At 40.5% G+C, this 102,501-nt stretch overlaps 2 protein-coding genes and 1 long non-coding RNA gene across 3 annotated transcripts; 2 read left to right on the top strand and 1 right to left on the bottom strand.

Annotated features, from left to right (window-relative positions):
* Positions 1-11,629: 11,629 nt before the first annotated feature.
* LOC102777559 (collagen alpha-1(XII) chain-like) lies at positions 11,630-26,435 on the top strand. The gene is made up of 13 exons (XM_006793481.2): positions 11,630-11,728; positions 12,341-12,456; positions 13,436-13,585; positions 14,197-14,316; positions 18,421-18,585; positions 21,111-21,257; positions 22,632-22,799; positions 23,251-23,370; positions 23,459-23,623; positions 24,066-24,212; positions 25,145-25,290; positions 25,734-25,863; positions 26,040-26,435. Exons 2-13 carry the CDS (start codon positions 12,378-12,380, stop codon positions 26,048-26,050), a joined length of 1,548 nt encoding a protein of 515 aa, XP_006793544.2. The 5' UTR covers positions 11,630-11,728; positions 12,341-12,377; the 3' UTR covers positions 26,051-26,435.
* Positions 26,436-30,751: 4,316 nt separating this feature from the next.
* Positions 30,752-72,335, top strand: cd109 (CD109 molecule). The gene is made up of 33 exons (XM_035908951.2): positions 30,752-30,822; positions 31,270-31,436; positions 31,520-31,548; positions 32,184-32,420; positions 32,777-32,902; positions 34,855-34,894; positions 35,254-35,335; positions 35,413-35,506; positions 35,929-36,043; positions 37,510-37,619; positions 37,727-37,969; positions 39,063-39,164; positions 39,651-39,713; positions 39,932-40,105; positions 41,846-41,998; positions 44,204-44,293; positions 44,751-44,814; positions 44,896-44,998; positions 50,296-50,413; positions 50,499-50,612; positions 51,724-51,942; positions 52,485-52,626; positions 54,953-55,129; positions 63,495-63,576; positions 63,680-63,908; positions 64,798-64,969; positions 65,588-65,778; positions 67,204-67,359; positions 67,775-67,840; positions 68,172-68,308; positions 68,895-69,051; positions 69,122-69,224; positions 72,035-72,335. The coding sequence occupies exons 1-33, from the start codon at positions 30,752-30,754 to the stop codon at positions 72,244-72,246; spliced, it is 4,338 nt and encodes a 1,445-aa protein (XP_035764844.2). The 3' UTR covers positions 72,247-72,335.
* A 27,959-nt stretch (positions 72,336-100,294) lies between these two features.
* On the bottom strand, positions 100,295-101,330 carry LOC148098502 (uncharacterized). Its single transcript, XR_015720742.1, has 3 exons — positions 101,317-101,330; positions 101,088-101,151; positions 100,295-100,425 (listed from the first exon to the last, which is right to left on the bottom strand). It is a non-coding gene; the product is annotated as an uncharacterized LOC148098502 (long non-coding RNA).
* Positions 101,331-102,501: the final 1,171 nt, after the last annotated feature.

Raw genomic sequence — 102,501 nt, 5'->3', positions numbered from 1 at the left:
TAATAATCCATGCTTGACACATTGTCTTAACATGTCTCACTTTTATTAAATAGAGTTTTTTGTGTTTTTCATATAAAGGAAAAAAAATCCTAAATATTCTAAAACTATTCTTGGTCACCGCTACCACTTCTCCATAAATCCTGCCAATGAACAAGCATGTTGGCAGAGGTAATGAATGTGTATTCCTGTACTATATTTATGAGGGCCACATTTTAGTGTTAGGTTTTTCCGGCTCTGTTAAAAAACAACATTTAAAAACATTTAAATTTCACAGAGAGTGAAAATAATGTTTCTGCAGTGTGTTAAAGATGCCTTAAAGTAGCTCTGGACCTGTCAAAAAAACTGAATCAAAGCCTGCTGTGTGAGAGCTGCAGGTTAGTTAGCAAGGAAGTCTGTCCCTGTGTGTGATTCCTGCAAGTACAGGAACTTCTGCCAGGTTCAGCGTGTCATCTGAGTCTGATGAGAATCACAACACGAATCTTTTTCATAGGAAAAAAGTCTAAGTGTAAACAGTTCTTTGACACACCATAAAAATGGGAAATGAGTACTTTTTCATTACTAAATACATGTTTGGCCAACATACTCACAAATGACTCATATACAGCCTGTTCTCCAAGAGCCTTTGCAAGACTAACCTCACCTGTTGACTGATTCCCTCCAACTTATAGGAAATATTAAGAATGTAATTGGTGAAAAAGATGAAATTGTTAAGAAAATCATCCACTTAACTTATGTGGAGTGGGTGATAGACCTTATGGAGATCCAGTTTGGAAAAATGTTGTAGTTTCAAAATTTGGAACTGACTAGTTGTGTTAGGTATATTTCCACAGTAATCTATAAAATGCCGTAGTGTATTATTCATTTTTGCCACAAGGAAAAAAGTAGCACCAAGAGGAAAGGAAGATGGATGTATAACACCATTATACCATAAAAATTGTTGAAAATCAGTCCAGGTCTCTATTATGTAAATTACACATTCTTGACCCTTTTCAGTCTGGGTTTCAGAAGCAGCACTCTACAGAGACCGCTCTCTTAAAAGTCTATAATGATCTGTTAATGGCATCTGATGCAGGGAACTGTTCTGTGATCATTTTGCTTGATCTTAGCGCTGCCTTTGACACCATCGACCACAAAATCCTACTTAACAGGCTCAAGGTTTTGGCTGGTATATCTGACTCTGCCCTAGACTGGTTTTCTTCCTAATTATCAGACAGGACCTTTTCTGTTAGGACTGACAGGTTCACCTCTGTCAATGCTGCCCTGACCTGAGGGGTCCCACAGGATTCAGTTTTAGTTCCATTATTATTTTCTTTTTATATGCTTCCTTTAGCTGGTATCATTCAGTCTTTTAGCGACCTGTCTTATCATTTTTATGCTGATGACATTTAGCTCCATATGTCCTTTAAGCCTCATCAGCTGGATAGGCTGTCCACCCTAGTCCAGTGCTTAACCGAGGTTTCTGATTGGCTTTCAAGCAACTACTTCGTTCTAAATACTAACAAGACCGAGACCATGATCATAGCTCCTCCTGAGGTACATTAATCAGGTTCTTGCCTCTTTCTGTCCATCTGTCAAGTCAAATATTCGAAATCTTGGAGTAATATTTGACTCTTCTCTGGGCCTTGACTGTCATGTAAAATCTTTTTCTCGTTCCTGTTTCTATCATTTAAGAAAAATCTCCAAACTGTGACATATGGTCTCTTCAGCTGAACTGGAAAAACTGATTCGTGCATTTGTGTCATCACGCTTAGATTACTGTAATTCCCTGTTTACTAGCTTGGATAAATCATCTCTCTCTCGCCTCCAGGCGATACAAAATGCAGCAGCCAGACTACTAACTCGCTCTACCAAGCGTGTTCACATTACTTCCATCTTATATTCTTCACATTGGCTCCCAATAGAGTTTAGAATTTGCTTCAAAATTCTTGTTTTAACATACAGAGCACTAAATGGCCAGGCCCCAGATTATTTATCCATACAGTCAGTGAGGTGAAAGACTTTATTCTTTTCTAAACACCTCTGTCAGACCTTGATGTAAACCTACTCAATGTTATGGCTTTCAGCCATGAATGTCCAAGAGTCAGAGCAGCACAAGGATATTCAAACCCAAAGAATTCATGATTACCAGACAGGGACAAGTGAATGGGAATAGTTTGGTGGGTAACCAGGGCTGAAGCTTTCCCATAAACCACAGTTACTTGTAGAAGTTCAACGAGTAACATGGTGGAAATACTAATGTATGTCTCATTTGAAGAGTTTCAGTCAGGAGCCCATCAAAGCACAGAAACAGCTTTAGTGAAGGTTACAAATGATCTAATGGCCTCTGACAGTGGACTCATCTCTGTGCTTGTCCTGCTAGACTTCAGTGCAGCGTTCGATGCTGTCAACTATTATATCCTGAGCAATTAGAGCATGCTGTAGGTATTACAGGTACTGCGCTGCAGTGGTTTAAATTATATATGTAATAGACTCCAATTTGTTCATGTCAATGGAGAGTCCTCTTCACACACTGAGGTTAATTAACTGAAGGTTAATGATGGAGTTCCACAGGGTTCAGTGCTAGGACCTTAGTATCATCAGAAGGCATAGCAAACATTTTCACTGCTATGCAGATGAGACCCAACTCTATCTATCCATGAAGCCAGATAACACACACCAGTTAGTTAAATTGGTTAAATTACATGAATGTCTTAAAGACATAAAGACCTGAATGACCTCTACTTTTCTGCTTCTAAGTTCAGATAAAACTGAGGTTATTGTACTCGGCCCTGAAAATCTTAGAAATATGGTATCTAACCAGATACTTACAATGGATAGCATTACCTTGGCCTCCAGTAACACTGTGAGGAACCTTGGAGTCATTTTTGACCAGGACATGTCCTCCAATTAAGATATTAAACAAATATGTAAGACTGCTTTCTTCCATTTGTATAATATCTCTAAAATGAGAAATATCCTGTCTCGGAGTGGTGCTGAAAAACTAGTTCATTCATTTATTACTTCCAGGCTGGACTACTGTAATTCATTATTATCAGGATGTCCAAAAAACTCCCTGAAAAGTCTTCAGTTGATCTAAAATGCTGCAGCAAGAGTCCTGACAGGGACTAGAAAGAGAGAGCAGATTTCTCCTTTATTGGCTTCCTGTTAAATCCAGAATTGAATTCAAAATCCTGCTCCTCACATACAAGGTCTTAAATAATCAGGCCCCATCTTATCTTAATGACCTTGTAGTACCATATCACCCTATTAGAGCACTTCGCTCCCACACTGTAGGCTCACTTGTGTTTCCTAAGACACACAAGAGCCTTGGATCATATAGTTAGGGTTTTAAAGTTTTAGTCTTTATCAATCTTTGGCTCTCTTCCACAGCATGAGTTTTCCTGTTTTCCTCCCCTCATTATGACAGAGATTTCTTCCTGTTAAAAAGGAGCTTTTCCTTTCCACTGTTGCCAAAGCACTTTTTCATAACGGTTAATTGATTGTTCGTGTTTTTTCTGTTGCTTTTGTATTACTGTATTATTGTATTATTGAGTCTTGACCTTACAATATAAAGTGCCTTGAGGCAACTGTTGTGATTTGCCCTGTATAAGTAAAATCGAATTGAATTAAACTGAAAATTAATTCTTTGATCTTAATGTGATCAATCTATCTCCGTTAACGAGCCTTGTCCACAGGCTTTTAAGGTGGCAGGAATTAAGCCACTGTTTAAAAAGCATTGTTTATTGACCCAGCCGTCTAACTATAGGCCAGTGTCCAGCCTTCATTAGATCACTTTTCACTCATCCAGATATTAAAATGAAAAGTAGCTGCACAACAGTTTAAACCCAACCTTTTTAATAAGTGGTGAAACTCGTATTTATTCTGCCCTGAAGGGAAACTGACATTAAAAATTATCCTCTGCGTTTTTGATATTTTTAAATAATTTTTTCACCAGTCCTGAACTCCACCATCACTTTGTTCCTGCCCACTTCTCAACCACTCGTCATTGCCCAGTAAGGCGCGGTTAGAACTTTGGAGACTGCACGGAAACACGTTAACGTTGGCTGAAAGCTCATCTCTGTAGACAAACATCAACAAAAACGGACAATGTCGTAAGAGCTCGCGGTGGGGCAGGCAGAACTGGGAGCAGCCGCCCCTCCAACCTCCTCGTTAAGTAACAGATTGTTTGAAGACTCTTCACACTTGGAAGAAGGCTGCAGTCTGGGACCGACCACCTCACTCCCACTTTTCTCTGGCCGGAATCTACAGCGAAGACTGTTAAAATTTTTGTCAAGAAAAAGACATTTGTGTCCATCTCATCAGAAGATTGTATAACGGCTGGGAGTATAGAGCATATTTCTCATCATGCAGAAATATTAAATGCATGACTTTACTCTGAGAGGAAATAATATGAGCCACAGAAAGGAGAGAAAAAGAATATAATGTAGAGACAGAAGAAAGATTATTTTCTTAAATATTTTGTAGATTTTGGTGAATTTTAGTCTTTTATATACAATAAAGCTTATCATGTGATCTTATTGCTGCTCGTGGAATAATCATGTGACATATTTCTCTATTCAAAGCTGCGTTTTCTGGTTGTTTTAAGCATCATGTAGATTTAAATGAAGATGAAGGTGCATTAATGAGCTCTGAGGGTTCATGTTCAGGGAGTAATAATAGTCTCATGAAGTCCCGAGGACGCCTAACTGCCTCCTTGGTTTCTCTCGCAGCTTTCTTCATACTGCTGAGACCAGCAGAGCTGAAGATGAAGAGCAGGCTCTCTCTGGCAGTGGTTGCTGCCCTCATGGCACTGCTGCTGTCCTCCTCTCAGGCCCAGGAGATAGGTAAGACCGCTCTTCCACCTCCCCTCTTCCTTCTCCTCTTCCTCCTCTTTGATTCAACACATCTGACTTCTTCCACCTCCCCTCTCCTCTTTCTGTCCTCTGCCTGCTGTGTGTAGCTGCACGTTTAGTCTAAATTAAAATAATGACTGAAGCAAACGTGTGCCTGTGAAGTGTTTTGCTTAAACTTCAGGTTTTATCTCACGCGTATGATGATCCAATAATACCATCAAAACTTAAACCTAGTTTAATTTTCTTGATAGGAGCTTTTTATTTTGTATTTTTAAAATACAATTAAACCATTAAATATAGCCTACTGAGAGCAGCAATGCAGCTTAAACTTGAATGTATAGTTAAATGTGGCTTTGTGCTTGTGATTAAGATTTACAATCAGAATTTTTCCTATGAAAAGTTCTCATGTAATGCTTCCCATCATGTGATAATCCTTGACAGAAGTTCCTGTTGTAACTGGAAAAAGACAAAAAGTAACTGCTTTCCATCAGACTCAAAGGACATGCTGATCCTTAGCAGAAGTTCCTGTTGTAATTGGAAGCAGATACAGTGACTGATTTCCCAATTCCAAGATCTTGGATCCACAGCAGGATTTAATTCAGTGTTTTCGACAGGTCCATGTGGTCAGGCAGAGCTGCTGTAAGGCATTTTTAACACGCTGCAGAAACATAATGCTAAAATGCTGCTCTTTAAAAACAGCTGAGGGGGTTTAGGACTGATCAACAGTCATTCAGTGTGGTTTTGGAATATTTGTGAGGATTTTTGTTTTTACCACTGTGAGACATCTGGTTTGTCATTATGCATTACAACCTACACTGAGACATGTGAAATTTAAATTTTAAACAGGGACATAGGTCACACAGTGTGTCAGGTGTGTGGATTATTTATGTTATGTTATGTAAATCTGCTTTCTGAGTTTTTGTGATGTACTCCTCTCTCCTCTTGATGTATTTCCTCTGACTCTTTCTCACTTTTCCCTCACACAATAAGACTTTAAAGACATTGTGTCTGTTGTGTACCAGATGTCTGTCATCCCTGCTGCGTGCTGTTGCCACCCTGCCATACAGAGGAGGAAACACGCTGACAGTTGATTTTTAATTAAAAATTATTATTATTATTATTATTATTATTATTATTATTATTATTATTATTATTGGGAGCCAACTTTGATTCATTGTTATATCACAATTTATACAAGTATAGTTTCAAGGCACTTTATACAGTGAGGTCGAAGTATGTTACAGAGAGTCGGACGCTGTGGGAAAGAAAAATTCCCTTTAACAAGAAGAACTGGGAGCAGAAACTGAGCTTAAAATTTGGCAGGAGGGCTGGAGTTGATATACTGAAGATGATGCGCTTCCACAGGAATCGATAGCTTCCATTCAAACACAAATTAGTATCACCTGATCTAGCAGTAAGGTTTCTGAAAAAGAAATGTTTGAAGCCTAATCCTAAAGTAGACAGTGTCCATCTCCTAAACCCAAATGAGCAGCTGGTTCCATAGGAGAGGGGTCTGATAGCTGAAGGATCTCCTTTTAGAAACTCCAGGAACCACAAGCCTGCAGCCTAAGGGTAAAGTGCTTGGCTGGGATAACAGGAGGCCTCTAAAAATGATGGATATGATAAATCCCTGAAGGCTGAAGATTTAGTCTCCTTTAAAGCTTTCCATCAGTAATGGGGGGCATCTAAAAGCTGATGTGTACCGTAAACCTACACATACGGATCAGTATCTAAGGTTTGACTTTCATCATCCTCTGGAGCACAAACTGGGTGTCATCAGGATGCTACAACACAGAGCGAACACCATCCCCACAGACACAGCGGCCAGGGAGGCAGAAGAACAGCACATCAAGAAGGCCCTGAGTAAATGTGGTTATCCCAGCTGGACTTTTGTCAAAGCGGGAAAGGCACCTAAAGAAAGCTCCAGCCGATCCAGGAAGGACAACCGCTGCCCAAGCGAAAACCTGTGGTGATCCCATATGTGTCAGGAGTATTGGAACAGTTGAGATGCATTTTTTCTAAACACTGGGTTTCTGTGGCTTTTAAACCCCAAAACACGCTGCACCAAAAACTGGTCCACCCCAAGGATCGGGCCCCGACACAAACAGAGTAACATAGTGTACGCTGTTAAGTGCCAGGAGGATTGCCAGGATTTATACATCGGGGAAACCAAACAACCTCTGGCGAAGTGGATGGCACAACACAGAAGAGCTACCTCATCAGGCCAGGACTCTGCAGTCTATTTACACCTACCGGCTAGTGGACACTCTTTCAAGGATGAGGATGCACACATCCTGGACAGGGAAGAACGCTGGTTTGAGCGCGGAGTCAAGGAGGCCATTTACGTGAAAAGGGAAAGACCATCTCTGCATCGAGGAGGGGGCCTAAGGGTACATCTTTCACCATCATACAATGCTGTGATTGCAGCCATTCCCCAACTCTCTGTGAATGGTACTCATGGCCATTGATCAGTGGTCTTTGATCAGTGGGTTTTGGTCAGTGGTTGTTGATCAATGGTCATGAGAATTTGCATAATTACAATTAAGGAACTGACCTCCCAGCCCATTGTTCCTTCAGTGGGCTGGTTTCAGTCATTATGCAAATGTACTGTTTATAAGATTGTGGAAACCTGCAGTCAGCTGAGACTGAAGAAGTCACTTGGATGAGTGACGAAACGTTTCTCCCACAAAACGCTACGTCCAGATGAACAGATTCAACTTTTGGAGATTTAAAGCTTTCAGTTTAGGTAAAAATACATTGACGAGGGCCATATTTATTCCTCTCATTTGTGGAGCAAAGTGTCAGAGAAGCATTCCTTGTTGTTTCCCTCAGATGGGGCAGGCTTGTTTCAGAAGGGCTAAACAACAGAAAAGCAGCATGCAGTGCTTTGGGATCTGCACACATAACTGAAACTTCTTCCTCACTGTGGTACAGGAATGGCTCTAAACTATATCCTCAAGAACAGCTTCAAACCCAACGTGGGGTTGCGTCCAGACTCCCACAAAATCGGCATCCTAATCACTGATGGAAAGTCTCATGATGAAGTCATCTTAGCTTCACAGAACTTGAGAGACGGCGACATCGAGCTCTACGCTATCAGTGAGTGAGCTTCACTGGTTTCAAGAAAAGTAAGTGAAAACACATTTGAACTTTTCGATGATTGCTACCTGCATGCAGCAATCAGGAAAAGTACCTGACTTTACTAGAATGGGCTGAAAATGATCAACCAGCAGCCACTTTAGTCATCTTCCTTCATCAAACTCATGGTTTATTTTTCTCACAGGTGTAAAAAACGCTGATGAGAATGAGCTGAGGTCCATCGCCTCTGACCCAGATGACATTCACATGTACAACGTCAACGACTTCCAGTTCCTGGTGGACATCATTGACGAACTCTGTCAACCTAGCATACATAGCATACATTTTCACTGCTATGCAGATGACACCCAGCTCTATCTGTCCATGAAGCCAGATAACACACACCAATTAGTTAAACTGCAGGAATGTCTTAAAGACATAAAGACTTGGATGGCCACTAACTTTCTGCTTCTTAACTCAGATAAAACTGAGGTCATTGTACTCGGCGCTGAAAAGCTTAGAAATATGGTATCTAACCAGATTCTTACTCTGGATGGCATTACCTTGGCCTCCAGTAACACTGTGAGGAACCTTGGAGTCATTTTTGACCAGGATATGTCCTTCAACGCACATATTAAACAAATATGTAAGACTGCGTTCTTCCATCTGCGCAACATCTCTAAAATTAGAAATATCCTGTCTCAGAGTGACGCTGAAAAACTAGTTCATGCATTTATTACTTCCAGGCTGGACGCCTGCAATTCATTATTATCAGGATGTCCAAAAAACTCACTGAAAAGCCTTCAGTTAATCCAAAATGCTGCAGCTAGAGTACTGACAGGGACTAGAAAGAGAGAGCATATTTCTCCTGTTTTGGCTTCCCTTCATTGGCTTCCTGTTAAATCCAGAATTTAATTCAAAATCCTGCTCCTCACATACAAGGTCTTAAATAATCAGGCCCCATCTTATCTTAATGACCTTGTAGTACCATATTACCCTATTAGAGCACTTCGCTCCCGCTCTGCAGGCCTGCTTGTTGTTCCTAGAGTATTTAAAAGTAGAATGGGAGGGAGAGCCTTCAGTTTTCAGGCCCCTCTTCTGTGGAACCAGCTTCCAGTTTGGATTCGGGAGACAGACCCTGAATCCTCCCTTAGTTATGCTGCAATAGATGTAGGCTGCCGGGGGATTCCCATGATGCATTGAGTTTTTCCTTTCCAGTCACCTTTCTCACTCACTATGTGTTAATAGACCTCTCTGTATTGAATCATATCTGTTATTAACCTCTGTCTCTCTTCCACAGCATGTCTTTTATCCTGTCTTCCTTCTCTCACCCCAACCGGTCGCAGCAGATGGCCGCCCCTCCCTGAGCCTGGTTCTGCCGGAGGTTTCTTCCTGTTAAAAGGGAGTTTTTCCTTCCCACTGTCGCCAAAGTGCTTGCTCATAGGGGGTCATATGATTGTTGGGTTTTTCTCTGTATCTATGAAGCGCCTTGAGGCGACTTTTGTTGTGATTTGGCGCTATATAAATAAAATTGAATTGAATTGAATTGAACTGTTTGTTGGCCTAATGATGTCATCAAATCAATATTAATGAATAAAGAACAATAAAAGAGGCTGGGATGGACTTAGCAGTAACTGTTGACCTTACACGGTAGAGGGAGGATGAAAACAAATAGTGTGCCAGCTTCACACCTTTAAGTGCTGTACAGAAAGTGGGAGTGTGGAAGAGACTCACACTGCTACTGGCTCATCCTTCTGTAGCCAAGTCCAGTAGCTAGAAAGGATCAATCAGCCTAAGACAATGTTTAACAGTGACATAATCCATTAACCAAATGACGCAAATTTCATCATCAGCGCATTAACATGTTGCAAGACTCCAACCAAACATGTGTAAAATAACCTGAATGTTTAAGAGGGCAGACTGCTCGTCCATAGCACGTGCACTTCTCTGTCCACAAATAAGCACACTGTCACCAGCTCATGAATGCAGGACAATAGATTTAGGCTCAGCTAACTATAATCATCTAATGATTAAAAGGTGAGAGCTGTAGTCCTCTCGACATCCCAAAGGTGAGTCCAGCTGTTGGTTTGAAGTATTCTTTGGTTTTGGTCATTAACTCGTTCACTGGTCACAGAATAAGAACCAATCCTTTATTGTTTCAGCTGCAAGTCAATGGATCGGTGAGCACTGTATTGCTAGAAAATCGAAACCCTCTGACTGAGTACGTCATCAGTGTTTATGCTGTGTTTGGCAAGCAGAGCAGCGAGCCTCTCAGGGGCACCGAGACCACCCGTGAGTGTTTCCTCTTCTGCTTCTCTGCTGCTGGGTGTATGGACATGTTACAGTCTGTAATGTTGGTTATACAGAAAACTTAATACAAAATTAAAGAACAAAATGCATCATTTTATTTAGTGCATGGACAATATGTTTGGTGTTCAGATTAGCGCGCACAAAAAAGTACATTTTAATCTTCATCTTTGAACTCTTACTTTCAGGAGATGGATAGGTGCCATTTGAGCTGGTCGAGGCGTCATTCAGAAGGAAGTTTAACTCCTCTGCTTCAGCCGTATGGTCCCAGTTCCCCCAAACCAGTCAGCCACTTAAAAATACTCCATCTGTGTTGGACTACGTGTTTCATGTTGTGGCATTTCAAAACACATTTATAAATGTGACCACATTACAATTCTTGTACTCTCTCTCTGTTGACCTGAGGATCAATAAATACAACATGGCTCTCATGATCAACAAAACAGTTTGTGGCTCTTTGTGTGTAGAATGGCTGACTGTTGGTGTATAAAGGTAAATAAATGGTAAATGGACATAGCGCTGTGCTACTCTCCCGGGGCACTCAGAGCCTCATTCGCCCATTCATACAAACACCTTCTTCTGTGCTTTCAAGTGCTTTCTATCTAACATTCACACACAGTCATACTCCAATGGATGCATCAGAGAGCAACTTGGGGTTAGTATGTCGTCCAGGTATATTTGGCATGCAGACTGGAGCAGCCAGGGATCAAACTGCCAACCTCCAATCCCACTCTACGTCCTGAGCTACAGCCACCACATGAGTGAAATGTAGGAGGCCAACAAAAATGTTTCACATTTTCCCACTCAAGGCCAGATTTACTAGATGGGGTAAAACCGTTTGTGAGGACAATCCCTATTGCTATTCTTTAAGCAGAAACCCAGTCAGTTCATTTCAATATGACGGAAATAATCTAACAAGAGCAGTGAAATTTAGCGCCTAATCACAAACTAAGACATGAGTTTTGGGTAATTTACTAACAGGACAGGTGCAGCTTGCTAAATGCAGGTGGAAAAATATATAAATATAGGTCAAGCGTGTGTACATTAAATATGATATCTGGGATATCTCATTGTATTGTTTTGTTTTTTTTGACAAATTTTCCTCCACCATCAGTCCTTTCTCTGTTCCTGCCCACTTGTGAACCAATCAGCATTCGGCCGCGCTATCCATGTCCAATAAACTGCGGTTAGAACTTTGGAGACTGCACGGAAACAGGTTGGCACTGGGTTAAAGCTCATTTCTGTAGACAAACAGCTACACAAATGGACACAATAGCGGTGCCATAAATGAAGCATCATGGCTGGATGTCGTAAGAGCTCACTGTGGCGGGGCCGGCAGAGCTGGGAGCAGCCCACCCCCTGTTAAGTAGCAGATTGTGTGAAGACTCTTCACACTTGGAAGAAGACTGCAGTCTGCGACATACCACCTCACTCCCACTTTTCTCTGGCCGGAGTCTACAGCGAAGACTTTTTGTTTAAGAAAACGACATTTGTGTCCGTCTCCTCTGAAGGTCAGCGCCTAAAGGTTTCTGTTTGGGTGCAATTTAAGGGGGATTGATTCACACGCTTTCATTTATCACCTGTTTAAAATCTGCGTGCTTTTTAAATTCTGCAATATTACTTTTTGTTGTTGTTGTCGTTTTTTATATGGATTATATCTCAGCATTGCTGTGCGTAATTGCGTACAGTGCCACGGCTTGATCCTCCATTACGCAAGACAGTGGGATGACTTTGCCCTCATGAGTGAATATTTCTCATCATGCAGAAATATTAAATGCATGTCTCTACTCTGAGAGGAAATAATCTGAGCCACAGAAATGAGAGAAAAAGAATATATTGTAGAGACAGAAGAAAGATTATTTTCTTAAATATTTTGTAGATTTTGGTGAATTTTAGTCTTTTATATACAATAAAGCTTATCATGTGATCTTATTGCTGCTCGTGTAATATTCATGTGACATATTTTTCTCTTCAAAGCTGCGTTTTCTGGTTGTTTTAAGCATAATGTAGATTTAAATGAAAATAAAGGTGCATTAATGAGCTCTGAGGTTCACGTTCTGGGAGGATTAACAGTTTTGTGAAGCCCCGAGGAAGCCTTACCGCCTCCTTGGTTCCTCTTGCAGCTTCCTTCATGCGCTGCTGAGACCAGTAGAGCTGAAGATGAAGAGCAGACTCTCTCTGGCAACAGTTGTGGCCCTCCTGGCACTGCTGCTGTCCTCCTCTCAGGCCCAGGAGCAAGGTAAAGTGGCTCCTCCTCCCCGTCCTCTTCCTCTTTGATTCAACACATCTGACTTCCTCCACCTCCTCTCACCTCTGTCTGTCCTCTGCCTGCTGTGTGTAACTGCACTTTTAGTCTACATTAAAATAATAACTGAAGCAAACGTGTGCCTGTGAAGTGTTTTGCTTTAACTTCAAGTTTTATCTCTCACCTATGATGATCAGATAATCCATCAGAACTTAAATCTAGTTTGAATTTCCTGGGAGGAGCTTTTTATTTTTTTTAAAGACTTTAAACCAATAAATATAGCCTACCGAGAGCAGTAATGCAGCTTAAATGTGTAGTTAAATGTGGCTTCATGTTTATTAAGATTTACAATGTGAATCTTTCCTATGAAAAAGTCTCATGCAATGCTTTCCATCAGACTCAAAGGACATGCTGATCCTTAGCAGAAGTTCCTGTTGTAATTGGAAGCAGATACAGTGACTGATTTCCCAACTCCAAGATCTTGGATCCACAGCAGGATTTAATTCAGTGTTTTCGACAGGTCCATGTGGTCAGGCAGAGCTGCTGTAAGGCATATTTAACATGCTGCAGAAAAATTACTCTGAAATGCTGCTCTATAAACAAAACTGAGGGGGTTTAGGACTGATCAACAGTCATTCAGAATGGATTTGGAATAATTGTGAGGATTTTTGTTTTTAACCACTGTGAGACATCAGGTTCGTTATTATGCATCACATCCTACTCTGAGACAAATGAAATTAAAATTTTAAAAAAGTGACGCCAGTTACACAGTGGGTTAGGAGTGTGGATCATTTGTGTTATGTAATGTAAATCTGGTTTCTGATAGTGAGTTTTTGTGATGTACTCCTCTCTCCTCCTGATGTATTTCCTGTCTGTCTTTCTCAATTTTCCCTCACACAATAAGACTTAACAGACATTTGTCGTGAGTATCTGTTGTGTACCAGATGTCACACACACCACTGTGCCTGTGCAGACACTCAGTGTAAGACCACAGCGAAGGCCGACATCGTGCTGCTGCTTGACGGCTCCTGGAGCATTGGGCGTATGAACTTCAAAACCATCCGCAGCTTCATCGCTCGCCTGGTCAGCGTGTTTGACATTGGCCCTGACAGAGTCCAGATCGGTAAAGCTTTCACTGCTGCTACTATTGTATACTGCATCATGTTATCATATACAGAGCCTTTGTTCTGCCCCCTCTGAAAAAAAAAGCTGTTGTAGCTCCTCCTCCCTTTAAACTTCTTCTGATCATTTATTAAAGAATAAGCCATGTCAGTTTATTTATATGACTCGTTTAAAAACAGAAGATCAAAGTGCACTGATGCAACTTTTCCAGTTCCAATTGATACAGATGTGGTACTTTGGGTACTTTGCTGATACTGAGTACCAATCTGATATCAGGACTTTTGAGACTTCCACATCAACACTTGGGCTTAAAAGGTTGATTTTTAGGATATTATCCAGCAAATACATCCATCCAAGTATTTAAAATTACTGAGTTGGTTTTTATTAGTAAGATAATAAATGACAGCACAGCAATACAAAATTAAAAACAAATATTCATTATATCCAACTAATTTATTAGCACTAATCTAATTTCAGCTCCAATATTTCCTTTACTTATCACATTTTTGATTATTTTAATTCTCATCACTTTGTATATTTTGTGAAGAAGCTGAGAGTGAGGGATGGGGTATCCTTGGTGTTTAGCTACATTGTTGGATGTATTTTCTGTAGGTCTGGTTCAGTACAGCGATGACCCAAGGACCGAATGGCACCTGAATGCCCACCCCTCCAAAGCATCCCTACTGGAGGCCATCGCCAACCTGCCTTATAAAGGAGGAAGCACCATGACAGGTATTTTTTTAAATAGCACAACTGACCTGTCCTTCCTGTGTTTAAACTGACTGAATGCCAATGCCAGACCGTCCTGAGTGTTCCCTGGGGCCTCGTCCTAGTTAGACGTGTCCAGCTAGTCAATGTCCAACTAGGACACTTACCACAATAGTGTATAGCAATAGTAATACAATTACCGATATAGGATATGCATGACAGATGCTAGACCAACCATCCTTCACTGACTTACAAACAATACCCCCAAGATACTTGAACATCTACATGTGGGACAGGTACTCAGTTACAGCCTGATTGGGCAGTCCAACTTTTTATGACTGAGAACCTGAGTCTAAGACTTTGACTGGCCAATTCTCGTCCAGCTGATTCAAACTTGGCTGCAAGACATCTTGGTGACAACTGGATGTCATTGTTTGATGAAGTCAATAGAACCACAACGTCTGCAAAAGGAGAGACCACCAAACCCAACACCCTTGTCTCCTTGGCTGTGCCTAGAAATTCTTTCCATAAAAAATGTGAACAGAATTGTGACAAATGTAATCCTGATGGAGTCCAGCCCGCAGGTGTATGACTTATTATTGGCAATACAAAAGAAGCTCTCACTATAGTCTCCAAAAGGCCTATAACAATGGGCTATACTTGGCAGCTGTCTGTGGATTCATGGAGTGATCTCTGGCTCAGTGTATCCAGCCTCCTTGGGATAGGTGGAAGTTGAAGATCTCCAGTACAGGGGCTTCTGCTAGACACTTGCAGTGCACCCACACTATATGTCTGGGCATGATGATTTTTATAACTCACCATCAAAAGTGATCAGTTCACAGCTCTGCTCCTGTCTTTACCTGAGTGTACAAGACATGCAGCTGCAGAGTTGAATCTCTTTTTCCCTAAGAAAAAAAAAGTGTAGTGACACCAAATGGCAAGGGATACAACTCCTTTCCACCACCTCTACAAGGAAGCTGGTTCCAGAAGTGGAGTGTTGAGGTGAGTCTGACTATATCTAGACAGGATCTTTCATCCTCATGCACAAGCTTAGGCTCTATCACCACTAGAGTGGTGATGTTCCATGTCCTTGTAGCCACTGGCAATTGGGGATTAGACTGCTAGAGCTTCTGCCGCTGGCTGCCAATCAATCCACAGTATTGCCTCCAAGTAGGGCCATGGAACCCTGTCCCAATTAGTGTAATGTGGTCTCTGGAGTTCCTGTTTATAGAGGCTTTCTAAATCCCCTCAATTTGATCCCTTACTTGGGATCTGTTTGTAGGGAGATCCTACCAGGAGTAAATTGCATGCCAAAAACAAAACAGCTCTTGGGACTATAAACCCCCATCACAGTAAGCTGACACCAAGAGAGAAACAAACAAACAAAAAACAAGTCTTTGTAATCTGCTCATATGACTGTACTGACGTGGACCCCGTGCCTTCTCGGCGTCACTCAAGGATCAAACACTCCATTGTTTGTTTTTGTTTTCCTCTGCTTTATCTCTCATCTGCCAAAGCAGAACTCATCAGGGGTTCTGGCCTTTGGCCAACGCACCTGCAATCAACTCACCACATAACTCTAGCTGAACAGCACCGGCGCCTTACGTCTGGTGAGTGCTTGTATTGCGGCTGTAAGGGCCACATTATCGCTGTTTGCCCCGCTAAGCCAAAAGATCGCTCCCGCCAGTAAAGGAGGCTTAAGAAGCTTCTTTGTTAAGAAGCTGCTCCACAAGGTTGGCGGTAGGCTGAGGGCTGCCGTTTGAGCCTCCCCCTACAGTAGTGGAATCGGCTGCTGGGCCCACTCTGCTGTGACCACTGGCACACCTCTGCTATTGCACGGAATGCCTCCAAAAAGACCTGGGCATCGTCACCGTCCCCCATCCAGTGCATCGTTACTGACAGAGGAGATAGTTTCGGTGGCGCCAGCGACTCCAGGACCTGGTCTGCCAGTCTGAGTGTTCCTGCAGCTTAATCAGGTGTTCCCGCTGGGCCACCGCCCGGTCTCGGCACATCATTGCCATCTCCGCCAGCATCGGTGCCAACAACTGTGTCAACAACTGCACAGGCTGGGCGGGTGGTTCATTGTGTGGGTCAGACACCCCACTCCTGGGTTTTGGCATCACTTGTAGATGTACATGACCCACACGGTGATTGTGCTCACTATTATTGCTTTTTATTGACAGTTGGGCACTCAAGGAAAACAGTCTGTTCCAGTCCAGCTCTCTCCTCTCTCCACTCGACTCTGCCTTCACTATACAGAGAAATGGAAAGAAATACCATCATCAGTCAATCGCCACCACCTGTGGCTCACCTGCCTCCCGGTACCGCCCCTTTGAGCTCACTGCACCACTCCTTCCCTGCAGCTGAGCCAGGGACCACACCTCCACCACAAGATGATATCCTCATCTTTTCCAGATCGCTTGAAGAACACAAGAATCATGTAAGGCAGGTGCTCCAGTGTCTCCTGGAGAACCGACTTTTTGTCAGAGGTGAAGAATGGGAATTCCACATTGACGCGGTCAGTTTCTTGGCCTACATCATCCAGCAGGGGAACCTGAAACCAGACCCTGTTAAGGTACAGGATGTGTTGGATTGGCCAGAACACGAAATCGAAAGCAATTACAATGGTTCCTTGTTTTTTCTTTCACTTTCTACCATAGATTTATCTGTGATTTCAGCAAAAAAGCCATATCTTTAACCTGTCCAACGTCTCCCAAGTGCTTCTTTCAGTGGGACCAGTTGGCTCAGACAGCTTTCAACCAGCTCAAGCAGTGGTTTGCTTGGGCTTCAAACAGACCTGCGCCTCTGACACTGGAATTGGGGCTGTCCTCCCCCAGTAAGCTCCGTCCATGTGCTTTTCTTTCTCGTCAGTTATCACCTGCAGAGCGAAACTATGATGTGGGAGACCATGAGCTACTGGCGATCAAGCTCGCCCTGGAGGAGTGGGGGCACCATTCATTGTTTGGATAGATCTCAAGAACCTGGCCTATCTACAAACTACAAAACATCTCAGTCATCTCATCTTTCCTGGCAGTTTGCTTCATCTGAAGAGTCCTGTGAAGCTTCACCCATCCTACCTCCATCCTGTACAGTGGGAGCCATCACCTGGGAGATTGGGTCTGCCTCTTTGTCATCGGCCTTCCACTCTTGGCAGGTAATATAGTCATCCTCACCATTGTTGATCATTTTTCTAAAGCTGCCCATTTTCTCACGCTACCCAAGCTTCCTACGGTCCTGGAAACAGCCCTACTCCTGACTACCCATGTTTTCCACCTCCATGGGATACCAGAGGATATCGTCTCCGACCAAGGGCCGTAGTTCACTTCAAGAGTCTGGAAGGTGTTCTGTTCTGCTAAGACCTCTAGGGTTAGTTGATCCTCTGGTTTCCACCTGCAGAGCAATGGGCAAACCGAACGCATGAACCAGGAACAGGAATCAGCCCTCCGTTGTGTGGCATCAACCAACCAGTCCGTATGGAGTGACTGTCTTCCCTGGATTGAGTACGCTTAATCTACTTAGCCACCGGATTGTCTCCCTTCGAGGTACCCTTGGACCACCACCATCTTCCCAGGTGCCGTCATGCCTGGAGAGCTACGTAGTCTGTGCTGCTGCGCACCAAGGTATGTAGCAAGGACCTGCTGCTCACTACCTTGGCTCTCTGGCGACTATTTAAGATGGCAGGTTGGTGTTTCTCATCGCTGGACCGTTGCATGATTCATGTCAGTGTTGCCTGGCTCTCTCATACTAATCTCGTTCCTCATATATTTTCCTGGTTTGTGACTTCATTCTCTTTTTGTGCATAGATTTCCCTGGATGTGTCCCTGCCTGTTTTCCATTGGAGTTCTGACGTATGTATGTTGGAGTTATGACGAGTGTATCAAGTGGCGTGTGTGACTGAAGAGAACGTTCTCGTGTGTGTGACTAAAGAGGATTGTTGTTGCCCTTCCCGGCCCTAGGATGTCTGGACCTCTTTTCCCCTGCACATTTTGTATATATCACTTGGTGTGACTTTTGTAAATAAACTGTTCAACTTTTTTCTTGGTCCAACGCTTGAGTCTGTTCCTGCATTGTGACATGTACTTGTTCTGGCTGAATTCTTTGTAAAACTTCTTTGTTGCTATTTTGTAGGCTGGGCTCTAAGATACATCTGTAACAACAACTTCAATCCCAGTGTGGGCATGCGAGAAGAGTCCCGCAAAATTGGTGTCCTGATCACTGACGGAAAGTCCCAAGATGAAGTTTACTTTAAGTCAAAGAACCTGAGAGACAGAGGCATCAAGCTCTATGCTATTGGTGAGTGATCTTGATTGTTTAAATGGGAAAACAAAAGTAACACTAGCTAAGCAGTGATGAGCTGCAACTTGTACCACTTGAAACAAAATGCACTTACTCTTAGGTTTGTGGTAGCTAGCTCAGTCACCATACAAGGCAACGCCTCCACCACCTGCACAGATTGTGGGCCTGGCATAATGTGCTGGGTAGTTGGGTGCCACTCTAACATGATTGTATAATGTTTCTTGCCCAGCAAACATGCACGCACGCATGATGCACACACGCATGATGCACGCACGCACGCACGCATGATGCACGCATGATGCACGCATACACACCTACACACACACCTACACACACCTACACATAAAAACACACACACACGCACACACACACACACACGCATGCACACTTGTTTTCATATCCTAATGAGGACATCTAATTGACATAATGCTTTCCCTTGCCACTTACCCTAAACTTAACTATCAAAAATGAATGTTTGTGCCTAACCCTTAGCCCAAACCTAACCATAACCTAATTCTAACCCTGACAATAAAACAACTTTGGATGATGTGAGAGGGCATGTGTGTGTGTGTGTGTGTGGTGGTGGTGGTGGTTTGGGGGGGGGGGGGGGGGGGGGGGGGGGGTGTTAGGGCCCGGATGGCTTGGGGATAGAAGCTCCTCTTGAGTCTCTCTGTCCTTGCCCGGATGATGTGGAACCTTCTACCGGATTGCAGAAGTTGGAACAGTTTGTTGCCAGGATGGGACAGGTCCTTCAGTATATGCGCTCCTCTAGTCCTGGTGTAGATGTCCTGAAGTGGGGGAGAGCAATCCTGCAGCAGTGTTCTCTGAGGAGCTTTTTGGTCCTTAACACAGCTGTTCCCAAACCAGGATGTGGTGTTCTGTGTGAGGATGCTCTCCACAGCGCCTGTATAGAAAATCCTGAGGATCTCTGGAGAGACCCTGAACTTCCTCAGTTGTCATAGGTGGCACAGGCGCTGACTAGCCTTTTTAGTCTGGACATGAATGTGGGCAGACCATGTCAGGTCTGAGGAGATGTGGACACCGAGATACTTGAAGGACTGCACCCTCTCCACTGGAGCTCCATTGATGATAATGGGCTTGTAGTCTCTGTGCTGACTCCTGATATAAATAAAGTTTACTTTGACTTCAGCACAGCAGCAAGCAGGTGCATCGAGGGATCTCGTGCTCACTTTTCACGTATAGAATTTTGAAAAAACATCAGTGCAAATTATAAGTCTTTATCATTATATCTGGGGTTTTCGTGTTTGTTGGTTTGTTTTTATTTTGTTTTATTTTGCGAGTTGGTTATTAGATACCGCTCCAGCCAGCCAGAGAATCCCCTGCCGCACCGACCTCTCCTCCAACAAGCAGCAGGCGCACCTCGCAAACGGATGGCGCCCTTACGCCCAGCAAATGGGCGATAGAAAACCGATCGGTGCCTATGCCATTCCCAAAATGCGGTGACTTGATGTTGGGGCAGCATGAGCAGGAGTAATTTTTTTTTCCGATGCCCATAATGCCACCCCCACCACGATGCCGCCCCTGGGCAACCGCCCATGTTGCCCATATCAAAAACCTGTCAACATGTCAGATGTCATCTGAGAAGATGTGACGTCAAGTAAGAGAATGGGGGAAAAGGGTAAACAGGTATAAATGTTAAGTGAAGAAGAGATACCGTGTTCTTCCCTTTGTCTTCTGTGAGATGAACAGTTCATAAGATGGTACCTAAGATGTTCACCGTTGAAAATTCCAGCAGAAGACCTTCCTCGCATTCCTGCAGCCACATGCAGACACTGATTCTCCAAGGTGAAAACTGGATCATGTCTATGCACACAAAATCCAGACATTAATGTAATTTTCACTACTGAAACTACATTTCCCGTTCAACATGTTAATCAAACGTATGTTTTGATCATATCTTTGATCAAGAATAAAGATAGTTTACTGTTAGAAAATATGGAAAAGCTCTGTTATATCGTGCATCATTTTAAACATAAAAGGCTGGATGATAAGACTTTTTACCCTCTCAGATGTGATAGGAAAGCCGGGGCAACTTCAATCTCTCCCTCAATCTTAGATTTCTCAGCACCCAGCTGTCTAAGCTAAGGGTAGTTTTAAAACAGCTAAATTACCACCTGCAGAGGAATGGTTTATTCCAGAGTTTCAGTCAGGTTTCAGAGCTCATCACAGATGTCTGTGCTTGTCCTGCTAGACCTCAGTGCAGTGTTTGATACTGTTGACCATAATAATGTATTATAGTGATTAGAGGATGCTGTAAGTATTACAAGTACTGTGCTGCAGTAGTTTGAATTATATATATATCTAATGGGCTAGAAAGAGAGAGCATCTTTCTCCTATATTGGCTTCTCTTTACTGGCTCCCTGTTAAATTCAGATTTCTATTTTTATTAAGCGTACCTATTTAATGATTTATTGATTCGTTTAGCAGACACTGATATGCTATTTTTGTTTTGAAATCTCTATTTTGAAGTGAAATTCTCAACCTGATCATTTGTCCCTCAGGTATAGGAAATTATGATGAGTACGAGCTGAAGTCCATTGCCTCTGATCCGGACGAGAGTCACACGTACCTAGTTAGCAACTTCCAGTTCCTACTGGACATCGTTGACAACGTCACAATCAACTTGTGCAACAGCATAAAGGCCTCAGGTTGGTAATGAGTAACTGGAGCATTAGACCAGCATCACAGTTAGCTTTAGATACATTGTTCAACATTTTACAAAGCTGAAAAGACTTCCCAATTTTAGTTTTTCTGACAAGAGGCTATAGCTAGTTATTTGAATCTGTTGTATAACTCTTTTAGGAAGTGTAGAGTGGCACATTTTTTAGTGATTTAATAAAGGCTATTGCCCTTTAATTGTTCAACATTGCAATCATGACTTTACTTTCATGGCTCGTACTATTATTTAGAGTTAGAAATAGCCATATAGGGTACACCTTTCACCATCTTACAATGCTGTGATCACAGCTATTCCCCAACTCTCTGTAAATGGTACTCATGGCCACTGATCATTGGTTATTGATCAATGGTCTTTGATCAGTGGCTGTTTATCAATGGTCATGACAATTTGAATATTAATGATCAAAAAACTGGCCTCACAACCCATTGTTCTTTAGTTGTGCTATTTTCAGTCATTGTGCATTGGAATGAGAAATAGCACCCCAAATCTGGGGCCATGTTCTAAGCTGGAGAAGGGTGGAGTGGAAGACTTCAAGTATCTCTATCTTGCTCACAAGGGAGGACAAAGTGGAGTGAAAGATTTACACGTGGGTTGGTGTGGTGTGGACACTGTTCTGATCTTTTGTGGTGAAGTGATAAGTGAAGAAAAGTGAAGTTTTTGATTTACCAGCTGATTTACATTCTTATCCTAACCTATGGTCATGATGTTTGGGTAGTGACCAAAAGAATGAAAATGGCCGGGAATGAGAATTCCCAAACGCTATTGTAGAGAGAGAAAATAAGAGCGGATAGAATGACCAACTCACCTCAATGTTACTTCACTTTATTATTATCTATTTAAAAATTCAAATATTGTACTAAACTTGTATTTTTCAACAGTGGTTCTTTTTTATATGATCTGCTTTGCACCTTTTCTTGATCTCATTTGGATTTTAATTGACGTCGAGGAAAACAGATTAGGAAAACCAGATTGGAGGCTGCTCTTTAGACTACTATGTTTAGTACTGCAGTCCCTTAAAAGAGCTAAAACGTCTCCTAACTTGTTTTGAACAGCTGAGCAGCCTTTTCCTGGAGCAGGAACATGTAAATAATTGTGGGAGCAGGTGGCGCCATAGATCACAGTGTGGGAGAGGCTACTTACTACTGAGACCACAGGGCCGGTTATCTGACGAGAAAAGAATCGACAGTCTTTTCTGTGCCTTTGTCTTCTTTCCTCCTTATGTATTTCATCTCACTCTTTCTCACTTTTCTCTCACATACAAACAGTTAAAATAGGACTCAATAGCTGAGGTGGGTATTTGTTGTGTACCAGGTGTCTCACTAACTTCCCCTCCTCCCAACAGCACCGCCTCTCTCTGGAGATGCTCAGTGTAACACCACAGCGAAAGCTGATATCGTACTGCTGGTTGATGGATCCTGGAGTGTTGGACACGTAAACTTCAAAACCATCCGCAACTTCATTGCTCGTGTGGTCAGTGTGTTTGACATTGGCCCAGAAAGTGTCCAGATCGGTAAAGGTTGATTTGATTCATTTAAAAAGTGGGGCAAACGAGAAGAAGTTTCAGAATCACTACTTTAAGTCAGCTTTGCTCTGATTGGCTGTTCATTACAGGCAGATGATTTAAACAGCAGGTGGGTGGGGCTTCTAGGCTGAGATGACTGGATATCTGGTTTCTTTTACGTTATGCTGAACATGTACCAAACATTTCGAGTAGTCTGAAGCCTGGCTTTACAAGGATTACTTGTATGTACACTAATCTCATTATTCAAATCTTTGTTTACATTGAACATCCACCGTTGAAACAGTGTATAGATGGCAGAAAATAAGGAAAAGCAGAATGGGTTGCTTCGTTTGTCCCACTTTATTTGTAGTTGTTATCATTTTGTCTATTTTGTGAAAAAGCTGAGGATCAGAGTTTGTTTATCTTTGGTGCTCTACATTAATGAATGTGTTTTCTGCAGGTCTGACTCATTACAGTGGTGATCCAAGGACTGAATGGCACCTCAACGCCCACCCCACCAAAGCATCCCTGTTACATGCCATTGCCAACCTGCCATATAAAGGAGGAAACACCATGACAGGTGACTTTGTAACAGCATTGCTAGGCTCCCCCCATCGCAATGTTTCCAGCTGAAGTCTTAGTAAAACATCTTTGCTGCTGTGTTGTAGGCTTGGCTCTAAACTACATGCTTGAAAACAACTTCAAACCTAATGTGGGGATGCGTGGAGACTCCCGCAAAATTGGCATCCTGATCACTGATGGAAGGTCCCAGGATGAAGTCATCCGAGTCTCACAGAAACTCAGAGACAGTGGCATTGAGCTTTATGCTGTTGGTTAGTGAGCTTGGTTGTTTACATAGGGAAAAAATGCAAGGAAAGCAGCAATGAGCTACAGACTGTGACTTTTTTTTAAAAAAAGAAAAAGACCAGCAACAATACTCATGCTTTGATATTTAAATGATGGTTCAGGTGGTACTAAGGGCCCCACTACCATTTCCACCACCACCATTAGCCTGAAGTGTTCTTACAAGGCAAAATGGGTCCACACTTTTATGTTGTTTATGCAAATTCTGATCTCAGCATTTAAATGTTGCAGTAGAAAGAGAGATCTCAGGAGTTTCCAGTCTTGCACTGACCAATTTTAGCGTCAGTTTCCTGTTCTTCACTAACAGGAGTGAAGCTTGACTGATTCATATGGAAGTCACTGATATTATTTTTGTTCTTAGTCTCGGTTTAAATGTGTAATTCTCAATCTGATCGTGCATTTTTCTGGTAGGTATAGCTCATATTGATGAGAATGAGCTGAAGTCCATCGCCTCTGATCCAGATGAGAGTCACGTATACTCCGTCACTGACTTCAAGTTCCTGCCGGACATCGTTAATGACCTCACAATCAACTTGTACAACAGCTTAAAGGGCTCAGGTTGGAGACACTGGATAATTATAAGACCAGCATCTCAATAACTTTTATGAAATCTTGCACTGGTCAAGATTTCAAAAGGTCGGAAATTAGTTGGAGCCCAATTCCTTGTATGTGTACATATACTATGAAACTGATCAAGCTGATTCTTAAAAGAGTACCCAAACTGCATTGTTTATTAATGTTGTATAGAAAACCTTTAATATAGCTTGAATAACTTAATCTCCTGAAATTTTGAAGTGATTTAATAAGTGTACATTTAGTAAAAAATATATCTATGATAGATGAACATTGTCACGTCACCCCCTGGCTTGTGAATTTTAAACCCTCAACTTTAGCTTAATGATTATCGCTGTGTTGGTTTTTGAGTCAGAGGTTTCCATATTCAGACAAGACGGTGGAGCAAAGCACTGATAAATCTACTAATTAATACTGACTAATAGACTAATACAGTTACTGTGCAAGTCTTGAGCCAACTCTTATACCTTTAGATTTTCTTCCAGGGAACCTGACTCTTATAATTTGTTAAAGTGGTTTTAGCAATAGTTTTCCATGTGTTCTTCAGGACTTTCCAAGTTTTTCTTCATTCATTGGCTGCTTTTCTCCAGCTGTCCAGTCCGATTCATCAGAGGCTTTAAAAAACTGTATTTTCAAAAGAAATGGAAAATTCTTACAATTATTTCATGGTTCAGGCTTTAAAGGGTTAAGCACTCATTGGCACAGCAGCGTTTACCCTGTTTCAGCAATGAAACTGACGACACATCACACATGGGAAATAGAGATTACTTTGTTTTTGTTATTCACAAATCAGTTCTGCACTAAAAACAGAAGATTATCCTCTTAGCTTAGCTGAATGATAAAAGGATATGTGATATGTTGCATTGTTTGATGTCAACATGATGGATTCCATTCTCTGTGCTCTGTCTCTTATTCAGACGATGAGCCACTGGGGGCACCAACCAACCTGGTGACCTCAGAGGTGAAACAGAGCTCCTTCCGCACCACCTGGACTCCACCTGACAGCACCGTGGATCAGTTTCGCGTCACTTACTCGATAGCAGCCGGAGGACTCCCCAAGGAGGTGAGATGAGCTCTCCCCCTTATGTTATTTTGTAACCAGAGACCAGAGGCTTTTAGCTCCCACCATCAGAATACATGTACTTCATACTGATGGCAAAACTCTCATTTCATTTATTTGTGACAACCCAAATATAAAAATATACACCCGTCAGAGCATAAACAGTGTATAAAAATGCTGCATAAGACTCATTTAGTCTAGAGTTTTACATTTCAGAAACTTATGAACAGAACCTGGCCCAGAAAGTGGCCAATGCCACACAATAAGAAACAGAAAATTAATGCAGAACTGAAAACCGTGTTGAAGACCCAGAACTGTGACACTCACAAAATCCCAAAAGTGAGTCCAACTGTTGGTTTGAAGTATTCTTTGGTTTTGATCAAATCCACCTGTGATTAACTCGTTCACTGGTCAACAGAATAAGAACCAATGCTTTATCGTTTCAGCTTTTAGTTGAAGGATCGGTGACCACTGTAGTGCTGGAAAATCTAAACCCTCTGACTGAGTACATCATCAATGTTTATGCTGTGGTTGGCGAGCGGAGCAGTGAGCCTCTCAGGGGCACCGAGACCACCCGTGAGTGTTTCCTCTTCTACAGTCTGTACTGTTGGTTATACAGAAAACTTAGTACAAAATTAAAGAACAAAAATAATTAATCATTTTATTTAGTGCATGGACACTATGTTTGGTGTTCAGGTTACCATGTGCATGACAAACTAGTTCTATCTTCATCTTTGAACTCTTCCTTTCAGGAGATGGATAGGTGTCATTTGAGCTGTGGGGGCATCATTCAGAAGAAAGTTTAACTCCTCTTCTTCAGTCCTTTCCACTCCCCCAAAACCAGTCAGCCACTTGAAAATACTCCATCTGTGTCGGTCTGCGTGTTCATATCTTTATATGTGTCAGTGTTTTTAGGATCATCATGATCAGTGCTAACTGCTTCACCACCATGGTTAACACTTCTGTCTCACAGCGAAAAGATTCCTGATTCCAGCTCCTGGTTTCTTCCTTTGTGGAGTTTGCATGGTGCGAGCGCTCAGTTAGACTCAAATTGTTTATAAATGTGACTACATTACAGTTACTTCATGTACTCTCTCTATGTTGACCCGAGGATCAATAAAAACAACATGGCTCTCATGATCAACAAACCAGTTTGTGGCTCTTTGTGTATAGAATGGCTGACTGTTGGTGGATAAAGGTAAAATGTGTGAGTCCACAAAACTGAGCTGCTGTTTCCAACTAAATTAGTGTGTGAGCACAATCCGCACAATAGCATTGAGGTGTGGTTAGTTTTTCAGGTGTGTTTAAAAAGCACAGTCAATTCATTTCAGTGTGATGAGCCCAATCTGACAAGTGCAATGCACGATCTCCGTGACATATTATGTATTGTCAAAGTGTAGCTGAAACTGTGTAGTTCCACCTTTAAAAACAGTCATGTTGGAGCAACTATCGAGATCACAGTGAAAACCACGTTCGCTGTCCATGGTCTTGAAATATAACAGTTTAATTTGAGTATAATAAAATGTTATTGCAGTAAAATATGAAACAAATGTTACCTTCAAATCATAAAACCAATTCAAAACATTATAATTTCAAGAACTTCCCACTTCTACTCTTTTGTCCATCCACCTCTGGATGTCATAAGACCTGGGGCAGGCAGAGCTAGGAGCAGCACCTCCCGCCCCGTTAAGTAGCAGATCGTGTGGAGACTCTTCCCACTTGAAAGGAGGCTGAACTGGGACGACATCCAAAGAACAAAATCCAAAGAACTGCAGGCCTCACTTACCTCAGTTATGGTCAGCGGAAAATAAGAAATATTGTGGGAAAATATTCTGTGTATACTGTGTAAATAAATGACATTTTAATCTTGAAAAAGAAGAAAATTTGAGCAAATGATTATGATTAGAAGACAGAACTGAAAAGGCCCTGGGATGAGAGGAGAAACGCTTTCACATAAAGTCCAGACTCTTTCTCTCCAAGCTCCTTAGATTAGGAGACGTTATTTAGGAATGCATGGCTCGAGTTCCCTCACCTCTGTCTTCTCATTTGGAGTCATTTGGAGTGTCATGCAGAACATAGTAAAATGTTCTGAAGTGTCGACACTAACGTCTAGAAATTGAGCAACTGATTAACTCATGTGTCACATAATTACCCATTTGGAAGCAGCCATGCCAGCACTGAGCTTTACTGGTATCACCATAAATGCATCCCATATGGAAAACATATATATAAATCTTGTAAAGTTTGTATCTGTCTTGTGTGAAACCTGTATGAAAAGCATACAAGAGTGAAAACATATATAAGATCACTTGAAAAATGATATAAATGAAACTTATGGATATATATATATATATGGATGCTGGATAAAGGGGTCTTTAGTCATGCGAAAGTAGATATTTCCCTTTACTGTAGTGTGTCAAAGAGCTCTGTTTACACTTACACTCATGTTATGCTTCCCATCAGACTCCTGATGACGCGGTGATCCTGGCAGATGTTCCTTTTTTAGTGGGAAGCAGATACAGTGACTGACTCCCCACCAATCAGGAAACAAGTGGAGGTTCCTACACAAAGATCCTTTCTTACTGAACCACAACTCTCACACTTCCTGTGAGTGGGCGAGTTGTTGTGATGTACTCCTACTCCTCACTCGTCTCTCCTCCTGATGCATTTCCTTTCACTTTTTCTCACTTTTCTCAGCCATAAACAGTCCAAACAAGACCAAACAGGCCCTCATGCCAGGTATCTCTCGTGCATCAGGTGTCTCGCTAACCTCGAGTCCTTCCAACACCACTGTCTTCTTGCATGTGCTCAGTGTAATACAACAGCGTAAGCCGACATTGCGCTGCTGGTCAATGGCTCCTGGAGTGTCGGGCGCATCAGCGTGTTTGACATCAACCCTGACAGAGTCCCGATCGGTAAAGCTTTCACAGCTGTTACTATAACAACAAGAGTCACATTGGACAGCTGCTGATTTGGTCACAGCCATCCCTCAGTCCTATAGTTTCCAAATACAATGGTGTGAAAAGTGTTTGCTCCCTTCCTGATTTCCTATTCTATATATATGTGTGTGTGTGTGTGTGTTAAAAGATTTTACCTTTATAATTGTTTATGTTTAGCTTATTTGAATTTCACAGTAATGCCTGTACATAGCGTGTCAGCATTTCTTTAACTGGAACAAAGTGACCACATGAAGAAGTTGCTCAAGTTTAGACAACACCCACATGTATTGTTTTAACCCACTACAAGATCGTTAATCAACTTGTTCCTCCTTGTCTTGCAAGGCTGCATCCTGTGCAGCCTCCGTATGCAATCACCAGATAAGAAGTTGTTTTTTCCTAACTTGTACTCCACCCATGAGTGTTACGTGAGTAAGACAGTATATAATAAAGTTTGAGCAGATGCTCGGCGCGCATTCCTGCACTGACTCTGTAGTTGACAGATCATGCACAGGAATCGTCCATGTACATGAGTTAACTCTGAGCCCGTGAGTCTTTGCTTTCCTGAGGTTTTTCTCCTTACAGTGTGTGTCACACAAAAATGGTGGCAGTGGTTTTTATCTTGAAGCTCTGCCATGCAGGCCATTTTATGGTCATGTTATGGTGGAGTCATGAACACTGACTTTCACTAAGTGAGGCTTGTAGTTGTAATGAATGTGAGCTCTTGTACTATCCTCATAAGGACCACGGCAGCCCTGCAAGACCACATGGTCGTGTCAAAAACGTAAAGTGTGAGAGCTGCAGTTCAGTAAGAAAGGATCTTTGTGTAGAAACCTCCACTTGTTCCCTTATTGGTGGGAATTCAGTCACTGTGTCTGATTCCCATTACAATTGGAATTTGTGCCAAGGATCAGTGAATCATTCGAGTTTGATGGTAAGCAAAACATTAGACCTTTTCCTAGGAAAAACAGTTTTTTGTGACAATTGTCCAGTTTTTGTGAAAACATTTCACCTCTTATTCAAGAGTCTTCTCCAGTTCTGTCTGTTGCTCAAATTTCCTTCTTTTTCAGGATAAAGTGTTTGTTTTTGCACGGGGCAAACACTTTTTCACACCATTGTATTCCTTATTTATTTATTCTGATCAGTAATTGAGAAATAAGCCAAGTCAGATCATTTGTATTTCTCATTTAAAAAGCAGATCAAAGTGCTGCACAGCCATCAGCTGAGACTCAACAAACTGCTTCAATGCAACTTTTTCCAGTTCTGACAGATATTCTGGCTTAAGATATCTGCTGATACCGAGTACTGATCTCATATCAGTGTTAAATTAATAAGAGTGCGATTAATTCCTTTATGTGTGTGACAACATCAGGTTTATGCTTTAAACCTTGCTTTAAGGTTACATCCAAGAATTTAAAATGACTGAGTTGTTTTTATTAGTAAGATAATAAATGACCATCAAGAATTTTTAAACAAAAAGGAAGTTTGTAGATTGTCTTATAATTACCTAAGAGTTCTGGATTAAGTGATGACTGTTTAAGTAACGGTTTAACTACTGCTAGCTTGAAGACCTGTGGTACATAGCCAATTATTAGAGAGAGGTTGATCATATTTAAGATTGAAAGATTAATTAATGGTTGTGGTGGACTTATTACTGTAAGAAGTTATTACTGAAATTAACGCGGATCAATTGGAGAAAAAGAGTAAAAAAATGATAATGAAAGTAGCTGTACATAATGTTATGTCTGTGAGATGGTTATGAGTAATTTTTTTCACGTGGTTAAAATTTGCACAAGTTAATCTCAGTACAAAGGAGAGCAAATGTATCCTTTTGCCTGCTTCTCATGTGGCCCCCCAGCTAAATGCAACACTGACAACAATGACTGGGAACTGTTGGCTGCGAAACTGGAGCTCAAAGAGCAGAAACGCTGGCTTGAGGGAGCCGAGGACCCATTAATAATTTGGTCAGAAACAAAAAACATAAACCTCGCTCAACTCAAAGCCACCAAATGACTGAACACTAGACACACCAGGTGGGCTCTCTTCTTCACCTGCTTTAACTTTGTGATCACTTACAGGTCTGGTTCCCAGAATGTAAAACCTGATGATCAGTTCTGCCAGTTTTTTCTGGAGAGGAGACGACAATCCTTGCTCCAGGTACAACTGTAGTGAAGTGAACTAATTGTCCAATCATTGATCTTGGCTTGACTCTGTTCTGATACTAGATGTCCCTGGTGATACAAAAATATATATACAGGAGAGGTTTGCTGTACTACTGTTGCTGTAAATATTTGCCTGTTTATGTGTTTCTACTGTCATTATGACCTGAATCAGAGCACAAGAAATAAAAGCCTCCCAGTGGGATTCAGGTAAACTGATCCTGGTTCAATTCTTCAGGTAATATCAGATGATGATGATGAGAAGTAGGAGGTGGGTGTGGTTACTGTCTGCAGGTATGAAGGCAAAAACTGATATTACCTGCTTTCAGTACTGAGATAAGCTCTCTGGAGTGAATTTCATTGATACAAATGGAGCGTCTCCAGGTGTGGGGCATTTTCAGCCTCATCGTTCTCACCGCCGCCCAGAAAACCACAAACAGGTAAGCACACAGGCTGAAATACAGGACTCACCTGGACAGTTTAAACTGCTTCTTCATGAGTGTTTTTCTTCTTCTGCTCATCTGTGTATCTACAGTTTTTAAATACATTTTCCTACATTTTAGGAAATAAAAAGTCAGTTCAAAACTGCAGGAGTGGTGTTAAAAATTCATTGAATCTAAGCTGATTGTTCATTATTTTTACAAACATGTTTTATTGCCTTACAGTCATTTTTGCACAAGTTGATTAAAAGATATAGATTTAAACTAATGTAAGTACATATTTTTATAATAAATTAGTTCCAATAAAATAATAAATGTTCACAGTGGGGAAGGTTTCTGTTTCCATTCGCCCTTTTAGGTTTTCTACACCAACTTGTTATTCTTAATGATGTTTTTTTTGGGGGGTATAAATAAATATATTTATTCATTATGGGTTTTTTTCCTCAGCCCCCACCCTCAGCCCTCCTACCTGCTCCTCGCTCCCAAAGCCCTCCAACATGGAATCCCAACATCTATATCAGTCACCATCCTGATCCCTTCACCGGTCACTGTATCTGCTCACATTGTTCATGGAAACCTAACAATGGCCTCAAAATCTGTTAAAGTTGAAGGGGGTAAGTATCTGCCACTAACAATTAATTTACATTTAATTAATTAATTATAGCTCTAACCTCACTGTGAAATTCTCTTTCTAAAGGTTCAACCACACTGCTGACTTTGCCGCCTGTAAGTAAGAAATTCCTCTGTAACAAATATAAAGCTCAGTCTTTGTAAAGTCAGTCTGAGCTTTCTACAATTCAAGTCAGTTTTATTTTTTGTTTGCACTTACTGTACTTGTTTACTATGTCCCACTATGCTAATACCTGCCTTATTTCTTTTTAAATATGACACACATTCATTAGAAAATAAACAATAACACTTTGGACTACTTTTTGAAAACAGGATATTTTACAGTTCAGCTTTAAAAACATAGCTGAAATTGTGGGTTTTTATGCCCCCTTGTGGCCCCTAAAAACAACTTCCTGGTAAAAGTCCAGAGCCCAGAACAAAGACCAGTTTTCTGTTTTGAGAGCAGGTCGGCGGGTAGAGGCGTAACTCTGATTCTTTAGAGCACAAACGGATACCATCAGGTAAAATTCAAATGGATGTTGAGCAGATTTTGGCTAATTCTCTCATCTGGACCACAGGCGAGCTCTCAGTCCTCCACGGTTCAGATTACACCCGAGAAACTTTTAACTTTAAACTTGGAGCGTTTTCAAAACCTGCTTTTTCTGTATGCCAGATTAAATTTGTTAAGATGATAATGTGACTGTTTGTCATTTAAGTGTTGATGAATTTCCTTCCATGGTGAATTCTTGCAGATTAGTGACAGCGAGCCCAATCACTGGGAGGCCTACATACTGGAGGTCAAAGGTCACAGAGGAAAAGTCCAGGTGTTCTCCAGCTCCACAAAGCTCCACTTGGATCTCGAAGATATCGCCACCTTCATTCAAACAGACAAAGTAATGTACTTACCTGGGCAGACGGTGAAGATCAGAGTTGTTTCCATTCACTCTGATGGGAAGCCCTTCATCAGTCCCGTGGACATCATCATCAGGGTAAGAATGAGGTTATTGTACCAAAAGCAAAGAAGAAAGAGAGGACAAGAGGGCAAGATCAAAGACTATTTTTAAAAGATCTCAGGGGAGTTTTACTTGGACAACTTCTGCGTCTGGTTGATTGGATGATGAGTTAATTCTGTTACACATACTTCATATTCATATCAGCATCATTTTAATTAATTAATTTCCAGCCATGAACTTTCTTCTTTGCACTAGCTTTCACTAGCATTCACTAGCATTCGTCAGCACTGGTGGCTAAATCAGTCACTTGCCTCTAAACTTGCTGGACGTTTTTCAAAGCACAAACTGAAGTTCTGAAAATCGTCTGATCAGCACGTTTTTTCCTGGTCCAGGATCCGAGGGGAAACCTGCTCAGGCAGTGGCTGGCTGCAGACAGCGTCCTTGGCATTGTGTCCAAAGAGTTTCAGCTGTCTGAAAACCCTCCTCTGGGTCAGTGGACCATCATCGCTACACTCAAAGTAAGTCCTTTAGCAGGTGAACCTCTGCAGGGTAATTAAGCTGGACAGGCCTCTGATAATTCAATCTAATCCACCTGACCACTGATTGCTTCTGCCAAAGTCAGATCTTTTGTGCAAAGACATTCATGCGGTCAGTGGCACTGATCTGTTTGACAGGAAACCTATAATTAATGCACAGTATGAAAAATGTCTCACCTCCACATCTCCAGGTTTGCATTTTATTTGTGTTTAGTTATTTTTTAACTTGTAGTTCTAAATTGGAAGATTATTGTGATTTTGAAATATAAAAATAAAATTATATTTTATTATTTTTTCATCGCTCAAAATAAGCGTCACACTCGCGGAAGCCGGTATACCCGCCGAAACGCCGTGCATTTATCGAGACTTTCGACCCCGGGTAGGCCAATTATGGATCTTCGGATCCACATTATGTCGGCAGCTGTTCTCCACTGTGAACTATGTTAAAAACAAACACCGCTCGCCTCACAGATGACAGCTTACAGTCCTGCGTAAAGATGAAAGCCCCGATTTGCAGACGCTGTGCGCAGAGGTTCAGGAGCATAAGTCTTATTGTAAACATATCACGGCAGACCCGACGATGTTTCCATGAACACGCTTTTCAGCATCTCTTTACTGGCCACTTTTCACACACGGTTGCTGTACGCATACAGCCGGCTGTAGCTTTGCAGCTCACAGCCCGACAACACAACAGCAGAGAGAGCACAGACTTTAAGGCAACGAGGCGTGATTGCGGGTGCAGCTCAGGTGCGTCCGCCTCCCCTGCAGCGGCGCTGCAGACCACGCCCCGCCACACACATTAACCAGGTAAAATACATATTTAGGCAGAATTTTGCAAATATCTATTTTTCATTTATTAGCAGCATAGTGCTTTTTTCCCAGTTATTTTTTAAAAGTCAGGTCAAAGCTCCAAAAGCCGAAAGGCGATATAAGGGTGGCGGCTCACAACAGTTTTTGTTTGCTGGATCATTTTAGTTCAGCTGGGTGTCTTTCCTTTGGTTATATTTCTTTAAGAGTTCAAAATGTGTTAATTACATAAATAAAATGTAATTTTCTCTGTAGCACTTCATGGAGTTCATAAGCAACACACCTTAGTTGCTCTGTGGATTCTTTTAAAAAGCAGTTAAAAACTTTTCTGTTCAAACAAGCCTTTTGTTGATCTACGTATTTTACATTCTTTACATTATTTACATTTGATCTTTTACATTTTGTATAATGTCTATTGATTGTATTGTTTATTTTAATATTTGTGTACAGCGCTTTGTGACTGCCTGTCTGTGAAAAGCGCTTAATAAATAAACTTTACTTACTTACTTTAGTTGTTCACACAAAGCATAAAGGTAAAAAAAAAAACAATATATACAGTGTTATCTTCATTTTAGATTTAGAAAAGTATTTGTGGCTCCCAGTGTTTTATTTTGCGTGGAAACTGGGTCCAAGTGGCTCTTTGGGTGTTAAAGGTTGCAGACCCCTGCCCTAACCCTTTGTTTTGGAGATAAGCAAAAGTACAAAATGTAAATATTTTTTGGTTCTTGGATATTTTTATTTGATATTTGTGCATGGTTTCTGGTCAGAGAAATCACTGCTGCGTTTTTTTAAATGTATTTGATCTTGCGTGATTAATGACGAGAGTAATCGGACCTCTCTGCAGTGGATAACTCCGTAACAGGGCAGATTCCATCGGAACAATTGAATGGATAAATAGCAGCACAGGCAAGAGTCCCTTTCATATAAACAACTATCTTAAGTTTTGGTAACTCACAACTCGTGCTGTGAATGTGAAGGGGACTTCTGGCGCCTCCATGTGGCTGTAACATTTATACACACCAGTTAAAGTCTGAGTCTAAAGACTGAGTGAAAGAATGAAGGAATAGATTTTCCTTATAAAAAGAACAAAGAGAGGTGATGTTATAAAGATCCTCTGTGTGTTGCAGGACATTTCAAGTATGAAGTACTTCACTGTGGCTCAATATGGTATGGATGTTTCCTCTATCCAGCATTACATGTACAACTTCCTCCTTTTGAAGAATAAAAACATATTAATTCTGTGTGTGTGTGCGTGTGAGCGTGTATTCATATCTTTGTGGGGACCAAAAATAGGAAGTTTACTATACTTGTGGGGACCAACAGTCCTTATGGGGACCAAACTCCTGGTCCCCACAAGTTTGAAGGCATTTTTGAGACTCAAAATGAGGTTTTAGTAACAGGGTTACAATTGGGTTATGGTTAGGCATTCATATTTCATTAGGGTAAGCAGCTCGGGAAAGCATTATGTCAATTAGATGTCCCCACAAGATATGAATATCCAACGTGTGTGTGTCTTTTGGTTGCAGTGCTGCCAAAGTTTGAGGTTTTGATCGATGCTCCGGATGTCATTTACCGTGAGGATCATCTGGAGGGCTCCGTCACAGCAAAGTGAGACTTGGCTTTGATCCAGTTTGTGTGTGAACGAAGTTGCTCCTCAGGATTATTTATGATCTTTCCATCCACAGGTACACTTATGGGAAGCCTGTTCAGGGACACCTGAATATGACATTCATTTATCACTTTTACGATTCTGTCGAGTTTTACTATGAGGACAGAGAGGTTTGTATGTCAGTGGAATCAGTGTGTAATTATTCCTTTAATATTCAGCTGTACAGTTATCATTATAGGCTCTCCCACTATCTGAATTTGTTTATTTCCTTTATTTAAACTATTAAAATAAAATTACAGACTGAAAGCATTTTTAATTACATTTTTTCTAAATATTAAGTTTTCTGCACAGTGAAAAATATCTCTAAATGTAGTATAAACATAAATTTATACTGTCTCGTAAACTAATAATACAACATGAATGATATATGTAATATATCAACGCTTAAGATTACTAATTACCTTCTCTTTATATTGATTAAATCATTTTTGACTGAAGAACTCCTGTCCTGATTACAACATTTGAGAATATACAGTTTATTTAAACTTAACCATCATAGATTTAACACATTAACAGTGTTCCTTTTCATCAGATTAATGGTACTGAAAGCTTCACATTTGATGCTCCTGATTATTTCCAAATGATGTACTACGAGGGAAACGCTGAGGACGTAACAGTTGTGGCTCATGTGACTGAATACCTCACAGGTAATTCAGATTTTATTTATAAATGTTAACTTGAAATACCAAAAGATTGGTTGTATAGATCAGAAGTGACAATTTACAGCTTATTTCTTTACTTTTTGTTATGTTATGTATGCATGTATTTCATACATTGTTTTAAGTACTTCTAACTTCTGAGTTTCAGCATTTCCAGGCGTAGAGTTTTATTCCACTCAGTGTCCAAGCTCATATTTTTGTGAAAATTAGTGTGTATTACATTATTTAATCCATGTTCTTATTTTGAATGAGTTCTGAAGAAAACACAATCATAAGAAAACAGAGACAAAATTACAGCGAAAAATCTAATCTTCTGAAACCTTGAGGTGTAATTCAGATAAAAACAGTGGACTATCTCCTACTTCTCCTACTATTTTGATGTTTAATTATTGGCAAGATACAGGACAGTTAACATTAAATTCTCATTTTATTAGCTGAGATATTCTAGAGAAATATATACTATACGGTAACCTCTGCACACTGTCTCACTTACCATTATATGTATTCAGTTACAACATTCGGTCTGTGTGACCTTCGTCAGGTATGGAGCAAAGAGGGACAGTGTGTGGAGGCTATATTATATATTTCTCTACAAAGTTTTTTTTTCCCCTTCATGCTCCTGACATTAACTCAGGTGTGCAGAGTTTTCCAGAAATTAGTTGGAATGTAAAATATTTAATGATGATGACAATTTCAACCTAATTACCAAATTGGAAATTAAAACATCATTTTTCTCCCCCAAATTCTACACAGAATATCTCGTAATGATAAAGTAAAAACATTTGCTTGAAAACTTCTGCAAAATTTATTAAAAATAAAGACAAAAATATCACATGTACATAAGTATTTATAGCCTTTGCTCAATACTTTGTTGAAGCGCATTGAGTCTTTTTGGCTATGGTGCCACATGCTTGGCTCACCTATTTTTGGGCAGTTTCTCCCATTCTTCTTTACAGAACCTCACAAGCACCATTAAGTTGGATGGGGGGGTTGGTCTGCTCATTCGGACCTTCAATACTTTTTTCCTGTACCCTACCCCAGATTGTGCCTCTTTACAATTTTAGAGGTCTACAGACAATCTCTAGGACTTTGTGGCTTGGTTGGCCTGACATACACACACAGCTAAGTTATGCATAGTGTTAATGGGACCATTGCACGTTTTGAATATCACGACATACGATAAATTTGCCAGAATTTTAAGCAAACTTCTTTCACTTTAATTTAATCTATTTTATAATAAGGCTATAACATGACAAAATGGGAAACAAGTGAAGCGCTGTGAGTTGTTTTTTTTCAGATGCATTGCATTTGCTCTCTACTGTGGGACTTTAAACTGCTATAGTTTATTTTTTAATTACAAAGTCAGGGAGATAGTGTACATTATTGTTTGGAATCTAACCAGCTTTTGTTCTTGTTTGTGGTGCTGACTCCTGTGACTATGTCTCATTTTTCAGGCATTACATATAACAGTACGGCAACAGTAAGTTTGTCAAAAACCAGATATAAAGTCTCCTTTGAAGAATATCACAAATTATTGAGGCCCTCTTTAACCTTCAGTGCCAGGGTAAGAAGGCAGCATTTAAGTGAAATGCAGAGTCTGAGCTGTACAGATAACAGATATTCCAGTGTTAATGTAAAAAAATATGCTATTTTTTTTTTCTAATTTTGTAGCTGAAAATATCTACATACAACAATCAGCCACTGTCACTGGAGGATCGCCAAAGCTTTGTTGAAGTTTCAGTAATTCAGCAAAAGCAAAGATTTTGGGGTTGGATCGGAGCCATGGTGACAGACACGGAGCTTAAAACATCAAACAGTTCAGGAACTTCAGAAATGAAGTTTCCTGTCCCTGCAGATGGACTCATACCTTTCAGCATTGAAATCATGAGTGAAACAGACATTCTCAGTATTGATGTAAGTTATACAATAATACCCTCATTGACTAAATATTATAAAACAGATTATTTCAAAATTTGACTTTAAAATGTCTGGATGTGGGATTAAGTAACAAGGCATTTAGTTCTGTTAAGAAATCTTGAAAATTATTATTGCTTTACTTGATCTGTTTAGCCTTTCCTTTCAGACACAGCTTATTTCTTAATTTAGTTAATTTATTTAATATTTAAATTTTAATTAACAAATGAGTCACTGCACTGCTAAACATATGATTTCAAATGTACTGGTCAACATTAAATTGAACAAATATACTCTGTAGACAGATCATTAACATCTGCTGATATTTTTTCAATATTATGTATTTATATCGAAAGAAATGGCAAAATGCGTTAAAGTCTTAGGACATATTGCACTACGCTGAAATATAAATTGGTGTCTCACCTGCATAGAGGAGGGACAAAATTATGTGTTTACCAATTCAGGGGCCAACTGAAAGCTAATTTAATTTCAATTTTAGGTTTAATTTAGAAAATAGGCTAAGTATAACTTATGAAAAATTTGGAATATATGTCTTTATTGTATCATGGTGTTATGATAATTCTGAATATCAACTGAATTATGTGATTTTTAAAGATTTATTTGGCATTAACTATGTTCATAACACAAAACAACATTTTAAAGGTAACTGTATAATGAAAAATGATTTTATCATATTTAATATCTAACAAGAAAAGGCACAACATGTTTGTTTAATATTGTTTATCTTGTGTAGGTTTTTTTTTGTGATATTATCATTTATTTGCTTAAATGTATTTTTATTTAACAGCAGGATTTTACAACTCACATATTGTACCTAAAAAGCTAAAGGCTTATTTTATTCTGTAGTTGCTAGGTGGAGAGTGCTAATGGCTACAGGCAAGAATAAAGTAATCTACTGTGAAAAATCAACACCTGACAAGAAAATCACGTACAAAAGAAATTACACTTGAATAGATAAATAAATTTATATGAAAAATATTTACGGTGTTAACTAAAACAGAAATTAAACCCAAAAGCATGATCATGATTTCAAATTACATTTAAAATCTTTAGTATCTCTTTTTCTTCTCAGGCTTCTTTTGAGGACAGCCATAGCAATCTATATATACAGCGAAGCTACACATCCCCCAGTGAGAGCTACCTGCAGATTCAGAAACCCTTCACACCTCCAGAGGTAAAGCTGAAGAACACAAGGAACTAATTAAAATGACCTTTGTGTCAGCATTGTAAACATGCTGCATTTAATGAGCGGTAATATGCCAAAATAGTCTATGGTTACCTTAGATGTCCTTTAAACACACCTCAATCACATGCACTGTACTGTGCACTTAGAAAAAGTTTTCTTTATAACCATTTGTTTTATTTAAATTTGCTTAATAATTATAAACATTCAGTTTTTATGTCCTGCCTATGATTCAAATTAAAGTTAAGTTAGTTAATAATAATAAGAATAATAATGGATTGCATTTTATATAGCGCTTTTCGGGGCCTTCAAAGCGCTGTACAATGCTTCCAAGTGACTGCTTGTGTGAAGATGGTGAGACTTCTAGAATGACTTTTCCAGTGTACACCTTCAAAAAACACATTTACAGCCAATTACTGACTGTGGTTGTAGAACATTTATACTCTTACGTGACGTCACCATTTGACCTTCTTTCAGGTTGGTTCGCCCTTTCTGCTGCACATTGAAAGTAATTTTCCACTGAATGAGGTTCACTACCTGGTATGAAAAAAGCATAAAATATTATTACATTTTGTCTAATTTGTAGTTAATTTGATGAATATTTAAATAAAGCACATTTCCAACTGTCAAAAGTTGTTTGTTTTCCTGTAGTGGTGACAAGAAGTTTTAAGTATTCAGTTTATTGCTGTAAGCAAAGAAAGAAGAATGTATGCTTCCAGCTTCTTATAAGACCTTCCCTTTGTATCTTGTGTGTAAAGGTGAAGTCAAGAGGTCAGGTGATTTCTGCTGGGAAAGGCTCTCCTGATCTGACTCTGGTCCCAGAAGTCTCCTGGGCTCCTCTGGCCTGCATCATCGTTTACTGTGTGCACCCCAGCGGAGAGGTCATCAATGATGCAATCCAGCTGCCAATCAGGCAGTTTTTACAAAACCAGGTGATTTTTCATTTTTCATCATTTTCTTTATTTAAAAATAATCTAATTTGTCTCTTGAATTGTGTGAATATGAGGTTGTGAAGTCGGAAAAAACGGTGAAGAAAAAACAATCCAAGTTACATGATGTTAGGAGAAATCTCAGGAAGCAAAGAATCACGGGCCCAGAGTTAATTCATGTACATGGGCGATTCCTGAGCATGATCTGTCAACTACAGAGTCGTGCAGGAATGCGCGCCCGGCATCTTCTCACACTTTATTATACACTGTCTTACTCATGGGTGGAGTACAAGTTAAGGAAAAAACAACTTCTTATCTGGTGATTGCATACGAGGCTGCACAGGATGCAGCCTTGCAAGACAAAGAGGAACAAGTTGATTAACGATCTTGTAGTGGGTTAAAACAATACATGTGGGTGTTGTCTAAACTTGAGCAACTTCCTCATGTGGTCACTTTGTTCCAGTTAAAGAAATGCTGACACGCTATGTACAGGCATTACTGCGAAATTCAAATAACGCTAAACATAAGCAATTATCACAGTTGAATAAAGATGATAAGGTAATAAAATTCAAAATTTTTTAACACATGATAATAACTTCCCAGCAAACATTTCAGCAGTGAGTAACCGTCATCTTTTCTCAATGTCTGGTCTTAGTAAAAAAAAAAAAGAAAAAAGAAAAGAATAATTGGATGAAAGTTGTGTAAGTGTTGCCCTCTGCCTGGTGTCCTTCTTTGACTTTCTAGCAATTAGAAAAACAAGCAAAATATTGTATTTTGTGAAAAAGCCTAAAAGCTCATGAAAAGACTACAACCTGCAAAGGTAACACGGTAAATGGCCTACATTTGTATAGCGCTTTACTAGTCCCTAAGGACCCCAAAGCCCTTTACACAACCAGTCATCCACCCATTCACACACTGGTGATGGCAAGCTACATTGTAGCCATAGCCACCCTGGGGCGCACTGACAGAGGCGTTGCTGCCGGACACTGGCGCCACCGGCCCCTCTGTCCACCACCAGTAGGCATCGGGTGAAGTGTCTTGCCCAAGGACACAACGACCGAGACTGTCCAAGCCGGGGCTCGAACTGGGAACCTTCTGATTACAAGGCAAACTCTCAGCTCTTGAGCCACGATCGCCCCACAATGACATGGGGCTGGTGTCTTCTTGCTCTGGAGTCCATTTCTTATCCCAATGAGGTTTATATCTTCTACTGCCCTGTGCCATAATGCTAGTGTATATCTCTGAACAACCTGTGACTATCTGTTCACAACCAGGAATAATATTTCTTTATTATACTATTGTGAATATATTATGTTAAAAGATGGTCTGACTGGACCTTTATATGTAACTCCTAACTATCCTAACTGACTTATTCCCTGACTTTATTAAAGTTCTAAATAATCTTTATTTTTCTTAAACTGGTCTTGATTTTAGCTTTTCAGGCTGACTTTGTCTAATTAGCAGGTAGGACGTTTGTGCCTAAGATGACCACATTTGGCACATTATTTTTCACTGATTTCATACACATCAAAGAGTTGAAAAAGAAGCAAACAAAAAAACAAACTTCTGAATTTTGAAATCTCACATTTTTGCTCACAGAGGTGACTTATTTTTACATTATGGTTTAAAAGTTTTGTCCATGTTTAATATCAACATCCACCATTAGAGCAGGACATATATAACAGGAAATAACTGGAAATGGTACTTTTGCAAATTTGTGACTAATCAACCTGTGATTGGCAGGTGTCGCTTAGTTGGAGCAGTGCTGTAAAGAAGCCAGCTGAGAATGTGACCCTGAATGTGAGTGTACTGGAGCCCAACTCAGTAGTCGGGATCCTGGTGGTTGACAAGGCGACGCAGTGGGCGGGATCAGACAATGACATCACCACGGAGACGGTATGTAAAATGTTAAGATAAGAACTGTATGTATACATTCATGTGAAAATAAAAATTTTGACAGTAAAACTACGTTTATCTCACGATTAAATAGCTTGATTCAGTTCTACTTTACAATGTTGCCTCATTTAATTGAAATTTTGCAGGTATTCATTTATGCACAGCTCTCTTAATGTCCCACCACAGCATTTCAATTAGGTTGAGGTCTGGATGTTAATTGGCCCATTGCAACACATTGATTCTTTTCTTTTTCAGCCATTCAGTTGTTGCTGCTTTGCTTGGGACCATTCTCCTGTTTTGTGACCCAGTTTGTGCCAAACTTTAGCTGTCAGACTGATGGCCTGAAATTTGACTCTAGAATTGGTTAGCATATGGAGAAGTTCAGGTCACAAGCGCCTGGTCCTGTGATTACAAAACAAGTCCAAACCATTAACCCTCCACCACTGTGCTGACAGTTTTTATGAGTTGTTTGTGCTTATATTCTGCATTTGGTTTTCCCCAAATGTGCTTTGTATTTTGACCAAAAAATCTCCACTTGGGTCTCATCTATCCAAAGGACATTGAAGTCTTGTGGTTTATTCAGATGCACCTTTGCAAACCCAAGCTGTACTGGCATTTTCTATTTAAAGAGAAAACGATTTATCCTGGCAGCTCTTCCAAACAGCCCATTCAGTGGCTTGTAAAAGTATTTGACCCCCTTGAACTTTCCCACATTTTGTCACATTACAGCCACAAACATGAATCAATTTTGGGATTCCACGTAAAAGACCAATACAAAGTGGTGTACAAGTGAGAAGTGGAACGAAAATCATACATGATTCCAAACATTTTTTACAAATAAATAACTGAAAAGTGGGGTGTGCGTAATTATTCAACCCCCTTTGGTCTGAGTGCAGTCAGTTGCACATAGACATTGCCTGTTGAGTGCTAATGACTAAACAGAGTGCACCTGTGTGTAATGTAATGTCAGTACAAATACAGCTGCTCTGTGACAGCCTCAGAGGTTGTCTAAGAGAATATTGGGAGCAACAACACCATGAAGTCCAAAGAACACAGCAGACAGGTCAGGGATAAAGTTACTAAGAAATTTAAAGCAGGCTTAGGCTGCAAAAAGATTTCCCAAGCCTTGAACATCCCACGGAGCACTGTTCAAGTGATCATTCAAAAATGGAAGGAGTATGGCACGGAATGGAATTCCAATAAAACTGATTCATGATTGTGGCTGTAATGTGACAAAATGTGAAAATACTTTTGCAAGCCACTGTATTTTTCTAAGTGCGCTGTCATGAACTTTTGCATTTAACTTGCTAATCGATGCTTGCAGAGTCTCAGATGTAGCTCTTGGATATCTTGCAGTTTCTGTGAGCATTGCACAGTCTGACCTTGGAAGGAATTTACTGGGATGTGCACTCCTGAGATAACTTTGGCATTGTGTTGACACATACCCAGCACGCTGCTAAAATGCCTTCTTTTACAGAGGTGCTCACAATTGATGACTGATGAACTGATGGCAACTCATTGACATTTGATAATCAGCACGTTGGCTGTTCCTTATCCTCCTAATTCGTATGGAGGCAATCAGGGTTTACTGAGTATTGTTCAGAAGACTGCATTGAATCCTATGAAAAATGTTTTTAAAGTGAATAGGTTAAGAGATGTGAAAAAGATGAGATATTTTCCTTGTACATGATAGGATAGTTTGTATAAACGTAATTCAGCTTCTCAAACTAAAACAATTATTGGTTTATTAAAATGTTAATAATTAAACATCAGCATGTGAGGCAGCTTGCTGACTTCAATCTGATCCTTAATTTGAGAGATCAAACTTGGAGCCTTGACTCATCTGTTTTTCATTCGTACTGACTGTTGTTGATCACATAACATGCTTTATTGTTTACAACAGTGTAACCTGTGAATACTAGAAGTTTCCATATCTCCTTGGGGTCCTCTGTAGTTTATTGTTTTCCAGCTAAATGTTCTCTGCCTTTTATAATCATATGCTTCCTGGTATATAATCCCTTTCATGTTCACCTGGGAAAACAAACCTGCCACCCCACCCAAGTATCAGTTTAACAAGGCTGAACTTTTTTATTAGACACGTTAGCTGGTTTTAAACAATAAGAGCTTTTTTCTGTCCCAGTTTGCTTTGTTCGGTTTTATGGGGTGTAACAGTAGCAGCTCTTATATTGCTGGTGATATTTTCAGGTGATGAAGCAGATGAAGGAATTTGGCAATTCCATGGCTGACGGCAACAATGAAACGCCAAAAATGGGGGATCCACACTCTGTTTTCAAGGTTAGCCTCCACAGAGAGACATCGCATCTGTTTACTTAGTGATTAAAAAGGACCAACTCTGCTCATTTTCAGCTATTCTTTGACTCAAGAAGCATTGTTTGAATCACAAAATAATCCTTACTTATCTTATAACGGGCTCTGACATGGGAGGGCCTTCCGTGGTCATTGTGTGCCCTAGATGCTCATATTTACAGATATAATATCAGACAGATCCAAGAGTAGAAACAACTGTGACCCTGAGTGTTCAGAGCAGTCGGTGCCTGAGCTTTTAACTCACTTATACCTACACTAAAGCCATAATTATAATATTTTGACATGTGTAATATTTCTGTAATTACTTATAACTAATAACATAGAGTTTTGGTTTGGTTTTCCTCTTTTTCACTGAGGGAAGATGGACAGTCTTCACTTTATTTAAGAATTAATAATATGTAATGATAGTTCTGTTTTTTTGTAGTCATGTGATCTTGTGGTTTTCACTGATGCCAGTTTGGCAACATATCAAATAATGCAGGACTCCCGTAAGTGTTAAACAGTATCAAACATTTTAATCATTGTGGATCTGTAATGTTAATGTGACTGATACACTTTTTTTTAAACAGCAGGGGAGATAACGTTTTTTGGGAATTTACATGGAGAGCAACAAAAGGAACGTGTGCGTTGGTACTTTCCAGAGACCTGGATCTGGATGGACACAAACACCAGGTGATATTTCAGTGTCAGACTGTAGAAGACTGTTGCCTCCTGCTGTTTCATGTGACCTTTACTCTACATATTGAAAAATTGAGTCTAAACAAAAGTTTTCAAATTTTATGTAAATTGTAAGGCTGCAGCACACAGACACCAGAATTTCACACACACAAAGCACAATTTTCTTGAACGGTTGATATAAGAACACAGGTCACATTATTTTTGAGACAGTTGCATTTAAAATACTGCAAAAGGCAATATCAAGGCAGTTTATTTTCTTCACACCGAGTGCCACTATGTACAGGTGAAGGAAAGGGATTTGGGGTCTCTAGGGGTCACGAGGGCAGTGAGGGGAAAACACATACGGTTAATTCAGACACAGGACTTCTCCTCCCAGGGATTCCTTTTCGCGCTCACACCGCACCAACACACCACACTCACAACAGATCACTAGCAGGTCCTCGGGTGGGGCATGCAGAGTCGGGCATGAAAAGAGGAGATCAGATATCAGGTATCAGAATAGCACTTCAAAGAGAAACTTGAAGAAAGCTGCTGAATACAGGAAACACTGACGAAGGTTACACAATAATCCAGCGATGAAGCATTCCCAGCGGCTGCCTTAAGTAGAGATGGACCGATCCGATATTACGTATTGGTATCGGTCCGATACTGACCTAAATTACTGGATGGGATATCGGAAAGAAATAAAAAATGTAATCGATCCATTAAATATCACGAAAGCGCCTCACAAAACTTGCGACATGCCGTAACTCGCCTCATAACCTTAGCACGTTGGAGCAGTGTGCATCACGTGATAGAGCGGCTGTGGCATGCCAGAGGTGTTGATGGTTTGGTTCAGCCTCGCTACCAATCCGGCATTTCATCTCCGAAAAAGTTATCCCAGAGAGAAGTAAAGCAAGTGTGTAAGTTCATCTCTGAATGTTTGTAAAGCATTCTCACGTTCAGTAGCGGTTTTTGATACGGGCGACACGGGCGGTTGCATTGTGGTGGGGGGCGGCATCACGGGCATCGGCAAAAAAAAAACAAAAAAAAAACTACTCGTACTCATGCTCCCCCGACATCATGCCAGCGCATATCGGGAATGTCGTAGGCACCGATTGGGTTTGCTGGGAGTAAGGGCGCCCTCTGTTTGCGAGGTGGGGCGGCGGGGGATTCTCTGGCTGGAGCAGCGTTTAATAACCAACTCGCAAAATAAAACAAAATAAAAACAAACCAACAAACACGAAAACACCACACATTATGATACAGACTTATAATTTGCACCGATGTTCTTTTGAAATTCTATACGCGAAAAGTGAGCGCGAGAGCCCTCGGTGCACCTGCTCGCTGCTGAAGTCAAAGTAAACTTTATTGTCATCTCCGCTACATGCAGTCCAGTATATAGAGAGACGAGGGGACGAGGCTCCAGTTGCAAGTAAACAAACAATATATATAAGAAGAGTAAGAAAATAAATATACACTTTAGGATTCGGGGTAAAGGGATCAATAACAATTTAAAATTTATAATTTACAGTTCGATGATTTAAAGTCTCACACACAAGCTGTCGAAAGGGGAGGAAGACCTGCTGCTTCCAAATAGAGCGCATTTCATTCATGGTGTTGTAAATCCAAGCCCATTATGTATTCATGATTTGAACCCTGGGTTGTGTGAAATCCCAGAAATAAACCTTAGACAAAGTGAATCTGTGAACTAAGGTGTAGGTCTATTAGGTTATGTTGTGGTGATCCTCGGGTTGGGGGATTTGTGTTCATACTGGAGTGCAAAATTAAAACCAAGATGGAGAAGAAAAGTTCAAAGCCATCAGGTCCTCAGTTTAGAAAAAATAGAAAAGAAGAGGAGGAGAAACGAGCAAAAGATACAGGTAAGCAGATGTGTCATTGGATAATGGCAGGTCATCCTGAAACAATCAGAATCAGAATACTTTATAAATCCTTAAGGAAATAATGTGGGTTACAGTTGCTCCAAGAAGAAATGGTAAAAACAGTAACAGTAACAGACTCAACTCCAAACAATACCTTATGTTGCAGATTTTACACATTTAAGAAATAGCACTAATATATACAGATCACTCAATTATAAATATCATGGATTAACAGAGGTGATCATAAATAAATATCAAGAAAATTAGTGAGAATATTCCAGAAAAGAGCGTGTGTTCAGCACAATATTAATTAGTCATTGTATGTGTGTGTTTCTCTGGTGAAATTCAGTATGGTTCCAACAAGTTTTATGTTAATGTACAATCCATAATGTGTGTGTGTGTGTGTGTGTGTGTGTGTGTGTGTGTGTAGGTGGGGGGTGGGGGGGTGGGGGGCACCAGAGGGAGTGTTTGCCCAGGGCGCCAAACAGGCTAGGACCGCCACTGCTCACGTTAAGCTTAACAACCGATATATGGAGCGACTGCCTCTTCCCTCTCTCTCCCTCTCCTGCTGCTATTTCAATTGTGAAACTGATCAGCTGATCGCCTTTTCTGTGCGAGTCTGTCTCTCTTGTTTGTTTTTGGCCCACTTTGCACCAGAAAGAGGAAACCAGCGGCTGAACAACAGCAGCAGCTTGATAAGCTGTTGTTAGAATTTATTTAATATTACTTTCTACACCAGGATCCTTTTCTATGTAGCTGACGGCTGGTAACTGTGCAGGGGCGGATCTAGCAAAGTTTAGCCAGGGGGGCCGATAGGGCATTAACAGGGAAAAGGGGGGCACAAAGACATACTTTTCTTTCTTATTCTCATTTATAATGTCTAGCTTTTAATAAATAATTATCTGAATCTTACACCCAAAGTTTTAATTTGATGTAAAATGAATAGAAGTACATTACTGTATATAGTAACTGTTAAGTCTAATGTACCCTAGTAAGCTATAGTACTTTTTCCTTTGGGAAGGCTGTGCAGTCTGCAATTCTGTTGAAGAAAGATGTTGAATCTATTTAATATTTCTTGAAAAAAAAAAAAAATTCTGTGCATTTTTTTTCACACTGCATCAAATTAAAGTTGATTACATCGATTAAGCATCATGAGGTGGAGGGTGGGTGGTTCCCTATTTTTTTTGTTGTTGTTGTTGCTGGGAGTTGAAACCCTAATAGTTAGGTTGCTTAATATTTACGCTAAATACTCTTTAAAATACCAGAATAGGGAGGATGGTGTAGGTTTAAGTTTATTAGATTGATCAGTATTGCTGAAGTATGAAAAATGTTTTGCGTACAGGTATAACAGAATAGCTTTAGTGTTGTTTTTTTTTTTTTTTTAAACTTGAGTATGAACTTAGGCAAAATGCAACAAGATATTTAAAAAACAGTTTTATTGATTAAAAAAACACTATATCGGATTCATATCGGTATTGGCAGATATCCAAATTTATGATATCGGTATCAGTATCGGACATAAAAAAGTGGTATTGTGCCATCTCTAGCCTTAAGTAGGGAGCCCGTGAGAGTGTTGATCAGATGATTGTTTGCAGGTGTGGGAGCCATGGGCGGGAGTCACAATGAACTCCGCCCCGGTAGAGCACAGGGCGCGAGAGGGGAGCGAGAAGGGGCAAAATATACAGAAACACTTGTAGCCATACTGAGTCTGCCGAACAGGCACAGGGACCATGACAATAGCAGGAGTAAAACAGGTGGAGATGTTGAATTCAATCAGTCCACTTAGCAGAAGTGAGGCCAAGAGGCTGTCAAGAAATGCAGTTCCTCTAATGTCCAATAAATCCACAAACCCCAAAGTTAACAGCAGAAACAAACATGTTTATAGATGGGAAAAGCCTCTACTTTTGTTCTCTGTGAAGGTTCTCATTCATCCAGGTCAGGGGTCGGCAACCTGTGGTTCTTTAGTCCTTATAGTGCGGCTCCGCGTGGTTTGGGAAAATAAATTAGAAGTATTTAGCTGAAGTGTATTTTATTTATGCTAGTTCTTTTTTAACGACTCCCATGCAGCGGCGCTGCAGACCACGCCCCGCCACACACATTAACCAGGTAAAATACATATTTAGGCAGAATTTTGCAAATATCTATTTTTCTTTTCTTTAGCAGCATAGTGTTTTTTTTTCCAATTATTTTTTAAAAGTCAGGTCAAGGCTCCAAAAGCCCAAAGGCGATATAAGGGTGGTGGCTACATGGATCATTTTAGTTCAGCTGGGTGTCTTTCCTTTTGTTATATTTCTTTAAGAGTTCAAAATGTGTTAATTACAAATATATATAAATAAAATTTATAAATAAAATGTAATTTTCTCTGTAGCACTTCATGGATTTCATAAGCAACACACCTTAGTTGTCCACACAAAGCATAAAAGTAAAAAACAATATATACGGTGTTATCTTCATTTTAGATGTCAAAAAGTATTTGCGGTTCCCAGTGTTTTCTTTTGTGTGGAAACCGGGTCCAAATAGCTCTTTGGGTGTTAAAGGTTGCTGACCCCTGATCCAGGTCATTGTGGTTTAAGGAGTTTGGAAAGAAAAGCGTCTGGGTGTCTTTAAGTTTTCTTGAAGATGCTTCACCTCTAATCCAAGAAGCTTTTCAGTTCCAAAAGTAATTGGTGGAGAGTCCCAGATTTTAAACCCTATGGGAGAGTCCCCAAGAGGGTCTTGGACCCCCTATTGTTCCTCTACCTAATCACACAGCCAAGGTGTGAAAAATGTTTTGGCTCACTGTGGTGGGACGTGGTCTGCGGTGCCGTGCAGGGAGGGTGGATGCCGTGCATCCTTAATCACGCCCACCGAGTTAAAACATGGGGACTCAGGGGTCGGTGTGTATTGTGGTGTGATGAGATGTAAATAAATGGCTCATAATTGCGATCTGTGGTCCCACCGTGCCATATTTACACCACAGTAGCACAATCCTAGCCTCACTCTATCATGTGATTTACTGAGGTTAAATGGCCCAGGATGTGAGTGGGTGTTATTTTTGCTGTTACCTTGGCATATAACCTTAGGAGATGATGTGCCATACATACATTCATACTTATGAAATGATAAAAGATATTACCAAGCTAACGCTGAGTAAGCTGTGGTGCAAAACAAAGGCTCAAACAACACAAAGAAGGTGAAGCCACAAACAGTCAGAGATCCCATAGATAATGGTCAGGATCTAAGTTTTTAAGAACTTTTTTCTCCACCTAACTACATTCTCCAACCTGCAAAGACAAAAGACAACGCACCTCCAACACCTAACATTTTAAGTCAGTAAGCAAACATACTGTTTGTAACAAAGCTGATGACCTGCACGGTATGATTCTTCAGAAACCGTTGGGTCAGATGCAGTTTTTTAAAAGTTCTCTCTTTTTTGGCCGTTTGTTGCAGTAATTCAAACACAAAGGAAATAGCACTAACTGTACCGGACAGCATCACAACCTGGATTGCCACCGCCTTTGTGATGTCTGAGAATCTGGGACTGGGAATTGTAGAGCAACCAGCAGAGGTATTAAGGGTATATATTTAATTCATTCATTTTTAACCCTGTATTATTAGATTTATTCACAGTTTTCTCTGCAACCTTCCTGCAGCTGACAGTGTTCCAGAATTTCTTCCTGTCTTTAAATCTTCCGGCCTTCATCATCCGGGGAGAGGAGCTGCTGCTGGAGATCATTCTGTTCAACTACCTCCAAGAGGACCAGAAGGTGAATCTGCTTCTCCTCAGACACAGGCAGAGTGTACATTAATATAAGAGTCTGCCAGCATTAGACAAATGGGTCATTTTTAACCCTTGGTACGGTGTTAAATTAGCTTTATTATGGAGAGTGCCAAAAATAAAATTAAACAAATAAATTAGAAAGAAGAAAGGTACATGTTTAAAAATAAAAAAATGTTCAACTGTGTGGTCTAAAGAATGTCCTATATTTTATATATAGTAATGTAAATATGGACATAAAAGAATTACTTCTCAAAGTATACTGTAAGAGAAAACCTTTTCTTTAATAGTTAAACAGCTTTTGACCTTTGGAAAATTCTTTATTGTTTTTATTTATTTTATCGGTTGTTATTTTAAGAGTGTGTGCTTTCTTTTTTAAGTTTTGTTCATGATAACTTTTATTTCATTTTGTAAAGTTTTTTAACTACTTTTATTTATCTATTTGTGGGATTTGAGGCAATAAGAAAACAAATAAAGAATATTAAGTCAGAAATATACATTCATATCAAATTTATAGATTAATTATTTCCCATATTTATTTTTATAAAATATTTATTTTTATTACATGTAATGATAATATGTATGTATTGATGTAATAATAAATTTTAGGCATTTAATTAATTGTTGCATACTTTTGGCAACTTCTGCCTGCCATACATTATTAAATCACAATACAGTACAGCAGAGTTAGATTTTTGTAAGATGCTGCCACCTAGAGGAACCATAAGCAGACAGTATAATAGAAGGGTGGCTGCTTTTCAGTTCAGTATCCAGGATGTTGGTGGCAAATAGATTGTAACTGCTGAGGTTTGCTAGTATCAGTGGTGAGTTTCTTTATTTTCTTTGAACTGAGAGTGTTGAGAACACTTATAATGTGACCTTTCCCACACATATCTGCGTCTTTTTAAATGCAAAATTCTGTTTAACCAATGTATATTGGGGGTTCTTTACGTGTCAAGTTGCCATAATCTAAGGTGACATCAGTATTTCTGAAAGTTGATATGTTCTTTAAACCCTTCATGAAAGAACAGGCCTCTTTGGTTTCCTCCGACTCCCTTTGTGCCACGTTAAATGTGATCACTCTGTGTCTTTGTCGTTAGGTCACCGTCACTGTTGCACAGAGTGAGACCTTCGAGTTCGTCTTCCCAGACAACGAGCAGCTCTCCATGCCTGGTGTTCATCCGGTGTTTGTGAAGAGTGAAAGTGGAGCCACCGTCCTCGTTCCCATCAGGCCGCTGGTCCTCGGGGAGATCCCCATCTTTGTGAAAGCCAACTCAGATGCAGTGTCCGACTCTGTCCACACAACAGTGTTAGTTAAGGTGCGCAGTGAAAAATTCCCACAGTCCCAAAACAGTTCAAATAATCAATTTGGCTCAAAAATACATTTATTTGTTATTTTTGTAGAACTTTAACTCCCATGCTTAGATTTTATTATCAAAATATGAACTTCTGTTATAATTAAGCCTGTTATAAGACTACTACATTGTTAGTCTTTAGTCTGACTAGATCTTGTTATGGGGTTACTGATTGGTCTCTAGGCCTGTGTGATTAAGGCCTGAGGGGCACCGAATCTCTCTATTAGCTTTTAATGAGAAGGAGCATTTTCCAGGTTTTAACAGATAACAAAATAACTTGTGAAATTGTGACAGTGGAAGTTGAACATGTCATATCCTGTTTGTAAAGTGCCTGTCAGCCATCTAAAGCACAAACAGGCAGGGAACTCTGCTAACGTGACCAATCCTCGCCATCTACTCCACTGTAACTAAAGAAATGTTGACCTGGTTTCACAGCTCTGCGTTTCCCATTTCTTACTCACGATTTTTGTTTGTCTTCATCTTTTGCATGTCCATTCATCCTGCAGGCCGAAGGTCTTGAACAGTCGTTTTCCACCTCCCTGCTGCTTGAACTTTCACCAGCATGGATGAGCCTGTCTAGAAACGTTACGTTTACCTTCCCACCAGATGTTGTGGAGGGCAGTGAGAGAGCTTCAGTTATGGCTGTCGGTATGTAAACACACCAGGGAGAAATCTTGAGTAACAGATTCAGATCACCTGAGATTTATTACTTCCAGGCTGGACTACTGCAATTCATTATTATCAGGATGTCCAAAAAACTCACTGAAAAGCCTTCAGTTAATCCAAAATGCTGCAGCAAGAGTACTGACAGGGACTAGAAAGAGAGAGCATATTTCTCCTGTTTTGGCTTCCCTTCATTGGCTTCCTGTTAAATCCAGAATTGAATTCAAAATCCTGCTCCTCACATACAAGGTCTTAAATAATCAGGCCCCATCTTATCTTAATGACCTTGTAGTACCATATTACCCTATTAGAGCACTTCGCTCCCGCTCTGCAGGCCTACTTGTTGTTCCTAGAGTATTTAAAAGTAGAATGGGAGGCAGAGCCTTCAGTTTTCAGGCCCCTCTTCTGTGGAACCAGCTTCCAGTTTGGATTCGGGAGACAGACACTATCTTTACTTTTAAGATTAGGCTTAAAACTTTCCTTTTTGCTAAAGCATATAGTTAGGGCTGGACCAGGTGACCCTGAATCCTCCCTTAGTTATGCTGCAATAGATGTAGGCTGCCGGGGGATTCCCATGATGCATTGAGTTTTTCCTTTCCAGTCACCTTTCTCGCTCACTATGTATCAACAGACCTCTCTGTATTGAATCGTATCTGTTATTAACCTCTGTCTCTCTTCCACAGCATGTCTTTTATCCTGTCTTCCTTCTCTCACCCCAACCGGTCGCAGCAGATGGCCGCCCCTCCCTGAGCCTGGTTCTGCCGGAGGTTTCTTCCTGTTAAAAGGGAGTTTTTCCTTCCCACTGTTGCCAAAGTGCTTGCTCATAGGGGGTCATATGATTGTTGGGTTTTTCTCTGTATCTATGAAGCGCCTTGAGGCGACTTTTGTTGTGATTTGGCGCTATATAAATAAAATTGAATTGAATTGAATTGAATTGCAGGCTGATCCATTGTAAACAACAAAACAGAAGACAATAATTCCTAAAAATAAGGTTTATTGATGTTGTTTTCACACACAAACTTTGGAAAGTTTGGAAATATTCCACAGATGTCCTTTGTCAGGTGTAGGACTTGGCAGGAAATGGCTTATTTCAGACGGCTTTTCATCAGGTGAGGGAAGTACCTGGATAGAGTGTGTGTATTATCGTAAAAAAGTACTATCCTGAACTTACAAAACTATGGAGGTGCCTTTTTGACTGAAATTTAGAAGATGAAAAAGAACAGTGGAACAATCACCACTTCACCCATATCGTGGTGATATGCCCTTTTAAAATTTACCAATTTCTTTCCTTTTTTAAAGGGTTCTTCCAGTAAGTTATCAAAAAACAGACTAAGCATCCAGGGTACCAGTGATTGTTTTTGTTCCTCTTCCTCATAAATATTAAATTACTGCAGATTATTGTTATTATGATTTAGATTGTCAATCTTGGATTAAGTTTACATGTGCATATGTTGGTTTTTGCAGTTTTTAACAGAGTTTAAATACATTTTTCAGCCCTAAAATTGTCACGTGGATATCTGCTGGACATATGAATTTCTAAGAGATTAAAAATGCTGAACAAATTTGAATTAAAAATGCATAAAACTCCAACCCTCAATAGTTTACTTCAAGGGCCTGTAAGCTCAGAAAATTACAAATAGAATCAAGGTAAAATGGCCTCATTTAATATGCTAATGTTCATGTAAAAAAAAAAAATCCACTGATTCTGATCAGGTAAGAGGCACCAATTTCCTTTGCAGTCTTTACAGCATGCACAGAGATAACATCTAAAACCTTTTACTGATCCCTAAGTAAAAAAAAAAAACTTACTTCAAAATTTACCCCACACCTATACATACATAAAATTTAACCCAGAGATTTTTTGTTAAATGCTCCCTGCAGGGTAAGCTGACTGTGGTAATTTTAATATTAATATTAATTAATGCCACTGTTCCAAAGTACTACAGAAATAATTATAACTTCTAACATGCATCCTGCTATACTGATATGTACTATGCAGTTATATTTAGTATGTTTCTCCCATTTAACTGTTGCTAAGTTGAGCCCACTAATATTGGTTTGATGTGGCAAATCTTTTTTTCTTCATGGCGGAAAAAGTCTTATACTTATAAGTATCTATTATTGTCTTCTCTTTTTTTAAATGCAAGAAGTTTAACTGTAAATTTTGCTGCTGATATGAAAAGCATTTCTGGATTATACCATGTAACTCCTCAAACCAAAAGCTACTGTTTGAAAATTTTAATTAAAATGACTCATCTGTGCTCTGTTTTTCCATTAAATACAATTTTTTCTGGTTTCCATCTTGATGAAGGTGATATCCTCGGTCCATCCATCAGTGGTCTGGACTCACTGATCCAAATGCCTTATGGCTGTGGGGAACAGAACATGATTAACTTTGCACCAAACATCTACGTTCTCCAGTATCTGGACGCCACAGGACAGGATATCCAGAAAACCACCGACCAAGCCATAAACTACATGATGCAAGGTAGAGCAACAAGTCATGCACCATGTTACACATGCCACAGAAGGATATCTGACAAACATGTGGCTACTATTCCTATATTAGTTTTAGCTTTATGAGGATGTTTTCAAATCTGTTAATTAAAAAGGTCAAATTCAAGATCAAATACAGAAAATGTTCAGGTTGGAGATTCATAGTGGGACTTCCCCACACTCTTTTATTCCACTTAGTATCAACCCTCTTTAACTTTTATTTTTTTAAGGTTTGTTTTTAATACATTTTCTTCCTTGATACATACTTAAAGCTGGGCTTGTCTGGGATATTCGAACCAAGGTTAGAACTTTAGCCTTTGTTAATCCCATCTTTGTTTGAAAATTCTGAACTAATTTTCTTGTCAGTAAAGCTGTTGGTGTTCCCTTTCAGTCGATTCACTTGGTACAACACATACAGTGGCTTGCAAAAGTATAGTGCCCCCTTGAACTTTCCCACATTTTGTCACATTACAGCCACAAACATGAATCAATTTTATTGGAATTCCACATGAAAGACCAATACAAAGTTGTATACACGTGAGAAGTGGAACAAAAATCATACATGATCCCAGTCAGTTGCCCATAGACATTGCCTGATGAGTGCTAATGACTAAATAGAGTGCACCTGTGTGTGATCTAATGTCAGTACAAATACAGCTGCTCTGTGACGGCCTCAGAGGTTGTCTAAGAGAATATTGGGAGCAACAACACCATGAAGTCCAAAGAACACACCAGACAGGTCAGGGATAAAGTTATTGAGAAATGTAAAGCAGGCTTAGGCTGCAAAAAGATTTCCCAAGCCTTGAACATCCCACAGAGCACTGTTCAAGCGATCATTCAGAAATGGAAAGAGTATGGCACAACTGTAAACCTACCAAGACAAGGCCGTCCACCTAAACTCACAGGCCGAACAAGGAGAGCGCTGATCAGAAATGCAGCCAAGAGGCCCATGGTGACTCTGGACGAGCTGCAGAGATCTATAGCTCAGGTGGGGGAATCTGTCCATAGGACAACTATTAGTTGTGCACTGCACAAAGTTGGCCTTTATGGAAGAGTGGCAAGAAGAAAGCCATTGTTAACAGAAAACCATAAGAAGTCCCGTTTGCAGTTTGCCACAAGCCATGTGGGGGACACAGCAAACATGTGGAAGAAGGTGCTCTAGTCAGATGAGACCAGAATGGAACTTTTTGGCCAAAATGCAAAACGCTATGTGTGGTGGAAAATTAACACTGCACATCACTCTGAACACACCATCCCCACTGTCAAATATGGTGGTGGCAGCATCATGCTCTGGGGGTGCTTTTCTTCAGCAGGGACAGGGAAGCTGGTCAGAGTTGATGGATGGAGCCAAATACAGGGCAATCTTGGAAGAAAACCTGTTGGAGTCTGCAAAAGACTTGAGACTGGGGCGGAGGTTCACTTTCCAGCAGCACAACGACCCTAAACATAAAGCCAGGGCAACAATGGATGGTTTGAAACAAAACATATCCATGTGTTAGAATGACAAAGTCAAAGTCCAGATCTAAATCCAATCGAGAATCTGTGGCAAGATCTGAAAACTGCTGTTCACAAACACTGTCCATCTAATCTGACTGAGCTGTTTTGCAAAGAAGAATGGGCAAGAATTTCAGTCTCTAGATGTGCAAAGCTGGTAGAGACATACCCTAAAAGACTGGCAGCTGTAATTGCAGCAAAAGGTGGTTCTACAAAGTATTGACTCAGGGGGCTGAATAATTATGCACACCCCACTTTGCAGTTATTTATTTGTAAAAAATGTTTGGAATCATGTATGATTTTGGTTCCACTTCTCAAGTGTACACCACTTTGTATTGGTCTTTCACGTGGAATTCCAATAAAATTGATTCATGTTTGTGGCTGTAATGTGCCAAAATGTGGGAAAGTTCAAGGGGGGCGAATACTTTTGCAAGCCACTGTACAAGAGGCTTGTATGCTTACAAATGGCGAGCCTTCGAGCAATGGTGCCAGAACCGCCACACTCTCTCATTTCAGTGCTCTATTGTGGATGTTTTGACATTCCTGCAGGAGCTGCTGGATAAGGGCCTTTCACTTTCGACAATTAAGATTTATTTAGCAGCTATATCTGCTTGTCATATTGACTTTGACGGGGTGACACCAGGCGCACATCCCCTTGCCATACGTTTTCTGAAAGCAGTTTGCCGGCTGAGACCTGTGCTTAAGTCCAGTGTCCCTGCTTGGGACTTGTCTTTGGTGCTGGAAACCCTTTGTAGCCCACCATTCTGTGGATAAGAAATTTATTTCATATAAGACTACATTACTTCTCGCTTTGGCTTCGGCACCTGATGGCCACAAGGTCATATTGCGTCCAAATGCTGCCTATTTTCCCAAGATCATGCCTGCATCTCTTAGCTCAATGGAGTTTGAGTTGCTGAGCATTTGCTCCCCTCCTTTTGCATCTGACGTGCAGAGGAGGTGCATTCTCTTTGTCCAGTGCGTGTGCTACGCACCTACATTGAGTGCACTCAGAATGTGCGTTTATGTGACCAGCTGTTTGTCTGCTTCAGTCTGTCTAAACAGAGGCTGTCTCACTGGATTATAGAAGTGATCTCACTGGCATACGGCACCAGAGGTCTTGCTTTGTCCCAGGGGGTGAGAGCTCATTCCACCAGGGGGATGGCAACCTCGTGGGCTCTTTTTAAAGCAGTGCCTGTAGCTGATATTTGTGCGGCAGCTAGTTGGGCATCACCGCACAAAATTTTGCGGTTTTATTGGTTGGACGATACTGTCCTTTCTGCTGGGTCTACAGCTCACTAAGGATGTGGTGGTCCGATTCCGGTTTGGTGGTTGCTCTGCAGGGTGTGTATATATTACGGCTGGGAATCGTCACTGATTTCTAGAATCGATTCCGATTCACAAGGTCCCGAATCGATTCGATCCACGATTCGATTCAATTCGATTCGATTTGAATCTCGGAAATTTTGCCTCAGACAGTCAGAAATATTATAATTCAGATCAGTACATTTACATATTTTGTATCTATAAAAAGGAAGCTGACACTCGCAAGACTTTATCAAAGGTGTGAGCATCACTGCAGATGCCTTTGTATCAAAGCAGCTGAAGATAAAACACAGAAAAACATGAAGGTGATTTTCCTGGCCTGGGATTTTATAAAAATATTCTGCAGTACATCAAAAACGAAAGAAAACCATCAATCAACATATGAACATTACCTCTGAAGTTACAGAGGTTTTATTAGAGACAGGGCTAAGCGTTTTGCATTTTGTATAATTTAAAAAAGTTTAAATTTGTTCAGAAGCCTATTGAATGGGAGAAATTAGGTTTTGTTTTCGGAAGTAAGTAAAAGGAAAAAAAAAACAGCGGCCGACAGCGCTGTAGCTGCCTTCACCAGTGTGTAAATGTGAGAGTGAATGAATAGTGGTATTGTAAAGCGCTTTGAGGGGTCCCGAAAAGCACTATATAAATGCAATCCATTATAAATAATGGTAGACTTGTGTGTAACAAGCAAGCGAATAATGCAGAAAACAGATTTCGGGGATAGACGGGAAACTGTTCTTGAAGTACACTGAGAGAGAGTGAGAGAGAGCTGTGCATAAAGTGTGATTTTATTGTGGTGGAAGCAAAACAGCAAAAGTAAGAGGGAGTCCATGACGATGTTTATGTGAAGCGTAGTTTGGATCTTCTTTTGCTGCTGGTTCAGTCAATATTGTTTGGAGAGACATCAAACAGCTTCAGAATCAGCGCAAAAACGGCGTAAACACAAAGCGCGGACCTGCCGAAACATCAGAATCAGCGAGCTGTCGGCTTTCAGCCCTGACCGTGTCCGTGCCGTCGCGTGAGAAAGGTGACATCTCATAAGCATAAGGTGGCCCCACTGAGCAGTTTGGCTCGGTGAAGAGGGGCTATCGAACTGAGGGATGACTATGATGACAGTGGCTATATGTGCAGGCGGGGTCGTGCGCGTGTCATCACACGTCATCTGCCTTAAAGGCGTGAATAAAGGTTTCTTCAGCCAAGACACACGAGGGCGTGATATCCCATACTTATGTGTTTCACCTCGTTCCTCTCCTTCAGGGAACAGAAGTTATAGACATAACTATTTGCGCTGGGGTTTTCATGTTAGAAGTGATAACAACTGTAGTTCCTACTGTGTGTGGTTTCCAAACCCATTTCTTTGATGTTTTATTTGTCTTTGGTTACACCTAGTTACTCAGGTTTGCATATGTTGCTGTATTTCCCTTATGGTAGGTTGAGTTTTCTTTTCGTCAGGTTTGATTTTGCAGCATCTGATCTGAATAGGAGACCAGTGAGGTTCTTGTTTTCACTTTGGCATGATAGATTGTGGAGGTATACACAATGTTTTGGGAACATCTGGAAACTTACCAGAGGATAGATAGGTTTCAGTTGCTATATCAGTACCTGTTTAAAGAGCAGGCCCAGTAAATTAGTTAATAAATATCAGTCCAGTAGCGCTGATGTTTTTAGCCCTGTCCTCAGTACTACAGCAACACAAAATTTCACAAAAAGGAAATTAAACACAAAAAATTCTGCTAGTCATGGTAGTGCTACAAAGCCTTTTTGATTACACAAACCAGGTCTGAATTCTCATGTGAAAAAAAATATGAAAAATCTTTTTTTTTAAATCTCTGTAGAATACAAAGTAGCTTGATCTTGGAGTCATTATATATTCTTTTCTTTCCTGTGGATAGAAAAGATATTCATATATAGACCTTTTTTGTCATGTGTGGTAGCGTTTACACTCAGAATCAGGATCTGAATGCACTGTTGTGCCAGATGTATTTGCTGTTCCAAGATGAGCACTATAGACTTGCTATAGGTTCCTCTTCTTTGCGTTTTTGTTTCTTTTTTTATATATTGGTCTTTTTTACAGTTGAGCTGAAGGAACCTCCTACTGGAAACACTTGACCAGCAGGTTGTGCAGGGGATGTGATGTGTTGTTCAGTATGATCAGGAATTTAGGCTACTTCCTTCATTCAATAATTCCCTCTAGAAGCTTCAGAGTAGTCCCCAGCACAAAGCCTTCCTACTCACCTTGTTCAGCCTCCAACTGTCACTGGCTCTGATGCTGCTTCTCCAAAATGGTAAATGGTAAATGACCTGTATTTGTATAACACTTTTACTAGTCCCTAAGGACCCCAAAGCGCTTTACACATTCAGTCATCCACCCATTCACACACACTAGCTAGCCACAAAGAAAATGTTAACACTGCTAGTAAAAATGTGTTCTTGTTTGCACATTAAAGACCTTAGCTTCCTTAACCTCTTAAGCCCCAAGTCTAACTGATCTCCTGCCTTTTGCCCCCGTATCAGGGGGCGTTGGGGCTTAAGAGGTTAAAAAGTAGACTGTGCTCTGTCCCAAATCCAGGTATTTATAGCTTGTGCTTGGTCCATAGTGTTAGCGTCTTTACATCTTTCACTAGATAGTAATGGTTTTTTAATGGTTTTTCAACCTGGCCCTGCTACATTTCTTTCTCCTTTATCTTCATCATCTACATCTAATTCAGTGGTTTCCAAACTTTTTTTGCTAGGTTCCCCCTTTTTTTTTTTTTTTTACAAGAAAATCCCCCCGGCACAAACATGTCCTCCAACCACACACACACACACACATATATTGTTTTCAAACTCCATTTCAGTTTATTTCACACCTCAAACATTTAGTAATAAAAGTAAACTGCAATAAATTACAGGTAGCAATAAAATAAACTACTATTTTACGCTACATCCACACCTACATGGGTATTTTTGATAAAGTAGCTGATAAAGCATGCGTTTGACCCTTCGTCCACACGTAATAACTCCTGTCAAGTTGGAGATTTTCGAAAACTCACTTTTTGCGTTTACGCGTGGACGAGGAATACGGAGTTCGTCACCCAATGTCAAAGGTATGTGCCTTTTTTCACGTCACGCCGTGGGCCACGTTATTGTTTACATGAGATGAATTTCTACAATGGTAGATAGAGACAAAATACTGTTAATCTTACTATCTGCATTTTTACACTCTTACATATATACACTCAGTTACTATCCCTCCTTTTAGAAGGGCAGAGGCGTAATGGTGTAATTATTTTACATGTAGATGTTTTTTTCCTGTGTAAGAATATTCAACATTGCTGTCAATACATTTTTTCAAAAATGCCTCTCTGTGCAAAATGGGTTCAAAAACATAAACAACTGTGGGATGCTGTTTTGTTTTGATTTGGACAGGGGGAACAAATTGTGGCAGGATCAATCTGATAATATTTATATTCCACTGTAACTTTACAGTATAAAGAGGTAGCATCTCCAAAATGTTAGGAGTAGTTAGTCATTATAAGAAGTGTTTGTGAACTAAAAATCAAAAATGTGGGATACTGTTTGTCTGTGATCTGGACAACCCAGTGTGCTCCTGTTGCAGGACCTACCTTTATGGGGGACCGTTTGTAAAGTGAAACATGCAACATTTTTCCACATTTAGCTCAAAACCTTACAAAAACAGGTTTTTTGAGTTATTTTTTTACAACATTTTGTAAAATATTTGTAATTTCTCATATTTAAAACACACTATTAAATATTAAATCTAAATGTTAAATCTAAATGTTAAATATTAAATCTAAATGCCGCCGCCCGACTTACATTGCACCCGACCCCTACGTTGTCTCCTGCAGGTTGTGGGCCTGCAGGAAGATGGGCCCATGTCCCTTTTTTGGGCTGTGCCTTGCCGGACCCCATGGACTAAGGTCTGGCCTCCCCGGGCCTGGCTCCAGGGCGGGGCCCCCGGTAACCCTATCCCGGGCAGGGTGAACTGTTCTCTCAATGGTCTTTTCATAGGGGTCTTCTGAATCGCTCTTTGTCTGGTCCCTCACCCAGGACCTATTTGCCATGGGACCTCCAAACCTGAGGCCATGGTCCTCAGCCGGAAAAGATTGGAGTGCCCACTCCGGGTCAGGGACGAGACCCTGCCCCAAGTGGAGGAGTTTAAGTATCTCGGGGTCTTGCTCACGAGTGATGGGAGAAGGGAGCGGGAGATCGACAGATGGATTGCTGAAGTGATGCGGACGCTTTACCGGTCTCTTGTGGTGAAGAGAGAGCTGAGTGTAAAAGCGAAGCTCTCAATTTACCGGTCGATCTACCCCTCTACCCTCACCTATGGTCACGAGCTGTGGGTAGTGACCGAATGAAGTTCGGCCATTTGGGAGGGGCTCAGAGTAGAGCCGCTGCTCCTCCACATCGAAAGGAGCCAGTCAAGGTGATTCAGGCATCTGATAAGGATGCGCCTCCTGGGCAAGGTTTTCCAGACATGTCCCACCGGGAGGAGGCCTCGGGGCAGACCCAGGACACGCTGGACAGATTATATCTCTCGGCTGGCCTGTAAACACCTTGGTGTTCCCCCGGATAAGCTGGAGTGGAGAAGGTGGCTGGGGAGAGGGAGGTCTGGGCTTCTCTGCTTGGGCTGCTACCCCTGCGACCCGGCCCTGTATAAGCAGAAGAAAATGGATGGATGTTAAATGTTAAATCTAAATATTATATTTAAATCTAAATGTTAAATGTTAAATATAAATGTTACAGGAAACTAAATATTTAGCTAACATGCAAATTTATTGTATGGCTCAACGGAAATACCAAAATAAAAGCTTTATGAAAAACTCCAGTACAAAAGTGTGCCGGTAGTGGTCAGATTGTGTTTGCTTTCCAATGATGGTCACTTCTCACCACCATGAGCTGCCTCACTTCTTGTCTACCAGGACGTCCAGTGATTTAGCTGAAAAAATCCAAAGATCCGTTTTGTCAGCCATCCAAAGGTTCAGCAGTACTGGACTCTCGGCAGCTGCAGTCTCCGCTTCACAATCGCTGCAGCACATGTCCAGCCAAATCGCTGGACATGTTCATGCTAAATGTTGTAAAAAATGACAAAAAAAAAGTTTTTGTAAGGTTTTGAGTTAAATGTGGAAAAAAGTTGCCGTTGATTTCAGCATGTTTCACTTCACAAACGGCGCCCCACATACCTTGGCACTTGTGCAGGTGAAGCCAAAGGCAAGATATGTTTCATCAAATTTTCTAGTCTTTGACTTGGTTTGGAAACATATTTGGCAATGCTTCATCTGCTTTGCATTTGTGTGGGAGCCCTGTCAAATACCGGTCCATTATGTGAGCAGTGTCCTTGAGTTCCTTTTTTTCTTTTTTTTAATTCATACCCCGGGTGCCTCATAGTTTAGGAACATCTGATCTAATTCCTCTTGGTCACACCCTGTTGAATAAACACATTTAAAATGCACATCTCATTTATTTCTCTAGGTTAAGAACCTCTAGATTTGTCATTTGTCTTTGCCTTTTTTCCCATCATCTGATGTCCTCTTCACCAGGTTATGAGCGGGAGCTCACCTTTCAGAGAGCAGATGGCTCCTTCAGCGCCTTTGGAGAGCAGGACTCATCTGGAAGCACCTGGTATGTGATAAATACAAATGTCTGTCTAAAAAAAACCATCAGTAACATGCTCATATAACTGAAAAACTCAGGAAAACTAATAGCAGATAGTCTCTTTGCACAGGCTCTCTGCTTTTGTGCTGAGGTGTTTCCTGCAGGCACGGCCCTTCATCAACATTGATTCCAATGTGCTGCACAGTGTGGCAGCTTGGATCGCCAGCCAGCAAGGGCATGATGGGAGTTTCTTGGAGCCCGGCAGGGTGATCCACACCGAGCTCCAGGGAGGCCTGGACGGGCCTGTTTCTCTCACGGCCTACGTCCTCATCGCCCTGCTGGAAGACGCTAGCGTCAAGGTGAGATGCCATTGTTTAGGCACACTTTCCAGGGACATTTTGAGAGTTTAGAGCTTAATCAAAACAGAACAAACAGCCTCCAACACTGGTGTGGGTCCGCCTCTCAGACTGAAACATGGGGAGCAATTTTATATTCAGCTTTTCCTTTGCTGAGTTAGAAATATTTTTAATATTTAATACTTATTTTAGTTTGATTGGCTTTTAACTCTTTAAGATTATATTTCTGTCATACCTATTTTATTGAGCTATGTGTCTCCTTATTTAAGTTCCTTTTTATATATTTTCTGTTTATTATGGTAACTTTTAACTGTAGTTACAAAATAATTGCTGAACTTTAGGATAAACAAAAAAGGTATTGTGTTAACTTGTGACACATGTTTGGGTGGTGACTCATATTTTGAAGTCAAAACTTTCCATCTGCAGTCATTTATATTTGGAAGCAGCAAGCACATAACAGAGCAGGCATAAATGGAGAAGATATGCCACAGAAGTCTTAAAAGCATAAAAACAATGACCTGGGGTGGAGATGGGTTGCAAAGTGCCTTGCAGAGTGGCTTGCAGAGGCAGTAGCAACAATGGACAGGCTGAAGAAGCTTAAACAGTGTTCACTTTATAAGAGTTACCAAGTAGACGTACAAAAAAACTTCTTGTGCATTTTAATTATCTAGGCTTCTGTAGTATTTTTAATGTAAAAATCAATTTAAAAACCAAAACTGACCATGCCTTATGGTTATTATCATTAACCAATCAAAGAAGAGGAATTCATTTTTAAATATTGTCTCTGTTTTCCTCACATTAATGGGTAAGATCTAATTTGGCCTCACATTGTTACATGTGCCTGTACCAACCTGTCGTCTCACCTACTGCTGCCCTATTCCATATCTGTCAGGCTCAGTATGAGACCAAGGTGTCTGCAGCCGTGATGTACCTGGAGACCCATCTTGCTCTTGGTGTCTCCAGCAACTACAGCCTCAGTCTACTCACCTACGCTCTGGCTTTGGCAGGGAGCTCCAAAGCCCAATCAGCACTCAATAATCTGACTGGACGAGCTGAGATAAGAGGTACAACAGCAGCTGTGTCTTAAAAGCCAGTTTAACATTTGGGGGAAATAAGCTTTCTCTGGAGGTTGTTATAACTTCATGCACCTAATTCTCATAGTTTCATGCAAATCTACATTATTTGATTGTGAACAGAACTGTTACATTCAGTTAAAAACATTTTTGGATCATACAGTGGTTTTACTTGAAGAATGGTGTCCTTTAGTCTTTGTATGATTAATTAGTCTGTATAATAAAAATCACTATTATAAATAATTATTTCTTATTTTGAAAAGTTCATAGCCAGAAAATTCTGTTGTAATGGTAATGTTGCAGACAGCTAGACAGGACCAAGCTCCAACCTCCAGGTCAGCTTAATGAGGCCTAGAAAATAAGCCTGTCCGCTATGCCTCACCTCTGGTAATTTTAGTGACTGAATCGGATGTTGTTTCTTTTATTGGTGTCTTTCTCAGCATTTTAAGGGAATTATCCGAGAGTTAGCATGGCTGGAAAAACAATCCACTTCTTGGCTTTGACTTTTAGCTATTTGTGGGAGTCTTTACCCCAAATATTTTTTTGATCACCTTGCTTCTCTTTTTAAAAAGAAATCATCTGAATTATTCCCTGTCTTTCTGTGAGCAGACGGTGTGCCGATGTGGTTCTCCCTGGATGACGGCCTGTCCTCATCGTGGCAACCTCGTTCTTCTGACATTGAGATGGCATCCTACGTGGTGCTGTCTCATTACAAGCTGAACTCAATCCCAGAGGGTCTGAACCTCATGAAGTGGCTCAGCAAGCAAAGAAACCACAGAGGAGGATTTGGAAGCACTCAGGTCAGATCTTAACTCCAAACAGAAGTACATGAATGTAATCTTCAAATTATTAAGATTGTACCAAACCTTAAAAAAATATTTTTTCACGTTATTATAGAAATAGGGGTGACATGGGTCGCGAGATTGAGACACAGGCATTAGAGTCTCTTCATGCGTGTTTTGTTTGGGTTTTTCACGTGGAATTACCAAAAATAGAGAGGGTATAGCCTAACATTTGAAACAGGAAAAGACCGCCGTGTGATCGATTTATTTCAACAAAGTAACTGTATTTTAAATATCATCTTTTAAACGGTAACTGTAACGCAATACAGTTACTCATATTTTGTATTTTAAATACGTAACGCTGGTACATGTATTCTGTTACTATATATATATTCATTCCCCACTCACCTCTGTGGGCGGTCAATCCCTCAAGCTCGGGTCCTCTACCAGAGGCCTGGGAGCTGTCCTCTATGTCTGCAATGTTGCCCTCTGGTAGTTCGATCCCCTCAGTTCTGATTACCTTCCCTCTCTTTGTTATCATCCGACTACACTTGTCAAAAACTACATATGTCAAAAAGAAGAGCTCATGCAGAACTTAATGCATTGTGTTTATCTGTGCCATGGAGCTCTATCATTATCCAAAAATGATTAAAAAGACATCAGTGGACAGGGCTGCCCTGTTCCTCTAACACCATAAACAGACTCATTGTAGTTTATTTAGATTCAGTCCACCTTCCTGCTGGCCCGAATTGTCACTGGAGCCACAAATGTTGGCATACATCACTGACTGTGATTGTCTTCTTTCCAAATCTCTGCAGTGGAGTTTGGGAGAGTAAAGTTCGCCTGAGCCACAGGGACACAATAACCACATGATAACTATAGACATGCGAGGATGAAATAAACCAGAACAAAGACGTCAGGGGGAAAAAAAAGTCACACAGGCTTTTGATTTCTGCATCATCTTCTTTTTAACACCAACAAAACATAAAACAGACTTGTTGGCCCTGTCAACTCTAAATAAAGGACTCTTTCCTCTACTGGTTAAACTGGATTCATGTTTAAAAAAAAAGTCCCCAACTGTGGTTATATGTCACATCAGAGGGCAACTGTGGCCGTCTGGGTATGTAGTGACTAAAGACTTATTAACCTCTTAGCACACATGGCCACTCGTACATGCAGAACATGCGAGGCAGATGGGGAAACTGCCAGTAGATCCAAATACAGCACAGTGAGTAAAGCCCAGTGAGGCGTTGTCTGGCAAAGATTTTCTCTAAAACAGATGCACAGACATGTGCTGAATAGCAGACTCCCATCCTCAGCTGTAAACAGGAAATCAGCAATGAATATCAAAGCAAAGGATCATCAGGGATTGAAATCCCCCATATCACAGACACACGTTTGCTTACATGTACCATGTGACCGCGAGTCTCGTTTCTCTTTCAGGACACAGTTGTGGCTCTCCAGGCTTTGTCTATGTTCGCGGCTCGCATTGGGTCGCACGACACTGACGTCACAATCAGGGTGAACATCGACCCTTCGACCACTGTCGCCTCCTTCCAAATCAACAACGAGAACTACCTGCTCCATCAGAGCCAACAGGTACACAGATCAGCCAGCGTTATCGGAAAACAGTGGCTGAAGTATTATCCAGCAATATTTGTTGGAATGTCAGATATCGGCTGGTTATTGAAGGCTGTCAGCAACTGATCAGAGCCGAGTTCATGGAACAGTGAAACAAATGATTACATCCAGCATGTAATATTATACAGATATATTCAGCTCTGTGATATTCCCTCATATTGAAAGGAAAAACGTGGAACTATATTATATTTCCTAAAAATGCCCTAAAAGATTTACTGCTTGGTGTGAGTCAGTCTTCTAAAAGGAGTTGGCTACTCCTTTTAGTCCAGTTAAGGACTTAATTTAGTTTTTAACAGTTGTTTAGTGCACAGCAATAAAAAAAATCTGCAATAATCTGTCAATAAAAACATAGAGATTGTTTTTTATGCTTTAGATTACTCCAGAAGAAAGTTTAATCCTGCAGGTGACAGCAGAAGGTCGTGGACTCGCCTTGTTTCAGGTAACAAGACATGTCACTCGTCTAATAGCACTTCCTGCTGGTCTGTGTTCAGTCTGCTGAATGGTATAATAGTAAGAAGTACAATAGTTGTTCAGATTATGTCAGAAACAAAGCCACTTAAATTGTGGTAGTTAAAAAGTTAAAGAACAGAAGCACATATGTCAGACTGCCCACTGGGTCAATGCTGCAGAAAGCTTTAGTGAAATTCTGCAGAAGCTACTTACACCAAGTACTTTTAACTAAAGAAACGATAAAGAAGCTGCATTTTTCCTTAAAACTTCTGCGTGATTCTCATTCTTATTCTGTAAATTTGGTTCTTCTCTTCCTTCAGCTTAACGTTTTTTACAACGTCAGGAACAAGGAGATGAGGAGAAGGAGGCGAGAAGCTGGCGAACAGGAAGCGTTTGAGCTGTACATCGAGCTGGTCGACAGCGAAGTAAACTCTGCACATCTGTACATCTGCACCAGGTGAGCGGGTCGGCATCTGTTTCTTCACATGCCAACAGCTTGATGCAACAGATTCATCAGCACAGCAATCAGCAGGATGTGTGAGAAGCGTTTCCAGCGATCATCGTCTGTTTACAAACAATAAAACATAATCAGCCAAAAACACCAGATGTCAGTTTGACAGCAGACCCAAGAAAAACTGAAACATTTGTTAGAAATAACCTTTTTGAAACCAATATATCTCCAAATATATTTTTTCACTTTTGGAAAGTGCCTAAAACAATACAGAGATAACTTCTAATCACTGTGGTTATTTGGTCTTTGCTCTGACAAGTTTGCTGTTCATCAAGAAATTATTTTTTATTGCTCCTTCTTTTTAAATAAATAAAATTTATCATTTATTGTCGGTAAATTTTACCCTAATTATGTTTATACTCTTGAGAAAGTTCCAAAGACAAATAAAGAAGTACTTTATAGCAATTACATTTATTATTTTAATTTACAAGAAAGAGTCAAATAAAATTTGATTTAATTAGACTAACATTTTGAATATCATTTTAATGTTTTTTTTTTCTTTTCCTTTGTGTGGTGTTGCGGTCCTCTGCAGGCTGGTGTATGGTGTGGGCCTGAATGCAACGGGGATGGCCATCATGGAGGTGGGGCTGTTGAGTGGCTTCAGTCTGTCGCCGGTTGGCATCGAGACTAACGACGTTGTAAAGAAAGTGGAGACGCAGCCGGGAAAAGTCATCCTCTACCTGGACTCAGTGAGCGGCTCACAAACACTGATGTGTCTGAGTGTAAATACTGAAGCTTAAGTTATAAATTTATTTCCAGGTGACAACGCTGGAGATGTGTGTCCAGATTCCTCTGATTATTGAGTATAAAGTTGCCAAAGTCCAGGAAGCTACGGTCGTCATCTATGATTACTACGAACCAAGTAAGACTTCGCTCATATGCTTATATTAATGGATAATCTTTTTACTCTCCCCTGCTAATACCGTGTTTTGCCCAATAAAATCAAAAAACTCTTATTTAAAATGATATATAATTATAACACAAAAGACAAAGTGTTGTTGTAACAACATGGTGGAAACTCTCTCAAATGTATTCATTCGTTGTATACACGTGACATTGTTTCAGACTGAGAATGAATTGAGGTGCAAACTGTTTTAACTCTTTCCCCTTATAGACCAGCTCTATTCTGATTAGTTGTCCGCCGTTAATGGAAGCTGGGAGTGGGGGGCTTCTGTGCAACTAGCCAAAGCAGTGTGGCAGGGATGACTGTATTATCTTAACAACATCATAAATAGCAGAAAGTAGAAAAAATTGCCTGAAACAGAGCATTTAGAGCAGTCTGAAGGCTGAGCTGGATCCTATGGCTCACAGAGATCACTTCTGTGTGTACTCACCTCATTATATGAAGCTTATATGAATATGAAGACCACATTCAAGTTCATGAACAAATAACAATTAAACAGTATACTAAGTGTTTGCACAGGGACACAGTTGTTATCATTTTCCCCTGAAAACGAGGGACTGTATAAAACAATGTAATTCCTAAACAGTTAATGCAATATTGTAATTAAGCTCATCAAAGTCAAAGTGAAAATCAGCACTTTAACCTCACTGAGGCTGTTTGATCCACTGTGGTAGTAAACGGAAGCAAAATGACACAATAAAATGCACGATTGTGTAGAAACATATGGACCTAAAGCAGAACATGTCCACTTTTATTTTTTCACTGTCAGTTTTGATGTTTTTATAATCTTGCATATGGGGAAAATGCATGCAGCATGATCCAAACCAGGACAGCCTGTCATGTCCATGTTAACACACCGAGGACCTCCACTGACGTTTTATGAGTTTTTTATGCTTTTGTTTGGCAAGAGTTTAGCGCTGTGTGTTCGCCCAATCATGCGAAAAACCTGTGATTAAACAAAATGTATTGGCCTGAATGATTGCTACAAGCCTTTTTCTCTAGAACAGGGGCGTCAAACATAAGGCCCCAGGGCCATAATGGGCCTGGCAAAGACTCCAATCTGGCCTGGATCAGGAAATCTGGAAAATTAGAAGGAGTGCACACATTTTTGAAGTTTTAATTGTATTTTAAAACTTTTACTATTGATGACCCCCCCCCCCCCCCCCCCCCCCTCGCTCCCATTGCCCATCACTCTACACTAGGGGTGTGCAACTCCAGGCCTCAAGGGCTGGTGTCCTGCAAGTGTTAGATGTGTCCTTGATCCAACACAGCTGATTTATATGGCTAAATTACCTCCTCAACATTTCTTGAAGTTCTCCAAAGGCCTGGTAATGAACTAATCATTTGACCCAGGATGAGATCTGAAACCTGCAGGACACCGGCCCAGATAAACAATTAAATGACAGAAAGTTCTAAATTTTTAATGTCTAAAAATGTACACTTTTATACAGTGGATTCAGAAAGAAAAAAGAAGAAATTTTCTTTGAATTAACCAAAAATGTGTATTTTATAATTATAGGACAGTCTGGGCAATGAACCAACTTTCTCTGTAATTTCACACATTTATCATGTAGTTTTGCTGCTCCAGCCCACTTGAGATAAAAGAGTTTTGAGTTTGACATTACTGCTTGTGACGTAATCAAAAATATTTACATTTTAATTTAATAATAAATTTTTACATGTTTTGTGATAAACCAATAAATTGGGTATCAAAATAAAGTTTAAAAATAAAAGCAGAAGTATGTAAGAATGATTTTCAGTTTAAAATATACTGCAAAACTGAAAATTTACTGATAGCCGCCAAATTTTACAGTTACAGTGGTCCCTCGCTATAACGTGGTTCACCTTTGCGGCCATGCTGTTTTGCAGATTTTTGGGGGGCAATTTTGCATGCTTTTATTTGTTTATTTATTTTACAGTGCCTTTTGTTCTGCGTCCTGATCGGTTGTAGACCATTGTCAGTAAATCTTGTGCCGTGGTCCTGTACAGTACAGAATGCGTTCAGCTTGTCAAATTTACATAAATCTATAAATAAATAGCAGACTCTGAAGTGCTGTACTGTATGTTTGTAAGTTTTCAAATCAACGAACACAACAATGTCGATGAAACATTTTGCACCGTCAAAGGAACCTGTGGTAGCACCCAAAAGGCAGAGGAAGATGCTACCATCGCATAAAAAGTTGGACTTATGGACATGCTAAAGGAAGGTAGACGTTTTTCGGACCATAAGGCACACCGGTTAAGCAAAGCAAAATAGTCAGATAAGTCAAACTTGATTCAACTCATTCTTCTTGCTTCCCCTACAATTGACCCATTAATGTGTTTGATCAAAGGGTTAATTAAATTAAAGGGTTTGATCTTTGGTTTCATTCTATAATACTGGACTTATTTTTCTATGAAGATTTGAACTTTGAGAGTGTTTAAACAGGAGAGAAAAGTGTGAAAATGTTCATGCCTGTCTGAGAAAAGTGTATAAAGTGTGAGGGGTTTACAGCCTTAAAACATCTATAATAATTGTAAAAAATAAAGTTGGCTTCTTCGCAGATTTCACCTATCGCAGGTTATATTTAGAACGTAACTCCCGCGATAAACGAGGGACCACTGAAAATAAAAATCATAATATATATAATATATCTGAAAACTGGTGATTTTGTTTTCATCCTTCCCGTCTCAAACATCCTCCATCTTTAATCATTAAAAAGAAACAACAGAAATACAAAGGCAGAAACTGAAACCGTTGATCTCTAAACCTTCACCTCCTCCTGCAGGGCGGAGGATGGCGAGCACATATACGTCGCAGTGGAGGAGCAGCATATCCTCCTGCTCACTCTGCGGGGACAGCTGCAGTCAGTGCAACGCAAACGGCGACTTCATTCCCGACGAAGCCATCTTCAATGCATCAAACAGGAACAACGTCCACTTCAATCTGGGTGGTTTTCTGCCCATACTGCTCCTCCTCTTCGTCATCTTTGAATTGTAAACATGTCTAAACAAAAAGCTGCACATATAAATCTGTCAGTCTCGGTTCAAGGCTGTGGGGTTCTTGTTTTGTTTCAGACTAAAATAGAAAACTGTGTTAGAGATGCAGAAAGTCACAGGACTCTTCTTTGTACTGTCCAAAAAATAAATGTGACTGATAAATTTTGATTTCCGTTGCAGGTTTTCTTCCCTTTGTTTCCTCATTTTAAACTCACCTACACTCACCGACTGTACAGTTGTGCTGAAGAAGCATGTGTGTACCTGTGAAAAGAAGGCTGTTGCGCGTGACAGGATATGAACAACACTTGGTTCACAATAATGTTAGCAGCTGGGCGTTTCTTTTGTCTGTAGAAGCAAACATTTAAATATGATTTTGAGGTGAAGTTCCCCATTAAAAGCTTATACAGGAACATGTTTTGGTCCAAACAGAGATCATTCAGGTTCAGAGGCGTGTTCAAAAAGTCAGAGTTTTCACTGTCACCAAGGTCGCGCTCTTTCAATCGAATCCTATGAACTTACAAACTGCTCTGCAGGAGGTTAACTTCAGAGTTTGGTTTAAATCGGCTCCACATTTCACTGATTCTGTTACTTAAAATCTGTAAGTGTGATATAAGTGCTCTGGGGTATTTTACTATCTGCAGCACAAACTGAATTTCCTGGCAATTTATTGAGTATGTATTCAGCTGGTGATGAAGATATTCTATAAATATGTTTTCACACTTGGTCCTAATCTGCTGCCAAGTCTGTTGTACACTGCTGGAACTGCAGCTAATCGAGTGCAGGTTACATGTATGGTATTTATCATGGAAAATATTCAATGAGTGAATCAGTGAATTTATTCTCACACCTCCTTTATGAGGTGATTTATGTTATAAAGAAGCGTCAATCGCTCAAATAAAAGTATGAACTCACGAATTCACAAGATGTGATTTTCTGCTGCGTTGCTCTCTTGGCTTTGTGGCAACACCAGTGTTTCATTTTGCTTTTATACTTCTTTATGTTATTTACCAGCTCCGATCTGATAATGTGTCTGACTGAAGTCGATGTGCTCAGCTGATTATTTTGTGCAGAAGAGGAGTCAAAAGATTATTCATGTTTTAAAGAGTGAGCACAGAGCCTGAAGCACAAAGTGTGGGTTCATAGAAAACAAGCAGCGTGAAGGTAAAATATCCTTGACATTGTGCCTATTGTGGATTTAATTAAAAGTGACCATAAACAGAAAGTAATGAGCGCTTTTATATCTGAGATCAGAAAAAAACTGCAGTATTTGGGCTCTAACACCTGTATTCACCTTGATCTCTAATTTATTAGATGCTGCTGCCTCAACTCCACTCTCCTCTTGCGCTTCCCTCATTCCTCAGCTCATTGCTGGTGGATCAGACTGATACAGGGATGTGTATTTAGGGACATGAAAAGGTTATAGGATAAAGGATAGCAGCCTTTGAGAAATCTGACTGGACCCAGGAAACTAACGAGGGTGAGACCAATAATCAAAAGAGGGAAGAGAAAGGCAAAAATCCTGGACACACAAAGAACGTGAAAGAAAACAGAGAAGACAAGCAACCAGGTGAACACTAATGACCAAGAGTAAGAATATTTAGTAAAAAACACAAAAACTCAAATGCAAAGCAGGAATCCATGGGTGGGGCAGCTGGAGACTATCCCAGCTGTTTTAGGTCACAAAAATATGTTCGACTCCCTCCACCTGCTTGAACTTAACTGCAGCAGAAACATGTTCTGATCGTCATTTATGCAAAAACTTCATCCTCACAGTTTAAGCGTCTCTTTGATCACTTGAGTTTTTTGAGCGGCTTGCTGTTTTTCTCCACGACTAAAAGATTATGAATGACGGAAAATGAAACATTAAATTTAAATTTATTCTGCGGGCATTAAACGTGTCCGCGATGAGACAAACTGAAGCAGGAGGTTGAGCAGCACTCTGAGTCCTTTCATAAATCTACACACAAAAGCTGGTACGATGCCACGGCAGCACCATAAATCTGTGCGACAATCAAAGTGACCGAGGCATAAACATTAACGACAAAGCCTCTATAAAGTTTAAAGCCCCGCCGATGATGGAGCGCTCCGACAGCGAGGCAGGCTGAGAATATTTGACCCACGTGTGCACACGAGAAGCAGCTGGGATCGATAATATCTGCCTTTTCATGGCCTCATTACAGCTGACCTCCACTCAGGGTGCACCATAGCGGTCACCTGAGGGTTAAACGTGATCAGGGCATTTCTCAATCTTCAAAATTATAACATAAACTCTGAACACAAAGTAAACAATATTCAAAGTGACAAGTGAAAAAAGCCCCAGAAGGTCAAACTCATCGAGACACTGATCGGACCACACCGTGGGGTTATAATGCTGACGTCAGAGCGCAGAGAGGTTATGTTTACATCAGTCCAAGAAAACAAAGTTCACTATGAAAAAATGAATAAAATAAAATGATTTCTAAAGTGTCGTTTGAGAGTCAAAAATGGGGTCCAGTAATACTACGTGGACACTGCGTGGCCAAACTAGTGTATATTTCTCGCTTGGAGGAGACGTCTGATTGGGTGACTATTGGACGTACAAACAAGGCCAACATCTGTGTGTTTATGGCTTTGCTTTTGCAATCTATGACCTATTTTCACGTGGGAAGATACAGAGTCTGTTCCAACCATGTTTACTAAGAGTGAAGACAAGTGGGAGTGGAAAATGCTTAGAAAAGCTTTTATTATAAACACATATGAAATGGAAAAGATTTTTTTAATCTTCCAGGTGAGGATGACAGACGTGCAACTGACGAAAGGCTTTGGTTGTCAGTGAGTCTGCATTTCTCTCTTAACTAACCGTGTAAGGAGTGTGAAAGGGTCTCTGAATGTCCTTCCAAAGTTTAGCAGCAGTCCAGCAATCTTTGAGATATTATAGATAAAGTAAAGGGGAAGCCCAACGGAACGACTTGGCAATCCCTGCAAACAGCTGGCCTGAAAACAGGATGGCACATTCCATGTTCAAGCGGTATTCCCTGTCAGAATCTGTGCTGTCATGATAAAGCACAAATTTCCTAGTTGGAAAAGCAAGGTGTGAAAGTCACACTTTCTCTGTGGAAAGTAGAAAGTTTGAACCACAAACACAGACGAACACACAAACTGTTCTGCTGGAACGGCCTGCATATTAATCAGCCCTGACACGGTGTATCAGATTCTGTCGGGATATAAATGTAGCCGCTAAACTGGTGGACCTAACTCTTAACCACCACGTCCGTATATATACACAAGCGGAAAAGGGAGTGAGTGGGTCAGCGCTCGGAGAACAGAAACTAAGCCAGCTTTAAACACACCATTTATTTTTAGGGTAAAACACAGTCAGAACCCCCAAATACAGGCTAAAATCCCCGCTACACAATAAAAATAATGTTCGCAACCCGCTAAAAGCCCTGCCGGCAGGAATAACTATACACTAAAAACCAAAAAATAAATAAATGTTTTTTTTTGTATGATAAAAACTTCCCCCCAGAGTCCTATATTCCCTCTTGTCCAGCCACACACATGCGGGCAAATGTTCCTTAGATGGAGAAGAGACAGGAGAGGAACTCCTCTTCCGGGATGGTAAAACTCGCCAGCAGCAGGCCAGGGAGGAGGCTCCTATCTTCGCCTGACGGTACGCGGCCGCACAGTCCAGCCACTCTCCGCACCTGCACACGGCCTCCCTCGCAGCCCCGCCCTGAGACAACAGACACGGGCCAGCAACGTTGTCGGCGCAGCCGCTGTTATCCTCCCCCGGCAAAGCTACGCTTAGCGCCCAACAGTGGGAAAGCGATACTCACAAATGCAGGCAGAGGCGTCCCCCTGCCCTACTGTGGATTTCACGCGTTGCCTCCCACTGTTGCTATTTTGTCCGTCTGGACTGGATCGCCGGGTTATGCTGGCCGATCGTCGGCTATCTCGTGCCGTCCCACAGGCAGGCCGGTCTTTCTTTGCAGGTGCTGGGCTACACATGTTTTGTTTCCTGCTCCTCGTGTGTCTCTCCTCTCTCCTCTTTGTGCTCACCATTTCCCTTAAGTCCGTTTGGTGGCTGATAGGCCACCTCGGGAAACGCCCCCACATCACAGGTGCCTACAATTGTCCGCTTAATACACAGTGGAAAAAATACTATACAACAACACCAAACACGCACTATAAATATGGGGATAAAATCATGCAATAAAAATATCAATAAAAACATGCAATATCCCTATTACAATAAAAACATGCAAATAAAATCGACACTAAACAAAATATAAAAAACACAATTTTCCACTGTGTGACATAAACACGACCACAGAGGCAACATGTTTCCTCCAAACACCGACCCCACCAGTGCATCATCTGCCTGCACAGCAAGAACACTACGTTCAATCAACACGTGCGCTGCAGAGCTCATTCTCAGTGTGGGAGCTTCACGATTGCACAGCACCAGCGCTACCATATTTTAGGACAAAGAAGAGATGAGTCAGTCCATCATTCTGACATTGGAGACATCTGGGTTCAATCAATGGCGGAGGTTGGAGCAGAAAAGTTGTTTCTATTGGACAAAAATCTGACAATGCACTCGCATCCTCAGGGGAGCTTCAGTTCCTGAACAGAAATGTGGCGAGATTTCGTTTGAGCTTGTTGAGCTTTGCATGATAAAAAGCAACAGATTCTTTGAGTTGACTCTCAAAATGCTTCAAATTACCCTGAAATTTGAAGTAAGTTCTCTTTAACTCATGCCAAAACCCATTAAATCAATCAAGGAGGACACTCAAACCTCACTTGTTTATGACCTTTACCATCAGCGCAGTGGGGGGAAAAAACGTAGAATTTTTTATTAATATCAGTCTCTGCTATAATCAGGTGTTTTCACTTTCTGCCTAACTGAAGCTCTCCTCTGGACTCAGTGCACACTTTACTTGTTTTCTTCAGTGGCTTCTTCTGTATCTCTACGCTCTGCCTGATTAGCTTCCTGACAGCATTTATATACAAAAGAATGAGTGATTGTGTGTGATTGTGGTGGTTTGAGTTTTGTGGGTTTATAATTTATTTTTGCGTTCTAGTTTTATATTGTTTCTTTTTTTTCAGTATGGTATTATTTCAGAGCACTTTGGAGTATTGCTTGTTACCTTTTGTGTCCACTTGGTCCCGGTGTTATCTCTGTATTTAGTCAGTCTTGTCTCTGTGTGTTTCCATTTCTGTTCTGGTCTTATGTTATTTTCTCTTTTATTTTAATCGTGTCTCATCTCGTGCGTTTGCTTTCCCTGGCTCATTACTTGGATTCTCTTCAGCTGTGTTTCTCAGGTGCTCTGCTTTGCCCTTACCTCAATATGTACTTTAGTCCTCAGTTTGCTTCTTTTCTTTGTCATTTAGTCCCTCGTTCTGCTGTGCTGTGTGATTTCCTGCTTTGTGTTCCCGTTTCTTTTGATCAGTGTACCCCTTGGTTTGTGTTTTCTCTGAATCACTGTGGACTCTTTAATTTTAGTTCAGCTAAAATAAAGACTCACTTACTTTTCTGAGTCCAAGTTCAGAGTCATGCATATTGGGCCCAAGACCTCCCTATCACAGCCCTTCACATATAAGACTGTTCCCACACATACCCTCAGTCTTAATGTAAAAGTGATAAAAGCCATCTTTGAACCACCAGGGCAGTTACTGAGCAGTGATTTTGAGCAGGCTTTGGGTCAATAGAGAGCGAGAGCCATAAATGTCATTTCAGTAGTCACATGGGACACAAAAACTACACAGAGACTAAACTTAAAAAATGCTTTAAACGTTTGACCCTAAGTAATTAAGTCTCTTTTCCCCTTTTCTTCAAGCAGTCTTTAGGAACAGTTCCTCAGGCTTCCCGTGGTACATTCAAAGCTCTTTAAATGTCTTTTCTTTTGCCCTCTGTCAGGATGATCCTGCACTGCAGCAGATTCCAGGCACAAAATCAGAGGTCTCTGTCAATTCAATTCAATTCAATTCAATTCAATTTTATTTATATAGCGCCAAATCACAACAAATGTCGCCTCAAGGCGCTTCATAGATACAGAGAAAAGCCCAACAATCATATGACCCCCTATGAGCAAGCACTTTGGCGACAGTGGGAAGGAAAAACTCCCTTTTAACAGGAAGAAACCTCCGGCAGAACCAGGCTCAGGGAGGGGCGGCCATCTGCTGCGACCGGTTGGGGTGAGAGAAGGAAGACAGGATAAAAGACATGCTGTGGAAGAGAGACAGAGATTAATAACAGATATGATTCAATACAGAGAGGTCTATTAACACATAGTGAGTGAGAAAGGTGACTGGAAAGGAAAAACTCAATGCATCATGGGAATCCCCCGGCAGCCTACATCTATTGCAGCATAACTAAGAGAGGATTCAGGGTCACCTGGTCCAGCCCTAACTATATGCTTTAGCAAAAAGGAAAGTTTTAAGCCTAATCTTAAAATTTCCAAGTCCAGAAGCGTGCACCATGAGGAACCATTAAGATCCACTATGCAGAACCCTCAAACACCCACACCTGTGGTAGAGGACCCGAGTTTGAGGAACACACACACCACCCTCTGAGTGGTTGAAAGGGATTTTTTTTTTTTTTTAAATTTTGAGCAGTGACTCAAGACTGTATTTCTGTATTTACACAAAACGTTCTATTAGCCTTGCAGCACTGGTGGGACGGTTCATGTACAAAATGAGAAGCTCTGGCAGGACACAGACACATTTGTGCTTTATAATGAAATCATATATGAAGAAGTGTAATGCACGGATAATTTTATACATATATAACTGTGTGCGTATATATATAAAAATATGCACACAGAAAAAATGCTTCCATTGTTCCCATCTCCACCAGTAGGTGGCAAGATTGCCTTAGCTAAAAAACAACTCAGCGCCCTCCCCCACCCCTCTCAAAATCTGCAACTTTCCATGACACAAAGGTATCAACGGGAAACTTTTTATAGAGGCTTTCACATGAGCTGCGTACACCGAGGCCGTTTGAGCACAGAGCCTCTCTGGCTGTCACCGTTAATGGGAGGCAGATGGACCTGGCTCGAAACGTTTCAGACTAATGAGGGAAATATGGAATCAGTGGAGGTTTCACACAAGCAGGCAGACGTGATGCTCATTGTATATTTTGCTCTGTTGCTGTCAAATTGGGGAGGGGGGGGGGGGGGGATCCAGTTATTCTGCTCAGATTAATGTAGCCCGACATTCTGAGAAAGATAAGTTACACCACAACCAACAACAAATCTTTGCATTCACCGAGATTTAAAAGGTGACAGTCTCACTTTCGAGCACATAAATGCACTCAAAGCCATTTTTATTATAACCCGTTATTGTTTCAAAGTGAAATTCCAAGCAAAATAGCCTTGGTGTATAATTATATGCTCATGTTGTCTGTAAATCCAGCTGCTTTTTTTCTCCCTTCTTCTTCTTTTTAAAGCTTGCTTTGCAGTGTGAATGCACATTCAACAGGCTGAGGTCCATGTAGTGGCCCCCCGAGAGGATGAGGTCAAAGCTAAGAAAGTTGTTATACAAGTGTGAGCCTGCAGTCTGCATGAGGACTCAGAGGGCGAATCACACTCGTCATTTCTCTTCGTGCAGCATTCCAAGCAGCAGCCTCTCCAAGAAATCTGTGCTTCAGTTATGCAGCGTGAAATTCTACAGTTTTATTTGTCTGATATTTAGCTCTAGTTAGCAGCTATCCGACCTTGTGTTTTGGAGCAGTACAGTTTCTGGATGTGGCTTGATGAAGGAGTAAGTACGTTTTACTTAAAAAGCCCCTTACAAGATAAAATCACAAGGGGCAAAAAATGGAGAAAAAGACCGAGTACAAAAAAATGCCTGTTTAAAAAGATGAGCTTCAGCTGAGGGCTGGTGTTTTCCACGCAAAGAGGGCAACTATTTTAAAGGCTCTACCACCTCTAGTGTTTGTTGTCTATATTTGGGGAAGGACAATAAACTCTGATCAGAAGACCTGACAATCCTACTGGTGACATATGGCTTCAGAGGGTCACTGGTGTCCTGGGCACCTCAGGGTGAAACCAGAACTTACAGCTCAACTAGCTAGCATTAGGTCAAAGCACCTCTGGCTCCAAACAAGCAACACTGCAGCAAGCAGAACACCGACATCTTGGGCGAGTCCTCAAAATGTGGATTCTAGAAACCTTTTGGCCTCACAGTGAAATGCTTTCTAAAGGTCCAGTAACTTTCAGGGTGGGGTTTGCAGAACTGATCAATTTCCCCTCATTAGACTTGACCTTTGGAACATTTGCTCCTGAAAACAGGTTGTTCTGATTGTAGTTTGAGGCCAACAATGAGCCAGAAAGATTTTATGAGTAAAGGCTCAACAGGCTTTCAACATTTTTGTAAAAAGAATGTATAAATATGATCAGCAGGATAATTGGCTTAATCTTCACGGGGCTTTGGTCCTGCTGCAGGAAATGTAAATCACAGTGCTACGGAGCTGTCACATTTGGCTTCATGCTTAGGGGTAAATTTGTAACCTCAGACACCCAACTGCCTTTTTGTTTTCAGGCTTGTGTTGTAGCCAGTGTCTGCTGGCTGCTGGAGTTGGCTAACAGAGCGCCGGGTAGTTCCTGCGTGACCTGGATCTGACCAACAGTCTGATGACTCTCTCAGTCTGATCTATGGTTTGTTTTGTTCGGTCCAAATCAAAAGCGGTTTTCTGGGTTTCTTCAGCTTCACACTGACCAATTAGGAGTTGTAAATCAAAATGACATTTGGCTCACTATATCTGGCAACACATCATCCTGTCTGAATGGAGTTTTTGTTAGCTTGACATAAATCTGATTACTCTTCTTCTTAGCTATAGATCATAAACTGACTGGGGAAAAAAAAAAATCACCAATCAGTCCATCGGCAGCACCTCCCAGCATCCATGAAAATAAAAATAAATAAGCTCTTTTCAATTTAAATGTAGAACTTGGATCTATAGTTTGGAAACCTTTCAGTGGTTCATTTATTAGTATTTGAAAAGGGATGACAATGCATCCATTTTCTGCTGCCAATATATGGGCAGCATTCCTCTCCTACCTGGTAATCTTCAGATATTCTCAGGATAGATTTTCTTCTACCAAAAGGAAGTGAAGGAAAACTACCAAGAGTGATTCACTGACATCCAACTTAAACATTATCTTGAAATTAAAATGTAAAACTATATATTTTTAAATATATCAATAAACACATTTATTTGACCAATAAAGAGATGTTCATTTGAAATCATCCACATACACACTGAAGTTTTTCTTATTTTATATATCCAGATTTGTGCAAGAGAAAAGGAAAAGAAACAGAAAGCCACAGTTTAGACTAATCCTACAACATAATAGTGATGGGATTTCCGGCTCTTTTTAGAGAACCGGCTCTTGCAGCTCGGCTCACTAAAAAGAGCCGGCTCTTTCGGCTCCGAACCGGCTCTTCAGGTTGTTTTGTTGCTTTAATTAATTAATTATTAACAATAATATAAAATTATACACAAAAGGAATTACTAATGTAAAAGAAAGTGGTTTTATTTATATATGTCTATATATAAATATATGCGGTGGCCCCTAGAGACAAAGCACGTACAAACTCCAAAACACATTTCTAGCATGAACTGAACTTCCAAAACAGAGCTACCTAGATCACTTAAATTACACAATTGAAAGCATGAAAGCATATGCGTATTGTTTGTGTATTTATACACAAGCACTTATATATATTCAAATATTTAAAAAATGTTCATTTACCTGCTACTACCACACACCAAATCAGGTCGTTGGTACTTGCTGGCTTGTGTAGCCACTAGATAACGAAAGCTCAACACTGCGCCTAACATCCTGGAGCACTTCTGTTGTGTTTTGTACGTGCTTCAGAGTTTGTATGTGCTTCTGAGTTTTTACGTGTTTTGGAGTTTGTACGTGCTTTGTCTCTAGGGGCCACCGTAAATATACTTTTATTTATTCATAAAATGTAATAAATAAATCATATAATACAAAAACCAACTAGTCAACTTTTAACTATTTAAATTTTCAGCTTTTTCCTTTTAAACCAATTTAAAGTGAAACAACACAAAACACTGCAAACCACAACACAATTAAATATAAATTACAATATGAAAACAAAAAGAAAATGCACATTCTCTGTCATATGGACCTGCATGAATAAACTTTCTGAATCCTCTATCATCCGCAACTGAAAATAGTTGTGGATGATTACTATACCTTTCTAATGTGACGTTGTTGTCCCTGGCTCTCTTTCTCTGTCTCTCCCTCCTGCTCTGTTCCCGTGCTAGTGCGAGTGTAACTACCGCCTCTACCCCCTCTGCTCAGCGCAAAACACAAGGCTCATGTGCGGAGTGAAGCGGAAAAAAGTGCGAGAGAGAGGGTGAGAGAAAGAAGAAAAAAACCCCTCGGCTCGCGATAAGGAGCCGGCTCGTGTTGTTCACGTCAAAGATCCGGCTCTAAGAGCCATTTTGTTTGCGACTGACACATCACTATAACATAATAATAACACTGGAGCTCTTCAGGCTGTCAAAATAAATTAAAGATAAATGTTAAGTGTTACTTTAAATCAGTGGAAAATAGAAAACCTCAAATCTAAAGAGCTCACCACTCACTTAAAATATAATTTAGCAATTATTATTGGGGGAAAAAACAGTAAATGCAAAACGGCACATAAAATCCTCCTAATGACTGATTAAAGAAGATGACTCATGTGTTCTGCAACGTCTTAATCAAACTCATAACATGAAAATGTGCTGATGAATCAGATTAGAGTAGGACAAGCACAGACATATTATTTGTTTTGGCAGCTCTTCAGTCACTAAAGAGCTGGGTATAATGTTTTCCAGCAAGTAAACCACTTTGCATTAAGTGTTGCACACATTAACACTTGGCTGACCCTTACGCAGTAACCACAGCTTATTACTTTATTTTTATGTCACAGTGATGCGAGGCGCTCTACGGCTGCCCTCGGCCTTGAGATCAAATGAAACATTTATGATTTCCTTATAAAATCAGAGCTTTCGTGTTTGCTGAGAACATTTGACCAAAGGGCACAATGAATTGGACTCGTCGAGATCTCCAAGAAAAGAAGCGTTCGGACGGAGAAGTGATTCATTGTGCGGCAGCTCAAACATGGTCTGAAAAGCTCAGGCTGGCTGGAAGGAGAGTAACTAATGATTTATGTGGTGAAGGTACTGAATTGGAAATGATTACTCTGCATTAAGTTACATAAGTCTGCAGGGGAAGAATTCGTTTTCAGGCTGCAGCGGTCGGAGGACAACAGCACGAACGTTTCATCTGCCAAGCTGGCTGCTGGCAGTACAATTGCATGAAATCTGCCGAGAGTTCAAATATTCTTAAAAAAACATTTTCACTTCTGTATAAACATTCATTCATGCAGTGTCTTTGTTGGCAGGTGTACTGGGGCTTTATTACTTACTTTATATGTGTAGATTTACATATAAAAATACAGTTAGCTGTTAAAAAATATGATGCACTCTTACAAAGTATACTGCCAGATTGAAGTAGCTTGACTTCAAATTAGGCAATTCATGCAAATTAGGCATTCGCTCATTCAAGCTTATGCTGCAGTCACATGTGAGAAAACAGAGGTTGGAGAAACCCAAATATTTGTGACGATGTGCAATGACCTTCCAGTGTCATTGCCTCTGAAACGGTTGCTTCAAAGACAGGGTTTACAGTTACTCGCAGACAGGCGCCTTCTCCATCACTTTTGCACGGCAACACAGCGATAAAGAGGCAGTAAGGCGGAATCAGGTTGGCAGTTATACATGCAGTCGCTTTGTGATGTTTGTGACACAGCAATTAACTGTGATGAACTGATGAAAATCACAAATCTGTTGATGTCTCCATACAGCCCACCCAGAACCTGAATCTGAAAGAGAATTTCAGACATTTCTCCACTGACAATACGGTGTTTGCTTGCTTTATCCATGACATCTGTTAATTGCCATTGCCATGTTGGTGTTTTGAAAGTGAATACAATGAAAGACGGCTGGATCTGACAGAGGAACCAAAGGACACTGCAAGCTCAGACTTGTAATTCTCATGTTGTTAGCTAAGTTGCTATACCCTGTTTTATCCTCCGGACTTGTACGATACTCATATTTCAAAAAATGAACTTCATGTTTTATTCATTAAAACTTGAAACAAAGACTGAGCTCATCAGGAAGTGATGATGAGGTCAAAATAACTAAACAAAACGGTGGAGACCGTTTGTTTAGTTACCTCTCTGTAGGTTGAGGAGGCAACCTACAGAGAGGAGTGCCCAAGGGTGCCACCAATTACTCACCCGTGTAGTTCCACTGCAAACCTCACTGTCACTCACACTGAAATCTAAATGGTGCAAGCTACCTATGCCCGGTGTGTACACTCTCATGCATCGGGGACGGGATTCCACCTCACGTGCCTAGCCCCTCAACAAGCGGCCGCACCTCCCCTAAAGCAATAAAACAACAACCATAAAACGTTAAACAAATTAGTAAAAGAGATATACATAAAACAAATACACCCTAAGTTACAGTTCTTTATAAAAGCATGATTAAAATATATAAAACAATTCTGAGTAAAATACCATAAAACCATGAGTCAGTCAAGGCCAGTCCATAAACGTTTGTAAGATGACAACAGGCCACAACAAAACAAAACAGCCCAAGACAGCAGCAGTATGGCACAATCCACTATCTAAAGGGCAATACTAAAATGAGCAGCTTTCCTGAGGAGATCTGCAGTGCTTAGCTGCCTAACGCTCTCAGCCACCTTGGATGGGAAAAGACTGCCAAATGCCTCTGTGTGGTAGTGAAGCACAGCTGTTTCTTATAAGGTTGCTAATTATCAGCTGGGAAGGTGTGGATGTTAGTGCTGCATTCACAGACATTATGTAAAATCCTACCCCAAAATCTACTTCACTACACTAGCTTTAAATATCATACCCAGAGTCTACATCAGCGCATTGAGGAGACAAGGGATGTCTTCGAAGCAGCCCAGCTGTTCCTCCCTGGCACACCTGCATCTCATCGTGTCATTACCTCTGCTTACCACCTTTACATGTATTTAGCGTGTGACTGAAGTCTGATTATTTCCTCAAGTTTCTTGTCTTCTTGTGTCAGATCCCACTCAGTGCTCCTACTAACAACGAGCCACCGACCAACAAAAACCCCTCTTTGCTCAAACCCTAAGCCACTTGCCTTCAAAATCAGCTAAGTCTTCCTCCTGGTCAGTTTCCTCCCATCTCTCCCCAGGAGAGGTCCACTGACTTCATAACAAAATCTGTCAGTTTCCAGACTCATAAGCCATGTTTGTCTTTGATAGATATGGCACGATTATTGATAATTGTGGTTTCTGAAAAGGTCTCTCAATGTCCACATTGAAATCTCAGTCATCTGAGAGCGATTATTTCTGAAGCATTCAAATATTTGGTGTCTGGGACACGGGCTACGGCATTTTTAAAAACTTAGCTTAAAGATGTTCTACAAATGAACAACAAGTGCAAACATTTCAAAGATCCTGCTGTTGCTTGAAATCAGTATTTCAATTAGTCAGTGATACCGGGGAGAAAAACAGAGAAGTAAAGTTGATGAGTTCCTATTTGTTTAGTGGCTTTGTTTTGTAACCATGAATGTTAATTAGAAGGTTTTTTGTCAGGCTACGTGAGTCATCTAATGTCCAAAAAATTATAAATGAAACGCTACAACACAACATTACTGTAAATTACAGCTATGTCATAATAAACACAGACTTTCTCCTGGAAGGAATTCACACACACATGTATACGGTTCGGAGATCTAATGATTAACACATGTTTGCAGTTTGCAGATTTACAATTTTACAGTCCAGTGCAAAAGAAAAGAAGACTTTCTTTAACCAAAATGTTGTAATACGTGAGCAAAGCCATTTAGCAGGCAGCTGTACCTATAGTCCCAAAGTCATCCCAGGACATTCAATGCTGGGTAACATGATGGGTTTTAAATTTCCAGCTGTTATTTATATGCAAACTAAACTTGCAGAGCTTTTTCTGGGGAATATTATTCATACAATCAGCTGACAGCAAAACAATTATGCAGATACTGTTGAGATGGAAGGGCTACAACATCAGAAGACCATCAACATAAACACCAAATCTAGACAGATGGCATTATGAATTTGGTATTAACAGAATGAAATCATGGACAAATATGTCCACGCTGCTTGACTGCGTAATTGGGTGTTTCTTGGCACACTTTAAGACTTTTAACATGGACTTTTCCAGGATTTTGTTTTGAACTCAGGTGGCATGATGGGGATGAAGAACAAAGCAGTATCTCTCAGGGAATCACAGTTCAGTCAGCTGGCAGCACTGCGGCCTCATAATGAATACTGAACAGCAAGCGTTTAACTCTTTACTTAAGCCGGAGTGTCAGTATCTCACAGACTATATAATTGGTCAGATAACCAAATAAAAGTGAGGTTCTTTAGATGTTGTTCTGGGTTCTTCTGTGAGCTCCTGGTTGAGTCGTCGACGCTATCTTGGAGTAATTTTTGTAGGCTGGCTGCTCCTGGAAAAGGTTTGGCACTGTTCCGAGTTGTCTCCATGTTTCTTCATAATGGCTCTCAACGTGGTTCACTGGAGTCCCAAAGCCTGAGAAATGGCTCTGTAACCCAGACTGATAGATGTCAATGACTTTGTTTCTCAGTTGTTTTTTTACATCTTGGTGTGATGTACTACTCTCTGAGATATTTCAGCCTGCTTCACTTTGCAAGACAGCTTCTATTTAAGCGATTTTCTGGATTCAGCAGGTCTGGCAGTAATTAGGCCCAGGTGCGGCATTGAAATAGTTTCAGCTTTCCAAAAAATGTGGGCAATCACTGTTAATTCATGATTTAACAAGAGGGGCAATTACTTTTTCAAACTTGGCCTGGTCAGATTGGCCAGCTTTTCTACCTCAATAAGTAAAATCATCATTTAAAAACTGCATTTTGTAATTACTCAGGATATCTTTAAATATTATTAAACTTCGTTCAATAATCTGAAACATGTACATGCGACAAATATGCACAAAACTAAGAAATCAGGAAGTGAGCACATCATTTTTCATAGCACTGTATGTCCTATTCCAATGTCACATGTGGGCAAAGCATCAAAGATCTGCAGACGTGCAAGTAATCCATGTGAGCCAAAATCTTCCTGCTTTAAACACTGTACTTTTTTTCCATCCTTGGTTTTGTCTGATGTCATAGACACTGTGAAACCTTCTGTTTGACATGAGGGCAGCCATATGGCACTATAACCACTTGTTTCAGCAGTGAGGGCCAGTAGAAGATAAGGATTATTTTGAACTGTGAGTCTGCTCTAGTAGATTTCAATAATTAAAAAATGGAGTTTGAAATGAGCAGAGTAGGTCCTCTTAAACACAAATGATTCTTATTTTTAATACAGGAGTTTAAAAATGGTGATGATGTGTTACTGCTAATTTCCCTGTAGTCTTCTATTTGAGTGAAAATAACTAACCCTCTAACGTCCACCTCACTCTCCTGCTGCCTTTTAAACAGGACAAAGGGCAGATGCATCTGTACACGCTGAACTGTGTGTTTATGACATTACTTCAGGACAGATTATCTCTCCTATTCGTCAGAGCCTGAGTCACTGCCAGACGACGGAAACTGCCGGAGAGCCCCTGCTAAAGCCAAATACCGATTAGCAGAAGAGCTGGCGTTTATATTCAGCTCGAGCCCAGCATGGGTTTATATGTAGTCAGCTGCCATAGACTTACTAAATCACCAGTTAGAGTAATGAGAAGCAGGCTGCAATGCTTAGTTTCAGAGTCACGTGTCTCCAGTTTCCATGCGAGTGTGAAAACGGATGGAAAAAGTGAACGCTGCTGAATGAAGCTCCTCGCAGACAGCTCGCTGTCATTCAGAGTGAGAATGTGTAGAAAGTACAAGGGGAAAAAAAGCTGTACAGCTTCACAGAGAGGCCTCGATCAGTAATAGCAGGGGACATAATTAAGTAGGATTTTGACAACATTAGCTCCATGTTTCCCAAAACTGCTGTTAAAGAATTAACGATTCCATTTATTCAGCTGTTTGCCCGGAAAAGTGTTTAAAAGCGAAATGAAACTGAGAGAGCTCGGTGTGGTTCTCTCGGTAGCTATAACTTATAGTGTGAAAGCAATAATTCAAATCTTATTGTTGTTTAATCTTGCTGGAAAAAAAAGAAAAATAAGAGAAATGCAGTGAAATACAGGTGGACGTTTCAGTCACCCAGACCCACGTCACTCCGGTGAAACAAGCCTGCTGCGACCGAGCAGAGACGAGGAGAAAGAGGCTGAACGCACGGTTTATGAACTTAGGTGTGGCCAAGAAGGCTCAGTAGAAACAGGCTGACATGGTTCCAATCAGTGTTGCCAGATAATTATCATATTTGTATCATAATTAAGCACTTTAACAGAGATGTAATCACATTTTTTAGGTTAATTATCTTTATGATGAAACTGTTTTGATAATAAGCTATTTCTGAGTCCTAAAGCTTCTATACTTCTCAAAAGCAAAAAACCCCAAAAAACAAAACAACAGTGGAGTCTCATCATTTCAGCACGATGGTGTTTTTTCAGACACCTCCTGCATCCACCCATGAGGTACAAAGTTTTCTTTGCTGTTGGTGTCTTGGTGAGCTCTACATAATCCAGATTAGGATAATGGAGAGGAGGTGATGGTCCCCCAAATCACAGGAGCTCATATTTGCACCATAATATGACCATGTTTTCCCTTTAGATTGGTTTGTTTTTCACTTCTTGGTAAGTTTTAGGAACATGAAACTACCAGGTTGGGCTCAGGTATGAAGAACTACTTGGTTAAGATTACGGCCCTTCTAAAAATAAAGAACCTCATCGTCCCCCAAGGTCCCCTTTGTTTTACAGAACCGAAATAATTGATGCCCTGGGGATGAGAAAAGGCTGAACAAATACCACAGGAGAACTGGTAATGTTACAGACAGAGCTTGTAAGAAGGTAGCATTATGGGTAATTTTTTGATACAGGTTTACTTTGTGGAGATAGAAGGATCGCCCCGTCTGCCTGTGTGTGTGTGTGCGTGTGGGTAACATTGGCAGTATGAAGTTTAATGGAGTGTGTGAGGTTTTGATAGTAGTAGATACAGCAGTCCCACAGTGTTATCGGTGACCGTATGTTGTCAGCAGATCCATGACAACAGGATTCAGGATGTTACAACTTGAGTGCTGCCACTTCATGGTTAGCTCATGTAAACACAGGCAGCACAGGGCATGTTTTCAGAAGTTGCAGGAAGAAATTGTAAGTAATAAGTAAAATTTTACATTAATCATCATCACAGCAGGAAGAAGACACCAAAAAAGGAAACTTGAGTATTCAGAGAAGATTTAGGGGAATTATTCCTCTGTTTGTTACCCTCCTGATCTCTTGCAGGGTTTTGCACATATTACTGTCTAAATAAAAGGCCTCTAGTTTGTAAGCTCGGTCCTGCAATTCTTCTCCACATTAAAACCTGATATTGATTAAGTCCTTTAGGTTTGTTTGTCTTTTTTTTTTAACAGTGAAGCCAATTTCTTTCTGCTAATGCATGCTGATTGGTCTGTTAGTGATTCATGACAGTATGTATTTCCTTGATTACTGGTCTGGATGCTCATTGGTCTGGATGATACATTGTGATGATGGAAGGGAATGTGTTCTATGGTGGGCTTGCTTGGATAATGCGGTGTTGTTTGTCCATGTGAGGTTCTTAGTTCTTAATTATGTGCAAACCGAGGAACAATCACCACAGCAGTGTCATTAGTGATGAGTACGGCATATTTTTCTGAATTCTCTTTATTGTTGTTGAAGTTAAGACACAGATTGTTGTCTCAGCACTAAACTCAGAGCGGTTCCACCTACTCTGTGTGCTGACTCGTCATTGCTGCATACCAGTCCCAGGGGAATCATATAATCCGAGAACCTGATGATGTGGTTGGTGTTGTGCATCGCTGTGCAGTCAAGGGTCAGCACACTGGCCTGCAGAGCTCCTGTGCACAGAGAGATGATGTAGGAGGACCAGCCGTTCTGAGAGACTGAGGCTCTTCAATGAGAAAATTCAAACTCCAGTTACAGAGTGTTTTTAAAGTTTTTTTGAAGCTCTTTTGAGAGTGTGAGACGATTCCTCACACAAGTTTAGTCATGAATACACTGATATGTGGTCTTAATTATTTTCCTACCAATAAATCATGATCTTGGGTTTTTAAAAGTTTTACCTAATTTCTCGCTACATGTGAATAGTGCTGATTAAAAGAAAAAAAAACATTCAGCATTGTGGCTTTTAAAGTGTTAACTGCTGTCAGAAAAGACACATCCAACCTTATCTTTTATTGAATGAACTTTCTCTGAAGTTCTCTGGTTGAAGTTGATAGATTCAGTGATGAACCTCAGGCAATGATTGTTCTCTGAAATGAATGCATAATTCTGGAAACGAGCTCCTCGTCTGAACAAACATGCCGTAAGACCAATTAGCTTTCACTGGCTGTGTGTGACCTTTTAAAAAGCCATAATTGAAAGCAGTGCTTTGTGCAAATGGTATCAATAAGCAGACATATGCTTGTTGTTTTATATTCTTTTAGAGAGTCAGAGCAGAGGAGTAGGAGGATGAAGAAGAGCATCAAAACAATACCTCATCAATTTAAAACCACAATGAAGTAATGCTTAAAAAGAAACTGCAAGTGGAAGATTGGGTGATTTTTTTTTTTCACATTGAAAGCGTATCAGTGATCAGAAGGTACAACATTTATGGCGTTTACTTGTACAAATTTCAGTGTATTATGATCTTAACATCTGCTCACTGACACAAAGTGCAGCTACTGTGAGCCTGATGGGAATATCATTTGCTTTGTTGGTCAGGCTAGATGGAAAAAATGTTCAAGTCTCAGAAGGAAAAAAAGGCGATCCTTATGATGTTATGTTACACTTTATCCACACAAAATGATCCCTATGAGCGCCACCCAGTACAGAGATATATTATGATGATATATAAACCTTAAACAGCAGTGTTATTACGATTTTTAATGTAATATATTATCATTTCTCATATGACTTCACATTAGAGCTCTAGAAATTACCTAAAGGTATCCTTAGTGTTTCTTGCAGTAGCTACAATTCCAGCAGTGTAAAAGAGACATAGCAGCAGATTAGAATTAAGAATAAAAACATTTCCTATTTTCTGCACTTTCTGGGTGCTTCATGCCAACTGTGTAGGTGTGGGACCTGACTGACCTGAGGCGCTGACCAGGGTCAGGTAAACAGACCCTGGTTTACCTGAGACGAGAGGATCTCTGGGGGGGGGCAGAGGGCAGCCGATGATAGCTGGGTTTCATTGGTTTTAGGAAGCTATGGCTTGGCATGTTGTAACATTTGAAACACCCCCAGCAGAAAATCTATACAACATGTAAAACATGCTAAAAAAACAGAATCAGGAAGACGCTGCACTTTCAGCTGCTGTTAAACTGAAAATGTCTCTGATTTCTCCCAACGTTAATCTTAGATTATTACAGTTGTTACCACAGGAGGTAATTTAAAGAAGGTAAAGAATCATGTTTTAACACATCAAAATCTAAGTTTAAGCTCCACTTATTAATGATCGTACCCCTCTCTGTTCTAGTCCCATTGTTCCTTCAGTGGGCTGGTTTCAGTCATTATGCAAATGTGCTTTTTCTAAGATTGGGGAAACCTGCAGTCGGCTGAGACTGAAGAAGTCACTTGGATGAGTGACGAAATGTTCCTCCCACTGAAAACGCTACGTCCAGATGAACAGAATCAACTTTTGGTGATTTACTTACCTGGATGATTGAGCATGCATCAAGACATCTCTGTTCTAGTGATCTTTTTTTTAAATTCTCTCATTTCTGGTGTTTTTTCTATGTTGTTCATTATTTCTTTCACTGTTCCTCCAGGTTTCATTTCCCTTTTTGTGTGTCCTAATGTCTTTTTGTCCTCACAGGCTCCTTGTTAGCGTGGCCTCCAAATCTCAGTATTATTTGCCTTTCGGTCCTGTTTTCACTTAAGTCAGCGTTCTTTCATGTCTCAATTTAACTTTCCTTTTCCTTGCTTTGTGATTACCTTCCTATGTGTTTAATGACTTTTATCTAACTTATCTTACCCGCCCACTTTTCCAGATGTGTCTTATTTCATATCACTTTCCTGTGTATTTATAGCAATGCCCTTTCTTTTGTCATTACCTGTTTCCTAAGCTTTCGGGCTTCGTTTTTCTCATTATGTTCCTCGTGCCGTGAGTTTTTTTCCTCTCGGTTACTAGTTTACCAGTGTTATCAGTGTCTTTGTGCACATTTGTTTTCAACCACATTTAATCACAACTGGAACATGAACTTGATGTCCAAATGTGGGTACAAAGGCGACATGGATTGAAGCAGTTGCTATTGAAACTATGATAGTGATGCTCAAAGATGATTATAGAAAAAAAAATGCAGATGGACACATGGTAAACATGAGGATGTTTCTCACTCAGGTTATTCCTGATGTCGCACTCAGTCAAGCTCTGCATACCTGCATCAGGAGGGTCAAGGGTTTGATAAACTTGACTGTCCTATTGTATTGAAGAGTTTTGCATTGGGACCGACTGTGCCACAGAAAGCATGAAACTTACATCCACTTTGTCAGTGATGACATATCGACCCCATTTCTCTTGGCGTGCATGAGCTTCTCATGTTTTTAATGTGCTGCGGCGCTTTGTCCCTTGTGTCTGTGTGTGGGTGGGCAGGGAAATTCTATTGTCTGACAATTACTTACAAATTTATGTGTTGAATCACACCAGATAATATCCAAGGGAGACAAAGTTACGGGAAAACAGAGAACTATTACAAAGCATGAAGTCCTGTGCTTCTTTCTTCATGAAAACTGTATTTTTTAAAATCCAAGTTTGAATTTGATTTGATGTTCTCTCGTTCTTCAGGGGTAAACTGCTCTAGGTGTAAGTCCTGTTTGCACCTGACAAACAGGTGATGCATCTACAGAAGGCAGGGCAGTCTAATACTAACAGAGAGAGAAATCCAAAAGCTCAGACTCATCCTTCAAGATTCCAGTGGGGATTTTATCTTGTGGCTGAGGATCACAGATCATCACCTGCCTCACACATCTATGCCAGTCCCTCGCCACACTTACACTCTGCCCTTTCCAAACCATTTAGCATTTTCCAGAATCATCCAGTTGGGCTCAGAGCTAAAGGTTAAGTTGCACTTAAGTGAATTTGAGAAAGTAAACTCCCCAAAGGAAATAAAAGCTTCAGGTGGGTGGCTTACACCCAAAGGGTAAAGTCATGCTTTGGAATAGGGTGGAGTGGCATTATGCAGGCATATGAGCTAAACAAAAAAAAAGAAATTGGTTGCTAGTCTTGAAACTAGAATTTGAATCTTTCACAGTTTCAAATACATGCGTCAAATGTGGTTTTATTTTAGTTTCTGCATGGCTGCAGTTTTTAAAAGTCAACTTGAAACATTTCACCACTTCCAGCAAAGCAACAAAGGTGACCTCATCAATCTGCCTGCTAGAAGGATTAAATGTGCTCATGTAGCCCGGCAGCCATTTGAACACTATATACCTGCAGCACATGGAAAACCAATCATCATTTCAGTGTCACACTTTTCCCTTTAGATCGAAACTGTTACTGGTTTTGGTGAAATGTGACGGTTCGTAAACATTCGGTTACCAGAATGACATGAGGTAATTTATTTCTTAAATGGATGTGACTGATGTAGTCACTCTTCATATAAATTATTCACTTTATGGAAAAAATGTGTGAGAGTAGCTCCAGTCCTCCCCCTTCAGACCCTCTAATTATGATCAATGCGTTTTACTCAGATGGAGGAAAGGCTCTCTTATTAATACACCAGCGTGGAGTTGGTGTCACAAACGCTGTTTGGTCTGTCTTTCTGTTTTTATGCCGGTGCATTCCTGAAATTATTACAAAATAAATAGCATTCACTTTTCTAGAAAACCCTTTAAAAACACAATAGAAGCATTTATGGTTCCAAAACTCGTCTGAGGTCTTCCCCTTTTCCTTCTGCCCGCCAGCTCCATCCTCAACATCCTTTGTTCAGTATGTCCACTCCACCTCCTTTTGTACATGCACACATGTCTATCTCAGCCTTTGTCTCCTAAACGCTCTACCCGAGCTTCTACCCTCTTATGTGTTCATTTCTGATCTCATCCACCCTCAAGTGAAATCTTGACAGCTTCAGTTTTGCCTCCTGTCTTTTTTGTAACAGACCTACAGACACAGTCATGGTCAGTGTTGGGGAGTAACGGAATACATGTACCGCCGTTACGTATTTAAAATACAAAATATGAGTAACTGTATTCCGTTACAGGTACCGTTTAAAAAGGTGGTATTTAGAATACAGTTACTTTGTTGAAATAAATGGATTACACGGCGGTACTTCCCTGTTTCATATTGTGGCGGGTCAGGACTGTTTGGGTTTTGTTTGACAGCAACGTTCTGTTGTTCCAGGCGGCAGCGTTGCGGTTGCCATGGTTACAGCGCCTGTTGTTGTTGTGCTAAGCTAATAGGCAGAATGCTACAGGTATAGCTCTAAAGAATGTAGCATCATAGGCAGTGTAGTCCGTGCTGCAGGGAGAATGGACTGCCATACACGTTATGTGTCTGTGAGCGCAAGGTGGGAGAAAAAGGAGAGTCGAAAAGTACGAGCAGTCATCGAGCAAAAACGGGAGCTGGAAGCATGTAAATATAATAATAACCACTGCAGCCAAGAAGAGTGCCTGACGAGCCCAGTTGCAAGTAAGCTATTAAAACTCGACTGTACACTTTGTTCGTGTTTTCCTCCGAAACAATAAGTTCCGTTGGAGCAGCCTTTCAACGCCTCTCTCTGTCTCTCGCTAGCAAAGTTGACCCAGACAACAAAGTAAAGCTAGTTTTCGGCTATGAGCCCAACACAGAACCGTAGTAGTCAGAGGTCCCTTTACTACGGTTCGGACCTTCAGTAATAGTAATAAATCACACAGAAATAGTACATTCACGTAGTTGTAAAATGCATGATAATATGTTAAGTAATCCAAAGTATTCAGAATACGTTACTCTCATTGAGTAACGTAACGGAATACGTTACAGAATACATTTTGGGGCATGTATTCTGTAATCTGTAATGGAATACATTTTAAAAGTAACCTTCCCAACACTGGTCATGGTTAAGAGAGCTGAGTGGGAAGGCAGACACGGTGGCCATGAGCTGTTGGTAATGATTGAAGGAGACTGTGGATACTGTTTCAGCCTGTGTAGATGGGATGAGGACTCAGACCAGATTCACTGCTGCTAACATGCAGCATCTGCAAAAAACAGCATTTCTACATGTATGTGTTACTATAAGATCACTGTGGTCTAACTTTGATATGAAGCTCTTTGTGTTGGCTTTCACCAGCTTTACTGAAACACTTAAATACCAGGTAACACGCCTTAGACTACAGTCTCACTCACGCTCAAAACTGTTGTGGTCAAAACAACACAACTGACTCCCGTTTCTGAACTCGTGTGGCTGATTGGCTGTTTGAGGACAGCTGCCATTTTCTTTGATGTTGCAGAGTTTTTCCATATAAGAAATGTTTTGATTATTTCTTAAAATATTTTTCACTATTTTGTTGATCTTACTAATTTTACTCTGCGGACGGGCCAGTGAAGTTCGAACCTTTGTAAAAAGCCTAAAAATGATTGCTGCCTAAGTGCACTTGGAACAAGCTGTCTCAGTCTTTCCATATTATATACATAGAAATGCCACTGTGGTAAACTAAAGAAACCCATCGGCACAGCTGTGTGTGTAAAATAATTATTAGTGGCCACTCATTACCAGACTGTCATTTTAATAAAAAACAGAAAACGTGTGTGAATTCACAGAAAATTAAAAATGTGATATTCAGTGAGTGATGTTTTTGTCAGTAAAATGACTGTAAAATGCACAGAAATGCTGTTAAAAGCTCAACATCTGTTCCCTACTTCTGTGCAATTTCCACATTTTCTATCCAGGATGCAAGACCGGACCCTTTTCTGTACATTTGACCCGCCTGACCGAGGATCTCCAACACTGGCACAGAGAGTTTAGCAATATCCACAGAGGCACAGTCTGTAAACTGAGCGTGTAGTCCTTCTACAGCAGCAGGGAAAAAATGAAGGAGGTGGTCAAAATTGTAGTTTATTGTTCAAAATCTGTGAAATTATGTCCAGATAATGACATGGAGTAAATCATGACAGGGAAACCTCGAGGCATTAAACTGACATTTGTACAGCCATGTCAGGGTGTGAACCAGAAATGTTTTACATCTCCATTACTGACAGAAAAGTGTCCAACATTTACTGCTCTGTGATCAGGAGATCAGTGTTTATGTTCGCACACAGGCACGAGAGAACAAACATTTTCCTTTCCCCACTGAGTTTAATGCCAGCATTTTTATGGACACTGGGGGCTTTTCCAGTCGCCTGAGGTGTTGGAATATTTTCCACTTTAGCTACATAAACTGTGGTTTGAGCAACTCCTTTTAAAAAAATATTTACTGTCATGTTAAGTCTTGCTTGATAACCCTATTCTGGTGTTTAAAGTGCAGGAAACATTTTTGCTTCTCCAAGATAATCACTGCACTGTGTTATTGTTAATCTGAAGTCTTGAAGTTATTGCACGGGTACGTTCTTCATAAATTACCACAATTACCAGCAATCGGGAGATTTCAGAGCCAGATTTCCGGAATCAATTTTAGTTGGGATCATAGTTTTCTCATGTCATTGTTTCCGTCTTCGTTACGCTGTATTATGATATTTTTAAACAAAAAAATGGAAACGTGCTCGATCCAGTTTTCATGCTGTGTGCTCTCACAAGAGCGTACTTCACGATTAAACAAATTAAAGACTCGTTTAGCTCGAAAAAAGTCACATGAGCCCTTTGGGACGAAATCCTGTCTGTACGATTTCATCATGAGATTCTTTCTGCAGTGGCGTGGCTTCACGGGGCCTCCATCTGCTGCAAGAGGATGGGATTTAGTGCATTTCACAGACACTTGGGTATAATATACATCACTGAATTATACATTTATGACCACTATAATGACACATGAGATTTTGTCCCCAAGCCTGTAATTCCCATCCATGTAAAACTGTGATTTATTAACATTTTGACACTTTGGAGCACCACCCTGCAGTCAGTTTGAAATCCACATGTCAGTACATCAGCACACATCTGGAGAGGTTCTCAGGGTTTTCAATGACAAACCAAAGTTTATATAAGAGTAGGTGACAGCGTGTTATGTTTTTAATATAATAAATGTGGTACATGCTGTACTCCATTATAGGAGGTCTGTCATGGTTTCACAAAGACTGGACTTAAGAAGCTGACTCACACAACCGCTGAAGTGTTTGAAAGGCTGATTAACAGCAGGATCTGACTGAATAAGGACAGGTGATTACTCAGTTGAGAGGGAGGGAGAGAGAGAGGTTGTTAACAAGTGCGAGAGGAAGGATGCAACTGCTCATCAAAGATAAATGTTGAGCTGTGGGAGGGGTAGCAGGTGATTTCAGGTAAGTTCTTTTTTCTGGAATGAATCATAAAACCTGAATACTGATGCTGAACTAGTCAGGATGTGAGGCAGCAACTCCATGTAGGTAACCATGAAGGAGACAAGGGTTACTGTCAAAATCAGTCAAATGAGGTTTGCCAATTTGTTACCAGAGTGGAGGTGGTGATCTGGCAAATCGCTGCCACAGCTGTTTCACACAGCACCAATGAAGGTAATGCAGGATGGATAATCTACCCACCTGCCCACCTAAGAGTGAAGGCTATTTTATACTGAGTGTATTGCAAAAAAAAAAAAAAAAGATACGAAATTCCAATTTTCTGGATGCAGACTGGCAGTGTCGCATTTTTATGGAAAACTCGTCCTCAACAAACTGTGGAAAAAAATGAAGTGGACATCAAGTGATGACAAGCTGGTCCTGATGTTTCTAAATAAAAGGAAGAAACTGAGATTCTGGGTTCATCCAATTCTCAGAAGCTGGTTTGCTCCATGAGTTGAAGCTGCCGTACATATTTCAACATGCCAGTGGAGCAGTTTGAGCTCCTGTTGGCAGTTGGCAACTGTGTGTCTGAGGTAAAATGATATTATTTTCCATATTCGATTAAATTTTATTTATACAGCTCCAAATCACAACAGTCACAGTATGTTCAGTACCAGTGCATGTTTTGACCTGCGAGCGCGCTTGCTGCCAAATGCAGTGATCTGATTGGTCAGACCACTGCATTTGGCAGACGCAAAAAAACCAAGCTTATTCCAAAATAAAAATGAATGTTCCAGATTTATTCAGCAAAATTATGCAGTTGGTCCAAAAAAACCCATGAAACATTTGTACAAATGTTTCATGCTCAGTATGTAAAGGCCTTTCTTTCTTCAGAAGAAGAGGCCTCAGGCCTTCCCCAAATCCTAACAAGCTGTAGTTGTAGAACAAAAAAAAGATGATATAAAAAAGAAACAAAAATAAGCTAAAAACAAGTACATAAAGCATGAAGGCTCGTTTCAATCGCCAGCTTCTACAGCGTCTAAGCGACTGCGACAGGAATGAGAGTCAGGGAGCAGTTCAGGCTTCACACTCCAAATGCAAACAGCAGATCCTGAGATGGCTTGCTGAGCTGGCGCAGCAATATCGCCTTTGTGGACATGGAATATACTACATTTTATTCCTAGGGTTAACTGAGGATAAACGAGGATGGAGCCAGCCACAAAAAGGCTACTGAAAAAGAAATCTCCCAGAGGTCATACGTGCCTGTAAGCGTATTGTTCTGAAGACAGAAGCTTTTCTGCACAGGTTTTGTTGTGGTAGGCCACTCAGGGTTCAACAGACTTGTTTGTTTGTGATAGAAAGAGAGCAGTGTCGAGACTCCTACCAGGATTATGTGGGAAAGTTTAGTCAAATGATGGCTGAAGCACATGATATCGCCTCAGGCATTCTTCTAAGCCAGCTGACAGAGAAAAGAGGGGGGGGTTTGACAGAGAGTCTGTGGTCCTGAGCTGCAGGTGAACAGTGCTGAGCACAGATATTTATATAGTGTCCAATCACAACAGTTGTGTCAAGGTGCTTTCTATTGTAATATTAAAACCCTACAATAATGGAGAGAAACAGACGACAATCAGACAACCCTTACACTGTAAAATCTAATTAGTTCCCAGAACTCAAAAAAATTGAGGAAACTCATTGCCTCAAAAAATTGAGTAAAGCTTAGCTAAAAATGACTGAATTAGGACAACTTATTTATTTTGAGTACTTTGTACAAGCTCATTTGTTCCCAGAACTCAAAAAAATTGGATCAAGTTTACGTAAGATGACCAAGTTAGGGCAACTTACTCATTTTGAGTACACTGTACAACCTTGTTAGTTCCCAGAACTCAAAAAAATTAAGGAAACTCGTTGCCTCAAAAAAACTAAGTAAAGCTTACTTAAGATGACTGTTAGGACAACAGTCATCATTGCAAGTCTGCAGTATTAAGAATAACTTGATATTTTTGACTGTACAGTACTAATTGTTTACCTACTGACAAACATTTCAAGTTCAACTAAATGAAAAAAACAATTTGTGGTAACCTGAATATGATTAAAAATAATTAACAACACTTTTTGTATTGATGTTAAAATGAGCCCAACTTTTATTTTCAAACACAACAAAGTATAACAGCCAACATACTGGACACTGTTCTGCTGAACAACAAATAATTATATTGCCATCACTGTTATAATCTTACAGTGAAACAAAGTCTCAGATGTAATTATTCTGAAAATAAGTTTAGGCCTACCTCAAGTTTGTTTTGTACTTACATTACTTATATAATCAAAATAAAATATTTGTTGTTCTGTCACAAGTGCAGTCTCTAATTTAAACAACACATTTGTTTTTCATTCCAACACATGAGCTAGAATGTTGTATTATTTTAAGGATGCTTGTTTCCAGTCCAGGCATTACTGCCTGAATGACTGTCATGGATTGAGGTGATCCAAATGTAGGTGCAGAAGAAAGTATTTAACTTCCCTTAAGTACAGTGGCAGTGGATGTGGGTTGGAGATGCAATGAGCTTGAACCTGCAGGCGACCATCTTCACTGACCACACCATCTGTGAGGAGGACTCATCTCTCCTGTTGTCCTGCAAGCAAACAATCATATTTTTTGGAACATGAACTTAATTGCTTTCTTAAAACATTTTTTCTGCATTTGGTATAAAACAGACTCCAATTTGGACAATCTCAGGCCCCCTCCCCACTGGAGAGGTGACATTCAATGTCCCAATTGTCAGTCTGGATAGCCGTGACCACCATCCAACACACAATAATGTCATGAAAGCATCATTTTAAAAAGGGCTATGCAAACATGGCCAATAACTTTCATTCTAATGATGTGCAAAATGATTTGGGCACAAAACAAAAGAAAACTTGCAGACTTCACTATTTACAGTGTAGACCATAGGTGTCAAACTCTGGCGCGAAGCCATACCAAATTATTATTAGAGCTGGCCTACTGGTATTACACAGCTAATATATAAATTGTTTAGTATTAAGCTTTGCTTGTTCCATATTCAGTTTTTCAGCAAAATGTGTTTGAGTCCATAAGAAAAGATTCATTCTTATATCTGGAGGAATAAATATATTTCAATAAATATTAACGTTAGCCCGCGACTTTGTTCCAGTTTTGAATTTTGGCCCAATGTGTATTTGAGTTTGACACCCCTGGTGTAGACCCTCTAAACTAAGTTTGGGGGATGTGATCTTTCAAGAAATGCAGACAAACTGTTGTTGTTTGTTTACTTACACAGCATGACTTGTAGAATTAACTGGAGTCAACAGCAACAGCATCGCGCAGTCATATCTAAAGTCTAATAACAGAAGACAGGAAAAGATCAGTACAGAAACAACTTCCCCAAACCAAAGCACAAAAACAATAAGTAAAACAGGCTGATCTAAAGTATGGTTAAAGTTCAGCCTGATTAATATAAATGTCACTGACAGTTGCTAATATATTGGAAAACCAAAATACTTACCACTGAGTTGATGTCTTTCTGTCCAACAACAGGAGTGCTGGTCCCGAGCCTCAAAGACAGTAAGAAGCAAGCAGAGGGAGAAAAAGCAGAACATTTTTCAGAAACTGATTTGATCCTTAATGGCTGTGCAATCGGCAGCACAGTGGCACGGTGGTTAGCACTGTTACCGCACAGCAAGAAGGTCCTGAGTTCAATTCTACCATCAGGCCGGGGTCTTTCTGTGTGGAGTTTGCATGTTCTCCCCGTGTTTGCGTGGGTTCCCTCCGGGTACTCCGGCTTCCTCCCACCGTCCAAAGACATGCAGCTTGTGGGGATAGGTCAGGGGTGTCCAAACTTTTTTCACTGAGGGCCACATACATAAAAATATAGGAGGGGCTGGGCCACTTACTAGAAATTAGGTATATAACCTTAACTTTAGTGTATTAAAGTTAGAAAAATCACTTACAAGTGGTCGAATATGTTATATTGTTGAATATAATTAAAGACAAAACTGCCTTCATCTGAGCTTTCCATAAATGGATCTTTATTGATTCATTCAGAAAAAGCTTTGGTAGCTCATTCTCAGAACAGCAGCCTCAGATTTCTTCTTAGACAGAAGATTTACAGCACAGAGAAAAAACAATAAAGGGGAAAATGGGACGGGCACATTTCAAGTTTGTTATTTAAGCTATTAGGCTTAGCAACACACCTATGAACGTTCGTTTGAAACGGTTATCAACATTAACAGACTGAACTGGACTTAATAACAGGAGTGCATAATTTTAGTAAATTATTCTGGTGAGTATCAGCTGCGCTGGGTATGTAAATCGGGACATCCATCCGCGGTGCTGATCGCCACTCGTGCCAAAAATCCAGACAAATGTCACTTGATCAAGGAGCAAATCTGCATCAGATGAGATCAGCTGACTTTGCGTGTACGTGGGCAGTGCACAGCGGTGTGTACTCTGTGTGTTAACAAGAAAAGCGCATATAAGAAAGTGGTGTGCAAAAGCAGGGTAGTGACAGAATTGATGCGCATTATTGATATTTGAAGCATGTGTTCCTGCACATTAACACACGGGTACTGTGGAATATATTTTTTACTCACCTAAAGCGCTCGTGCTCTCGTCCACTCCCTGCAAAAAAATAGCAGCTGTGCGGTGTCTGTGGCATCAGTGCTCTCATCGCATGCGATGGAGTAAAGAT

This window comes from Neolamprologus brichardi, chromosome 15 (genome assembly GCF_056152115.1).
Source record: "Neolamprologus brichardi isolate AB-2024 chromosome 15, ASM5615211v1, whole genome shotgun sequence".
NCBI lineage: Eukaryota > Metazoa > Chordata > Actinopteri > Cichliformes > Cichlidae > Neolamprologus > Neolamprologus brichardi.
The sequence above is the reverse complement of the archived record's forward strand: the minus strand, read 5'-3'. Positions and strand labels throughout refer to the sequence as shown.

Coding starts and splice junctions, on each gene's coding strand:
- cd109 (XM_035908951.2), top strand. CDS start 30,752: ATGGAGCGTCTCCAGGTGTGGGGCATTTTCAGCCTCATCGTTCTCACC. Junction 50,613..51,723: donor ACCTCCAAGAGGACCAGAAG/GTGAATCTGCTT, acceptor CTTTGTCGTTAG/GTCACCGTCACTGTTGCACA. Junction 51,943..52,484: donor ACACAACAGTGTTAGTTAAG/GTGCGCAGTGAA, acceptor TTCATCCTGCAG/GCCGAAGGTCTTGAACAGTC.
- LOC102777559 (XM_006793481.2), top strand. CDS start 12,378: ATGAAGAGCAGACTCTCTCTGGCAACAGTTGTGGCCCTCCTGGCACTG. Junction 12,457..13,435: donor CTCTCAGGCCCAGGAGCAAG/GTAAAGTGGCTC, acceptor GTGCCTGTGCAG/ACACTCAGTGTAAGACCACA. Junction 22,800..23,250: donor CCCAGAAAGTGTCCAGATCG/GTAAAGGTTGAT, acceptor TGTTTTCTGCAG/GTCTGACTCATTACAGTGGT.